Consider the following 144,179-nt stretch of genomic DNA (forward strand, 5'->3'; position numbering starts at 1 on the left):
TCTGTATCTCTGCCCCTCTGATAATGTAAGTCTGCGTGTCTGACACTGCATGTCTCTTTATTGCGTGTCTCCTGACAACGCAGCCAAGCACCACATCATCACTGCAGTCCAAACTGTGCACATGCATGGAACACATTCATCCTTACCCACATGCAAAATGCACCTGAACTTTTCCAGCTTGCTGGTACAAATGTGCACATGCGTGCAAAACGTCATCACACAAAGGGACGCAGCCTCCAGTGTGAGTTTTGTAAAGTGGACTCAATTGGCGCTTATCTTCTCCACTCCCTCCCACAATCGGCACCTCAATCACTGCTTCTCTTCCACAAGAACACAAGAAATAGGAGCAGAAGTAGACCATATGGCCCATCGAGGCTGCTCCACCTGCGAGACCAAAAATCTATCTATCCCAGCCTTAAATGTATTCAGTGATGTCAGTCATGTAAGACATCCACAACCCTCTGGGGTAGAGAATTCCAAAGATTCACAACTCTTTGAGTGAAGTAATTTCTCCTCATCTCAGTCCTGAATGATTGACCCCTTATCCTGAGACTGTGTTCCCGTGTTCTAGATTCACTGATCAATGGGAACTATTTCTCAGTTTCTACCCTATCAAGCCCTTTTAGAATCTTGTATGTCTCACTAAATCACTTCTCATTCTTCTAAACTCCAGAGAATATCGGCCCAATTTACTCAGCTTCTCACCATAGGACAACATGCTCATCCCAGGGACAAATCTAGTAAATCTTCACTGCACTGTCTCCAGTGCAAGTATATCCTTTCTTAAATGTGGAGACCACAACTGCACACAGTATTCCAGGTGCAGCCTCACCAAAGCCATGTACAATTTTAGTAAGACTTATTTATTCCTGTCCTCCAATCCCCTTGCAATAAAGGCCAACATGCCATTTGCCTTCCTGGTAGCTCACTGCACCTGCATGTTAACTTTGTGTGTTCCTTGTACAAGTACCCCCAAGTCTCTATGAACAACAACACTTAGCAGTGTCACACCTTTTAAAAGAATATTCTGTTTTTCTATTTTTACGACCAAAGTGAACAACTTCACGCTTCCTTACATTATACTCCATTTCCTATCTTGTTGCCCACTCACTTAACTTGTTTATATCTCTTTGCAGCCTCTCTACATCCTCCTCGCAGTTTACCTTTCCACCAAGCTTTCTATCATCAGCAAACTTAAATACCTTACTCTCTGTCTCTTCATCCAAATCATTAATATAGAGTGTAAATAGCTGAGGTCCGAGCATTGATCCTTGCAGCATTCCACTGTTCACTGTCTGCCAACTTGAAAATGCCCCATCTATGCTCACTCACTGCTTCCTGTCAGTTAACCAATCCTCTATCATTGCTAATATATTACCCGCGACACCATGAGCCCTTATCTTGCCTATTAAACTTTTATGTGGCACCTTATTGAATGCCCTTTGAAAATCCAGGTATATTACATCTACTGGTTTCCCTTTATCTACCCTCCTAGTTAGATCCTCCAAAACTCTAATAAATTTGTCAAACTGGATTTCCCATGCTGACTTGTTCTAATTATACTATGATTTGCCAAGTGCAATGTTAAGACGTCCCGAATAATAGTTTTCAGCATCTTCCTTATGGCTGATGTAAGGCTAACTGGCCTGTAGTACCCTGTTATCTCTTTACCTGCTTTCATGAAAAGCGGCGTGACATTTGCCAATTTCCAATCTGATGGGACTATTCTTGAAACTAAGGAATTCTCGAAAATCATAGCCAGTGCATCTTCTATCTCTGCAGCTATCTCTTTTAGAACCTTCGGATGTAGGCCATCTGATCCAGGGGACATGTCAGATTTTAGTACCTCAAGTTTCTCCAATACGTTTTATTGACTAATATAGATTTCCTTAATTTCCTCACTTGTTTTAGCCCCGAGGTTACTGTTTATTTCTGGTATGGAACCTGTGCCTTCCACTGTGAAGACAGACACAAAATATTTGTTCAGTGCCTCTTCCATTTCCTCATTCCCCATGATGATTTCTCCTGTTTCTGCCTCTAAGGGGCCAATGTCTACTTTCGCTATTCTCTTCCTTTTTATGTACTTATAAAAGCTCTTATAATCTGTTTTTATATTGCTGGCTAGTTTACTCTCATATTCTATTTTTTCCCTTTTTATCAACTTTTTGGTGGCCCTTTGCTGGTTTCTAAAACACTCCCAATCCTCAGACTTGCTACTGTTTTTTGCAACATTGTAAGCCATTTCTTTTAGTTTAATACTCTCCTTAACTTCCTGAGTGAGCCACGGATGGGTCTTTCTGGACGAGTTTCTGTTTTTGGACGGAATGTACTTTTGTTGAACCCTTTGAAGTCTTCTTTAAAATGTTTCTCACTGCTCATTTACCACAAAACCTGCCAGTCTATTTACCCAATTAGCCTTTGCCAATTCTTCCTTCATACCTTCGTAATTGGCTTTATTTAAGTTTAAGATTCTTGTTTGTGATTGACATATGTCACTTTCAAACTTAACGTGCAATTCAATGGTATTATGATCACTATTTCCCAGTGGATCTTTTACTATGGCATTGCTTATTAACCCTGCTACATTACACAATACGAGATCTAAAATAGCTTTATCCCTGGTCAGTTCTACAATGTATTGCTCCAAGAAAATGTCATGAAAGCATTCCACAAATTCATCTTCTAGACCACAGTTGCCAAGCTGATTGTTCCATTCCATATGCAGATTAAAGTTCCCCACAATTAATACATTACTTTTTTACATGCTCCAATAATTTCCCATTTAATGTTCTGTCCAGTAGTATGACTACTGTTAGGGGGCCTGTAAATTACTCCCACAAATGTTTTATGACTCCTGCTATTCCTAATTTCCACCCAAACTGATTCTGCTTCCTGATCTTCTGAGGCCACATTCCTTCTTACTAATGTTTTTATGCCAATCTTTACTATCAGGGCTACCCCTCCTCCTTTGCCATTCTGTCTGTCTGTCCAAAATATTGTGTACCCTGGAATATTTATTTCCCAACCTTGATCTCCTTGTAACCATGGCAATTAGATCTGGATCACTTGCCTCTGTTCGTGCCACTAGTTCATCTATCTTATTACAGATGCTTCATGCTTTCAGATAAAAGCACTTTAATTTCACTTTATTTTCCTCTATTCCCTGCAATGACCTTATTTGCCAATGTACAATTTTTGTTAAACTCTCTGTTCCTGCCTGTCCCATTCTGTTGTGAGTTACCAACATCACTATCCTGCTCCGATACCCTGACCTCTCGCTTTGGATTTCTAAATTCCCCTTCACCCAAACCCTCACCCCTGTTAGTTTAAAGCCCTGTCCACAGCTCTAGTTATTGTTTAGTTTAGTTTAGAGATACAGCACTGAAACAGGCCCTTCGGCCCACCGAGTCTGTGCCGACCATCAACCACCCATTTATACTAATCCTACACTAATCCCATATTCCTATCACATCCCCACCTGTCCCTATATATTTCCCTACCACCTACCTATCCTAGGGGCAATTTATAATGGCCAATTAACTTATCAACCTGCAAGCCTTTTGGCATGTGGGAGGAAACCCATGCAGACACAGGGAGAACTTGCAAACTCCACACAGGCAGTACCCAGAATTGAACCCGGGTCCCTGGAGCTGTGAGGCTGCGGTGCTAACCACTGCGCCGCCTGATTGGCCAGGACACTGGTTCCAGCCTGGTTCAAGTGAAGCCCATCCCAATGGAATAGCTCCCTCTTCCCCGAGTACTGATGCAAGTGCCCCAAGAATCGAAACCCCTTCTTCACACCACTCTTTGAGCCACGCACTCTGATCTCTGATCTGATTGACCCTGTGCCAATTTGTGCGTGGCTCAGGTAGCAATCCAGAGATGATTACCTTTGATGATCTCCGTTGTAGTTTGGACCCGAACTCCTCAAATTCTCTGAGCAGAACATAATTTCCCGTTCTACCTTTGTCATTGGTTCCCACATGGATCACGTCAACTGGATCCTCCCCCTCCCACTCCAGGTACCTCTCCAGCCATGAAGAGATATCCTTAACCCTGGCACCGGGCAGGCAACACAGCCGTTGGAGCTCCCAGTTGCGACTACAGAGAACAGTATCTATCCCCCGGACTATACTGTCTCTGATCACGACCACATTTCTCTTCTCTCTCCCCAATGGAATGGCATCTTTCACCATGTTGCCATGGTCAGTCCGTCCATCCAGCTTACAGTCCTACTCTTCATCCACACAGGTATCAAGGACCTCATACCTGCTGGACAACAGGTGTACAAAATTATGAGGGTGCCATATGGAGCAAACAGGAAGGACCTGTTGCCCCTAGTGAAGAGATCAATTTCCAAGGGGCAGATTTAAAGTGATTAGAGGGGCACTGAATGAAAGCCCAGAGGGTTGAGGGTGTTGGAATTCATTGCCTGGATCAATGGTGGAGGCAAAAACTCTCAACTCATTTGCAAGGTACTTGGACATGCATCTGAAGTGCAGTAACCTGCAAGGCTATAGACCAGATGCTGGAAAGTGAGATTGGATTGGGAGGCTATTTTTTTTCAGCCAGTGCAGACACGATGGGCTGAATGGCCGCTTTCTGTGCCTTAATCTTTCTATGGTTGTATGGTTTTATGGGAGTATTCAGACTGTAGGAGGTGAGAAAGGAAGGAAAACATTAGAAGTTAGGACCATAATAGGTAGACAACCCTGGAAGAAGTAACACTGAGACAGAGGGAAGGGAATTAGACATGGGGGAGTCAGGAGAAATATAATTTTAAATAAGAAATAATTTTTCAAAATCCTTGAAACTCTGAATAGATTTATCTGTCAGATTTAAAAAAAAATTTAATTAAATTTATAAACTTACAGTCACACCAATAATAGGGAATTAGTCAATGTTACAGTTGTTTCACTTATTTATGATGCACATTTGCTGATTCAGTTCCAGTAAGTGAGACTTGGAGTATAATATTCATGGGTGTGAACATCCTGATCAAGGCTGATCAATAAACTGAAGACTGTCTGATGAATTTTATAATCATTGCTCCATTGCTAATAAATTACAATGATTTGTTGGCTGTGCATTTTATTCTGGTGTTTGATTCTAAGAATCATGATTTTTGTCCCTTGCTGTCTGTGCCCTGTTATAGTCTGATAATAAGCAGGTTCTGTACTGAACCATGAAATTGAATTGAGGATACCGAACTCCAGGCAGCTACAGAAAACCCTCTTTCCCTGGGGCTTTCTGAACCACAGATTACAAAATTGTTAGAGCAGAAGGAGGTCATTCGGCCCTTCATGTCTACACCATCTCTCCGAATGTGCAATTCACCTAATACCATTCCTATGCCTTCTCCCTGTAACCCTGTACATTCTTCCTGTTCAGATAACAGTCTAATTCCCTTGTGAATACCTTGATTGAATCATCTTCCACCACACTCTCTGATATAAGAGTAGAGGTGGAATTTAGTAATTGTTACCATACACAGAATCCATGACATTGGGTAAAAGCTCAGTTATTCAGTTTGAATTTGACTGAGACCGTGTAGGATTCAGATTCTCCTTGTTCCAAAGAACAGGCCATGTATGCAATGAAAAGTCTGAAGGTCATCTGTATGACTGGAATGTGGAATTAATCTTTAACTAGGGTGTGTGCAGAACACACAACTCTAACCCACCAGACACACTGGAACCGGAATCAGGAGACACAGCACAAGGAAAGGACCGTGAATTTACTGAGCACAATTATAGTCTTTTTATGTACTCGAATGGACTCGTCGCCTTTTCTCTGCATAGTTGTTCAATATTATTGGTTAGTTGTAATATCCACAATGGATCGAGTTAGAAAGAATTGTTTTATTAGGAAATTAACTTACTGGAAGCAGCACCATGTAACAAAATAAAACTTCCAAATATAGTCTCGCTCGCTAACATTGTACCGTTGTAAATAATGTTTAAATATATTTCTACTGTATGAAATGGTCATGACAACAAAGTTAGAGTCCGGGACTCTTCAACATAACCCCTAACTATCACCGAAATCCAAAGTTTCCAGCCCTGAGTTTGGGGGAGAGGGTATGGGGTAATGGGAGTGGAGAGGTGGGTGGTTCGGGATTGCGGGTGGGGGCACTCTTTAATCGTATTGAGTTCAGGATGTTCGGGTTCTTCAGTACCAAAGTGAGTCAAATACTGCCTTGTTAAGGGGAAATTGCAATCACCATTTCTCTGGAATTTAACTCTTGCATTTGTGAATAAGTCTGAAGATTTCAGGTACAATATGAACTGAACACCCATAAACAGGGTTATTGTTGGGTCAATGCTGACATTTAAAGGCACTATTGATGAGTTCATCTATCACTTTGCTGATCATTGTGAGGTGGCTGATTGGGTGATAAGTTTAGACTTTGTGGATAAGATACAGCCGGTTAATGTTTTATATTGTCCAATATGTCAGTGTCAGTTGCTTTGGAATTGCTTTGCTCAGACAGCTTGTTATGATGTTCAGCTCTTCAGCTGCTATTGGTGGAATGTAGTCACAACCCAGAGTATTCACTGTGTTCCACTATTTCAGCGTCATGTTAACACCAAGTACAGTAAACTGAATTGGCGGGACAGTGACTCTGTGAGGGTGACAATCTCTCAAGGAGTCCAAAGAAAATTACTCACTTGGCAGTTTGCATTCTCTTTTAAACTCGTGCTAAATAATCCTCAGTGTGCTAAGAATTACACTGACAACCAATTTAAGATTGTAAGATTTAGGCTTGCAGTGTGGTGCATTTGTGCATACTGGAAGCTACATATATTAATACACAGGGCTCTGTTCTTTGCAGAAAGAAAGAACATGTACACACATTGTGCCTGTTTCAGCTAAACAAAATAAGCGACAGCCATTTGCTGGTTCATCCGTCGGAGCAACGCCTTGACCAATCAGAGTGAAGCTGCCTGGTTTAAATTTCAAACAAAGCTTGTCCGTTAACTGTCAGTCACCCTAAACATGTGCTTTCTCCATGGCAATGCCACTAAGAATCAGAGTTCACTTGCCAACCAATCAGCACTTTCTTCTCATACAATATAAAGTTGTTGCTTCCCCTTACATTGGTATTCTCTCAGATTGTCCTGATGAGTACAAGACGAAAAGCTTCTGCAACATGTCTCTATTTTCAGCAATAAATATAAATTATAATTCTGAAATTCATTAACATTTCAGTTTTTCAGTCTCATAATTAATTGAATCTGCTGCCAAATCTTTATTTAAATGAAATGAAAGGTAAATTTGCAATACCACCAATAAAAGTTAGCCAGCCAATGGTACAAAGGATTTGTTCATTTACCACTCATATTTGCAGATTAATTTCCAGTAAGTGAAACCTGGAACCTGATAATGGTGGGTGTGAACATCCTGTTCAGGGCCAAGACTATTACTTATTAACTGGAGATTGTCTCTCTGATTTTATGATCATTGCTCTCTTGCTAATAACTGACCAGCTTTATAAACTAACTGTAATGATGGAGAAGGGGATTGAAGTACTCCATGGCAATCCAGATCAGGGGAACATTGTAAAAAGCCTGATACTGAGATTAATACAGCTGGGATTCGAAAGATTTGCATTTATGGTGAATTAGAATCGACTCCAAGAAACTGCTCAAGATCTAAAGGGAAGATAATTCCGAATAAATAAACGTGTTCAATCAGATGGTTCACTTTACCCTTCTCTATGAAGTGTTATCCCAATAAACTAACCACAATCTTTGTCCATTGCTATCTCTGCCCATTTATAGTTTGATAATAGAGGATTTATGGTGAACAATGAAACCGAATTCAGGATAAAGATTTGATTCCAGCTACCAAACATGGTTTCAATGTGGGGTCTTCCGAACAGTTTGGGGGCAGTTTAGTCATTGTTGCCACAATTACTTTTAATGACTTTGGTTAAAGGATCAGGACAATCCAATCTGAATGAGACAGTGTCCGATTCAGATTCAGCCCTGTGCCAGGAAATAAGGTGGGGAAGGATTGAACTGATCAGGATGAAAGTTGTGTTTATGACTTCATTGTGCAACTGATCTTTACCCAGGGTGTGTTCATTACCTGCAGAACCCATAACACTGACTTACCCGGCGACTCTTGGGCTAGAATCAGGATCGTGACCAGACCAGCAATATGTTGAGAACAATCATTGTCCTTTACTGTAGAGAAATGAACACATCACGTTTTATGTAGTTTCCCCCCATATTTTCCATCTGGGATTCAGATCAGGCTACAAGCCTGCAGCTACTTCTGTAATTATTTAAATACTTCGCCCATTATTTTTAAATAACCACCCCATTCCCTTCCTAGTCCCCATGTTAGTTGACATTGTTAATGTCAAGGGTTCCGAAGAAGGGTCACTGACCCGAAACGTTAACTCTGCTTCTCTTTCCACAGATGCTGCCAGACCTGCTGAGTGAATCCAGCATTTCTTGTTTTTGTTAATGTCTTCCTCTCTTCAGGAACTGTCCTCCTCTGTTTCTGTTGTCATTACCCTCTCATCAACAGAAACACCCTTGAACCCTCTGTCGTTACAAACTACCATCCTATCTCCAAACTCTCTTTCCTGTCAAACTCATGAACGTGTTGTCACATCCACAATGCCTGCCCATCTTTCCAGGAATGCCATGTTTGAGTGACTGCCAATCAGGTTTCTGCCCAAACCACAGCACTGATGCAGGCACTTATCAAAGTTACAAATGATATCCTTTGTGACTGTGTTTGTTTGAAGTTCCTTCACGACCAGTCTGCAGATTTTGACATGGTTGATGACACCATCCTCCTACAACGCCTCTCCTCTGTTGTCTAACTGGGTGGGATGATCCTCTCCTGGTTCCAATGCTCTCAAAACAATAGTAGCCAGAGAATCATCTTCACTCACTGTCAAAGGTTTCTCTTCTCACTCCAGTCACAGATTTTTCACATGGCTTGTCATACATATGGTATTTGATGAGCATAAATTTACTTGAATGAAATAAATATTGGGGAGACCTAAACCATTGTCTTCAGCCACTGATGTAAATTCTGTTCTCTAACTACTGGCAACATCCCTCTCCCTGGGAGCTGTCTGAGGCCGAGTCGAACTGTTTCCAACCTCGGGGTCCATTTTGACCCTGAATTGAGTTTCAGACCACACATACTCTGCATCACCATGACAGCTTATTTTCACCTCCTTAACATCGGCGACCTCTGCTCCTGCTTTAGCTCATCTGCTGCTGAGACATTCATCCTTATCATTGTTACCTCTCGACTCAAGTATTTCAGTGGTCTCCTGGTCAGAATCCCAGCTTGACCCTCCATAATCTTCAGCTCATCCAAAACTCTGCTCTCTGTATTTTAATGCACAGCTTGTCCCGTTCACCAATCAACCCTGCGCTCACTGACTGACAGTGGCTCCCTGTCCAGCAAAGCTGTGATTTAAAAATTATCTATTTCATTCAAATCCCTCAGTGGTCTCACCTCTCTCTATCACTGTAATCTCCTCCAGCTGAGATGCCTGCACTCCTCAAATTATGTCGCATGGCAGATTTTCACCATTGGGGCAATGTCTTCAGTTGCCGAAGTCCTAAACTCTGGAATTACCTCTCTAAATCTTTCCTCCTCTCTACCCCTCTTCTTTCCGTGGACACTCCTTAACACCTACATCTTTTACCAAGTCTTTGCGGGATTTAGTTTATTGGATTCTGATGAAAGATCATTGACCTGAAACACTAACACTGCTGTTCTCTCCACAGATGTTGTCTGACCTGCTGAGAATTTTCAACATTTTCTGTTTTTGTTTATCTCACTGGAAATGCCTGGATTACCAGCAGGGAGGAGCAGTGTGTGTGCAGGAAATCCCGGGTGTTCGAGGAAACCAGACTGTGTTTGAGCCTGGCCACTCTGCTAGTGATTATTTAAACAAAATAATAATCAGAAAATGTTGGAAAGAATCAGCAGGTCCTACAGCATCTATAGAGAGTGAAACAGAGTTAACCTCTCAGTATTGTGACCCTCGAGTTGAACTATGGGCATAATGGTTGAACCTGCGCAGGTGTTCTGTCAGCAGCAGAAAGAGCTGGACATCATTCAGGCTTGGGCTGGTAAGTGGAAAGTAAAGACCTGCTCGGGTATGCAAATGAAAGCTGACCCGGGCTCGACAGAACCACATCCGACCCAGGCCCGAGTCCTTTCATTCTTTCCCGTGCCCGACCCCACCTGACCTAACCACCAGAATGTTCAGTTAACCTAGCTTCCGTTTTTTCACTTTTTAAGCTTGTGCTAATAAGCAACAAAAACTATAACTGGACTCGAAAGGTTGTTTTAAAAAGTACATTAAGATTGGAGCCACGTGCCGGAGGTAGTGAGTCAAAGATTGTTACCAGAGAAGTTAGTGATTGTTTGGTCACTAGTTAAACAGAAACCCATGGAGTTGTGTCCAGACAGGTTGTCCCACATGGTGCCAGTATCTGTATGGCTGAAAATAAACACTGCATTGCCCGAAGGCTCAGAAAATATTATACATTACCTAGACTCCTGCTTTACAGGGTGAAATACTTGCTGCAAGTTTATCCAGTGAGCAGCTGAGATACAGAGACCAGGAAGGTCCTGAATGATTAATTATTATAAAATATACATTCCTATATTAAAGATGCTGTGCTCTACCTTCGATGGAATCACTCACTGCAGACTAGTGCAGAGTGTTTCCCACGTTGACGTCCTGGCTGTCACTGGATCATGAGTCCAGGCCTCTGGATTACTAGTCCAGTAATCTTTGAAATATCTCTCCTTGATTTAATATTGTCATCCTGTAGGTTAGATTTTGCAAACAAAAATATTAACTGATTTACGGCTGCTTCGTATTTCGTGGTGTCACATGAATTAAGTAATTACAATATATTCAAAATTAGATATCAATTGTTAAGTACCAATGCCCAGCTTTGTATATGAAAAATGCCTCTTAATTTCATTAATTATCCATAAACACTGAGGCCACATTAAACTAAAAGCAGCGATTTATCAGGTCTCACAATTAATTAAATATATTTCAAATTCAGAGCACAATTCTTTGTATTTCCCCAACAATCTCTTAATTTACCTCACAAGACTCCTTTACTTTTTTTATTCAATACAATATGTTTTGAGACAGGCACGAGAAGTCTTTCCAACCCCTAACGAGACGCAGTCAATTCATTTGAAAACTGTGCAATTAAAGAAAATGGCCAAGTTCCTATTAATGCAGATTGAAGCTGTTAAACTGCTTTTGTCACCAAGAATACAAAGTGCGAAGGAAAACCAAGAGATAAACCAAAACACAAAAAGGTTACATTTGTGTCAATGAAAATAGAACTCATTAAAAACATCCTATTACATAACAGTGCAGCAACTAATTACATTGTAAATATTTCATTCAGGTTAAAATGGCAAAGACTTTCAACACCCCTAAAATCAGGAAAAGGGCAAGAAAGGGCTAACCGGATAATTATGAGCCTGGGCTGAGTTCTGCTACAATGTACGCACAAACCGTTTATTGATTAGTACACAGTAAGTTGAAATACCAAGCAGAGTAGGAAGCACACTTCAAAAGATATGCGGTTTCTAGTGTTTCACAAACATTTGTTACGCAAGGCTGTGACAGTGTTAGAGTGTGTCCAACCCGGTGTGACCCGACCCAAGCCCAAATGCCAGACCTGGAAGAGCAACCCGACCCGACCCCGGCACGTCATCGGGTCCTGTCTGGTTTGGGTCAGGTAGCCATACTCTAGTGGCAAGTAACATTCACGCCACATAAGTGCCAGGCAAAGAGCATCTCCAGGAAGAGAGAAACTAACCATCTCCCCTTGGCATTACCATTGCTGCATCCCCCACTGAGATAAACGTACAAACATATGAAATAAGAGGAGGAGTAGGTCACTCAGCCCCTCGAACCTGCTCTGCCATTCAACAAGATCATGGCTGATCTGATTGTAACCTCAACTCCACATTCCCATCTACCACCGATAACCTTTCACTCCTTCGCTTATCAAGAATCTATCTACCTCTGTCTTAAACATATTCAAAGACACAGCTTCCACTGCCTTTTGAGGAAGAGAGTTCCAAAGATTCGCAACCCTCTCCTTATCTCTGTCTTAAATGGGTGACCTCTTATTTCTAACAGTGACCCTTAGTTCTAGATTCTTCCAGAAGAGGAAACATCCTTCCTACATCCACCCTGTCAAGACCCCTCAGAATCTTATATGTTTGAATTAAGACACCTTTACTCTTCTAAACTCCAGCCTAGCCTGTTCACTCTTTTCTCAAAAGACAAGCCGCCCATTCCAGGTATTAGTCTAGTAAACTTTCTGTGAAATGCTTCCAATGCATTTCCATCCTTCCTTAAATAAGGAGACCAATGCTCTACACAGTACTCCAGATGTGGTCTCAGCAATGCCCTGGATAACTGAAGTGCAACCTCCCTACTTTTGTATTCCAATCCCCTCGAAATAAATGATAACATTCTATTAGCTTTCCTAATTATGTGCTGTACCTGCATACTAACCTTTTGCGATTCATGCACTAGGACACCCAGATCCCAATGCACCTCAGAGTTCTGCAATCTCTCACCATCGAGATAATATGCTTTTTTATTCTTCCTGCCAAAATGGACAATTTCACATTTTCCTGCATTATACTCCATTTGTCAGATCTTTGCCCACTCATGTAATCTATCTATATCCCTTTGTAGCCTCCTTATGTTCTCTTCACAACTTATTTTCCTACCTATCTTTGTCATCAGCAAATTTGATAACCATACCTTCAGTCCCTTCATCCAAGTCATTTATATAAATTGTAAAAAGTTGAGGCCCCAGCACTGATCCCTGTGGCACACTGCTCATCACATCTTGACAACCAGAAAATGACCCATTTCTGCCTACTCCCTGTTTCCTGTTAGCAAACCAATCTTCTATCAATGCCAAAACGTTACCCCCTGCACCATGACTTTTTATTTTCTGCAATAATCTTTGATGTAGCATCTTATCAAATGCCTTCTGGAAATCTAAGTACAGTACATCCACCAGTTCCCCTTTATCCACAACACATGTTACTTCTCCAAAGAACTCCAGTAAACTGGTTAAACATGATTTCCTTTTCACAAAATCATGTTGACTCTGCTTGATCACCTTGAATGTTTCTAAATGCTCTGCTATAACATTTTTAATTATAGCTTCTAACATTTTCCCTATGGCAGATGTTATTCTCAGCTGAGTGCAGCTCCAACAACACCCAATAAGCTCAACACTATACAGGACAAAGCAGTCTGATTCATCAGCACCCCATCCATCACCTGAAGCATTCACTCCCTCCACCACCGGCACGCAGTAGAAGCAGTGTATACCATCTACAAGATGCAGTGCAGCAGCTTGCGAAGGCTCCTTTGACAGTACCTTCCTGACCCATTACCTCTGCCACCTACAAGGCCAAGGGCAGCAGATGCATGAGAACACCACCATCTGCAAGTGTCCCTCCAAGTCACACATCATTATGACTTGGACTTCGATCTCCAATTCTTCACTGTCTCTGGGTCAACATCCTGGAACTCCCTGCCTCACAGCACTGTGGTTGTACTTACACCACATGGTCTGCAGGGGTTTATGAAGGCGGCTCAACACCACCCTCTCAATGGCAAATAGGTATGTGAAATAAATGCTGGCCATGACTGCGATGACCACATCCCATGAAAGAATAAAATTAGCTACATAACGCGGTGTTGGTCAAAAGTGTGAGCGGAGCTTTGTGCTTCATGTTTGTGGATTTATAGGGAGGAGCTGTCAATCTCCTGATCATAGGCAATAGGAGGAGCGGACTAACTGAGGATCATTAATTGATGCAGAGTTCTGGCTCAGTAGTGGCAGTGAGCATGCTCCACCTCGGCCACCAATTGTATACAGCTCTTTATGTAAATGAAATGTCCAAGAATTTGATATCCAATAATTCATCATGGATCAGTAAAGAAGGTTTCTGTAGATAAAAATCGGTCAGTAACTTATTGATCGATACTGAACCATTTATGTAAACATCCAAAAATTGAAGAGATTCTATCCTTCTTAAATAATTTATTACACTATTGAATCATCAATCTCCAATTCCCCAATCACATCTATTGTATCTCGAGAGTGATCCTGATAAATCCTCAATCTCCAATTCCCCAATCACATCTATTGTATCTCGAGAGTGATCCTGATAAATCCTCAAACTCCAATTCCTCAATCACATCTATTGTATCTCGAGAGTGATCCCGATAAATCCTCAAACTCCAATTCCCCAATCACTTCTATTGTATCTCGAGAGTGATCCTGATAAATCCTCAAACTCCAATTCCTCAATCACATCTATTGTATCTCGAGAGTGATCCTGATAAATCCTCAAACTCCAATTCCTCAATCACATCTATTGTATCTCGAGAGTGATCCTGATAAATCCACAAACTCCAATTCCCCAAATAATGTTCATATTTCTAGAGATAGTGGTTTGATTTCTCTTCAAACAAAGAGTAGGCTGTATTTAATTACACACTCTACTGGAAATCATTCAGTTACTGATTCTAATTTTCACTCAGATATTTTATTATAATCATGTAAAGGTATATTGTCCACTTGTGCATGTAAATTATGATTCATAGTAAAAGAAAAGCAAGTTCATTGCTTGTGGCATCTAATTTTACTCATTCACTGCATGCAGTATCTCTAATTGGGAACTGAAGACAGAGACATGTGGAATGAACTGTATCGAACCAGGGACTGAAGATCAAGTCATGGGAAATGAACTGTTACTAACTGGGGACTGAACCTTGAGACATGGGGAATGAACTGTTACTAACTGGGGACTGAACCTTGAGACATGGGGAATGAACTGTTACTAACTGGGGACTGAACCTTGAGACATAGGGAATGAACTGTTACTAACTGGGGACTGAACCTTGAGACATGGGGAATGAACTGTTACTAACTGGGGACTGAACCTCGAGAGACAGGAAGTGAACTGTTACTAACTGGGGACTGAACCTCGAGACATGGGGAATGAACTGTTACTAACTGGGGAGTGAACCTTGAGTCATGGGGAATGAACTGTTACTAACTGGGGACTGAACCTTGAGTCATGGGGAATGAACTGTTACTAACTGGGGACTGAACCTTGAATCATGGGGAATGAACTGTTACTAACTGGGGACTGAACCTTGAGACATGGGGAATGAACTGTTTCTAACTGGGGAGTGAACCTTGAGTCATGGGGAATGAACTGTTACTAACTGGGGAGTGAACCTTGAATCATGGGGAATGAACTGTTACTAACTGGGGACAGAACCTTGAGACATGGGGAATGAACTGTTTCTAACTGGGGAGTGAACCTTGAGACATGGGGAATGAACTGTTACTAACTGGGGACTGAACCTTGAGACATGGGGAATGAACTGTTACTAACTGGGGAGTGAACCTTGAGTCATGGGGAATGAACAGTTTCTAACTGGGGAGTGAACCTTGAGACATGGGGAATGAACTGTTACTAACTGGGGACTGAACCTTGAGACATGGGGAATGAACTGTTACTAACTGGGGACTGAACCTTGAGACATGGGGAATGAACTGTTACTAACTGGGGAGTGAACCTTGAGTCATGGGGAATGAACTGTTTCTAACTGGGGAGTGAACCTTGAGACATGGGGAATGAACTGTTACTAACTGGGGACTGAACCTTGAGACATGGGGAATGAACTGTTACTAACTGGGGACAGAACCTTGAGACATGGGGAATGAACTGTTTCTAACTGGGGAGTGAACCTTGAGTCATGGGGAACGAACTGTTTCTAACTGGGGACTGAACCTTGAGACATGGGGAATGAACTGTTACTAACTGGGGACTGAACCTTGAGACATGGGGAATGAACTGTTACTAACTGGGGACAGAACCTTGAGACATGGGGAATGAACTGTTACTAACTGGGGACAGAACCTTGAGTCATGGGGAATGAACTGTTACTAACTGGGGACTGAACCTTGAGACATGGGGAATGAACTGTTACTAACTGGGGACTGAACCTTGAGTCATGGGGAATGAACTGTTACTAACTGGGGACAGAACCTTGAGACATGGGGAATGGACTGTTACTAACTGGGGACTGAACCTTGAGGCATGGGGAATGAACTGTTACTAACTGGGGACTGAACCTTGAATCATGGGGAATGAACTGTTACTAACTGGGGACAGAAACTTGAGACATGGTGAATGAACTGTTACTAACTGGGGACAGAAACTTGAGACATGGGGAATGAACTGTTACTAACTGGGGACTGAACCTTGAGACATGGGGAATGAACTGTTACTAACTGGGAACTGAACCTTGAGTCATGGGGAATGAACTGTTACTAACTGGGGACTGAACCTTGAGACATGGGGAATGAACTGTTACTAACTGGGGACTGAACCTTGAGACATGGGGAATGAACTGTTACTAACTGGGAACTGAACCTTGAGTCATGGGGAATGAACTGTTACTAACTGGGGACTGAACCTTGAGACATGGGGAATGAACTGTTACTAACTGGGGACTGAACCTTGAGTCATGGGGAATGAACTGTCACTAACTGGGGACTGAACCTTGAGTCATGGGGAATGAACTGTTACTAACTGGGGACTGAACCTTGAGTCATGGGGAATGAACTGTTACTAACTGGGGACTGAACCTTGAGACATGGGGAATGAACTGTTACTAACTGGGGACTGAACCTTGAGACATGAGGAATGAACTGTTACTAACTGGGGACTGAACCTTGAGACATGGTGAATGAACTGTTACTAACTGGGGACTGAACCTTGAGACATGGGGAATGAACTGTTACTAACTGGGGACTGAACCTTGAGACATGGTGAATGAACTGTTACTAACTGGGGACTGAACCTTGAGACATGAGGAATGAACTGTTACTAACTGGGGACTGAACCTTCAGACATGGTGAATGAACTGTTACTAACTGGGGACTGAACCTTGAGTCATGGGGAATGAACTGTTACTAACTGGGGACTGAACCTTGAGTCATGGGGAATGAACTGTTACTAACTGGGGACTGAACCTTGTGACATGGGGAATGAACTGTTACTAACTGGGGACTGAACCTTGAGTCATGGGGAATGAACTGTTACTAACTGGGGACTGAACCTTGAGTCATGGGGAATGAACTGTTACTAACTGGGGACTGAGCCTTGAGACATGGGGAATGAACTGTTACTAACTGGGGACTGAACCTTGAGACATGAGGAATGAACTGTTACTAACTGGGGACTGAACCTTGAGACATGGTGAATGAACTGTTACTAACTGGGGACTGAACCTTGAGACATGGGGAATGAACTGTTACTAACTGGGGACTGAACCTTGAGACATGGTGAATGAACTGTTACTAACTGGGGACTGAACCTTGAGACATGAGGAATGAACTGTTACTAAGTGGGGACTGAACCTTGAGACATGGTGAATGAACTGTTACTAACTGGGGACTGAACCTTGAGACATGGGGAATGAACTGTTACTAACTGGGGACTGAACCTTGAGACATGGTGAATGAACTTTTACTAACTGGGGACTGAACCTTGAGACATGGGGAATGAAGTGTTACTAACTGGGGACTGAACCTTGAGACATGGGGAATGAACTGTTACTAACTGGGGACTGAACCTTGAGACATGGGGAATGAACTGTTACTAACTGGGGACTGAACCTCGAGACATGGGGAATGAACTGTTACTAACTGGGGAGTGAACCTTGAGACATGGGGAATGAACTGTTACTAACTGGGGACTGAACCTTGAGACATGGTGAATGAACTGTTACTAACTGGGGACTGAACCTTGAGACATGGGGAATGAACTGTTACTAACTGGGGACTGAACCTTGAGACATGGTGAATGAACTGTTACTAACTGGGGACTGAACCTTGAGACATGAGGAATGAACTGTTACTAACTGGGGACTGAACCTTGAGACATGGTGAATGAACTGTTACTAACTGGGGACTGAACCTTGAGACATGGGGAATGAACTGTTACTAACTGGGGACTGAACCTTGAGACATGGTGAATGAACTGTTACTAACTGGGGACTGAACCTTGAGACATGAGGAATGAACTGTTACTAACTGGGGACTGAACCTTGAGACATGGTGAATGAACTGTTACTAACTGGGGACTGATCCTTGAGACATGGGGAATGAACTGTTACTAACTGGGGACTGAACCTTGAGACATGGTGAATGAACTGTTACTAACTGGGGACTGAACCTTGAGACATGGGGAATGAAGTGTTACTAACTGAGGACTGAACCTTGAGACATGGGGAATGAACTGTTACTAACTGGGGACTGAACCTTGAGACATGGGGAATGAACTGTTACTAACTGGGGACTGAACCTTGAGACATGGGGAATGAACTGTTACTAACTGGGGACTGAACCTTGAGACATGGGGAATGAACTGTTACTAACTGGGGACTGAACCTTGAGACATGGGGAATGAACTGTTACTAACTGGGGACTGAACCTTGAGACATGGGGAATGAACTGTTACTAACTGGGGACTGAACCTTGAGACATGGGGAATGAACTGTTACTAACTGGGGACTGAACCTTGAGACATGGTGAATGAACTGTTACTAACTGGGGACTGAACCTTGAGACATGAGGAATGAACTGTTACTAACTGGGGACTGAACCTTGAGACATGGTGAATGAACTGTTACTAACTGGGGACTGAACCTTGAGACATGGGGAATGAACTGTTACTAACTGGGGACTGAACCTTGAGACATGGTGAATGAACTGTTACTAACTGGGGACTGAACCTTGAGACATGGGGAATGAACTGTTACTAACTGGGGACTGAACCTTGAGACATGGGGAATGAACTGTTACTAACTGGGGACTGAACCTTGAGACATGGGGAATGAACTGTTACTAACTGGGGACTGAACCTTGAGACATGGGGAATGAACTGTTACTAACTGGGGACTGAACCTTGAGACATGGGGAATGAACTGTTACTAACTGGGGACTGAACCTTGAGACATGGGGAATGAACTGTTACTAACTGGGGACTGAACCTTGAGACATGGGGAATGAACTGTTACTAACTGGGGACTGAACCTTGAGACATGGGGAATGAACTGTTACTAACTGGGGACTGAACCTTGAGACATGGGGAATGAACTGTTACTAACTGGGGACTGAACCTTGAGACATGGGGAATGAACTGTTACTAACTGGGGACTGAACCTTGAGACATGGGGAATGAACTGTTACTAACTGGGGACTGAACCTTGAGACATGGTGAATGAACTGTTACTAACTGGGGACTGAACCTTGAGACATGAGGAATGAACTGTTACTAACTGGGGACTGAACCTTGAGACATGGTGAATGAACTGTTACTAACTGGGGACTGAACCTTGAGACATGGGGAATGAACTGTTACTAACTGGGGACTGAACCTTGAGACATGGTGAATGAACTGTTACTAACTGGGGACTGAACCTTGAGACATGGGGAATGAACTGTTACTAACTGGGGACTGAACCTTGAGACATGGGGAATGAACTGTTACTAACTGGGGACTGAACCTTGAGACATGGGGAATGAACTGTTACTAACTGGGGACTGAACCTTGAGACATGGGGAATGAACTGTTACTAACTGGGGACTGAACCTTGAGACATGGGGAATGAACTGTTACTAACTGGGGACTGAACCTTGAGACATGGTGAATGAACTGTTACTAACTGGGGACTGAACCTTGAGACATGAGGAATGAACTGTTACTAACTGGGGACTGAACCTTGAGACATGGTGAATGAACTGTTACTAACTGGGGACTGAACCTTGAGACATGGGGAATGAACTGTTACTAACTGGGGACTGAACCTTGAGACATGGTGAATGAACTGTTACTAACTGGGGACTGAACCTTGAGACATGGGGAATGAACTGTTACTAACTGGGGACTGAACCTTGAGACATGGTGAATGAACTGTTACTAACTGGGGACTGAACCTTGAGACATGAGGAATGAACTGTTACTAACTGGGGACTGAACCTTGAGACATGGTGAATGAACTGTTACTAACTGGGGACTGAACCTTGAGACATGGGGAATGAACTGTTACTAACTGGGGACTGAACCTTGAGACATGGTGAATGAACTGTTACTAACTGGGGACTGAACCTTGAGACATGGGGAATGAAGTGTTACTAACTGAGGACTGAACCTTGAGACATGGGGAATGAACTGTTACTAACTGGGGACTGAACCTTGAGACATGGGGAATGAACTGTTACTAACTGGGGACTGAACCTTGAGACATGGGGAATGAACTGTTACTAACTGGGGACTGAACCTTGAGACATGGGGAATGAACTGTTACTAACTGGGGACTGAACCTTGAGACATGGGGAATGAACTGTTACTAACTGGGGACTGAACCTCGAGACATGGGGAATGAACTGTTACTAACTGGGGAGTGAACCTTGAGACATGGGGAATGAACTGTTACTAACTGGGGACTGAACCTTGAGTCATGGGGAATGAACTGTTACTAACTGGGGACTGAACCTTGAATCATGGGGAATGAACTGTTACTAACTGGGGACTGAACCTTGAGACATGGGGAATGAACTGTTTCTAACTGGGGAGTGAACCTTGAGTCATGGGGAATGAACTGTTACTAACTGGGGAGTGAACCTTGAATCATGGGGAATGAACTGTTACTAACTGGGGACAGAACCTTGAGACATGGGGAATGAACTGTTTCTAACTGGGGAGTGAACCTTGAGACATGGGGAATGAACTGTTACTAACTGGGGACTGAACCTTGAGACATGGGGAATGAACTGTTACTAACTGGGGAGTGAACCTTGAGTCATGGGGAATGAACAGTTTCTAACTGGGGAGTGAACCTTGAGACATGGGGAATGAACTGTTACTAACTGGGGACTGAACCTTGAGACATGGGGAATGAACTGTTACTAACTGGGGACTGAACCTTGAGACATGGGGAATGAACTGTTACTAACTGGGGACTGAACCTTGAGTCATGGGGAATGAACTGTTTCTAACTGGGGAGTGAACGTTGAGACATGGGGAATGAACTGTTACTAACTGGGGACTGAACCTTGAGACATGGGGAATGAACTGTTACTAACTGGGGACAGAACCTTGAGACATGGGGAATGAACTGTTTCTAACTGGGGAGTGAACCTTGAGTCATGGGGAACGAACTGTTTCTAACTGGGGACTGAACCTTGAGACATGGGGAATGAACTGTTACTAACTGGGGAATGAACCTTGAGACATGGGGAATGAACTGTTACTAACTGGGGACAGAACCTTGAGACATGGGGAATGAACTGTTACTAACTGGGGACAGAACCTTGAGTCATGGGGAATGAACTGTTACTAACTGGGGACTGAACCTTGAGTCATGGGGAATGAACTGTTACTAACTGGGGACAGAATATTGAGACATGGGGAATGGACTGTTACTAACTGGGGACTGAACCTTGAATCATGGGGAATGAACTGTTACTAACTGGGGACAGAAACTTGAGACATGGTGAATGAACTGTTACTAACTGGGGACAGAAACTTGAGACATGGGGAATGAACTGTTACTAACTGGGGACTGAACCTTGAGACATGGGGAATGAACTGTTACTAACTGGGAACTGAACCTTGAGTCATGGGGAATGAACTGTTACTAACTGGGGACTGAACCTTGAGACATGGGGAATGAACTGTTACTAACTGGGGACTGAACCTTGAGTCATGGGGAATGAACTGTCACTAACTGGGGACTGAACCTTGAGTCATGGGGAATGAACTGTTACTAACTGGGGACTGAACCTTGAGTCATGGGGAATGAACTGTTACTAACTGGGGACTGAACCTTGAGACATGGGGAATGAACTGTTACTAACTGGGGACTGAACCTTGAGACATGAGGAATGAACTGTTACTAACTGGGGACTGAACCTTGAGACATGGTGAATGAACTGTTACTAACTGGGGACTGAACCTTGAGACATGGGGAATGAACTGTTACTAACTGGGGACTGAACCTTGAGACATGGTGAATGAACTGTTACTAACTGGGGACTGAACCTTGAGACATGAGGAATGAACTGTTACTAACTGGGGACTGAACCTTCAGACATGGTGAATGAACTGTTACTAACTGGGGACTGAACCTTGAGTCATGGGGAATGAACTGTTACTAACTGGGGACTGAACCTTGAGTCATGGGGAATGAACTGTTACTAACTGGGGACTGAACCTTGAGACATGGGGAATGAACTGTTACTAACTGGGGACTGAACCTTGAGTCATGGGGAATGAACTGTTACTAACTGGGGACTGAACCTTGAGTCATGGGGAATGAACTGTTACTAACTGGGGACTGAGCCTTGAGACATGGGGAATGAACTGTTACTAACTGGGGACTGAACCTTGAGACATGAGGAATGAACTGTTACTAACTGGGGACTGAACCTTGAGACATGGTGAATGAACTGTTACTAACTGGGGACTGAACCTTGAGACATGGGGAATGAACTGTTACTAACTGGGGACTGAACCTTGAGACATGGTGAATGAACTGTTACTAACTGGGGACTGAACCTTGAGACATGAGGAATGAACTGTTACTAACTGGGGACTGAACCTTGAGACATGGGGAATGAACTGTTACGAACTGGGGACTGAACCTTGAGACATGGGGAATGAACTGTTACTAACTGGGGACTGAACCTTGAGACATGGTGAATGAACTGTTACTAACTGGGGACTGAACCTTGAGACATGGGGAATGAAGTGTTACTAACTGAGGACTGAACCTTGAGACATGGGGAATGAACTGTTACTAACTGGGGACTGAACCTTGAGACATGGGGAATGAACTGTTACTAACTGGGGACTGAACCTTGAGACATGGGGAATGAACTGTTACTAACTGGGGACTGAACCTTGAGACATGGGGAATGAACTGTTACTAACTGGGGACTGAACCTTGAGACATGGGGAATGGATTGGTACTAACTGGGGACTGAACCTTGAGTCATGGGGAATGAACTGTTACTAACTGGGGACTGAACCTTGAGACATGGGGAATGAACTGTTACTAACTGGGGACTGAACCTTGAGACATGGGGAATGAACTGTTACTAACTGGGGACTGAACCTTGAGACATGGGGAATGGACTGTTACTAACTGGGGACTGAACCTTGAGTCATGGGGGAATGAACTGTTACTAACTGGGGACTGAACCTTGAGACATGGGGAATGAACTGTTACTAACTGGGGACTGAACCTTGAGACATGGGGAATGGACTGTTACTAACTGGGGACTGAACCTTGAGTCATGGGGAATGAACTGTTACTAACTGGGGACTGAACCTCGAGACATAGGAAATGAACTGTTACTAACTGGGGACAGAACCTTGAATCATGAGGAATGAACTGTTACTAACTGGGGACTGAACCTTGAATCATGGGGAATGAACTGTTACTAACTGGGGACAGGACCTTGAGACATGGGGAATGAACTGTTACTAACTGGGGACTGAACCTTGAGTCATGAGGAATGAACTGTTACTAACTGGGGACTGAACCTTGAATCATGGGGAATGAACTGTTACTAACTGGGGACTGAAACTTGAGTCATGAGGAATGAACTGTTACTAACTGGGATTGAACCTTGAGTCAAGGGAAACGAACTGTTCCTAACTGGGGACTGAAACTTGAGACATGGTGAATGAACTGTTAGTAACTGGGGACTGAACCTGGAGTCAAGAGGAATGAACTGTTACTATCTGGGGACTAAAGATTGAGACATGTGGAATGTACGATCTTCTCGAACCAGAGACTGAAGAATTAATTTCTCACATGTCGTGGCTGTGGCATTAAAGAGACATGGAATGTCGGAGCACAGCTAGATTTTTTTTTTAGATTTAGATTTAGAGATACAGCACTGAAACAGGCCCTTCGGCCCACCAAGTCTGTGCCAACCATTAACCACCCATTTATACTAATCCTACACTAATTCCATATTCCTACCACATCCCCAACTGTCCCTATATTCTCCTACCACCTACCTATACTAGTGGCAATTTATAAAGGCCAATTTACCCATCAACCTGCAAGTCTTTTGGCTGTGGGAGGAAACCGGAGCACCCGGAGGAAACCCACGCAGACACAGGGAGAACTTGCAAACTCCACACAGGCAGTACCCAGAATTGAACCCGGGTACTGGAGCTGTGAGCGGTGCTAACCACTGCGCCACTGTGCCTTGAGGCTGTTTATTCAATTCAATATTTATTGTAGTTAAGTTTGTTCCCGTTATTATTAAACGTTAGAGAACAAATGAACGTTACATTTATCTTGAGACTATCAGTAATATTCTCATTTTCTGCCCTGCTATAATTAGATCTCCTGGTGAATGACGGAGTGATGAGAAAGGTCCACAGCTGGAAGTAAACAGGGATTGTCGACTGAAGAACAACAGCAGGTGAACCAGCACAGGATTGTGAGAACACCAACCAGAGAGAATAGTTTCTACAGATTGGAAAGTAGCTAATATAACCGCACTATCTAAAAAGGGATGTAGAGAGAAAACAGAATTGTAGATCAGTCAGCCCGACGTCGGTAGTGGGAAAAATTCTAGAGTCCATTATCAAACATTTTATAGCAGAACACTTAGAGAACAGTGGTAGAATCGGATAGAATCAGCATGGATTTACGAAAGGAAAATCATGCTTGACAAATCTACTGGAATTCTTTGTGGATATAACTAGTAGAGTTGATGTGGGGGGCAGTGGGGAGTGGATGTGGTTTATTTGGACTTTCAGAAGGCTTTCGACAAAGTCCCACATAAGAGATTAGCATGTAAAATTAAAGCGCATGGGATTGGGGATAATGTATTGCGATGGATAGAAAATTGGTTGGCAGACAGGAAACAAAGAGTCGGAATAAACAGGTCTTTATCCGAATGGCAGGCAGTGACTAGTGGGGTACCACAGGGATCAGTGCTGGGACCCCAGCTATTCACAATATATATTAATGATTTAGATGAGGGAACTAAATGTATTATTCTCCAAATTTGCAGATGACACAAAAGTGGGCGGGAGGGTGAGTTGTGAGGAGGATACAGAGAGGCTTCAGGGTGATTTGGACAAGTTGAGTGAGTGGGCTAATGCATGGCAGATGTAGTATAATGTGGATAAATGTGAGTTTATCCACTTTGGTAGCAAAAATAGGAAGGCAGATTATCTGAATGGCTATAAACTGAGAGAGGGGAATATGCAGCGAGACCTATGTATTCTCGTACACCAGTCGCTGAAGGTAAGCATGCAGGTACATCAGGTGGTATAAAAGTCAAATGGTATGTTCGCCTTCATAGCGAGAGAACTCGAGTCCATGTCTTTCTGCAATTATACAGGGTCTTGGTGAGGCCACACCGGAAATATTGTGTTCAGTTTTGGTCTCCTTATCTGAGGAAGGATGTTCTTGCTATAGAGGGAGTGCAGCGAAGGTTTACCGGACTGATTCCTGGGATGGTGGGACTGACGTATCGGGAGAGATTGAGTTGGTTAGGATTATATTTGCTGGAGTTCAGAAGAGTGAGTGGGGATCTCATAGAAACTTATAAAATTCGAACAGGACTTGACAGGGTAGATGCAGGAAGGATGTTCCCGATGGTGGGGGAGTCCAGAACCAGGGTCATAATCTAAGGGTACGGGGTAAACCTTTCAGAACTGAGATGAGGAGAAATTTCTTCACCCAGAGGGTGGTGAGCCTGTGGAATTCACTACCACAAAAAGCAGTTGAGGCCAAAAAATTGTATGTCTTGAAGAAGGAGTTAGATATCGCTATTGGAGTGAAAGGAATCAAAGGATATGGGGGGAAAGCGAGAACAGGTTACTGAGTTGGATGATCAGCCATGATCATAATGAATGGCAGAGCAGGCTTGAAGGGCTGAATGGCCTACTCCTGCTCCTATTTGCTATGTTTCTATATTTCCGATTCAAAGAGCTTTCATAGATCAACTGGGGAGAAAGGTGAAAGAAAGTCCCATTTACTTGGAAAAACACTGGTCCTGCAGACAGTACACAAAGGTTACAGGGTGAGGCAGGAAATGGTGGGAGAATGAGACTGACTGAGTCTGACCAAGGGGAACAATTCTCCAGCATGAGGCTGAGCAATGGATTGTGAGATCAATTTTTGTCTCAAAACACACAGGATTGAGTGAATTTTGTGTGTATTTTAGAGTTAAGATGTTTCCCATCTTATGGTATCTAGAACTGGGCGGCACAGTTTGAAAATAAGGGGTTTCCCATTTAAGACGGAGATGAGCAATTTCTTCTCTCTGAGGGTTGTTCATCTTTAGAATTCTCTACTCCAGAGAGCAGTGGAAGCTGGGTCATTGAATATATTCATGGCTGAGTTAGTCTGATTTTTGATCTACAAGTGAGTCGAGAGTTATGGATGACCAGCAGGAAAGTGAAGTTAATGTCACAATCAGATCAGCTCTGATCTTACTGATTGGTGAAACAGGCACCAGGGGTCAAATGACCTACTCCTACTCCTGCTCCTGTTTCTTATGTTCTTATGTTCAGGGATTGTTTAATTCAGCAGTTAAATGGTTAATGTGCTCATGTACAGAAACAGCCTTTCCCTCAGCTCACAGACAAGACACTAGTCCCTGGCTCAAACTGTAAACCTCAGGAATTCAATAGGGATTTTAACAAACAATCTCCCAGATGGAAATGTAACAATTTATTTCTCATTATTTGTCTGTTAAATTGCATTTCCCTGGAAGAAGAGATAAAATAAATTATAACTGACGTTGTTCACAGCTGAATTGGCCAAAAGTTGTCAAACTGGTTGAATTCGGTTTCACTAGAAAGGCCTTTCCCTGTTCTGAACCAAATGAGGAATAGTTGAGTTGAAATCCATCCTGAGGGCAGGAAGCATCTTTCACACAGAGGCTGGAACTCGGAATCTCACAGAATAAGGATCAGATCAAATTCCCAACTTGTAATTTGTTAAAATCAAACAAGGAACTTCTGCCTGATTGGTTATTTCAGTATAACTAGGACAGAGCTTTCAACATCCACATGTAAATAAAGAGATATAAACTCCCTGCTTCATCAAGGTGAGGTTCATGTAGCAGCAAAGCCTCATTTGTGTGTTTACTCTTTCATTTCTCTCGTTTCTTCCTCTCTGAAGCCTGTTGCATTGCCCGGCTGCCGGGGGTGCAGTTACTCTGCAGCTGTGGGCTCACACTGTGACTGAAACGGTGCATTTTAAACCAGGGATATCAGGGTTAAACCCTACTGGGCTCCAGCAGTCACAGGCACATTTGAAGAGAGGTTGTGAATCAGAAAGCAGGAAAAAGAACTCTGGGGATTTACCCCATTCTGGTCCAGAGGCACCTCATTCCTACTGTTGGTATTCATAGTTCAGACAGACTGTGTTGGGAACCTTGTCCTTCCAACTTGGTACATTTTCTTTTATCTTTTTGACTTACTGAACTGTTCATTACCCAGTACATTTTAATTTAACTGATCAAAGGTGGGATCAGAAGTTCAGACCAAACACAAAGTTCAGCTCAGTAAACTATTAACACATTTGCACTGGCAAATTATCCCTCTCTGCCAAGCACCTGGAAAATCAGCCTATAGTTACTTGAGGCCGGAATGAACACAATCCAGTCACAGAATAGGAGTAACTTCCGAGAGAGAACTTGTTCCCGATTCATTATTACAATGAATTATTGTTTAATGCAGCAATGTCAGTTTGTCAGTTTCAGACAGTTAGGAATGGATGTGAATGAGCTGAGAATGGAGCAGGGACTTGTGTTTTTACTGAAATAAGTTCATGTTAATGAGATCATTTGTCAAACTTACTGAATAAAAACAGACGCCAGAGAGAAACAAACTTCGGGAATGTTTTAGATGCCAAGTGGTTCAGGGCTGAAAACCACTTTTCACACAGAAAGGAGGATCCTGATGATTAAGCTTAACATAATTAACTGCTCAAATTACTAACAGGTAGGAGGTCTCATCACTAATCATTATATACAAAAACAGAAATTTCTGGAAATACTCAGCAGGTCAGGCAGCATCTGTGGAGACAAAAACAAAGGAGTCACAGAGCTGAAAAGTTAACTGATTTTTTCTTCAGAAATGCTGCCTGACCTGCTGAGCATTTCCAGCATTTTATGCTTTTATTTCAGATTTCCAGCATCTGCACTATTTTGCTTTTATGCCAATTGTTACAGAACAAGTTTTCATCCTTCTGATTAGCTCCATTCATGGTCTCCTTCCTCCTCCAGCCCAACAAGATACCATATGCCTTTCTAACCACCTTATCTACCTGTGCTGCTGCCTTCAGTCATCTATGGACAAGTACACCAATGTCCCTCTGACCTTTTGTACTTCCCAGGGTCCTACCATCTATTGAATATTCCCTTGCCTATTTAGTCCTCCCAAAATGCATCACCTCACACTTCTCAGGATTAAATTCCATTTTCCACTGCTCCGCCCATCTTACCAGCCCATCAATGTCATCCTGTAATCTAAGGCTTTCCTCCTCACTATTTACGACACCACCAATTTTCATGTCATCTGCGAACTTACTGATCATGTCTCCTATTTTCATATCTAAATCATTAATGAACACGACAAACAGCAAGGGTCCCAGCACCGATCCCTGTGGTACATCACTGGTCACAGGCTTCTAATCGCAAAAACAACCCTTGACCACCACCCTCTGCCTCCTTCCACTAAGACAATTTTGGATCCAATTTGCCCAGCTTGCCCTGGATCCCATGGGCTCTTACCTTCTTGACCAATCTCCCATGTGGGACCTTATCAAAAGCCTATGTGGGATATCTTGTTTTCTACCCTGTTTTTTATTATTGCAGGGTTTTTAGACAAGCATCCTAATGGTGGAGTAATTGCTTTTAATACATCGAATCGACACCACCATCTAAATGTCAACCCAATCCTGTGGCTACAAAGAAAGCCAGAATTGTGTCCATCCCTTTCATTTAAATAAAATAAGTGGATTATCAGCATCACTTGTGCTGCTCATTGGAGGGTCGCAGAATGATAGAAATTATCTTCACCATTGCTGATGCTGAATAATAATAACCAGGACCTCTAAACTTGGAGGAGCATTTTGACTGTGAGCAACTGTAAGTGAAGTTTGTGGACTATGGCAGACACAGTGGACATCTCAAGGGTCGCCCAATGTCCGCAGGGTGCTTTCGAGGTTTTGCAGGAGAATTGCTGCAGGAATAGGAACATCATCGATCCACCAGACCGCAGGAGGATATCCAGGCAAACTGTGAATGGGTAGAGGTGGTGGAAATACATCCCACTGCTGCAGTGTAGGAAGAAGTTCAGTGTCTTCATATGGATACTAACTCACTTATACCATTACTCTTTCCTTAGCCTTATGTTACCATGTTTCCTTCTTTCACGAGATGTGGGCAGAGTTGGCTGAGCTGAGGGTTCTTGTGAGGGTGCAGAGGAAATTTGCCAGAATGGTCCCAGGGATGAGGGATTTTAGTTACAAGGTTATGTTGGAAAAGCTGGGTTTGTTCTTCCTAGAACTAAGGAGATTGATAGGAGATTTACTAGAAGTGTCCAAGGTTATGATAGGCTTAGATAAGTTAGACAAGGAATATTTGTTCCCATTAACTGATGGTACAAGGACTAGGGAACACAGATTGAAGATTTTGGGCAAGAAATTCAGGGAGAATATGAAGAACTTTTTTCCACAGTGGATGGTAATGACCTGGAACTCGCTGCTCACAAGGGAGGTGGAAGTGGAGACAATCAATGATTTCAAGAGGAAGTTGAATGGCCACTTGTGGGAAATGGACTTTGAGGACTATGGGGATTGAGTGGGGGAGTGACTGGATAGTTCCATGGAGAGCTGGCATGAACTTGATGGGCTGAATGACCGCCTTCTGTGCCATAAATAATTCAGTGATTCACTGGGCAGCTGTCTGTGTCATACCTGATGTGGAGAGTGGACCAGAAAGCTTGTGAAATGCTTGATCCCAGAGCTAACAGCTATTGTACTAATGGGGGAGGAGGGACTGATATCATGTCTAACAAGGCAACGTTCCACCTCTCATTTTCATATTTGTGTAACCTTCCTATTAATATTGTACTTATTACAGAATATCAGAATCTGGGAATGCCTGTCACCACCATGGCTGAAGGTTCAAACAGGGGAGAAGATCCAACACCTTCAACAAGAATGAGAATGGACACAGGTAGGTTCATAAAATACTTCAAATATAATTTCTGTCCTGATAAAGGTATCCAGGTCTTGAGCAGGAAGCTGCAGCTCACATAGGAAGAGGGAACAGGACAGGGACTGAGTGAGTGATCATCTCGAGAGGCATCACATTGACAGGTGGACGGAGCCCCTGAGCACTGGAACTGTCCAGGAGATACCTGGTATTGGGACTGTAAGGGGGAGAGAGAAATAGGCAGGATTTTCCATCGGGGGAAGGAAATAGAGGTTGGGATTGTTTCCATGTCCTGAACTTTTTAAAACTTTAATTGAAAACAAATGGATCTTGCAGCCAAACCACCACTGTTAGTGGGGGAACCCCTCTACTGGGCAGAGTGTGGCTGCTCCTTCACCCAGGCTGGCAGGGTGGGCCTCTAGACTTTCCTGGAATACTGGCTCTCCCGGTCTGCTACTGGGAGGCTGCCTCCAGGCAGTTAAACTGGCTCCCGCTGCCTGCAATGATCTGAAGGCCGAATGGAAAATCCCAATTTACCTCCTTTAATTGGCTGCAATAGGCTCTTCGTGAACTTGTCGGTTAACCATCACATGTGGTGGGGAAGCCCTGCTGCCCCCTCCCTCCCCCCATCCCGTCTCCACGCAAATGGCCTGAAGCCAGGATGGAACTGAGGAACCAGTGTGCCAGACGGAGGGGCTATTTTTAACACCCACCCATCCACCTCCAATCCCAGCCCTGAAAGGGGGTTAAATCAAGGAGGGTCTTCCTGAGCAACAGTGTGGGACCAGGAGGCCACCCCGAGTGGGGCCGTGTGAGAGGTAGTTGGGGCACAGGAATAGGGGAGTGATTGTGATGGGAGATTCTACAGTCAGGGCAATAGACAGACTCTTCTGCAGCCCTGAGCAGGTCCAGAATGGTCAGTTACCTCCCTGGTGACAGAGGGAAGAACATCCTGTGATGGGTGGGACCTTCTCTGGGAAGCCAGGGAAAGCAGATAATGGTCATGATTGGAACCAATATCAAGAACAGAAGAAACAGGAGGTGGAATAGGAAATTTGATCCTTTAAGCCTGCTCCACCATTCAATAACATCATGGCTGATCTTCGACTTCAACTCCATCTTCCCACACTAACCCATATTCCTTAATTCCTATGGTACCCAAAATGTATCAACTTCCATCTTGAATATTCTCAGTAACAAAGTGTCTACAGCTCTCTGAGGTAGAGAATTTCAAAGATTCATAACCCTTTAAATGAATAAATTTCTCACCTCAGTCCTAAATGGCTGACCCATTATTCTGAGACTGACCCCATGTTCTCGATTTCCCACTCAGGGGAAACATGTTCTCAGCTTCTAACCTGTCAAACCTGTTATGAATTTTATGAATGCAATCACCTCTCTGTCTTCTAAACTCCAGGGAATATAGGCCTACTCAATCTCTTCTCATAGGACAATCCCTTCATCCCAGGAACAAGTCTAATGACCCTGTGTTGCACTCTCTCCAAAGCAAATATGTTCTTCCTTAGATAAGGAGACCAAAACTGCCCACAGTATTCCAGGCATGGCTTTACCAATACCTTGTATAATTAGACTAAGACTCCTTTATTCTTATAGTTTTATGCCTTTGTCACAAAAGCTAACATATCTTTAGACCTCTTTGAGGCGTCTGGTGGCCATGAAAGGCGCTATATAAATGCAAGTTTTAAAAAATGTTCTTTAACATGAAGACAATTTAATTATTCCCCATTATAATTTCACCTGTCTTTGCTTCTAAAGGGTGTATATTTGCTTTCAGTAATATCTTCCTATTTACATCCCTATAGACACAATTACAATCTGTTTTATGTCTCTTGCTAATCTGCACTTACATTCTCTTTCAATGTCAATATCTTAGTCTTCCTTTGCTTAATTCTGCAATGCGCTGGCTTATTACTCTTTTAGGCAATTAATTTGATTTAATAATAACTTAACTCCTCTTGTTAGCATTGGTTGGACCACTTTTTGTGGGATTTTGTGCCTTAAAGGAATATTTGCTTATGACTCTCCAACAAAATTTGAAAGAGTCATAAAACAGCAAGTCGCAGTAAATGGTTGCATTTTGGACTGGAGGATGGTAGACAGCGGTATTCCCCAAGGGTCAGTACTCGGACAACTGCATTTCTTTGATATAAATAAAATGACCTGGATTTTAGAATCGAGCAGAATTTCAAAATTTGCCAATGATAACACACTTGGAAGAGTGACAAACAGTGAGGATGATACAAACTGCCTGTAACAGAACATAGGCGAACAGAACGGGCAGACAAGTGGCTGATGGAATTGAATACTGACAAGTGTGAGGTGATGTATTTTGGCAGAAGGGATAGGGTGAGGCAATATCGACTTAATGGTGCAGTTCTAAAGAGTGTGCTGCAGTAGAGGCACCTGGGGGTGCATGTGCACTGATCTTTAAAGGTGGCACAACAATTGGGGAGAGTGGTTAGCAAAGCATATGGGATCTTGGGCTTCATAAATAGAGGTATTGAGTACAAAAGCAGGGAAGACATACCACATCTTTATAAAGCTCTGGTTAGACCTCCATTAGAGTACAGTGTCCAGTTCTGGTCACCACACTTTCGGAAGGATGTGAGGGTCCTTGTGAGGATGCAGAGGAGATTTAGTTTAGTTTAGAGATACAGCACTGAAACAGGCCCTTCGGCCCACCGAGTCTGTACCGACCATCAACCACCCGTTTATACTAATCCTACACTAATTCCATATTCCTATCACATCCCCACCTGTCCCTATCACCTACCTATACAAGGGGCAATTTATAATGGCCAATTAACCTATCAACTTGCAAGTCTTTGGCATGTGGGAGGAAACCGGAGCACCCGGAGAAAGCCCACGCAGACACAGGGAGAACTTGCAAACTCCACACAGGCAGTACCTAGAATTGAACCTGGGTCGCTGGAGCTGTGAGGCTGCGGTGCTAACCACTGCACCACCAGAATGGTTCCAGTGATGGGGGATTGTAGTTACAAGGAGAAGTTGGAAAATCTGGGTTTGTTTTTCCTGCAGCAAAGGAGATTGAGGGACAATTTGATAGAAGTGTATAAGATTATGACAGGCTTGGATAAGTTAGACAAGGAAAAGGTGTTCCATTAACTGATGGTAGTTAGACTAGGGGACACAGATTGAAACTTTTGGGCAAGAGATGCAGGGGAAGATGCAGAAGATCCTTTGGTACACATTGGGTGATGCTGACCTGGAGCTCACTGCCCACGAGGGTGGTGGAAGCAGAGACAATGATTTCAAAAGGAAATTGGATGGCCAGCTGATGGAAATGAACTTGCAGAGCTATGGGGATCGAGCTGGAGGAGTGGGACTGACTGGATAGTTCCATGGTGAGCCAGCATGGACTTGATGGGCTGAATGGCCTCCTTCTGTGCCTCAAATGACTGTTAGTCAGACACAACCTCCCTTCAGAAATCCATGCTGACCTTTGATTAATATGTGTCTTCCCAAGTTAAGACTTATCCTGTTCCTCAGAATTTTTACCAATAATTTTCCCACCACTGAGGTTAGGCTGACTGGCCTGTAATTCCTCGGTCTATCCCTTTTTAAACAATGGTACAATGTTAGATATGGTTTTCCAGGATCACAATGTTCTCCACAAATTCCCACATGCTGTTGTTAAAGCCCTGCCATGGCCATCTAGTCTGACTTATTTGATTAATTTTAGTTGATTATTTTAGACTAATTAATTAATTGATTTTCTAGTTAAAGTTATTAATTTAAGTGATAAAGTTTCCTCACATTAGAGACAAATGAAAAACATTCACGAGCAACTGGAGGGATCTAAAAAAATAAAAAACAGCATCTCCTTTCCTCTCTGCTCTGAATTACAACTTGCACCAAATTCTTGACTTTAGCTCTCTGTTAACAAATCACTCTTTACTGAACACTGTGTGTGGCAGTAAATACTGTTCACTTAGATAGAGTTTATAACTCACACCCAAGTTACAACTGTTAACTCAGCTTCCTGTTCCAGTTATTAACATCTATTCAGATAATCACTTTCAGCTGATTGACAGTTAACTCTCACTGACAGGCAGTTTCTGTTAACTTGGTATCTTCACTAACTTGCAGGCTCTTTTACAATTTGTAAAAGTCAAAGTCAATTACTAAATGTAAAACTAAATTTCAGCTTGATAAATACTTACCAGAGAATTTCCTCCTGCACCAAACTCCTGACTTTTCTGTTAATAAAACACTCTTTCACCAGCATTCTTCACTACACACTCACTGTCATACAAATACTGCTTACTGACATCGAGCTAAATTTCTCCCACCAGGGGAAACATCCTCTCAGCTTCGATACTGTCAATCCCCTCATAATCTTGTATGTTTCAATAAGATCACCTCTCATTCTTCCAAACTCCAATGTGTATTGGTCCAAAGTGCCCAACCTTTCTTCACAAGACAAAGCCCTCCTTCATTACAGAATCCAAACAAGTGAACTTTCTCTGAATTACCTACAATGCAAGAATATCCCCTATCAAGAAGGAGACCAAAACTGTACACAGTACTCTAGGTGTGGGGGATGCAGTACATTGCCATTCATTTGCTTGGTCAGTGGAAGTCAGGACTGGGTGAGTGGGGTGCGGCGGCGGGGCTGGGTGAGTGGGGTGCGGGCGCGGGGCTTACTGAGTGGGGTGAGGGCGCGGGGCTGGGTGAATGGGGTGAGGGCGCGGGGCTGGGTGAGTGGGGTGAGGGCGCGGGGTCAGATTTGGAGGAGTGCAGAGATGTTGACGGCTGGTCGGGGTGGAGATGTTTCTGTTGATATCAGAAGATTTATTCTAATTCTGCAGCCCACATTAAACATTGTGAAGACTGAGGACATGTTCTTTACCCAGTGCTATGAATTCTGTTCCCTCGCCAGTGATTCTGTCCCCGTCCCAGCCAATGTCGCAGATTGAACCAGACTGTTCACAACCTCAGCGTTCTGTTTGAGGCCGGGCTGAGCTTCCGAGATGATATTCTCTGCATTATAATGACCACTTCCTTCCACCTATGTGACATCGCCCATCTTCCCCTGCTTCAGCCCATCTGCGGCTGATCCCTAATCCATACTTTTATCACCTGTACACTCGATTTCCCGAGGCTCTCTGGAGCAGCTTTGCTCCTTTCACCTTTTGTAAATGTAGATCAATCAAACTCCCTGCTCACTGATCACCCTGTCATTATGAACCTACATTGTATCCAGGTCCCCCAGCACCTGCAAATTAAACTTCTCATTTTATCATCATTCTGGTTTCGTCTGTCCCTGTCTCTGTAACTTCCTCCAGCCCTGCAATCACTCCACCATCTGTAACCTCCTCCAGTCCTGAAATACCTCCACCATCTGTAACCTCCTCCGGCCCTGCAATTCCCTCACCATCTGTAACCTCCTCCAGCCCTGCAATTCCCTCACCATCTGTAACCTCCTCCACTCCTGCAATCCCCCCACTATCTGTAACCTCCTCCAGCCCTGCAATCCTCCCACCATCTGTAACCTCCTCCAGTCCTGAAATACCTCCACCATCTGTAACCTCCTACAGCCTTGCAATCCCTCCACCATCTGTAACCTCCTCCAGCCCTGCAATCCCCCCACCATCTGTAACCTCCTGCAGCCCTGCAATCCTCCCACCATCGGTAACCTCCTGCAGCCCTGCAATCCTCCTACCATCTGTAACCTCCTCCAGCCCTGCAATCCCCCCACTATCTGTAACCTCCTCCAGCCCTGCAATCCTCCCACCATCTGTAACCTCCTACAGCCTTGCAGTCCCTCCACCATCTGTAACCTCCTCCAGCCCTGCAATCCCCCCACCATCTGTAACCTCCTCCAGCCCTGCAATCCTCCCACCATCTGTAACCTCCTCCAGCCCTGCAATCTTCCCACCATCTGTAACCTCCTCCAGTCCTGAAATACCTCCACCATCTGTAACCTCCTACAGCCTTGCAATCCCCCCACTATCTGTAACCTCCACCAGCCCTGCAATCCCCCCACCATCTGTAACCTTCTCCAGCCCTGCAATCCTCCCATCTGTAATCTCCTCCAGCCCTGCAACCCTCCCACCATCTGTAACCTCCTCCAACCCTACAATGCCTCCAGTCCTGCCATCCCCCCACCATCTGTAACCTCCTCCAGCCCTGCAATACTCCCACCATCTGTAACCTCCTCCAGCCCTGCAATCCTCCCACCATCTGTAACCTCCTCCAGTCCTGCAATCCCCCACCATCTGTAACCTCCTCCAGCCCTGCAATCCTCCCACCATCTGTAACCTCCTCCAGTCCTGCAATCCCCCACCATCTGTAACCTCCTCCAGCCCTGCAATCCTCCCACCATCTGTAACCTCCTCCAGTCCTGCAATCCTCCCACCATCTGTAACCTTTTCCAGCCCTGCAATCCCTCCACCATCTGTAACCTCCTCCAGCCCTGCAATCACTCCACCATCTGTTACCTCCTCCAGTCCTGAAATACCTCTACCATCTGTAACCTCCTCCAGTCCTGAAATACCTCCACCATCTGTAACCTCCTCCAGCCCTGCAATCCCCCCACTATCTGTAACCTCCTCCAGCCCTGCAATCCTCCCACCATCTGTAACCTCCTCTAGTCCTGAAAAACCTCCACCATCTGTAACCTCCTCCAGCCCTGCAATCCTCCCACCATCTGTAACCTCCTCCAGCCCTGCAATCCCTCCAATCTTGCAATCCTCCCACCATCTGTAACCTCCTCCAGCCCTGCAATCCCCCCACCATCTGTAACCTCCTGCAGCCCTGCAATCCTCCCACCATCTGTAACCTCCTGCAGTCTTGCAATCCTCCCACCATCTGTAACCTCCTGCAGCCCTGCAATCCTCCCACCATCTGTAACCTCCTCCAGCCCTGCAATCCCCCCACTATCTGTAACCTCCTCCAGCCCTGCAATCCCCCCACCATCTGTAACCTCCTCCAGCCCTGCAATCCTCCCACCATCTGTAACCTCCTCCAGCCCTGCAACCCTCCCACCATCTGTAACCTCCTCCAACCCTACAATGCCTCCAGTCCTGCCATCCCCCCACCATCTGTAACCTCCTCCAGCCCTGCAATACTCCCACCATCTGTAACCTCCTCCAGCCCTGCAATCCTCCCACCATCTGTAACCTCCTCCAGTCCTGCAATCCCCCACCATCTGTAACCTCCTCCAGCCCTGCAATCCTCCCACCATCTGTAACCTCCTCCAGTCCTGCAATCCTCCCACCATCTGTAACCTTCTCCAGCCCTGCAATCCCTCCACCATCTGTAACCTCCTCCAGCCCTGCAATCACTCCACCATCTGTTACCTCCTCCAGTCCTGAAATACCTCTACCGTCTGTAACCTCCTCCAGTCCTGAAATACCTCCACCATCTGTAACCTCCTCCAGCCCTGCAATCCCCCCACTATCTGTAACCTCCTCCAGCCCTGCAATCCTCCCACCATCTGTAACCTCCTCTAGTCCTGAAAAACCTCCACCATCTGTAACCTCCTCCAGCCCTGCAATCCTCCCACCATCTGTAACCTCCTCCAGCCCTGCAATCCCTCCAATCTTGCAATCCTCCCACCATCTGTAACCTCCTCCAGCCCTGCAATCCCCCCACCATCTGTAACCTCCTGCAGCCCTGCAATCCTCCCACCATCTGTAACCTCCTGCAGCCCTGCAATCCTCCCACCATCTGTAACCTCCTGCAGCCCTGCAATCCTCCCACCATCTGTAACCTCCTCCAGTCCTGAAATACCTCCACCATCTGTAACCTCCTACAGCCTTGCAATCCCTCCACCATCTGTAACCTCCTCCAGCCCTGCAATCCCCCCACCATCTGTAACCTCCTGCAGCCCTGCAATCCTCCCACCATCTGTAACCTCCTGCAGCCCTGCAATCCTCCCACCATCTGTAACCTCCTCCAGCCCTGCAATCCCCCCACTATCTGTAAACTCCTCCAGCCCTGCAATCCTCCCACCATCTGTAACCTCCTACAGCCTTGCAGTCCCTCCACCATCTGTAACCTCCTCCAGCCCTGCAATCCCCCCACCATCTGTAACCTCCTCCAGCCCTGCAATCCTCCCACCATCTGTAACCTCCTCCAGCCCTGCAATCCTCCCACCATCTGTAACCTCCTACAGCCTTGCAGTCCCTCCACCATCTGTAACCTCCTCCAGCCCTGCAATCCCCCCACCATCTGTAACCTCCTCCAGCCCTGCAATCCTCCCACCATCTGTAACCTCCTCCAGCCCTGCAACCCTCCCACCATCTGTAACCTCCTCCAACCCTACAATGCCTCCAGTCCTGCCATCCCCCCACCATCTGTAACCTCCTCCAGCCCTGCAATACTCCCACCATCTGTAACCTCCTCCAGCCCTGCAATCCTCCCACCATCTGTAACCTCCTCCAGTCCTGCAATCCCCCACCATCTGTAACCTCCTCCAGCCCTGCAATCCTCCCACCATCTGTCACCTCCTCCAGTCCTGCAATCCTCCCACCATCTGTAACCTTCTCCAGCCCTGCAATCCCTCCACCATCTGTAACCTCCTCCAGCCCTGCAATCACTCCACCATCTGTTACCTCCTCCAGTCCTGAAATACCTCTACCATCTGTTACCTCCTCCAGTCCTGAAATACCTCCACCATCTGTAACCTCCTCCAGCCCTGCAATCCCCCCACTATCTGTAACCTCCTCCAGCCCTGCAATCCTCCCACCATCTGTAACCTCCTCTAGTCCTGAAAAACCTCCACCATCTGTAACCTCCTCCAGCCCTGCAATCCTCCCACCATCTGTAACCTCCTCCAGCCCTGCAATCCCTCCAATCTTGCAATCCTCCCACCATCTGTAACCTCCTCCAGTCCTGAAATCCTCCCACAATCTGTAACCTTCTCCAGCCCTGCAATCCCTCCACCATCTATAACCTCCTCCAGCCCTGCAATCCCCCCACCATCTGTAACCTCCTCCAGTCCTGCAATCCCCCACCATCTGTAACCTCCTCCAGACCTGCAATCCACCCACCATCTGTAACCTCCTCCAGCCCTGCAATCCCCCCACTATCTGTAACCTCCTCCAGCCCTGCAATCCTCCCACCATCTGTAACCTCCTCTAGTCCTGAAAAACCTCCACCATCTGTAACCTCCTCCAGCCCTGCAATCCTCCCACCATCTGTAACCTCCTCCAGCCCTGCAATCCCTCCAATCTTGCAATCCTCCCACAATCTGTAACCTCCTCCAGCCCTGCAATCCCCCCACCATCTGTAACCTCCTGCAGCCCTGCAATCCTCCCACCATCTGTAACCTCCTGCAGCCCTGCAATCCTCCCACCATCTGTAACCTCCTGCAGCCCTGCAATCCTCCCACCATCTGTAACCTCCTCCAGCCCTGCAATCCCCCCACTATCTGTAACCTCCTCCAGCCCTGCAATCCTCCCACCATCTGTAACCTCCTACAGCCTTGCAGTCCCTCCACCATCTGTAACCTCCTGCAGCCCTGCAATCCCCCCACCATCTGTAACCTCCTCCAGCCCTGCAATCCTCCCACCATCTGTAACCTCCTCCAGCCCTGCAATCCTCCCACCATCTGTAACCTCCTCCAGTCCTGAAATACCTCCACCATCTGTAACCTCCTACAGCCTTGCAATCCCCCCACTATCTGTAACCTCCACCAGCCCTGCAATCCCCCCACCATCTGTAACCTTCTCCAGCCCTGCAATCCTCCCATCTGTAATCTCCTCCAGCCCTGCAACCCTCCCACCATCAGTAACCTCCTCCAACCCTACAATGCCTCCAGTCCTGCCATCCCCCCACCATCTGTAACCTCCTCCAGCCCTGCAATACTCCCACCATCTGTAACCACCTCCAGCCCTGCAATCCTCCCACCATCTGTAACCTCCTCCAGTCCAGCAATCCCCCACCATCTGTAACCTCCTCCAGCCCTGCAATCCTCCCACCATCTGTAACCTCCTCCAGTCCTGCAATCCTCCCACCATCTGTAACCTTCTCCAGCCCTGCAATCCCTTCACCATCTGTAACCTCCTCCAGCCCTGCAATCACTCCACCATCTGTTACCTCCTCCAGTCCTGAAATACCTCTACCATCTGTAACCTCCTCCAGCCCTGCAATCCCCCCACTATCTGTAACCTCCTCCAGCCCTGCAATCCTCCCACCATCTGTAACCTCCTCTAGTTCTGAAAAACCTCCACCATCTGTAACCTCCTCCAGCCCTGCAATCCTCCCACCATCTGTAACCTCCTCCAGCCCTGCAATCCCTCCAATCTTGCAATCCTCCCACCATCTGTAACCTCCTCCAGCCCTGCAATCCCCCCACCATCTGTAACCTCCTGCAGCCCTGCAATCCTCCCACCATCTGTAACCTCCTGCAGCCCTGCAATCCTCCCACCATCTGTAACCTCCTGCAGCCCTGCAATCCTCCCACCATCTGTAACCTCCTCCAGCCCTGCAATCCCCCCACTATCTGTAACCTCCTCCAGCCCTGCAATCCTCCCACCATCTGTAACCTCCTACAGCCTTGCAGTCCCTCCACCATCTGTAACCTCCTCCAGCCCTGCAATCCCCCCACCATCTGTAACCTCCTCCAGCCCTGCAATCCTCCCACCATCTGTAACCTCCTCCAGCCCTGCAATCCTCCCACCATCTGTAACCTCCTCCAGTCCTGAAATACCTCCACCATCTGTAACCTCCTACAGCCTTGCAATCCCCCCACTATCTGTAACCTCCACCAGCCCTGCAATCCCCCCACCATCTGTAACCTTCTCCAGCCCTGCAATCCTCCCATCTGTAATCTCCTCCAGCCCTGCAACCCTCCCACCATCTGTAACCTCCTCCAACCCTACAATGCCTCCAGTCCTGCCATCCCCCCACCATCTGTAACCTCCTCCAGCCCTGCAATACTCCCACCATCTGTAACCTCCTCCAGCCCTGCAATCCTCCCACCATCTGTAACCTCCTCCAGTCCTGCAATCCCCCACCATCTGTAACCTCCTCCAGCCCTGCAATCCTCCCACCATCTGTAACCTCCTCCAGTCCTGCAATCCTCCCACCATCTGTAACCTTCTCCAGCCCTGCAATCCCTCCACCATCTGTAACCTCCTCCAGCCCTGCAATCACTCCACCATCTGTTACCTCCTCCAGTCCTGAAATACCTCTACCATCTGTAACCTCCTCCAGTCCTGAAATACCTCCACCATCTGTAACCTCCTCCAGCCCTGCAATCCCCCCACTATCTGTAACCTCCTCCAGCCCTGCAATCCTCCCACCATCTGTAAACTCCTCTAGTCCTGAAAAACCTCCACCATCTGTAACCTCCTCCAGCCCTGCAATCCTCCCACCATCTGTAACCTCCTCCAGCCCTGCAATCCCTCCAATCTTGCAATCCTCCCACCATCTGTAACCTCCTCCAGTCCTGCAATCCCCCACCATCTGTAACCTCCTCCAGTCCTGCAATCCTCCCACCATCTGTAACCTCCTCCAGTCCTGAAATCCTCCCACAATCTGTAACCTTCTCCAGCCCTGCAATCCCTCCACCATCTGTAACCTCCTCCAGCCCTGCAATCCCCCCACCATCTGTAACATCCTCCAGTCCTGCAATCCCCCACCATCTGTAACCTCCTCCAGCCCTGCAATCCTCCCACCATCTGTAACCTCCTCCAGCCCTGCAATCCCCCCACTATCTGTAACCTCCTCCAGCCCTGCAATCCTCCCACCATCTGTAACCTCCTCTAGTCCTGAAAAACCTCCACCATCTGTAACCTCCTCCAGCCCTGCAATCCTCCCACCATCTGTAACCTCCTCCAGCCCTGCAATCCCTCCAATCTTGCAATCCTCCCACCATCTGTAACCTCCTCCATCCCTGCAATCCCACCACCATCTGTAACCTCCTGCAGCCCTGCAATCCTCCCACCATCTGTAACCTCCTGCAGCCCTGCAATCCTCCCACCATCTGTAACCTCCTACAGCCCTGCAATCCTCCCACCATCTGTAACCTCCTCCAGCCCTGCAATCCCCCCACTATCTGTAACCTCCTCCAGCCCTGCAATCCTCCCACCATCTGTAACCTCCTACAGCCTTGCAGTCCCTCCACCATCTGTAACCTCCTCCAGCCCTGCAATTCCCCCACCATCTGTAACCTCCTCCAGCCCTGCAATCCTCCCACCATCTGTAACCTCCTCCAGCCCTGCAATCCTCCCACCATCTGTAACCTCCTCCAGTCCTGAAATACCTCCACCATCTGTAACCTCCTACAGCCTTGCAATCCCCCCACTATCTGTAATCTCCACCAGCCCTGCAATCCTCCCATCTGTAATCCCCTCCAGCCCTGCAACCCTCCCACCATCTGTAACCTCCTCCAACCCTACAATGCCTCCAGTCCTGCCATCCCCCCACCAACTGTAACCTCCTCCAGTCCTGCAATACTCCCACCATCTGTAACCTCCTCCAGCCCTGCAATCCTCCCACCATCTGTAACCTCCTCCAGTCCTGCAATCCCCCACCATCTGTAACCTCCTCCAGCCCTGCAATCCTCCCACCATCTGTAACCTCCTCCAGTCCTGCAATCCTCCCACCATCTGTAACCTTCTCCAGCCCTGCAATCCCTCCACCATCTGTAACCTCCTCCAGCCCTGCAATCACTCCACCATCTGTTACCTCCTCCAGTCCTGAAATACCTCTACCATCTGTAACCTCCTCCAGTCCTGAAATACCTCCACCATCTGTAACCTCCTCCAGCCCTGCAATCCCCCCACTATCTGTAACCTCCTCCAGCCCTGCAATCCTCCCACCATCTGTAACCTCCTCTAGTCCTGAAAAACCTCCACCATCTGTAACCTCCTCCAGCCCTGCAATCCTCCCACCATCTGTAACCTCCTCCAGCCCTGCAATCCCTCCAATCTAGCAATCCTCCCACAATCTGTAACCTCCTCCAGTCCTGCAATCCCCCACCATCTGCAACCTCCTCCAGTCCTGCAATCCTCCCACCATCTGTAACCTCCACCAGTCCTGAAATCCTCCCACAATCTGTAACCTTCTCCAGCCCTGCAATCCCTCCACCATCTGTAACCTCCTCCAGCCCTGCAATCCCCCCACCATCTGTAACCTCCTCCAGTCCTGCAATCCCCCACCATCTGTAACCTCCTCCAGCCCTGCAATCCTCCCACTATCTGTAACCTCCTCCAGCCCTGCAATCCTCCCAACATCTGTAACCTCCTCCAGTCCTGCAATCCCCCACCATCTGTATGCTCCTCCAGTCCTGTAATCCTCCCACCATCTGTAACCTCTTCCAGCCCTGCAATCCTCCCACCATCTGTAACCTCCTCCAGCCCTGCAATCCCTCCACCATCTGTAACCTCCTCCAGCCCTGCAATTCCCCCACCATCTGTAACCTCCTCCAGTCCTGCAATCCCCCACCATCTGTAACCTCCTCCAGCCCTTCACTCCCGCACCATCTGTAACCTCCTCCATCCTGCAATCCCCCCACCATCTGTAACCTCCTCCATCCTGCAATCCCCCCACCATCTGTAACCTCCTCCACCCCTGCAATCCCCCACCATCTGTAACCTCCTCCAGTCCTGTAATCCTCCCACCATCTGTAACCTCCTCCAGCCCTGCAATCCCCGCACCATCTGTAACCTCCTCCAGCACTGCAATCCCTCCACCATCTGTAACCTCCTCCAGCCCTGCAATCCCCCCACCATCTGTAACCTCCTCCAGTCCTGCAATCCCTCCACCATCTGTAACCTCCTCCAGCCCTGCAATCCCCCACCATCTGCAACCTCCTCCAGCCCTGCAATCCTCCCACCATCTGTAACCTTCTCCAGTCCTGCAATCCCCCACCATCTGCAACCTCCTCCAGTCCTGCCATCCTCCCACCATCTGTAACCTCCTCCAGCCCTGCAATCCTCCCACCATCTGTAACCTTCTCCAGTCCTGCAATCCTCCCACCATCTGTAACCTCCTCCAGTCCTGCCATCCTCCCACCATCTGTAACCTCCTCCAGCCCTGCAATCCCCCATCTGTAACCTCCTCCAGCCCTGCAATCCCCCACCATCTGTAACCTCCTCCATCCTGCAATCCCCCCACCATCTGTAACCTCCTCCAGCCCTGCAATCCCTCCAGCATCTGTAACCTCCTCCGTGCTGCAATCCCTCCACCATCTGTAATCTTCTCCAGCCCTGCAATCCCCCACCATCTGTAACCTCCTCCAGCCGTGCAATCTCCCCACCATCTGTAACGCCTCCAGTCCTGCAATCCCTCCACCATCTGTAACCTCCTCCATCCCTGCAATCCCCCACCATCTGCAACCTCCTCCAGCCCTGCAATCCCCCACCATCTGTCACCTCCTCCAGTCCTGCAATCCCTCCACCATCTGTAACCTCCTCCAGCCCTGCAATCCCCCCGCCATCTGTAACCTCCTCCAGCCCTGCAATCCCTCCACCATCTGTAAGCTCCTCCAGCCCTACAATCCCTCCACCATCTGTAACCTCCTCCATCCTGCAATCCCCCCACCATCTGTAACCTCCTCCATCCTGCAATCCCCCACCATCTGTAACCTCCTCCCGCCCTGCAATCCCTCCACCATCTGTAACCTCCTCCGTCCTGCAATCCCTCCACCATCTGTAATCTCCTCCAGCCCTGCAACCCCCCACCATCTGTAACCTCCTCCAGCCCTGCAAGCCTCCACCATCTGTAACCTCCTCCAGCCCTGCAATCCCTCCACCATCTGTAACCTCCTCCATCCTGCAATCCCCCACCATCTGTAACCTCCTCCAGCCCTGCAATCCCTCCACCATCTGTAACCTCCTCCATCCTGCAATCCCCCCACCATCTGTAACCTCCTCCATCCTGCAATCCCCCCACCAACTGTAACCTCCTCCAGCCCTGCAATCCCTCCACCATCTGTAACCTCCTCCGTCCTGCAATCCCTCCACCATCTGTAATCTCCTCCAGCCCTGCAACCCCCCACCATCTGTAACCTCCTCCAGCCCTGCAATCCTCCACCATCTGTAACCTCCTCCAGCCCTGCAATCCCCCTCCATCTGTAACCTCCTCCAGCCCTGCAAGCCTCCACCATCTGTAACCTCCTCCAGCCCTGCAATCCCCCCACCATCTGTAACGCCTCCAGTCCTGCAATCCCTCCACCATCTGTAACCTCCTCCATCCCTGCAATGCCCCACCATCTGCAACCTCCTCCAGCCCTGCAATCCCCCACCATCTGTATCCTCCTCCAGTCCTGCAATCCCCCCACCATCTGTAACCTCCTCCAGCCCTGCAATCCCCCCACCATCTGTAACCTCCTCCAGCCCTGCAATCCCTCCACCATCTGTAACCTCCTCCAGCACTGCAACCCCCCACCATCTGTAACCTCCTCCAGCCCTGCAATCCCCCACCATCTGTAACCTCCTCCAGCACTGCAATCCCCCATCTGTAACCTCCTCCAGCCCTGCAATCCCCCACCATCTGTAACCTCCTCCAGCCCTGCAATCCCTCCACCATCTGTAATCTCCTTCAGCCCTGCAGTCCCTCCCAACCACCAAATTCTCGCTCTTCCTCCAACTCTGTTCACCTGTACATTTTGCCCTCTCATCACCCCATCTGTGTCGGCCGTACTTTGAATTGCCCAACTTTCTGCTTTCTGCTTCGCCTTCCTGAAACCTCTCAACCTCCTTCTTCTCAATTTGGACCCTCCTATAATTTAGAGCTTTGACCAATATTTTGTCCGCTGCTGCTGCTTCCTCCTTTATTCAGCGTCGATCTTTTGTCTGGCTCAACTTCTATGAAGTGCCTTGGGATGTATTTTGATGTTTAAAATGCTATGGAAATGTCAGTTATTGTTGTGTTTTTATGATACCAGTGTCAGTACGAGTGAAACAGCCGAGAAGTGAATTTCACTTTGTCTCAAACTTGGTTAGAAATGAATGCTGGAGAATAACTGGAACTGTACATCAATGATTTAGACGTGAATAAGGAGGTACAATAAGTAATTTGCAGATGACATGAAAATTGGTAGTGTTGTTAATAGTGAGGAGGAAAGCCTTAGATGGGCTGGTAAGATGGGCAGAGCAGTGGCAAATGGACTAACAAGGCAAGGGAATATACAATGGATGGTCGGACCCTTGGAAGTAGAGAGTGTCAGAGGGACCTTGGTGTACTGGTCCGGAGATCACTGAAGGCAGCAGCACAGGTAGATAAGGTGGTTAGGAAGGCATATGGATACTTGTCTGTATCAGCCAAGGCAGAGAATATAAGAAGAGGGAGGTTATGATGGAGCTGTATAAAACGCTAGTTAGTTCACAGCTGGAGTACTGTGTACAGTTCTGGGCACCACACTATATTAAGGATGTGATTGCACTGGAGAGGGTGCAGAGGAGATTCACCAGGATGTTGCCTGGGCTGGAGCATTTCAGCTATGAAGAGAGACTGAAAAGGCTAGGGTTGGTTTCCTCAGAGCCGAGAAGGCTGAGGAGGGACATGATTGAGGTGTTCAGGATTATGAGGGGCATTGATAGGTTAGATAGGAGGAAACTTTTTCATTTAGTGGAGGGGTCAATAACCAGGGGTCATAGATTTAAGGCAAGGGGCAGGAGGTTTAGAGGGGATTTGAGGAAAAAAATGTTCACCGAGGGTGGTTGGAATCTGGAACGCACTGCCTGAAGAGGTGGTAGAGACAAGAACCCTCACAACATTTAAGTAGTATTTAGATGAGCACTTGAAATGCCATACCATGCAAGGCTACGGGCCAAGTGCTGGAAAATGGGATTAGAATAGTTAGGTGCTTGATAGCCAGCACAGACACGATGGGCCGAAGGGCCTGTTTCTCTGCTGTATAATGCTATGACTCTATGTAGTTTGGTGAAATTACTGATCTGAGACTGAATCACTGAGCAAACGCAGCTTAACAAGAGCATTATCAATAAAAAAAATGACAGACGCAGAATGAGATATCACAGCACAGGACTTACCTGGGAACAGAGCGGTGCAGTGACTGGCGGACCTGTGTGGAAGCTGATCCAGAACGGCGGCTGTAAGTAATGACCAGGACTCGAGGCCCTCATTCACTTACCTGGGAGCAGAGCGGTGCAGTGACTGGCGGACCTGTGTGAAAGCTGATCCGGAGCGGTGGCTGTAAGTAATGACCAGGACTCGAGGCCCTCATTCACTTACCTGGGAGCAGAGCGGTGCAGTGACTGGCGGACCTGTGTGGAAGCTGATCCGGAGTGGTGGCTGTAAGCAAAGAGCAGGACTCGAGGCCCTCATTCATTTACCTGGGAACAGAGCGGGGCAGTGACTGGCGGACCTGTGTGGAAGCTGATCCGGATCGGTGGGTGTAAGTAAAGAGCAGGACTCGAGGACCTCATTCACTTCCCTGGGAGCAGAGCGGGGCAGTGACTGGCGGACCTGTGTGGAAGCTGATCCGGAGCGGCGGCTGTAAGTAAAGAGCAGGACTCGAGGCCCTTATTCACTGACCTGGGAACAGAGCGGGGCAGTGACTGGCGGACCTGTGTCTCTCAGCGCGCATTGAAACTCGAAAAGCGGAAAAGAAACTTAGTGACATCATGGGAATTCTGCAAGGTGATTTGTTGGGTAAGTAACAGCTGTTAATGTATTTAAATTGCTTAAAAAAGGGGAAGGTTTTTTTAAAAAACACAAGTGATAAGGTGAGTGGTACTACTTAAATTAGAGTAATTTATTCAGGACTTTCGATTGTAGTGGGTAGTGTTTGGAGCAGAACAAGGCCCCTAGTGTAATTAGTATTTTTTAAAGGGAGTAACTAAATTAATTTAAAGGTAAGTCATGACAGGAGAGCTCAGCCCTGTGGTATACTCCTCCTGCACTATGTGGGAAATCAGGGATGCTTCCAGTGTCCCTGACGACCATGTGTGCAGGAAGTGTATCCATCTGCAGCTACTGACTGCCCGCATTACAGAGCTGGAGCTGCGGGTAGATTCACTGTGGAGCATCTGTGATGCTGAGGACGTCGTGGATAGCACGTTCAGAGAGGTGATCACATCGCAGGTAATGGCTGCACAGGCAGAAAAGTGATGGGTGACCACCAGGCGGAGTAGTAGGTGCAGGCAGGTAGTGCAGGTGTCCCCTGTGGCCATCACCGTCTCAAACAGATTAGATTAGAGATACAGCATTGACACAGGCCCTTCGGCCCACCGAGTTTGTGCCGAACATCAACCACCCATTTATACTAATCCTACACTAATCCCATATTCCTACCAAACATCCCCACCTGTCCCTATATTTCCCTACCACCTACCTATACCAGTGACAATTTATAATGGCCAATTTACCTATCAACCTGCAAGTCTTTTGGCTTGTGGGAGGAAACCGGAGCACCCGGAGAAAACCCACGCAGACACAGGGAGAACTTGCAAACTCCACACAGGCAGTACCCAGAATCAAACCCGGGTCCCTGGAGCTGTGAGGCTGCGGTGCTAACCACTGCGCCACTGTGCCGCCCTTTGGATACTGTTGGTGGGGGTGGGGGGGGGGGGATGACTTCCCAAGGGAAAGCAGCAACAGCCAGGTCCATGGCACCAAGGATGGCTCTGCTGCACCGCAGGGGAGGAAAAGGCAGGGAAGAGCTATAGTGACAGGGGATTCTATCGTAAGGGGTACAGATTGGCGTTTCTGTGGCCGCAACCTTGACTCCAGGATGGTATGTTACCTCCATGGTGCTCAGGTCAAGGATGTCACGGAGCAGCTGCAGGACATTCTGAAGGAGGTGGGTGAGCAGCCAGGGGTCATGGTACACATTGGTACCAACGACATAGGTAGAAAAAGGGATGAGGTCCTGCAACAAGAATTTAGGGAACTATGTAGCAGATCAAAAAGCAGGACCTCTAAGGTTGTAATCTCTGGATTACTCCCAGTGTCACGTGCTAGTGAGTTCAGAAATAGGAGGATAGAGCAGATGAATGCATGGCTGAAGAGATGGTGCAGGAGGGAGGGCTTTAGTTTCCTGGATTACTGGGTCTATTTCTGTCAAAGGTGGGACCTGTCCAAGTTGGACGGGTTGTACCTGAACTGGAATGGGACAAGCATCCTCGCTGGGAGATTTGCTAGTTCTGTTGGGGCGGGGGGAGGGAGGTGGTTTAAACTGATTTGGCAGGGGGATGGGATACAGAGTAGAGGTACAGTAGGGGGTAATATAGAACAGAAACTGAGGCTGTCTGGAAGGCAGAGCAAATATAGACCTGGTAAGGCACAAGGGAAAAATGCAAGGTTGGATTGCATCTATTTGAATGCAAGGAGTCTTACTAGTCAGGCAGATGAATTGAGGACATTGATTAGCACATGGGATTATGATATTATTGCAATCACAGAGACATGGTTGAGGGAGGGACAGGACTGGCAGCTCAATATTCCAGGGTATAGAATCTTCAGGTGTGACAGGGGAAGGGATAAAAGAGGAGGTGGTATTACACTATTGATCAAGGCGTCAATTACTGCAGTAAGGAGGGATGACATCTTGGAAGGTTCCTCAAATGAGGCCATTTGGGTAGAACTTAAAAACAAAAAGGAGGCAATCACTTGGCTGGATGTTTACTGCAGGCCTCCAAACAGTCAGGAAGAGATAGAGGAGCAGATATGCAGGCAATTCTCTGAGAGGTGTGAAAATAATAGGGTAATAATAGTAGGAGATTTCAACTTCCCCAATATTAACTGGGATAGTCTTCGTGCAAAAGGCTTAAAGGGGGCCGAATTCTTAAAATGCATACAGGAGAGCTTTTTGAGCCAGTACATAGAAAGTCCTGCAAGGGAAGGGGCAGTACTGGACCTAATCCTAGGGAATGAAGCCAGTCAAGTGGGAGAAGTGTCAGTGGGGGAGCATTTCGAGGATGGCAGATCCCAAGCTGAAAACAGCAGAGGCCCCAGAAGAGTATAGAATGTGTCAGGTGGCTCTTAGAAAAGTAATTAGGAGAGCGAAGAGGGGGCATGAAAAAACATGGCGGGCAAGATAAAGGAAAATCCCAAGGCGTTTTATAAGTATATTAGGGGTAAGAAGATAACCAGGGAAAGAGTAGGGCCCATTAGGGACCAACGTGGCAATCTTTGTGTGGAGCCAGAGGACACAGGTGAGGTTTTAAATGACTGGTGTTCACTATGGAGAAGGATGATGTCGGTGTAGAGATCAGGGAGGGGGATTGTGATGTACTTGAATATATTAGCATTGAAAGGGAGGAAATATTAGCTGTTTAAGCGGGCTTAAAAGTGGATAAATCCTCAGGCCCAGATAAGATGTATCCCAGTCTGTTATGTGAGGCAAGGGAGGAGATAGCAAGGGCTTTGTCACAAATTTTCAATCCTCTCTGGCCACAAGACAGGTACCAGAGGACTGGAAGACAGCGAATGTGGTACCATTATTCAAGAAGGGTTTTAGGGATAAACCAGGTAATTACAGGCCGGTGAGTCGAGCATCAGTGGTTGGGAAAATATTGGAAAAAGTTCTGAGGGACAGGATTAATCTCCACTTGGAGAGGCAGGGATTAATCAGGGATAGTCAGCATGGCTTTGTCAGGGGGAGATCGTGACTAACTAACTTGATTGAATTTTTCGAGGAGGTGACTAGATGTGTCGATGAAGGGAAAGCAGTTGATGTAGTATACATGGATTTCAGTAAAGCTTTTGATCAGATCTCCGCATGGGAGATTGGTCAAGAAGGTAAGAGCCCATGGGAGCCAGAGCAATTTGGCAAATTGGATCCAAAATTGGCTTAGTGGCAGGAGGCAGATGGTAATGGTCGAGGGCTTGTTTTGCGATTGGATGCCTGTGACCAGTGGTGTACCACAGGGATCGGTGCTGGGACCCTTGCTGTTTGTAGTGTACATTAATGATTTAGACATGAATATAGGAGGTATGAACAGTAAGTTCGCAGATGACACGAAAATTGGTGGTGTTGCAAATAGTGAGGAGGAAATCCTTAGATTACAGGGAGATATAGATGGGTTGTAAGATGGGCGGAGCAGTGGCAAATGGAATTTAATCCTGAAAGGTGTGAGGTAATGTATTTTGGGATGACTAACAAGGCAAGGGAATACACAATGGATGGTAGGACCCTAGGAAGTACAGAGGGCGGCACAGTGGCGCAGTGGTTAGCACCACAGCCTCACAGCTCCAGTGACCCGGGTTCAATTCTGGGTACTGCCTGTGTGGAATTTGCAAGTTCTCCCTGTGTCTGCGTGGGTTTCCTCCGGGTGCTCCGGTTTCCTCCCACAGCCAAAAGACTTGCAGGTTGATAGGTAAATTGGCCATTATAAATTGTCCCTAGTATAGGTAGGTGGTAGGGGAATATAGGGAAGGTGGGGATGTGGTAGGAATATGGGATTAGTGTAGGATTAGTACAAATGGGTGGTGAATGGTCGGCACAGACTCGGTGGGCCGAAGGGCCTGTTTCAGTGCTGTATCTCTAAAAAAAAAGTCAGAGGGACCTTGGTGTACTTGTCCATAGTTCACTGAAGGCAGCAGCACAGCTAGATAAGGTGGTTAGGAAGGCATATGGGATATTTGCCTTTATTAGCCGAGGCATAGAATATAGGAGCAGGGAGGTTATGATGGAGCTGTATAAAACGCTAGTTAGGCCACAGCTGGAGTACTGTGTACAGTTCTGGTCACCACACTATAGGAAGGATGTGATTGCACTGGAGAGGGTGCAGAGGAGATTCACTAGGATGTTGCCTGGGCTGGAGCATTTCAGCTATGAAGAGAGACTGGATAGGCTAGGATTGTTTTCCTTGGAGCTGAGAAGGCTGAGGAGGGACATGATTGACGTGTACAAGATTATGAAAGGCATTGATTGATAGGTTAGATAGGAAGAAACTTTTTCCCTTGGTGGAGTGGTCAAGAACCAGGGGGCATAGATTTGGGGTAAGGGGCAGAAGATTTGAGAAAACATTTTTTCACCCAGCGGGTGATTGGAATCTGGAACACACTGCCTGAAGAGGTGGTGGAGGCAGGAACCCTCACAACATTTAAGAAGTATTTAGATGAGCACTTGAAACGCCATCGCATACAGGGCGATGGGCCAAGTACAGGAATATGGGATTAGAATAGTTAGGTGCTTTATGTCTGGCACGGACACGATGGGCTGAAGAGCCTGTTTCTGTGCTGAAAACTCGATATCTCTAGGACCAAAGTTTGGTCAAAGAGGTTGGTTTTAAGGAGAATCTTAAAGGAGGAGAGAGTGCCAGTGCAGTGGAGAAGATTAGGAAGAGAAATCCAGAGTTTAGGGCCTTGGTAGCTGAAGGCACTGCTGCCAATGGTGGAACATTGTTTTTTTATTTAGAGATACAGCACTGAAACAGGCCCTTCGGCCCACCGAGTCTGTGCCGACCAACAACCACCCACTTATACTAACCCTACAGTAATCCCATATGCCCTACCACCTACCTACAATAGGGGCAATTTATAACAGCCAATTTACCTATCACCTGCAAGTCTTTGGCATGTGGGAGAAAACCCACGCAGACACAGGGAGAACTTGCAAACTCCACACAGACAGTACCCAGAATTGAACCCAGGTCCCTGGAGCTGTGAGGCTGCAGTGCGAGCCACTGTGTCGCCCATGTGCATCCTGATTTTAAATGTGCCAGATTTGGAGGAGTGCCGAGGTATCGAAGGCTTGTAAACTGGATCAAGTTACAAAGATAGGAAGGGCGAGGCTGTGGAGGGATTTGAAAAGTAAAGATGAGGATTATAAAATTGAGGTGTTTTCGGACTGGAAGGCAATGTACATCAGCGACCACAGGTGATGGGGAAATGAGACTTGGTGTGAGTTAGGATAGGAGCAGCAGAGTTTAGGAATAGTGGTGAGGTAAAGCTGGGTGTCATTGACAAGAACATAGGAGCGGGTGGAGGCTATTCAGTCCATCGAGCCTGCCACACAATTCTGTATGATCATGGCTGCTCATCCTTCAATGCCCTTTTCTCACACTATCCCCATATCCCATTATGTCATTTGTATTTAGAAATCTGTCAATCTTTGCTTTAAACATGCTCAATGACTGAGCTTCCACAGCTTTCTGGGGCAGAGAATTCCAAAGATTCACAACTCTCTGAGTAAAGAAATTTAGTTTAGTTTTAGTTTAGAGATACAGCACTGAAACAGGCCCTTCGGCCCACCGACTCTGTGCCGACCATCAACCTCCCATTTATACTAATCCTACACTAATCCCATGTTCCTACCACATCCTCACCTGTTCCCATATTCCCCTACCACCTACCTATACTAGGGGCAATTTATAATGGCCAATTTACCTATCAACCGGCAAGTCTTTTGGCTTGTGGGAGGAAAGCGGAGCAGCCGGAGAAAACCCAAGCAGACACAGGGAGAACTTGCAAACTCCACACAGGCAGTACCCAGAATTGAACCCGGGTCGCTGGAGCTGTGAGGCTGCAGTGCTAACCGCTCCTCATCTCTGTCCTAAGTGGCTTCCCCTTATTTTAAAATTGTGTCCCCTGGTTCTGGACTCCCCAACTAGGGGAAACATCTGAGCTGCATCTCCCCTGTCTATCCCTTTAAGTATTTTGTCAGTTTCAATGAGATTACCTCTCATCCTTCGAAACTCTGGAGAATACAGGCCCAGTTTCCCCAGTCTCTTCACAGGACAGTCCCACCATCTCGACAGCAAGTCTGGTTAATCTTTGTTGCACTCCCTCTATGGCAGTAATATCCTTCCTATGGTAAGGGGACCAAAACTGCACACAGTACTCCAGGTGCAGTCTAACCAAGGTTCTATATAGTTGAAGCGAGACTTCACTACTCCTGTACTCAAATCCTCTTGCGATAAAGACTATCAGACCATTAGCCTTCTTAATTTCTTGCTGCACCTGCATGTTAGCTTTCAGTGACTTATTGACAAGGACACCCAGGTCCCTTTGTACATCTACACTTTCTAATCTCTTACCATTTAAGAAATACTTTCTACATCCATTCCTCCTACCAAAGTGGATAACCTCATGTTTCCACATTATATTCCATCTGCCACGTTCTTGCCCACACACTAAGTCTGTTGAAATTCCCTTGAAGCCACTTTGCATCTTCCTCAAAACACACATTCCCACCTAGTTTTGCATCATCCGTGAACTTGGAAATATTACATTTGATCCCCACATCCAAATCATTGATATATATTGTGAAAAGCTGGGGCCCAAGCACTGATCCCTGCAGTACACCACTATTCACAGCTTGCCAACACGAGAATGACCCGTTTATTCCTACTCTTTGCTTTCTTCCAGCTAACCAATCCTTAATCCATGCCAGTATATTACCGAAGAAGGGTCACTGACCCGAAACATTAACTCTGCTTCTCTTTCCACAGATGCTGCCAGACCTGCTGAGTGATTCCAGCATTTCTTGTTTTTGTTCCAGTATATTACCTCTTATTTCATGTGCTTTAATTTTGCTAACGAATCTCTTGTGGAGAACTTTATCAAAAGCCTTCTGAACTCCACATATACCACATCCACCAACTCCCTTTATCAATTCTGTTAGTAACATCCTCAAAAAACTCCAACAGGTTCATCAAACATGATTTCCCCTTCATCTATCCATGTTGACTATGCCCAATCAGATCTTTATTGTACAAGTGTCCATTTTATCGTATCCTTTTGCATAGATACTAGCATTTTCCCAATGACTGATGTAAGGCGAACAGGTCTGTAATTCCCTGTTTTCTCTCTCCCTCCCTTCTTAAATAGTGGGGTGACATTTGCAACTTTCCAATCTGCAGGAACTGCTCCAGCATCCATAGAAGTTTGCAAGATGATCACCAATGCATCCACTATCTCCATAGCTACCTCTTTCAACACTCTTGGATGTAGAATATTAGGTCCTGGGGACTTATCGACCTTCAGCCCCGTTAAGTTCTCCAATGCAACCTTCTTATTAATACGAATACTAATTTCCTTCAATTCCTCATTCCCCCTAATCCCTTGGATCTGTAATTCTGGGAGATTTCTTGTATCTTCCTTAATGAAGACAGACACAATGTAATCATTTAGCTTCTCTGCCATTTCTCTGTTCCCCATGATAAATTCTCCAGACTCTGCCTGTAATGGACCCACATTTGTCTTAGCCAAACATTTACTTTTCAATGTCTCTGTGAAGCCTAATCCTATGTTTTTGGTTGATGTCACTGAGAGGCAGCAAATTGATGAGAAATAGAAGGAGACCAATGATAGATCATTGGGTGACTCCAGAGGTAACGGTGTGGGAGCAGGAAGAGAAGCCACTGCCAGTGATTCTCTGACTATGATTTGATAGATAAGAATTAAACCAGGAACCACTGACACAGTTCCACCCAGCTGGCCGATGGAGGAGGATGTTGTGGTCAACTGTGTCAAAGGCTGCAGACAGGTTGAGAAGGATTACAGTAAATCATTTACCACTGTCGGAGTCACAGAGGATGTTATTTGTGACTGTGATAAAAGCTGTTTCAGTACTGTGGCACTGGTGGAAATTTGATTGGAGGGATTCAGACATGGAGTTCCAGGAAAGATGGGCACGACAACATGTCCAAGGATTTTGGAGAGCAAAGGGAGGCTGGAGATGGATTTTTTGAGGAGGGAGTGGTTACTGTCGTGCATCTTTTAGATGGTACACACTGCTGCCAGTGTACACTGGTGATGGAGGGAGTGAATGTTTAAAGTGGTGGATGAGGTGTTGATCAATCTGACTGCTTTGTCTTGGATGGTATCGAGCTTCTTGAGTGTTGTTGGAGCGGCACTCATCCTTGCAAGTGGAGAGTATTCCATCAGATTCCTGATTGTAGACAGTGAGCAGGCTTTGGGGTGTCAGGAGGTGAGTTACTCGCTGCAGAATTCCCAGCCTCCGACCTGCTCTTGTAGCTACAGTATTTATGTTGCTGCTCCAGTTCAGTTTCTGGTCAATGGTAACTCCCAGGATGTTGGTGGTGGTGGTATGGGGTATTCAGTGATGGTGGTGCTGTTGAACATCAATGGGTGGTGGTTAGATTCTCTCTTGTTGGAGATGGCCATTACCTGGTGCTTGACAGGTGTGAATGTTACTTGCCATTTACTGCCTAAGCCTGAATGTTGTCCAGGTCTTGCCTGCGGTCACGGACTGCTTCAGTATCTGAGGAGTTGTGAATGGTACTGAACACAGTGTAATCATCAGCAAACATCCCCACTCCTGACCTTATGATGGAGGAAGGGTCATTGATGAGGAGTTGAAGATGGTTGGGCCTGGGACACTTCCCTGAGGAACTCCTGCAGCCTATGGTGCAACGTAACAGTGCGTGAACATTTATGTAATAGTGATAATAATATGATTGAGTTGAATTAGTGATTTGAAAGGGAGAAGTGCGAAGCAGCTGCTAAAATTCCAGATTTAGGTAAGGCTGACTTCAATTTGATGAGACAGAGATTGTCAACAGTAAACTGGCAAATCTGTTAATGGGTAAAATGATAGCGAATCAGTGGGAGGTGTTAAAAAAAAGAATTTGTGATACAGAACCAGTTTATACCCCTCAGGCCACACTCGATCAAATGCTGCCTTGATGTCAAGGCCAGTCACTGTCACCTCACCTCTGGAGTTCAGCTTGTTTGTCCATGTTTGGATCACAGCTGTAATGAGGTCAGGAGCCGAGCGGTTCTGGTGGAACCCAAACTGAACATCAGAACTGTCAATGATACCTTCCATAACTTTGCTGATGATTGTAATATTCTGCTTCCATCTACACTGCTTATAATGCCGCCTATCTGTGTGTCATCAGTAAACCTGGATATGTGGCTTTCTAATCTGTTATCTAAGTTGCTAATACATACAGTGAATAGTTGAGGTCCCAGTACAAACCTTGCAGGACACCACTAGTCATATCCTGCCAATCAGATTACCTGCCCATTATCCCGTGAATAGACAAAACTGTGGTAAATGGATTTCAGTATAGGCAAATGTGAGGTCATCAACTTTCTAAAATGAATAGAGCGGTACTTTCCAAATGGCAAAAAGCTAGAAACAGTGAAGGTCCAAAGAAACTTGGAAATCCATTGATCATTAAAATGTCATGAACAGGTACAATAATCAAAAAGGCTAATGGAATACTGACCTTTATATCTCGAGGATGAGAATACGACGGGGAAGAAGTTACACTACAGATATACAGAGCCCTGGTTAGACCACACCTGGAGAACTGTGTTCAGTTCTGAACTCCAAACCTTAGGAAGGATCTATTATCCTTGGAAGGAGTATAGCGTAGATTTATCAGAATTATATCTGGATTCCAAGGTTAGATTATGAGAAGAGGTTACACAAACTAGGCTTGTAATCCCTGCTTTTTGCAAAGTTAAGGGGTGATTTGATCAAGGTTTTCAAGATATTAAGGGGAAGAGATGGGGTCAATAGAGAGAAACTATTTCAATGAAATATGGAGTCTAGGACTAGGAGACGTAGTCAAAAAATTAGAACCAGGAGTGAAATTACACAAAACTTCGACACGCAAAGGAACTCTCTTCCACAAACAGCAAGTGATTCTATATCAATTGTTGATTTTAAATCTGAAATTGATAACTTCTTGTTAACCAGGGGTATTAAAGGATATGAGGCAAAGTGGGGTACATAGAATTAGATCACATGTCAGCCAGGATATCACTGGATGATGGAACAGGCTCGAGGGGCTAAAGGACCTACTCCTGTTCCCTCGATGGAATCAATAGGTATACATTAAAAGAATTGAAAGGAAAACAGCACATTTCTTAGCAGGTTTTGCAGACTATCGAGAATGGAGATAAGATGCAGGGGGAGGCCAGAGTTATGGGAAAACTCCTGAAGTCTGTGTTTCAGTTTTGACCTAGTGACCATTTAAAGATACAGGGGATTGTTTGGGGATCTGGAGCTGATAAGTTGCAGGTAAATCATGTGTGACAAACTTGTCCCCTGTTTTTAAGAATTGACTATACAGGTCAGTGGAATGTGATACATGTGGTGTTTCTCTGTTTTCAGAAGTTGTTGGTAATGTGACTCACAGGAGGTTTCAGCTGTTTGGTATCATAGGAAATGTAACAGTCTGGATAGAATACCGATAATGTGTTTAGTTTTCTCCATTTGTGTTCACAGATCTGAACTTCACAATCACTGATTTCCTGACAAAGTGTGATGATTACCAGCTGTTCAAGTTGATGCAATTCTACCGGGACAGACTCGAACAGGCGACTGAAGAAGGGGTGGAGGGACTCAGTCTCATATTAACAGGCGAGGACCATTTCACTGGACAAGAGTATCAAGTAAGTGGGAGGGATACAGAATGAGGTTAATTTGTTCTAATGTCACAGAACTGATAGAATATAGTCACATGGGAGCATAGGAAATGCTGGGTAAAAAATGACCAAGGTCTGACTCGCCTTCTAACATTTGGGCAGTCACATACTGCACTGATAATGGAGTTGTTAATTGTTAACTGATCTTTATCAGCTAGTCTACAACAGACCCAGGTATGTGGAAAAGCCCAGAGGTGGAGAGCTTTGGGAACCAGAGGTCTAAAGTCACCTGTTCCTTCCAAGCATGTTACACTCACCACGTTTGGGTCCAGTGACATAGTGATCATGTTACTGGATTGTTATACCAGAGATCTGGACCAATAATCCAGACACCTGAGCTCAAATCTCACAGTGGCAGTTTGTGGGTTTGAATTCATTAAATAATATTGGATATTCGTCAAAACCCAGCTGGTTCAGTAACATCCTTTAGGGAAGGAAACCTGCCGTCCTTATCCAGCCTGGCCGACCTGTGACTCCAGACACAGTGGTGTGGTTGACTCTTAACTGCCCTTTGAAATGGCCCAGGAAGTCACTCAAACTGCTACAAAAAAGTATAATAGTAAAACCAGGTGGACCGACCAGAATCGTATTCAGTTACACAGCCAGTTGACCTTCCAAATTCCTCAGTAACATCTGGAGACTAGGGAAAAAAATTGAAAGAACTTATCCCACAGCTTAGTTAAGCAACAGCCTGATCTAGGTATGATTGAGTCTAACCATCAATCAACATCCGAGACTCCTCCATCACTATTCCTAGGTATGTCCTTTCCCACCAGACAGAACGATGGGAGATGCTGGTCCAGTGATATACAGTAAACAGGGTTGGCCACGAGAGTCCTCAACATTGACTCTGAATCCCGTGAAATCTCATGACCTGAGGTCAGACATGGACGAGGAAACCACTCTCTGATTATTGTCCTCCCTCAGTCGATGTATTTGTATTCCTTCATGTCACGTGGAAGAAGCAAGGGCCCAGAATTTACTCTGGAGGGGGTGAGGGTGGGGAATCTTTAATGTCCGTCAAGAGTGGCTCGGTAGAACCACTCCTGACCGAGCTGGCCAATCCTGAAGGACAAATCTGGCAGACAGGGCATGCAAAGGTTGGCGCGAGAACCAACACAAGGGAAAAAATCTACTTGTCCTCACCCATCTACCTGTCGCAGATGTATCTGTCCATGACCACATTGGTAAGAGTGATCATCACACAGTCCTTGTCACGTTTGGGAACTGAAGACTCCTCCATCATGTTGTGTGCACTACCACCGTTGTAAATGTAATGATACAGAATAGATCTATCATCTAAAACTGAGCATCCATGAGGATGCCACGAGCAGCAGCAGAATTATATTTCACTACGTTCTGTGACCTCATGGCCTGTCGTATCCCTCACTTTACCATTACCATCAAGCCAGGGGACCAACTCTGGTTCAATGAGGAGAGTGGGAGAGCATGACAGGAGCAGCACCAGGCAAACTGAAATTGAGGTGCCAACATAGTGAAGCTACATCACAGGACTACATGCTGAACAGCAGAAGTGGCATGCTGTAAACAGACTAGTGATCCCACAACCAACAAATCATAGAACTTTACAGTCCTGCCACACCCAGTCATATAGTGCAGGACAATTAAACAACTAACTGAAGAGGACGTTCCACAAACATCTGCATCGTCCATAATGGCGGAGCCCAGAGTGCAGAAAACAAAGCTGAAGCATTCGCAGCCATCTTCAGCCAGAAGTTTCAAGTAGATGATCCAGATCGACCTCCTCCTGAGGTCCACACCTTCACAGATGCCGGTCTTCAGCCAGTTTGATTTACCCTACGTGATAAAAGGAATGGCTGAGCGCACTGGACACAGCAAAGTTTATAGGCCCCGATGATATCACATCTCAGCAGTTGTTCCAACACTGGCAGCTGCCTAACAAATTGGAAGAATTGCCCAGTTATGTCCTACTCCACAAAAGCACAACAAATCCAATCCAGTAAATTACTGTCCCACAGGGTACTCGTAATCATCAGCAAAGTGATGGAAGGTGTTTTCGACAATGCTCTCAAGAGGCACTTACCAATAATCTGCTCATCGATGCGCAGTTTGCGTTCCACCACAGACACCCGGCTCCAGACCTCATTAAGGCCTTGGTCCAACCCTGGATAAAAGAACCAAATTCCAGAGGAAAGGAGAGAGTGTTGGCCCTTGACATCAAGACAACATTTGAATGAATAATGAAAGAATAAAAAAAAAAGAAAATTCATGGGATGTGGATGCCTGTGGCCTGGCCAGCACTTATTGCCCATGAGTGTTGTTAGAGCTGCACCCATCCAGGCATTGAAGAGTATTCCATCACACTCCTGACTTGTGCTTTGTAGATGGTGGACAGGCTTTGGGGAGTCAGGAGGTGAGTTACTCGCCTCAGGATTCCTGGCCTCTGACCTGCTCTTGCAGCCACGGTATTTATATAGCTACTCCAGTTCAGTTTCTGGTCAATGATAGTCCCTAGGATGTTGATAGTGGGGCATTCAGCGATGGTAATGCCGTTGAATGTCAAGGGAAGATGGTTAGATTCTCTCTTGTTGGAGATGGTCATTGCCTGGCACTTGTGTGGCGCGAATGTTACTTGCCACTTATCAGCCCAAGCCTGGATATTGTCCAGGTCTTGCTGCATTTCTACACGGACTGCTTCAGTATCTGAGGAGGCACGAATGGTGCTGAACATTGTGCAATCATCAGCGAACATCCCCACTTCTGACCTTATGATTGAAGGAAGGTCATTGATGAAGCAGCTGAAGATGGTTGGGCCGAGGACACTACCCTGAGGAACTCCTGCAGTGATGTCCTGGAGCTCAGATGATTGACCTCCAACAACCACAATCATCTTCCTTTGTGCCAGGTATGACTCCAGCCAGCGGAGGGTTTTCCCCTTGATTCCCATTGACCTCAGTTTCGTGAGGGCTCCTTGATGCCATCCTCGGTCAAATGCTGCCTTGATGTCAAGGGCAGTCACTCTCACCTCACCTCTTGAGTTCAGCTCTTTTCTCCATGTTTGAACCAAGGCTGTAATGAGGTCAGGAGCTGAGTGGCCATGGCGGAACCCAAACTGAGCATCACTAAGCAGGTTGCTGCTAAGCAAGTGCCGCTTGATGGCACTGTTGATGACACCTTCCATCACTTTACTGAGGATTGAGAGTAGGCTAATGGGGCGGTAATTGGCCGGGTTGGAATGTCCTGCCTTTTGTGTACAGGACATACCTGGGCAATTTTCCACATTGCAGGGTAGATGCCAATGTTGTAGCTGTACTGGAACAGCTTGGCTAGGGGTGTGGTAAGTTCTGGAGCACCGGTCTTCAGTACTATTGCCGGAATAAATAAAAAATTACACTAATAGTGCATCTCAAAATGTTATTTTCTGAAATATATCTGTCTAATTCACATTTGAATGAATCAATACTAACTCCAGCTTCCCTAGTGAGTGTGTCCCACAGACTGACTGTTCACTCTGTAATATTGTTACGAGAGATTAGTTGTGAATTTACCCTCCTTGAAGCTCAGGCTGTGTCCTCTGTTTCTACTGTACTGGACAAAGTAAAACAGCAATCATATCACCTCTCAACATTCTCTTTTCCAATGAGGACATTCCCAGATTACACAATAGTTCCTCAATTCCAACCACTCCCTTCTCTCAGTTATTCTACTTCCTCTTTTCAGTAGCAACATTAACGTTTTGTACTGAGTCAATCAGAATTATACAGTCATCTAAGTGCAGTCACATGAATGATTTTAGGAAGTGACAGGATTATCTCATTCTTTCAGCTCAATCTTGCACTGTTAATACACCCCAACATGTAATTTGCTTCCCGGCTGCCACTGAGAATTGTTGCAATGTTAGATCTTCGAATTGCAGATTGTTACAGGATAGAAACCGGGAAATAGGAAAGAAAGGATAAAATGGCAAATACCATGAATCTGAAACAATGTTCTGAAGAGGTGAAAATATTAGTGGATCCGTCAGTATCTGTACAAAGAACAGGGTAGTGGTTCGAGTGTAACTGGAGTCTGGATTGAAAACAAAGGGAAAGAGTTTTAGTCGGATTGGAAAAAAGGAGAGAACAGAGGCAATTGACAGGATTTGGAGGGAAGGCTTGGAGCAAGACATTTACAATTACCACAGACTTCAACATTTTTAACTACGGACCACTGGTGTCCGTGTGCAGACACATTGTCAACTCCTACTGGCCACTGCCTGAGGCTAAGACAGACTGTCTCTGATTTCAGCATCCACCCTCGAGCTGAACTCCATATCCGACATTCTCTCCATCACGATGATCTCCTACTTCTGTCTATGTAACATTGCCAGTCTCTATCCCTACTTCAGCCCATCTCCTGCTGAGCCCTCGTCTATGCTTCCAGACACGACTATTCCAATGTTCTCCTGCCCAGCCTCCCACCTTACACACTCTGTAATCTTCAGCTACTCAGAGTCTGCTGCCTGTACCCTGTCCCCTCCAGGTCCCATTTCTGATATCACATGTGTGCTCACACACCTAGAATGACTTCCAACCCTCAGGCCTTCAATTTAAAATTCATATCCTTCTATTGATATAACTTGATGGTCCTGATGCTTCCTATCACTGTAACCTCCTTCAGTTCTCGTACCACTGGAATTTTCCATTGCTCTGACCCTGACCTCCTGTGCAGCCCTTCCTTCACACCACCACTGGTGGTCAAGATTTCAGTAACCTTGGGTCCCACGCTCTGAAATTCACTCCTGAAACCGATCCCCGTCCCCTCCTTCTTAAAACTGACCTTTTCTTAGGTTTTGGTCACCTGTGCCAATTTATCCTGCTTTATCGCAGGCCCGTTGTCTGATTCTGTCTCTGTGAAACACCTTGGGTTGTTTCTTGACATTAAAAGTCCTATATTAAATGTAATTTGTTGATGGAAGTCCTGACTATCCATTGCTGAATATGTTCTCCCAGTTACTGAGGTTTCATGGTGGCTGCGGATGTACAAAACATTGAGTATCTGACATTTCAATTACTGAGGGGAGTATGTACGGAGCAATTGGATTTTCAGTATTATTATTATTGGTTGATTCTCCTGACTGATAAATCAACAAGGGTTGTTTCGATTGGTTGGTGATAATTTCTCAGACAGTTTTCTCGCTGTTTCCCTCAGTTCAGAATCGTCCTTCCCTGTCACTTGAGTTCTGATTCGCTGCTGTTTTATTTCTGAGTAAATCACAAAGTGTGACCGCAGGAAATAAGTGTGAGAAACAAGTGGATCATATTGTCAATCAGTATCTGATGTCATGTTGGACACTGAAGGACAGAGAAAACTAATCCCATTAAAATACTGCAGATTCTCAGTGATTCCTCACTCTCCTAGAACAATACTTCTGATTTTGAATTTAGTTTTGTCACATTTATTTGCCATTAATGTCTGAATCAAGATGTTTACAGAATATTCAGCCCATGTTCAGAATGGATCAGTACCCGGCCCAGTGACTGCTTTCTGTGCTCAAAACTGAGAATTTAGATATTCATTATTATTCTTTACAGAAAGTCACTGAGCTCGTGGAGAAGGGAAACCGGGCGGACAGTTCCAAACTTCTCCTAAATCTGGTGATGGAGAAAGGCTCTCGGGTCCGAAGGGTGATGTGGAAATCCTTTGTGAAAATGTGCCACAGGTTACCAAAGTTGTACAAAATACTGAAAGAAATACAGGAACTCGGTACGGTAAAATCACACATTGAATTCAACTTCAGATTCAAACACTGCAGAATTTACTGTAATATTACACAAATCTGATTTCATGAAAATTAATTGATTTTAACAGGTTGTGATTCATTTGATTATATGGACATCGCACGAGGTTTATCTGAAATACCCAGTGACCTGAAAGGTAAGTGATGACATGGAGATTTCAAACTGTTTATTTCACTTCCGAGAATCAGAATGATTGACTGTAGCCGTTTGTTTAAGAGATTGACAGAATCTGGGAATCAGAAAATCAAAGGCTGGAGAAACAAGATTGAACATTGTTTGGATTTGTTGTCAATTCTCAAATACTCTGCACAGATTCAAGTTACAATTCATACGACTTTTGTCACATCCTGTAAATATGTGAACATTGTATTTCACTGAATCCAGCTGCTGATCATTATTATTTCTGAAATCTTACACACACCTGGCAGGATCCTGATAAGCTGTGAATCTTAATACAAACCTCCTGTGTGCTGCACGGATGCTCTGGGCTCACAGTAAAGAGCAGTGCCTTGACCCAGATGTTAAGGGTTCCCTGCATCCCAAGCAATATGTCCCACCAAAATGATGAGCAGGAAGAGACCAGATGATCCATCAAACCTAACCAACGCCACGAAGGCTCGACCATTATGGCTAAACTCTTCATCCCTCCCTTACCCCTTACCCCCACAAGACACCACTCCCACAGCCAAGAAAAAACATGGAAAGACCCAGAGTCAATATGGGAAAATGTGCTCGGTAATATTCCTCTCTGAACCCCCCTCTGCCCATTGAAACCAATCTAGGAGATCACATGGACCATATTTTACCTGTAAAAACACTTCTACATGATGAGATCTCTGTCCCAGTCAGGAATCGGTCCAGCTCCCTCTTGAAGGTAAACAGAGAATCAGCAGTCGGCAGCACATTCCAGAGGATCACAATTCTCTGGGGAAGAAGAGGCATCGAACATCCAGTTTATTCCTACATTTACATAGTTTAAATGTGTGTTTGCTGGTCCTCCCAATCTGATAAATTAGAATAATCTATCAACAGAGACTCTATCCAGCCATTCAGTTATTTAATAGACCTCTATCAGGTTGCCTAACAGTCTATGCTGCTCTAAAATAAATAGACCAAGGTCCTTGAGCTTGTCTGAGTAGCTCAGATTCTCTAAAACAGGAATCATTCCTGTAGTTCTCCTCTGGGTCTTTTCCAATGGCACTATATGATCCAATGTGCGAGGGAACAAAACTGAGCATGGTATACAGATGTGATCTGACCAGCGACCTGTTCAGTGTCAAAGTGGTGTCTTTTATACTGAGTGGTTTTGTTAATAACAGCCCAGTACTTTGGTGGCTTTATCTATTGTTTCTCTACATTGGTCATGACCCTTCAGTGATCTGGGCACAATAACACCAAGATCTTTTCTCTCTCTATTGGTCCCTCCCTTTTTATCCCTTCCACGAACTTTCCATTAAGGGATGTCAGCATGATAGGCCTGTAGTTCCCTGGCTCTGATTTGTCTCCTTTTTAACTGTAGGGAAAGAGGTGGAGAAATGTGAAATATTAAAACGTTATCATTTAACAGCACAGAATGAGACATCAGAATGTGTTTGATCCAATCTGAGAATATATGTCGATGTTCACACAATAGAACATTAATCCATGGAGAAATGTGAGGAAAAGACAATGTTCAGGGTGACTGGGAAGTCAGTTATTGGCTAATTTCCTAATGACAGTGAAAGAGAGAATCTCATTCTACTGAAAGAATAATCCTTTAACTCTGGAGTTGTTTTTGAACCCAATGTAATGACTAACAGAAACATATTTTTAATTTCCCAAACCTGCATTATAGGAAACTGGGACCAAAATTAAACAATGCAGTATAATTATTGGTAGAACAGTTCAAATGAACTGTGAATGTTTTCTGCTCTAACATTACACTGAGTGAAGTGGGCAGTAGTTCCATTTCTAATTCTAATCAGTAACAAGGGTGGTGCAGTGACTGGCACCACAGCCTCACGGCTCTAGCGACCTGGGTTCAGTTCTGGGTACTGCCTGCGTGAAGTTTGTAGGTTTCTCCCTGTGACTGTGTGGGTTTCCTCTGGGTGCTCCAGTTTCCTCCCACATGTCAAAGACTTGTGGGTTGATAGGTAAGTCGGCCATTGTTTTAAAAAAAGTCCCTAATTTAGGTAGGTGGTAGGAGAGTTGTGGGGATGGAAAATATGGGATGAATGAAGGATTAGTATAAATGGGTGGTTGATGGTTGGCATGGACTCATTGGGCTGAAGGGCCTATTTCTGTGCTGTATCTCTCCATGACTATGACCAGACTGCTATCAAACCACAATCAATGAATATATGCATGAACTACTGATATTGTTAGCGATTTCTGAAACATAATCTAACAGGAGAATGGTTACAGACAGGAAAATGCCTCTTGGCCCAAATAAGCCTGCCCCTGTTCCAGCAATGAACAAGCCTGCCCCTCCACTCAGTGTATCCACCTTGAATTGTCTCTAGACCCCACTTACACTGTCCCCTTAGTGTCCTTCCCTGGTAACTGGCCCCCTGCTCTATTACCCTTTAGGTGAACAAATTACCCTGATTTACCTTCTTACTTCTGATTGTCAGCCTGTTTCCTGAACTAATGTGAATGCCATTAAAATATTTCAATTTCTACGTCACTTGCCTAAATAAAATATATCAAACTCCCTCACATTCACCTCAACCTAAAATCCTATCAGCTTAAATAACTTTTCAGCATTCTGAGGGGACTGTTCCCTCCGTGACATCCTAATCCACTCCTTACTCACCTGTAACCTCTTTCTTTCCCACAACACCATCTCATTCAGGTACCAGAGATGTAAAACCTTCCTTTTTACTGACTCCATTCCCACCATCTGGTGCCCCAAACACTCCTTCCAGGTGAAACAGTGATTTACTTTTACTGTTTCCAGTTTAGTAACTGTTTTTGCTGCTCATGGTTCAGCCACTTCTACACTGGGGAGACCAAGCGCAGTTTGGGTGACCGCTTTATGGGCCATCTCTGTTCAGTCCGCAAGAGTAACCTCAAGCTTCCAGTCACCTGTAATTTTAATTAGGAGCATAGGAGTCGAAGTAGGTCATTTAGCCCATCGAGCCCACTCCACCATTCAGTTAGATCATGGCTGATCATTTACCTCAATGTCATTTCTCCACACTATCTCCATATCTCTTTATGTCATTAAAATCCAGACATCTATCGACTTCTGTCTTGAACGGCTTCCACAACCCTCTGGGGTGGAGAATTCCAAAGATTCACCTCCCTCTGAGTGAAGAAATTCCTACTCATCTCCGTCTTAAATTGCCTACCCCTTATTCTGAGATGATGTCCCCTGGTCTAGACTCACCGGTCAGGGGAAACATCCTATCTACATCCACCCTCTAAGACCCTGCAAGAATTTTGTAAGTTTCAGTGAGATCATCTCTCATTCTTTGAAGCTCGAGAGATCAGAGGCTTGGTTTCCTCAATAGCTCCTCATAAAACAATCCTGCCATCCAGGGGCTAGTCTTGCATTCCCTCTATGGCAAGTATATCCTTCCTTAGATGAGGAGATCAAAACTGTACACTATACTCCAGGGGCAGTCTCATCCAGGCTCTGTACAATTGCAGCAAGACTTCTTTACTCCTGTACTGAAAACCCCGTGCGATGAAGGTCACCCTTCCTACTTGCTTGCTGCACTTGCATGCTAGCTTTTAGTGACTCATGAGCAAGGACACCCAGGTTACTTTGGACATCAACATTTCCCAACCTCTGACCTTTTAAGAAGTATTCTGTCATACAGTTTTTTCTACCAAAGTGGGTATCTTCACACTTATTCACATTATATTCCGTCTGCCTTGTTCTTGCCCATTCACTTAGCTTATGCAACTCTCCTTGAAGCCTCCTCACAACTTACATTCCCACCTCGTTTTGTCATCAGCAAATTTGGAAATATTACATTTGGTCCCCACATCCAAATCATTTATATAGATTGTGAATAGCTGTGGCCCCAGCACAAATCCTTGTGGTACCCCACTAGTAACAGCCTTCTTTTGGGCCTCCTTATCTCGAGAGACAATGGATACGCGCCTGGAGGTGGTCAGTGGTTTGTGAAGCAGCGCCTGGAGTGGCTATAAAGGCCAATTCTGGAGTGACAGGCTCTTCCACAGGTGCTGCAGAGAAATTTGTTTGTCGGGGCTGTTGCACAGTTGGCTCTCCCCTTGCGCCTCTGTCTTTTTTCCTGCCAACTACTAAGTCTCTTCGACTCGCCACAATTTAGCCCTGTCTTTATGGCTGCCCGCCAGCTCTGGCGAATGCTGGCAACTGACTCCCACGACTTGTGATCAATGTCACACGATTTCATGTCGCGTTTGCAGATGCCTTTAAAGCGGAGACATGGACGGCCTGTGGGTCTGATACCAGTGGCGAGCTCGCTGTAGAATGTGTCTTTGGGGATCCTGCCATCTTCCATGCGGCTCACATGGCCAAGCCATCTCAAGCGCCGCTGACTCAGTAGTGTGTATAAGCTGGGGGAGTTGGCTGCTTCAAGGACTTCTGTGTTGGAGATATAGTCCTGCCACCTGATGCCAAGTATTCTCCGAAGGCAGCGAAGATGGAATGAATTGAGACGTCGCTCTTGGCTGGTATACGTTGTCCAGGCCTCGCTGCCGTAGAGCAAGGTGCTGAGGACACAGGCCTGATACACTCGGACTTTTGTGTTCAGCCTGCCGCCCTGATAATAACCCATTTATTCCTACTCTCTATTTTCTGTCCAATCACAGATTCTCAACCATATTAATGTGTTTCTCCCAATCTCATGTGCTCTAATTTTGTTTACTAACCTCCTGTGTAGGACTTTATCAAAAGCCTTCTGAAAATCTAAATGCACCACATCCACTGGTTCTCCTTTATCTATGCTACAAGTAACAGCCTCAAAAAACTCCAACAGGTTTGTCAAACATGATTCCCCTTTGATAAATCCATGCTGACTCTGCCCAATCAGATCATTATTTTCAAAGTGTCCAGTTATCACACTACTGATGTCAAATTATCAGGTCTATAGTTCCCCGTTTTCTCTCTCCCTCCTTTCTTCAATAGTGGGGTTGCAATTGCTACTTTCCAGTCTGCAGGAACATTTCCAGAATCTATAGAATTTTGAAAGATAACTACCAATGCGTCCACTTCTCTATAGTCACTTCCTTCATCTAGTCTAGGGGATTTGTCAATCTACAATCCAGTTAATGTTTCAAATACTATCCCTTTATTAATACTAATTTCATTCAGTTCCTTATTTTCCCAAGTTTCTTAGTATTTCTGTGAGATTTTCTGTATCTTCCTCCGTGAAGACAGACACAAAGTAATTGTTTAGTCTGTTCACTATTTTCCTATTTTCCATTATACATTCTCCTGTCTCTGCCTGTAAGGGACCCACATTTGTCCTTGCTAATCTTTTCCTTTACATATACCTAAAGATACTTTTACAGTCCACCTTTATGTTTCTCACTAGCTTGCATTCGTATTCTCTTTTTCCTTTCTTTATCAGTTTCATGGTCATCCTTTGCTGGATTATAAATTGCTCCCAATCCTCGGGTTTACCACTTTTTCTGGCAACCTCATAAAGCACTTCCTTTGATCCAATGCGGTCTTTAATTTCTTTTGTTAGCCACGATTGATTCATCTTTCCTGTTGGGTTTTTGTGTCTTGGAGAAATGTATATTTGTTGTAAACCCATGTAATGCTTCTTTAAATACTAGCCATTGCCTGTCTGCTGTCAAATCTTTATGTATTTTCCCAATCCATCATAACCAACTTGCCGCTCATACTTTCATAGTTTTCTTTGTTCAGATTTAAGACCCTAGCTACAGAATGAGCTATATCACTTTCAAAGTTAATGTAAATTATATCATATTATGGTCACTATTTCCAAAAGGTTCCTTGAAAGCAAGGTTATTAATTAGCCCTTTCACATTCAATACTACTGAATGTAAAATAGCCCGACCCTCGTTGGTTCTATAACACAGTGCTCCAGGAAACTACCTTGTACACACTCCAGTAATTCATCCTCCACAAAATTAGTGCTGATTAGGTTTACCCAGTCTATGTGTCAATTGAAGCAGCCCATTATTACTATATTACATGCATCTCTAATTTCCTGATTTGTATCATGCCCAACATTACCACGACTGTTTGGTGTGCTATAAACAACTGCCACCAATGTTTGCTGCCCCTTGCTGTTTCTTAGCTCTGCCCAAATTGATTCTCCATCTTGATCCTTCGATCTAAGATCTTCTCTTACTCATGTACTGATCTCGTCCCTTTTTAAGAGCACGACCCCATCTCCTTTTCCTTTTTGCCTATCCTTTCTAAATCACAATTTACTTCCCAGTCTTGGTTACCCTGTAACCACGTCTCTGTAATGATCATTAAATCATACCCATTTACCTCTATTTGTGAGTTCAAATCATTTACCTTGTTGCAAATGCTGCGTACATTCTGATAAGAGTGCACTTAGCTTTCTCTTTCTAACCTTATTACAAAGAACAAAGAAAATTACAGCACAGGAACAGGTCCTTCGGCCCTCCAAGCCTGCGCCGATCCAGATCCCCTATCTAAACATGTCGCCTATTTTCTAAGGGTCTGAATCTCTTTGCTTCCTGCCCTTTCATGTATCTGTCTAGATACATCTTAAAAGACGCTATCGTGCCTGCGTCTACCACCTCCACTGGCAACGCGTTCCAGGCACCCACCACCCTCTGCGTAAAGAACTTTCCACGCATATCCCCCCTAAACTTTTCCCCTCTCACTTTGAACTCGTGACCCCTAGTAATTGAATCCCCCACTCTGGGGAAAAGCTTCTTGCTATCCACCCTGTCTATACCTCTCATGATTTTGTACACCTCAATCAGGTCCCCCCTCAACCTCCGTCTTTCTAATGAAAATAATCCTAATCTACTCAACCTCTCTTCATAGCTAGCACCCTCCATACCAGGCAACATCCTGGTGAACCTCCTCTGCACACTCTCCAAAGCACCTACATCCTTTTGGTAATGTGGCAACCAGAACTGCACGCAGTATTCCAAATGTGGCCGAACCAAAGTCTTATACAACTGTAACATGACCTGCCAACTCTTGTACTCAGTACCCCGTCCGATGAAGGAAAGCATGCCGTATGCCTTCTTGACCACTCTATTGACCTATCGCCACCTTCAGGGAACAATGGACCTGAACACCCAAATCTCTCTGTACATCAATTTTCCCCAGGACTTTTCCATTTATTGTATAGTTCACTCTTGAATTGAATCTTCCAAAATGCATCACCTCGCATTTGCCCAGATTGAACTCCATCTGCCATTTCTCTGCCCAACTCTCCAATCTATCTATATTCTGCTGTATTCTCTGACAGTCCCCTTCACTATCTGCTACTCCACCAATCTTAGTGTCGTCTGCAAACTTGCTAATCAGACCACCTATACTTTCCTCCAAATCATTTAATTATATCACAAACAACAGTGGTCCCAGCACGGATCCATGTGGAACACCACTGGTTACACATCTCCATTTTGAGAAATTCCCTTCCACTGCTACTCTCTGTCTCCTGTTGCCCAGCCAGTTCTTTATTCTGCATTCTGATCCTATTTGATCCTCGCCTTTGCTTTGTCTAGCTTCTGATTTTGCTTACTACTTTTACTTCCTGTTACCAGTTTCGCTTCCCTCCAATCTTCCCTTCCTGCCACATTTAGATTATCAGTTCCCTGATTGCTATCTTGGTCTCTTGCTGTTTCGCTTTCCCTCTAAATTATCACATCTTCCCTCACTTGATCCCTTGCCCCCACTATTTAGTTTAAAGCCCTCTCTACTGCCCTAGTTATACGACTTGCCAGAACACCGGACCCAGCATGGTTCAGGTAAAGACTGTCCTAATGGTACAGCTCCCACTATCCCCAGTACTGGCGCCAGTGCCCCATGAATCAAAATCCATTTCTCCCACATCAATCTTTGAGCCATGAATTTAATGCTGTAATCTTATTTACCCTACTCAAATTTGCTCGTGGCTCAGGTAATAATCCAAAAATTATTACCTTTGAATTTCTGCTTTTTAATTTAGCCCCTAGTTAAATACTCATACTCTCTATGCAGAACCACTTTTCTAGTCCTGTCTGTGTTGTTGGTACCCACATGGATCACAACAACTGGATCCTCCCCCTCCCACTGCAAGTTCCTCTCCAGCCTGAGCAGATGTACCGAACCCTGGCACACGGCAGGTAATACAGACTTCTGGACTCTCACTCTTGGCCACAGAGAACAGTGTCTATCCCCTGGCTATACTGTCTCCGACTAACACTACATTCCTATTTACTCCTCCCACTTGAATGGCCTCCTGTACCACGGTGCCATAGTCAGTTCTCAGCTGCCTATTATTTTAATTCTCTGCCTCACTCCAACTCTTAACTTTCTGTTCTTGTCCTACACTATTCCAATGAAGCTCAATTTAAGCTTGAGGGAAAGCACCTCAGCTTTTCATTAGGCACATTACAGCCTTCCATTCTCAACCTTGAGTTTAATAATTACAGCTCATAATCTCTGCCCCCATTTTTCTGGACAGCAGCTATTGGTCATGATGCTGCTATTTGTATTCACACATCCTCTCGTTCCAAACAAAAACAAAACACTGCAGTTGCTGGAAATCTGAAATAAAAACAGAAATTGCTGGAAATGCTCAGCAGATCTGGCAGCATCTGTGGAAAGAGAAACCGAACTGTTCTGATGAAAGGTCACAAACCTGAAACACAGACTGTTTCTGTCTCCACAGACGCTGCCCAACCTGCTGAGTATTTCCAGCATCTTCTCTCCTCTAGACCCATCTTTTGTTTCTTTATTTGCCCCATTAACATCTCATTTTGCCTTACACCATCATTCCTTTTGTCATTTAATCTCCCTTACCTACCAGCCTATCACAGTTCTTCCCTTTAGATCTTATCCCTGCTCCCTGCCTCTTCCTGCCTCTGTACTTGTTTAATATCTGTAACATCTCTAACATTTTCCAGTTGATGAAAGACAGTTGACCTGAAACGTTAACTCTGTTTCTCTTTCCACACATTCAGCCTGAGCTGAGTATTTCCCGCATTTTCTGTTTTTAATACATATTTCCAGCATCCACAGTAATTTATTTTTGTACCTTATATGAACTTTCTGATTCTCCTCTGCACCATCAGAATGGCAGTGATCGTAACTGTCATCAGGTGACTGTAGAAGTTAAAGTAATACCCAGATATCCTGACCGAGTCATGAAGCAAGAGAGGGAATCCCAGAGATCAGGAACAACGAAGCTGAAGGCATGGCCGCCAATGGTGGAACATTGAAAACTAAGGATGCGCAAGAGGCCAGAGTTGGAGGAATGGAAATATTTTGGAGGGCTTTAGGGCTGGAGGAGTTTAAAGGAAGGGAGCGGTGTGGCCATGGAGGGATTTTTAAACAAGAATTATAATGTTTAAATCGTTATGTTGCTGGACTGGGAGCCAATGTAGGTCAGCAAGCACAGGGTTGATAGGTGAACGGGAACTTGGTGAGATACAGATAGAAGAGTTTTGGATGAGCTCAGGTTTGAACATGAACTGGTGGCAAGAGGCTGAGACCAGGAAAAGTGGAGAGAGAAACTTCTCCAGAGAGAACTGTAAAGATCCGAACTGATCAATTATTCCACAGCAATTTTTCCCAGTGAAAATCCATTTTTGGGTGCTCAGGTACAGATGATGCAAGGTGGGAGGCAGACCAGGAGATCATTGAAATAGTCGAGTCTGGAGTTAACAAAACCATTTATGAAGGTTTCAGCAGCAAATGAGGTGAAGTGGGGACAGGCAGTCATTGTGATGGTGAGGAAATGGGGTCAGAAGCTCAGAGTTCGGATACGATGCCCAGTGGAACTTATCTCCATTCACAGTCTGTTCATATCCTACCCAAGGCAGGTAATAAGTGGGAGGACACTGAGAAGTGAGGGACGTTGGAGTGAATGTGCACAGATCCCTGAAGGTATCATGACAGGTTATGAAGGATTATGGACTTCTTTCCTTTATCAGCCGATGTATACAAGACAAGAGCAGGGAGGTTCTGCTGGAACTGTATAACTCATTGGTTACGCCACAACTTGAGTACTGTGTACAATTCTGGTCACCTCATTACAGGAAGGATGTAATTGCACTAGAGAGGGTACAGAGGAGATTTATGAGGATGTTGCCAGGAATGGAAAAAGCAGCTTTGAGGAAAGATTGGATAGGCTGGGGTTGTTCTCTTTGGAACAGAGGAGGCAGAGCGGAGATCTAATTGAGATGTACAAAATTGTGAAGGGCCTGGATAGAGTGGAGGTGAAGGGCCTATTTACATTAGCAGAGGGGTCAGTGAAGATGAGGAAAATATTTTCACCCAGAGGGTGGTGGGGGTCTGGAACTCACTGCCTGAAAGGGTGGTAGAGGCAGAAACTCTCATCTCATTCAAAAGGTGCCTGGATGTCCAGCCGAAGTGCTGTAACCAGCAGGACCAAATGGACCACATGCTGGAAAGTGGGATTTATTTCGGCATGATGGGCCACGTGGCTTCTTTCTGTGCCATAGGCTTTGTGTGATTATATTCTATTCTAAGGCCTGCTGCAATAACAGTGGAAATCCTGACCTCATGCAGTCTGTTCCTCTCCCACTGATATCCAATGTCCTATTTCCCTTTTTTTTATTCATTCATGGTATGTGGGTATCGCTGGCCAGGCCAGCATTTATTGCCCATCCCTAATTGCCCTTGAGAAGGTGGTGGTGAGCTGCCTTCTTTAACCACTGCAGTCCATGTGGGGTAGGTATACCCACAGTGCTGTTAGTAAGGGAGTTCCAGGATTTTGACCCAGCAACAGTGAAGGAACGCCGATATAGTTCCAAATCAGGATGGTGTTCCGAAGAAGGGTCACTGACCCGAAACATTAACTCTGCTTCTCTTTTCACAGATGCTGCCAGACCTGCTGAAGGTTTCCAGCATTTCTTGTTTTTATTTCAGATTTCCAGCATCCGCAGTATTTTGCTTTTATTTTGGATGGTGTGTGACTTGGACGGGAGCTTGCAGATGGTGGTGTTCCCATGCATCTGCTGCTCTTGTCCTTCGAGGTGGTGGAAGTCGTGGGTTTGGAAGGTGCTGTCTAAGGATCCTTGGTGCAGAGTATCAGCACCACTGACCATTGTGAAGATTGATCAACTCGAACATCTGCTGTTGTATACTAGGATCATGTGTGCATTTGCAATGAGATGTTTATAGTACAGGGCAGGCTGGATAGTATTAATCATCAGAGGGAAAATATCACCTTCTGAGAAATCTCTGGGTTCAGTAAATATTAGAATCAAGGGAGCGTTAGAAACTTTTCTCAGGATTATTCACTTTCAAGCAACTTCCAATAACTGGGTTCTAATTCTAATATGCATCTCTATTGAAGTAGTGAATTAAATATATCTATTCAGTGAAATAGTAATGAGAGATTGTTTGTTAACAAAACTAACAGTGAAAACCACTTTCAGTCTGTTCTAATTGAAGATGTTCAACAGAAACACAAGGAAACACTCCGGGTACAAACTGAAACACTGAGAGTGAACACTATCCTAATAAAGGAGAAGGTTAAGATTTTCCAGCTGGTTGATCGATATGCTGAGTTAACGGTCATTACTACTGTTCGAGATCGGACACTTGTAGAACATGAACTGCTGGCAAGAGGCCGAGACCATGAAAAGTGGAGAAAGAAACATCTCCGGGAAAAATGGAAAAAATCCGAACTGATCAATTATTCCAGAGCAGTTTTGCCCAGAGAAAATCCAAATCTGGGAGTTCAGCAGCAGTGAGTGGAGTCCCGGGGATTGGAAAAACAACAATGGTACAAAAGATTGTTTATGACTGGGCCACTGGGAAAATATACCCAAACTTTCAAATTGTTTTCAGTTTTAAATTCTGGATTTTGAATAATATTAAGTGGAGAATAAACCTGAGGAATCTGATACTGAAGCAGTATCCTTACTTTGGGAATGATCTGGGAGAGCTCTGGAAGAATCCAGAGGGATTGCTGTTTATATTTGATGGTTTGGATGAATTCAAGGACAAGATCGATTTTGCTGACAATCGGAGAAATACAGAACCTCAGTACATGTGCACAGATCCCGAATGCTGGTGTGAAGTGTCTGACATTGTGTACAGTTTAATACAACACAAGCTGCTCCCAGGATGTTCAGTGCTAGTGACCAGTCGCCCCACTGCATTACATTTATTGGGAAAGGCTGAGATCAGTGTCTGGGCTGAAATCCTGGGATTTGTTGGCGATGAACGGAAGGAATATTTCAACAAGTTTTTTGAAGATCAGACGGTGGCAACAGCTGTTTTCAATCACGTGGAGGAGAACGAGATCCTGTACACCATGTGCTACAACCCTTCCTACTGCTGGATCCTCTGTCTGTCACTGGGTCCCTTCTTTACACAAAGAGACAGGAAACAGCAGCAAGTTCCCAAGACCATCACCCAGCTATATTCCTACTATATTTACAACATTCTGAAAAACCATAGCCCAGAGATTGAAAACCCCCGTGATGTGTTACTGAAGATCGGTGAGATGGCCTTCACAGGAGTCTCCAGGAAGAAGATTGTGTTTAGAAATGGAGATTTGATCGAGTACAATCTGCAACCTTCCCAGTTCCTGTCTGGATTCCTGATGGAACTTTTGGAGAGAGATGATTCTGTCCAGAGTGTGGTTTACACCTTCCCGCACCTCACCATCCAAGAGTTTGTAGCTGCACTCGCACAATTCCTGACTGCAGGTCGCAGAGACTTCCGGAATCTCCTCAGTGACGCTCACAGGAAAAAGGATGGGAGATTTGAGATATTTCTGCGTTTTGTTGCTGGTCTCTCCTCCCCACAGGCAGCTCGACCCCTGGAGGAGTTTCTGGGTCCATTTCCTCATCAAACAACCTGCAGAGTGATTGACTGGGTGAAGGAGAAGGTTGAAGGAGAGATTAGAAAAACAGGGATTGAAACTAATAAAAGGAACCTCCTGAACACATTGCAGTACCTGTTTGAGTCTCAGAATAAAGTACTGGCTCAAGATACAGTGGGATCTGTGGACACACTTACATTTAGTAGATTGCGACTGACCCCAATTGACTGTGCGGTCCTGTCTCACGTTATTAGTCTCTGTGATACCATCAAAAACCTTCATCTTGATGACTGCAACATTCAGTTTGAAGGACTCGAGCGGCTGGGACCCGTACTGCACAAATGCCAGGAGTTGAGGTAACTGTTTATTTGTCTCTAACTGTTGGGTGAATTGTAGAACAGTCACAGATTGTGTTGTTGCTCCGTAATGAAGGGAAAGAAACAGTTCAGTTAAACCAGAGAGAAACAGATTCAACACAACGATGACAAATAATAAGAGGATTGTTTAGTTTTACCATCAGGACTGGAAAATCTAAAATGAATCCTTGTGAACCATCAGGGATTTTACAATCTGTATGGAATCAGTAAATACAGGTCACTGAAAGGGTCTGATAATTTAATTACAATAAATCATCATTAATAAGGCTGGACAGCAGAATGTAAATATAAAATATAAACCAGCAGAACAGAAAATTAACGTCAAATATTTTCCACATCCACCATTTTAACTAGATACAGGACAGAAACCTGAGTTTAATAATTAACATTAGATATTTAATCCAATCCCATGCAGGATGTGTATGTGGAGGGAGACGTTTCCTGGATTGGGAGTATTGGGAAAACAGGAATTATTTTAGCTGTAAATGTTCAGAATATTCACAGTCCTGAACAGTAAGTAAAGAGTGACATTTTGGAGGTTAAACTTGCTGATAAAAAGACTCCATTCTAATGTGTTGCCCGGTATTAACCCCGGAGTACAGACACACACCGGCCAGTGGTGGGGCCTCACAGCAGCAGCTCCTGGGAAAAACCTGGGGGCCTGAACCTGGGAATTTCCCATAATCCGTCCCCTTGTGTGAAGTCCCAATCTGGGAGGAACTTTGGAAAATTGCCCAGAAACTGTCAGACCAATTAGACTGGAAATAAATGCAGTGCCAGTTTAATGGGGAATAAAGTGAGAGACTCCCCTCCCCTGTAAAATAGGAGCACAGGCACATTTAAAACTTACAACGGGACAGAATCAATTCTCCTTGTTATATAAAATCCTGGGGGAATGGATTTTACAGCAGCAGTTAGCACCATTTCACAATATAACTCAGCCCAGGTATTATACAAATTGATAAACTGTACAGAGTGAAAAGTACGAGAAATCACTGTTTTATCATCTAATTCAGGAGAAATCACCCCATTCCCATAAAATCCAGGATTTAAGAGTGGCGCAGTGGTTAGCACCGCAGCCTCACAGCTCCAGGGACCCGGGTTCGATTCCGGGTACTGCCTGTGTGGAGTTTGCAAGTTCTCCCTGTGTCTGCGTGGGTTTTCTCCGGGTGCTCCGGTTTCCTCCCACAAGCCAAAAGACTTGCAGGTTGATAGGTAAATTGGCCATTATAAATTGTCACTAGTATAGGTAGGTGGTAGGGAAATATAGGAATAGGTGGGGATGTTTGGTAGGAATAGGTGGGGATGTTTGGTAGGAATATGGGATTAGTGTAGGATTAGTATAAATGGGTGGTTGATGTTCGGCACAGACTCGGTGGGCCGAAGGGCCTGTTTCAGTGCTGTATCTCTAATCTAAAAAAAAAAAAAGTGACAGAAATGAGACCATTTTCCCCAAACATGATGAGGCTGGTCACTAAGCTCCAGGAGGGTAATTCTGATCATCAGGCAATGAGACCAGACTGAGGGACAGTTAAAGACTTCACACAGACAGTACTGTATTACATAGGATATACAGCACAGAAACAGGCCATTCGGCCCAACCAGTCCATGCAGGCATTTATGTTCCACTTGAGCCTCCTCCCGTCTTTCCTCATCTAATCCTATCAGTATAACTCTCTATGGTCTTCTCTGTCATCTGATATTCTAGCCTCCCCTTCAATGTATATAAACTATTCACCACAAACACCTACTGTGTTGCAGGTTCCACATTCTCACCATAGAGTCATTCTGCCACAGAAGGAGGCCATTTGACCCATTGAGTCCATGCCAGCTGGCTGTATAGCAATTCAGTCAGTCCCATTCCCTCGCTCTCTCCCCATAGCCCTGCTAGTTTATTTCCCTCAAGTATGTATCGAATTCCCTTTTTGAAATCACTGATTGTCTCCACTTCCTCCACCCTCATAGACAGTGAGTTCCAAGTCATGACTACTCACTGTGGAAAGTAAAGTTCTTCCTCACCAACCCCCTGTATCTCTTGCTCAAAATCTGAAATTTGTACCTTCAGCTAATGGTAATGGATTTTCTTTGTCTGTCTTATCTAAACCTGTTATAATCTTATACACCTGTCAGATCTCCTCTCAACCTTATATAAAAGCAAAATACTGCGGATGCTGGAAATCTGAAACAAAAACAAGAAATGCTGGATTCACTCAGCAGGTCTGGCAGCATCTGTGGAAAGAGAAGCAGAGTTAACGTTTCGGGTCAGTGACCCTTCTTCCGAAGAAGGGTCACTGACCCGAAACGTTAACTCTGCTTCTCTTTCCACAGATGCTGCCAGACCTGCTGAGTGAATCCAGCATTTCTTGTTTTTGCTTCTCTCAACCTTCTTTGCTCCAAGTAGATGATAACAATGAGGTGCCACATCAAAGGTTATTGTGGCAAATAAAAGCTCACGGTGTAGAGGGTAATATATTGGCATGGGTAGAATATTGATTAGCCAACAGGAAACAGAGAGTAGACACAAATAGGTCATTTTCTGTTTGGCAAAATGTAATGAGATTGTCACTCGGATCAGTGATATGGCCTCAACTTTTTACAATTTATATAAATGACTTGGATGAAGGGACCGAAGGTATAGTTATCAAATTTGCTGATGACACAAAGATAGGTAGGAAAGTAAGTTGTGAAGAGGACATAAGGAGGCTACAAAGGGATAAAGATAGGTTACGCGAGTGGGCAAAGATCTGGAAAATGGAGTGCAATGTGGGAAAACGTGAAATGATCGTGTGAAGAATGTTTCCAGGGGATGTTTTTATTTTAACTCTTTATGGTAATGGATTTATCTGATTACTTTTAGGAACATTAAAGTACAAAAACATTTAAAGACAGAGATTCACATAAGCTTAATTAGAAATACTCCTCAAAACTCAACATGGCCAATTCTTCAGCTTCAGGAGACTTAGAGATTAAGGGCTGGATTTTACATAGAAACATAGAAAAATAGAAGCAGGAGCAGGCCATTCGAGCCTGCTGGGCGATTCAATACCATCATGGCTGATCATCCAAACTCAGTAACCTGGTCCCACTTTCTCCCCGTATCCTTGATCCCTTTAGCCCTAGGAACTATACCTAACTCTTTCTTGAATATGTTTAATGATATTGCCTCGACTGCTTTCCGTGATAGAAAAATTGCACAGGTTCACCACTCTCTGGGTGAAGAAATCTCTCCTCATCTCAGTCCTCATATGGCTAACCCCTTATACTTAGATTGTGACCCCTGGTCCTGGACTCCTCCACCATCGGGAACATCCTTCCTGAATCTAGTCTGTCTAGTCCTGTTAGAATTTTGTAGGTTTCTATGAGATCCCCTCTCATTCTTCTAAACTGTAGCGAATACAAGCCTAATCGACCCAATCTCTCTCATGCATCAGTCCTGCCATCCCAGGAATCAGTCTGCTGAACCTTCGCTGCACTCCCTCCATCGCAAGAACAACCTTCCTCAGATAAGGAGAACAAAACTGCACACAATACTCCAGATGTGTTCTCACCAAGGCCTTGTATAATTGCAGCAAGACATCCTTGCTCCTGTACTCGAATTCTCTCACTATGAAAGACAACATATCATCTGCCTTCTTAACTGCCTGCTGCACCTGCATGCTTACTTTCAGTAACAGGTGCACAAGGTCACCCAGGTCTCGCTGCACATCCCTCTTTCCCAATCTGTCGCTGTTCAGATAATAATCTGCCTTTCTGTATTTGCCACCAAAGTGGATAACCTCACATTTATCCACAGTACACTGCATCTGCCATGTATTTTCTCACTCACTCAACCTGTCCAAATCACACTGGAGCTTCTCTGCATCCTCCTCACAGCTCGCACTCTTACCCAGCTTTGTGTTGTCTGCAAACTTGGATATATTACATTTAATCCCTCATCTTTATCATTACTATATATTATGAATAGCTGTGGTCCTAGCACTGATCCCTGTGGTACCCCACTTGTCACTGCCTGCCACTCGGAAAAAGACCCGTTTATTCCTGCTCTTTGTTTCCTGTCTGCCAACCAATTCTCTATCCATGTCTATACCTTACCCCTAATCCCATGTGCTTTAATTTTGCACGCTAATCTCTTTTGTGGGATCTTATCGAAAGCCTTCTGAAAGTCCAAATACACCACATCCACTGGTTCTCCCTTATCTATTCTACCAGTTACATCCTCAAAAAATTCCAATAAATTTATTAAACATGATTTCCCTTTTGTAAATCTATGTTGACTTTGTCTGATCCTACCATTGTTTACCAGGTGCTCTGCTATTAGATCTTTTATAATGGACTCTGGAATCTTCTCCACTTCTGATGTCAGGCTAACCGGTCTATAATTCCCTACTTTCTCTCTACCTCCTTTTTTAAATATTGCGGTTACATTAGCTACCCTCAAATCCGTTGGAACTGTTCCAGAGTATATAAAATTTTGAAAAAAATTACCTGCAATGAATCTATTATTTCTAGGACTACTTCCTTCAGTACTCTGGGATGTAGATTATCAGGCCCTGGGGATTTATTGCCCTTCAATACCATCAATTTCCCTAACACCATTTCTCTACTAATACTGATTTCATACAGTTCCTCCTTCTCACAAGACCCTACTTTCCACAACATTTCTGGGAGGTAATTTGTGTTCTCCTTTGTGAAAACAGAACCAAAGTATGTACTTAATTGGCCCACCATTTCTTTGTTCCCCATTATAAATTCCTCCGTTTCTGACTGCAATGCACCCACATTTATCTTCACTAATTTTTTTCTCTTCATATATCTGAAGAAGCTTTTACAGTCAGTTTTTATGTTCTCTGCAAGCTTACTCTCATACTGTTTTTTCCCCTTCTTAATCAATACCTTTGTCCTCCTTTGCTGAATCCTAAACTGCTCCCAATCTTCAGGTTTGCTTCTTGTTCTGGCCATTTTATATTTCTCCTCCTTGGATCTAATACTATCCCTAATTTCTTTTGTAAACCATAGTTGAGCCACCCTTCCTGCTTTATTTTTACGCCAGAGAGGAATGAACAATTGTTGTAATTCATCCATGCGCTCTTTAAATGCCAGCCATTGCCTATCCACTGTCAACCCTTTTAAGTAACATTCCCCAATCTATCATAACCAACTCGCGCCTCATACCTTCATAGTTTCCTTTTCCTCTCGGAATCAATGCTATCCCTATCCATCTTAATGAAGAATTCTATCATGTTACGGTCGATCTTCCCCAAGGGACCCCGCACAACAAGATTGTTAACTATTCCTTTTTCATTTCGCAATACCCAATCTAGGATGGCTTGTTCTCCAGTTGGTTCCTCAACGTATTGGTCCAAAAAACCATCACATATGCACTCCAGGAATTCCTCCTCTACGGTATTATTGCTAATTTGGTTCACCAGCCCTTTGGATACGGGCTGGGAGGCAGGAGGGAAGGTAAAATGGTGGTGGAAGGGGTTGGGGGCCAAGGGGGAAGTCTAACGTCTTTCTGGTGTCAAGGTATTTTACCATCAGCGGGAACCTCAGTGGCACTGCTACCCACCGGGCAGTCAATTGAGGCAATTAAGCACCCAATGAAGAGGCACCTCCCACCCCTGCCGATATGTGGAGAGTGCCAGGTAAATCCGCCTTTATGGCTGCTCAGTGGACCATGAAGATGCCTCCTGCTCACAATGGCCACCATCGTGGCTACAGCACCAACGATGGAAGACAAATTTCCCACTCCTCTTGATCGCTGAAGTCTGCCTGCCTGAGTCCAGCGGAGTTCAAGTGTTAAAGCCTGAATTGGCCACCTCTGTCAAAATGCTGTCCCAGAGCACCGTCACCCACCTGCACGGGGTCAGGTCCCGTCACCCACCAGCACGGGGTCAGGTCCCGTCACCCACTGAGACGGGGTCAGGTCCCATCACCCACCAGCACAGGGTCAGGTCCCGTCACCCACCTGCATGGGGTCAGGTCCCGTCACCCACCTGCACGGGGTCAGGTCCCGTCACCCGCTGAGACGGGGTCAGGTCCCGTCACCCACCAGCACGGGGTCAGGTCCCGTCATCCATCTGCACGGGGTCAGGTCCCGTCACCCGCTGAGACGGGGTCAGGTCCCGTCACCCACCAGCATGGGGTCAGGTCAGTCACCCACCTGCACGGGGTCAGGTCCCGTCACCCGCCGAGATGGGGTCAGGTCCCGTCACCCACCGAGACGGGGTCAGGTCCCGTCACCCACCAGCACAGGGTCATGTCCCGTCACCCACCTGCACGGGGTCAGGTCCCGTCACCCGCCGAGACGGGGTCAAGACCAGTCACCCGCCGAGACGGGGTCAGGTCCCGTCACCCGCCAAGACGGGGTCAGGTCCCGTCACCCGCTGAGACGGGGTCAGGTCCCGTCACCCGCCGAGACGGGGTCAGGTCCCGTCACCCGCCGAGACGGGGTCAGGTCTCGTCACCCGCTGAGACGGGGTCAGGTCCCGTCACCTACCGGCACGGGGTTATATCCCACCGTCCACCGGCACGGGGTCAGGTCCCGTCACCCACCGGCACGGGGTCAGGTCCCGTCACCAACCGGCACAGGGTTATATCCCACCGCCCACCGGCACGGGGTCAGGGCCCATCGCCCACCGGCACTAGGTCAGGTCCCGTCACCCACCAGCACGGGGTCAGGTCCCGTCACCCACCGGCACAGGGTTATATCCCACCGTCCACCGGCACGGGGTCAGGTCCCGTCACCAACCGGCACGGGGTCAGGTCCCGTCACCCACCGGCACAGGGTTATATCCCATCGCCCACTGGCACAGGGTCAGGTCCCGTCACCCACCGGCACAGGGTTATATCCCATCGCCCACCGGCACGGGGTCAGGTCCCGTCACCCACCGGCACGGGGTCAGATCCCATCACCCACCGGCACGGGGTCAGGTCCCGTCACCCACCGGCACAGGGTTATATCCCATCACCCACCGGCACGGGGTCAGGTCCCGTCACCCACCGGCACGGGGTCAGGTCCCATCACCCACCGGCACGGGGTCAGGTCCCGTCACCCACTGGCACGGGGTCAGGTCCCATCACCCACCGGCACAGGGTTATATCCCATCACCCACCGGCACAGGGTTATCTCCCACCGCCCACCGGCACGGGGTTATATCCCATCGCCCATCGACACGGGGTCAGGTCCCATCAGCCACCGGCACAGGGTTATATCCCATCGCCCACCGGCACAGGGTCAGGTCCCGTCACCCACCGGCACAGGGTTATATCCCATCGCCCACCGGCACGGGGTCAGGTCCCGTCACACACTGGCACGGGGTCAGGTCCCGTCACCCACCGGCACGGGGTCAGGTCCCATCACCCACCGGCACAGGGTTATATCCCATCACCCACCGGCACAGGGCTATATCCCACCACCCACCGGCACGGGGTCAGGTCCCGTCACCCACCGGCACTGGGTTATATCCCATCACCCACCGGCACAGGGTTATATCCCACCGTCCACCGGCACGGGGTCAGGTCCCGTCACCCACCGGCACGGGGTCAGGTCCCGTCACCCACCGGCACAGGGTTATATTCCATCACCCACCGGCACGGGGTCAGGTCCCGTCAGCCACCGGCACGGGGTCAGGTCCCATCACCCACCGGCACGGGGTCAGGTCCCGTCACCCACCGGCACGGGGTCAGGTCCCATCACCCACCGGGACAGGGTTATATCCCATCACCCACCGGCACAGGGTTATCTCCCACCGCCCACCGGCACGGGGTTATATCCCATCGCCCATCGACACGGGGTCAGGTCCCATCACCCACCGGCACAGGGTTATATCCCATCGCCCACCGGCACAGTGTTATATCCCATCGCCCACCGGCACAGGGTCAGGCCCCGTCACCCACCGGCACAGGGTTATATCCCATCGCCCACCGGCATGGGGTCAGGTCCCGTCACCCACTGGCACGGGGTCAGGTCCCGTCACCCACCGGCACGGGGTCAGGTCCCATCACCCACCGGCACAGGGTTATATCCCATCACCCACCAGCACAGGGCTATCTCCCACCACCCACCGGCACGGGGTCAGGTCCCGTCACCCACCGGCACTGGGTTATATCCCATCACCCACCGGCACAGGGTTATATCCCACCGCCCACCGGCACGGGGTCAGGTCCCGTCACCCACCGGCACAGTGTTATATCCCATCACCCACCGGCACAGGGTTATATCCCACTGCCCACCGGCACGGGGTCAGGTCCCATCACCCACCGGCACAGGGTTATATCCCATCACCCACCGGCACAGGGTTATATCCCACCACCCACCGGCACGGGGTTATATCCCATCGCCCATCGACACGGGGTCAGGTCCCATCACCCACCGGCACAGGGTTATATCCCATCGCCCACCGGCACGGGGTCAGGTCCCGTCACCCACCGGCACGGGGTCAGGACCCGTCACCCACCGGCACAGGGTTATATTCCATCACCCACCGGCACGGGGTCAGGTCCCGTCACCCACCGGCACGGGGTCAGGTCCCATCACCCACCAGCACAGGGTTATATCCCATCGCCCATTGACACGGGGTCAGGTCCCATCACCCACCGGCACAGGGTTATATCCCATCGCCCATCGACACGGGGTCAGGTCCCATCGCCCACCGGCACGGGGTCAGGTCCTATCGTCCACCGGCACGGAGTCAGGTCTCATTTTCAGTCCTGGCGACAAGATTTCTTTGCTGCTAATAAAATTCAGTACCAATTCTCCATCGACATCCCGTGTGGTTTTCTGTTGGATATTTTTCGTGATCTCCTCATGGACTGTCTACTCGAACTTTCTAAAATCCTGGTTTTATAATCTTGCTGGAGAAATACAGTTTGTACTTTTCCTCACACTCTACCTGTTTCTCATAGTTTCAAACAGATTGTTACTACAACATCTGATGCTGACAACAGCTTCTCACAGATTTTCAAGACCTTGCAACTGTCTTATCTTGAACTTTCTAGACAGTCTGCTGAATAAGACATTTTGAATGCAGTCACCCTTACCATCATGCTGTTGATCAGTCCATTTAACAGTTCCTTTGTTAAATTAATACCCTGAAACAAACTCAGATCCTTTAGCAGCTAATTAATCCTTAAACCTGGCATCGAAAAATCCAAGATCCTTCAGGTGTATGGTTCCCAGCTTAGGTTTGTGCAGTGATTGGTGGACCAGACAAGGAATGCATGTAATCATGAAAATGACATTTACTTTCACCTTCTCTTGACACCAACATACCTCGTCCTCATTTACAGCCATGTTCCAGACACCTGGGGAACTACTTTGGCTCAATTGACAACCTCCCTTCCTGCAGCTGCCGACTGTGCTTTTACCGAAGGGTGACACTCAATCTCAAGTAGAACCACCCTCCTTTAGTGCACTTCCTGCACAAACTCCAATTCTTTAACATCAAAGGACATAGTGCTGCTCACATGTCTCCACTGTGTCATTATGTACAATGAAAACTTCCCCTTTTGTAAAAAGCTGCAGCTCTTTAAGAACTGCTGGAGGAATGGATTTTACAAACACTAGTCCAGTGAGCTACAGGGCAAGTTCTCTTGATAACATTTCCCTATTTTTTAGTCTTACAAACATGAAGGGTTTTGATCGAGTAGATCGGGAGAAACTGTTTCCACTGGCGGGAGGGACAGGAATCAGAAAACACAGGTTTAAGATAATTGACAACAGAATCAGGGGAAAGAGGAGGAGAATTTTTTTTTCAGTCATTTGCTGTGATCTGGATTGCACTGCCTGAAATGACAGTGAAACAGATTTAATCAGAACTTTCAAAAGGGAATACTTGAAAGGAAAGATTTGCATGGGGAATGGCATTCGGTGAATTGCTCATTCAGAGGGCTGGTGCAGACACGATGGGTTGAATGGCCTCCTTCTGCACTGTAACAATTCTGTGATTCTGAGATTTTCCATTTTGGGAGGAGGAATAAAAGAAGCATATTATCTAAATGGTGAGAGATTGCAGAGCTCGGAGATGCAGAGGGATCTGGGTGTCCTAGTGCATGCATCACAAAAGGTTAGTGTACAGGTACAGCAAGTAATTAGGAAAGCTAATAGAATGTTATCCTTTTTAGTGAGGGGAATTGAATACAAAAGTAGAGAGGTTATACTTTATTTATGCAGCGCATTGTTGAGACCACATCTCGAGTACTGTGTAGCGTCTTGGTCTCCTTATGTAAGGAAGGATTCTGATGGGTCTTGACAAGGTGGATGTGGAAAGGATCTTTCCTCTTGTGGGAGAATCTGGAACCAGGGGTCACTGTTTAAAAATAAGAGATCGCCCATTTAAGACAGAGATGAGGAGAAATTTTTTCTCTGAGGGTCGTGAGTCTTTGGAAATTCCTTCCTCAAAAGGTGGTGGAAGCAGAGTCTTTGAATATTTTTAAGTCAGAGGTAAATAGATTCTTGATATGCAAGGGGGTGAAAGGTTATTGGGGATAGGCAGGAGATCAGCCATGATCCTATTGAGTGGAGCAGACGCGAGGGGCTGAGTGGCCTACTCCTGCTACTAATTCTTATGTAAGGAGAACAACCCCAGATTTTCCAATCTAACCTTGTCCCTAAAATCCTCCATCCCTGGAACTGTTCTGCTAAATCTCTACTGCACCCTCTCAGGAACCCTCACATCCTTCCTAATGTGTGGTGACCAAAAGTGGATGTAATATTCGAACTGTGGCCTAACCAGAGCTTGATAAAGGTTCTACATAACTTCCCTGCTTTTGTACTCAATGCTTCTATTTATGAAGCCCAAGATCCCATGAAACTTTGTTAACTACTCTTCCAATATTTCGCCGGGTGCTCCGGTTTCCTCCCACTGCCAAAGACTTGCAGGTGATAGTTAAATTGACCATTGTAAGTTGCCCCTAGTGTAGGTAGGTGGTAGGGAATATGGGATTACTGTAGGGTTAGTATAAATGGGTGGTTCTTGGTCGGCACAGACTCGGTGGGCCGAAGGGCCTGTTTCAGTGCTGTATCTCTAAATAAATAAATATATCCTGCCATGTTCAAAGACCCATGCACATGAACCCCCAGGTCCCTCTGTTCCTACACACTCTAGAACTGTACCATTAATTCTATATTGCCTCTCCCTATCCCTTCTGCAAAATGCATCACCTCACACCTCTGTATGACATTCCATCTGCTATTTGCCTGCCCATTCTGATAGCCTATTATGTCCTGATGTAGGCGATTGGTATCATCCTCATAAGAACATTAGAAAAAGGAGCAGGAGTAGGCCATTCAGCCCGTCAAGTCTGTTCTGTCATTCAATAAAATCACGACTGATCTAATTGTGGTCTTTAACTCCACTTTCCTGCCTGCCCCCAATAAACCTTGACTCCCTTGTCAGTCAAAAATCTGTCTAATTCAGCCTTCAATATATTCAATGATCCAGCCTCCACTGCTGTCTGGGGGAAGAGAATTCCAAACACTAATCTCCCTCAGAGAAGAAGTTCCTCCTCATCACCGTCTTCAATGGGAGGCCGCTTAGTTTGAACATGTGCCCCCGAGTTCTCGACTCCCCACTAGGGGAAACATCCTCTCAGCATCTACCCTGTCAAGTCCCCTCAGATTCTTATACTTTTCAATGAGATCACATCTCAATCTTCTAAACTCCAATGAGTATACACCCAACCTGCTCATTCCAGGAATCAGCCGAGTGACCCTCTCTGAACTACTTCCATTACAAGTGTGTCCCTCCTTAAATAAGATGACCAAAACTGTACACAGTATTCTAGATGCAGACTCAACAATACCCTGCACAGTTGTGGCAAGACTTGCCTACTTTTATACTCCATCCCACTTGCATTGAAGGCCAACATTATTTGCCTTTCTAATTACTTGGTGTACCTGCATGCTGACTTTTTGTGAGTCATGTACAAGGTCACCCAGGTCCTTCTGGACCACAGCATTCTGTAGTCTCTCTCCATGTAAATAATTGTATTCCTGCTAAAGTGGACAACCTCACATTTTTCCACATTCTACTCCATCTGCCAAGTTTTTGCCCAGTCACTTAACTTATCGATATCCCTTTGCAGAATCCTCACAACTTGCTTTCATACCTATCTTCATATCGTTAGCAAATTTGGCTACAATACATTCGGTCTCTTTATCTAAGTCATTCATACAGATTGTAAGTGGTTGAGATCTCAGCACTGATCCCTGTGCAATTACACTAATTGCAGTTTGCCATCCTGAAAATGACCCATTTATCCCGACTCTCTGTTTCCTGTCAGTCAGCCAGTCCTCTGTCCATGTTAATATATCATCCCCAATACCAGGAGCTCTTATCTGGTGCAGTAACCTTTTATGCGGCACCTTATCGAATACCTTTTTGGAAATCCACATACACTACATCTCCTGGTTCCCCTTTATCCACCCTGCTTGTTACATCCTCAAAGAACTCTAATAAATGTGTAAAACACGATGTCCCTTTCACAAAACCATGTTGACTCTGCTTGATTGCATTGTGATTTTTCCAGATGTCCTGCTACTACCTCTTTAAATAATGGATTCTAGCATTTTCCGAGCGATAGATGTTAGGCTAACTGGCCTGTAGTTTCCTGCTTTCTGTCTCTCTCCTTTCTTGAACAGAGGAGTTAGACTAGTGATGTTTCCAATCCACTGGGATCTTTTCAGAATCCAGGGAATTTTGGAAGATTAAAGCCAATGCATCCACTATCTCTGCAGCCACTTCCTTTCGGACCCTCAGGTGCAGACCATCAGGTCCAGGGGACTTGTCAGCCTTTAGTCCCATTAGTATTCCCATTACTTTTTCTCTAGTGAGAGTGATTGTTTTAAATTCCTCCCTCCCTTTTGCCTCCTGCTTCCATCCTCAATCTTCCCTGTAACTTCATTAAAAAAATCAATTAGTTTCATCAAACACGATTTGTTGTTTAAAAATCGATGCTGGCTCCCCTTCATAAACATAAACCTTGCCAAGTGCTGATCCTTTTTTCCCCGATCATTGTTTCTAAAACCTTACCCACCACTGATACTAAACTCCCCATCCTGTAGTTACTACGAATGTCCTTGCACCCTATTTTGAGTCAGTGTGTCATATTTACCACTTTCCAATCCTCTGGCACCTCCCCTGTATCTAGGGAAGATTGGAAGATTATGACAAGCCCTTCTGCTCTCTCCACCCCACCTCCCTGAGCAACCTGGGATGCAAGCCATCCGGACCAGACGACCCATCCACTCCAAGCAAAGCCAGCCTTTCTAGTCCATCCAGCCGAGCAATTTTCACCCGTCCATTACTTCCAGCATCTCCACTTCTGCTATTTTGTCAGCATCATCTTCCTTAGCAGACACCAATACAAAGTACTCATTAGGTATTTTAACCTTACCCTGTGTCTCTAAACATATATCACCTTCTTAGTTACTAATAGACCCCACCGTGCCTCTGACTATCCACTTACCATTTACATGCTGGTGGAAGATTTTTGGATTCCCTTTTATATTAACTGCCATTCTATTCTCATATTCTCTCTTTGCCAGTCTTATTTTGCTCTTCACTTCCCCTTTCAACTTATTGTATTTGTCCTGGTCCTCTCATGAAGAATCCAGCTGACATGCATCAAACACCCTTTTCTTGTTTCAGTATATTCTCTACCTCGTTCATCATCCCAGGAGTCCTGGCTTTGGTTCCACTAACTTTTACCCTTGTTGGAATGGACTGAACCTGTACCTGAAACATCTCCTCCCATTGGAGACTGCTGAGAATGACAACACATTGGAGAGCAGTCCAGACCATGGCACCAATGAGCAAGAGACTGCACAGTGGGGAACAGCAAAGTGTAGGAATGCAGTGGTTATCGGAGATTCCATCGTCAGGCATTTCTGCAACTGTCATTGTGAGTCCCACATGGTGTGTTGTCTCCCTAATGCCGGGGTAAAGGAGAGAGTGTAGAATAGTTTGCAGGGGGAAGGAAGCGAGCTAGAAGTTGTGGTACACATCAGTACCAACGACATAGAGAGGGCAGGTATTGAGGTCCTTCAGTCTGATTTTCAGGAGCTCGGGAGGAAGTCAAAAAGTCGGATCTCGAAGGTAATAATATCTGGATTAGTCGCAGTGTCACACACCAACAAGAGTAGAAATTGGAAGATAAGGAGCATCAATACGTGGCTTGAAGCATGGTGCAGGAGGGAGGGCTTCAGATTCTTGGGGCATTGGGACCAGTTCTGGGGAAGGAGGCTCCGATTCAAAAGGGACAGTTTCCACCCCAACAGGACTGGGACCAATGGCCATGTGGGGATGTTCACTGGCGCGGTTGCGGAGGGTTTAAATTAAAGTGGCAGGAGGATGGTCACCAGCATATAGAAGTACAATAGAGGAATAAGATACATAAAGGAGCGAGTGTATTGGATAGTACGAGAGAAGGAAGTGGTAGCAGATTAGATACGAACAGACACCTTAGTAGGTGGAGTCAGCCATTCGGTCCCTCGAGCCTGTTCCACCATTTGATAAGATCATGACTGATGTGATTGCAGCCCCAACTCTACTTTCCTGTCTTGCTACTATAACCTATGACACTCCTGTCAATCAATAATCTGTTGAACTCAGCCTTAAAAATATTTAATGATCCTGCCTCCACTGCTCTCTGGAGAAGAGAATTCCACAGACTAACAACCCTATGAGAGAAAACATTTCTCATCATCTCTGTCTTAAATGGGAGACCCCTTATTTTTAAACTGTGTTCCATAATTTTAGTCTCTGCCACAAGGGGAAACATCTTTTCAACATCCACCTGCCAAGTCCCCTCAGGAGCTTATATGTTTCAATAAGATGACCTCTCATTCTTCTAAACTCCAATGAATACAGACCCAGTAGGGCGGCACAGTGGCGCAGTGGTTAGCACCGCAGCCTCACAGCTCCAGGGACCCGGGTTCGATTCCAGGTACTGCCTGTGTGGAGTTTGCAAGTTCTCCCTGTGTCTGCGTGGGTTTTCTCCGGGTGCTCCGGTTTCCTCCCACAAGCCAAAAGACTTGCAGGTTGATAGGTAAATTGGCCATTATAAATTGTCACTAGTGTAGGTAGGTGGTAGGGAAATATTGGGACAGGTGGGGATGTTTGGTAGGAATTATGGGATTAGCGTAGGGTTAGTATAAATGGGTGGTTGATGTTCGGCACAGTCTCGGTGGGCCGAAGGGCCTGTTTCAGTGCTGTATCTCTAATCTAATCTAATCCAGCCTGTCCAACCTTTCCTCATATGATAACCCCTTCATCCCAGGAATCAGTCAAGTGAACCTTCTCTGAATGGTTTCTAATGCAATTCTATCCTTTCTTAAGTAAGTAGGGCGGCACAGTGGCGCAGTGGTTAGCAGCGCAGCCTCACAGCTCCAGCGACCCGGGTTCAATTCTGGGTACTGCCTGTGTGGAGTTTTCAAGTTCTGCGTGGGTTTCCTCCCACATGCCAAAGACTTGCAAGTTGATAGGTAAATTGGCCATTATAAATTTCCCCTAGTATAGGTAGGTGGTAGGGAAATATAGGGACCGGTGGGGATGTTGTAGGAATATGGGATTTGTGTAGGATTAGTATAAATGGGTGGTTGATGATCAGCACAGACTTGGTGGGCCGAAGGGCCTCTTTCAGTGCTGTATCTCTAAACTAAACTAAACTAAAAACTGAATGCAGGACTTCAGATGTGGTCTCACCAACACCCTGTACAACTGTAGCTAAGCTTCCCTACTTTTATATTCTATTCCCTTTGCATTAAACAACAGCATTCCATTTCATTCCTCATCACTTGCTGTACCTGAAGACTAACTTTGTGAATCATGTACCAGGACACCCAGATCCCTCTGTACTGCAGATTTCTGCAATCTCTCTCCATTTAAATAATATACTGCTTTTCAATTCTTCCTGCCAAAGTGGACAAGTACACACTTTCCCACATTATACTCCATCTGCCAAATTTTTGGCTACTCACTTAACCTGTCTATATCTCTTTGTTGATGCTTTATGTCCTCTTCACAACTTACTCTGCTACCTATCTTTGTGTCATCAGCAGATTTAGTGACCATACATTGAGTTAAGAGCAGACAATAACATCAGCTGATATTTATATAGCACCTTTAATGTAATAAAATGACAAAACGCACATCACATTAGTATTATAAAACAAAGTATGTCACTGAATCATAAACATGTGTCAGCTGTGACTTAGTTGGTCGCACTCTCACCTCTGAGTCACAAAGTTCCAGATTCAAGTCCCTCTCCAGGGCTTGAACACAAAAATTAAGGCTCACACTGCAATGCAATACTGAGGGAGTGCTGCACTGTTGGAGATACTGCCTTCCACATGAGATGTTAAACCAAGGTCCCATCTGCCAGCTTGGGTGGATGTAAAAGATTCTATGGCACTATTTTGAAGAAGAGCAGGGGGATTTTCCCTGGTGTCCTGGCCAATCCTGGCCCTCAATCAATATCACAACAACAGATTGTCTGCTCATTATCACATTGATGTTTGTGGGAGTTTACTGTGTGTAAATTAGCTGCCACACTTCCTACATTACTACAGTGACGACACTTCAAAAATACTTCATTGACTGTAAAGTGTTTTGAGACGTCCGGTGGTTATGAAAAGCGCTATAGAAATGTAAGTCTTTTTCTTTATATGGCGATATTAGATCAGGTGACCAAAAGCTTGGTCTAAAGTAGGTTTTAAGGAGTTTCTTATTGGAGGAAAGTGGTCTGGGGAGGGTATTCCAGAGCTTGGGGCCTAGAAGACTGAAGGTCACCAATGGTGGAGCGATTAAAATCAGGGAAGTACAAGAGGCCAGAATTAGAGGAGCACAGATATCTCGGAGAGTTGTGGGGCTGGAGGAGATTACAGAGATAGAGAGATTAAGAAGGACTACAAGGAATACAAAGACATGTTTAGACATGTGTGTATAAGCACAAAGTGTGGTGAATAAGTTTGTTGAGCTACAAGTACAAACAGCATGTGGAAATATGAAAGAAAAACAGAAAGTGTAGTAAATACTCAGCAGGTCTGGCAGCATCTGTGGAGAGAGAAGCAGAGTTAACGTTTCAGGTCTGTGACCTTTCATCAGAACTGGTGTAAAGATAGGGAAGGATAAAAGGGAAGTGTGGTGACAGTACTGATTAGGGAAGACATTGTCCCTCTGTCTCTCCACACTCTTTAGAACTATGACATTAAGTCTATATTGCCTCTCCCTCCCCATTCTGCCAAAATGCATCACCTCACACTTCACTGTATTAAATTCCATCTGCCACTTGTCTGCCTATATTACTAGTCTATCTCTGCCCTGTTGCAGTCGATTGGTGACATCCTCACAGTCTGCTACATCTCCGAGTTTGGTATTCCAGTAAATTTTGAAATTTTACACAGTTCCAACATCCAAGTTATTTATATATGTCACAAATAAAATCAGTGCACCAGCAATGACCCTTGGGGAATATCAATGTCTCCCATCCAGTAGTCTGATAAACAACCATTTACCACCACTCGCTGTTTTCCATCCTCAAGCCAGGTTTTTGTCCAAGCTGACACTGCTCTTGCTATTCCAAGCGCCCCGTTTTTTAGGCTGCGTTTGCTGAAAACACAACCACTAGGTGGCGCGGTAATTGCAGATGCGCAAGTGCAGCCTCTTCAACTGGAATGTCAGTGTTTGCGACATTCAGGTCGCTGCCGGGATGAAAGATGGAGCTGCTCAATTTATCTCAGGAAATGCTATGACGAGATCGTTCAGAGAACATAGAACTTCGAACAGTACAGCACAGTACAGGCCCTTCGGCCCACAATGTTGTGCCGAACCTTTAACTTCCTCTAAGATCAAACTAACTACCTACCCTTTATTCTACTATCATCCATGTACCTATCCAAGAGTCGCTTAAATGCCTCTAATGTATCTGCTTCTACTACCACCTCTGGCAGCGCATTCCACGCACCCACCACTCTCTGTATAAAGAACCTACCTTTGACATCTCCCCGAAACCTTCCTCCAATCACCTTTAAATTATGCCCCCTGCTGATAGCCCTTTCCACCCTGGGAAAAAGTCTCTGGCTATCCACTCTATCTATGCCTCTCATCATCTTGTACCCCTCTATCAAGTCACCTCTCATCCTTCTTCGCTCCAATGAGAAAAGCCTTAGCTCCCTCAATCTTTCTTCGTAGGACATGCCCTCCAGTCCAGGCAGCATCCTGGTAAATCTCCTCTGCACCCTCTCTAAAGCTTCCACCTCTGTCCTATAATAAGGCGACCAGAACTGAACACAATATTCCAAGTGTGGTCGAACCAGGGCCTTATAGAGCTGCAGCATTACCTCGCGGCTCTTAAACTCAATCACCCTGTTCATGAAAGCCAACACACCATACGCCTTCTTAACAACCCTATCAACTTGGGTGGCAACTTTGAGCGATCTATGGACATGGACCCCAAGATCCCTCTGTTCCTCCACACTACCAAGAATCCTGTCTTTAAGCCTGTATTCTGCATTCAAATTCGACCTTCCAAAATGAATCACTTCACACTTTTCTAGGTTGAACTCCATCTGCCACTTCTCAGCCCTGCTCTGCATCCTGTCAATGTCCCGTTGCGACCTACAACAGCCTTCCACACTATCCACAACTCCAGCAACCTTCGTGTCATCGGCAAACTTGCTAACCCAGCCTTCCACTTCCTCATCCAAGTCATTTATAAAAATCACAAAGAGCAGAGGTCCCAGAACAGATCCTTGTGGAACACCACTGGTCACCGAGCTCCATGCTGAATACTTTCCATCTACTACCACCCTCTGACTTCTATGGGCCAGCCAATTTTGTATCCAGACAGCCAACTTTCCCTGTATCCCATGCCTCCTTACTTTCTGAATGAGCCTACCATGTGGAACCTTATCAAACACCTTGCTAAAATCCATATACACCACATGCACTGCTCTTCCTTCATCAATGTGTTTTGTCACATCTTCAAAGAATTCAATAAGGCTTGTGAGGCATGACCTGCCCCTTACAAAGCCATGCTGACTGTCTCTAATCAAACCATGATTTTCCAAATAATCATAAATCCTGTCTCTCAGAATCCTCTCCAATAATTTGCCCACTACCAACGTAAGACTGACTGCTCTATAATTTCCAGGGTCATCCCTATTCCCTTTCTTGAACAAGGGAACAACATTTGCCACCCTCCAATCATCCGGTACTACTCCAGTGGACAGTGACGACGCAAAGATCATCGCCAAAGGCGCAGCAATCTCTTCCCTCGCTTCCCGTAATATCCTTGGGTATATCCCGTCTGGCCCCGGGGACTTATCTGTCCTCATATCATTCAAAGAAAGCTAACCTTACATTAACTTGGATGGAAGACCAGTAATATGCTATGCAGTTGTAGGACACTAACTGTAATCCTCAGATCCATTTAATATGCCAGTAATTGTACTAAATACAAAAAGAATTTTATGATTGAATTTCCATTGGGAGATAGTGAATTGACACCACTATGGATGGAAGAGAAAATCGGGCAGAGTATAAAATGTGCTCCCAATTCGTTATTGTGATTCGTTTATCTAACTGACCAGGACTGATTTCCCCCGAACGCAGCTGCTAGCTCCTGCCCCACTGGACACTCTCCCCCCTCAGTAACTCGCTTTCTCCCCCTCCTCCCCACCGGTTGCCTCTCCCTGTCAGCTGCTCGCTCCAGACCTCGCTGCTCCCCACCACCCCACACTCCCTTGGTCGATTGTTCACCATTCCTCGGCACCCCACTCTCTGGCCGCTAGCTCCCCGCATCCCGCTCCCCCATTCCCCTCCAGCCACTAGCTCTAGGCCATGCTGCTTCCCTCCTCTTGGCCACTCGCTGCAGTATGGTCTAGAGCTAGGAGGTGGGTGGATGCGGTGAGCGAGTGGACGGAGAGCGGGATGGCACGAAGTGAGTAACAATCGGCCAGGGGAGTTGGGGGTGGGGGGGAGCACCGTGGTTTGGAGAGAGTTGCTAAGGGAGGAGAGCTCCAGCCGCTATTCAGCCGCTTCCTCTAACTGAGTGCGGGGGCTGGATACTCGATGACGCTTTATCGCACATGCGCGACGATGAACCAGGCATGATCCATCTCTGACACTTCCCTTCCCTTCCTCGACTTCTCTATCTCCATCTCTGGGGATAGGCTATCTACTAACATCCATTTTAAGCCCACCGACTCCCACAGCTACCTCGACTACACTTCTTCTCACCCTACCTCCTGTAAGGACTCCATTCCATTCTCCCCGTTTCTCCATCTCCGACGCATCACCTCTGATGATGCTACCTTCCATGAAAGCACTTTTGATATGTCTTCCTTTTTCCTCAACCGAGGATTCCCCCCCACTGTGGTTGACAGGGCCCTCAACCGTGTCCGGCCAATCTCCCGCACCTCTACCCTCACCCATTCCCCTCCCTCCCAGAACTGCGACAGTGTTCCCCTTGTCCTCACTTTCCACCCCATCAGCCTCCATATCCAAAGGATCATCCTCCGCCATTTCTGCCACCTCCAGCATGATGCCACTACCAAACGCATCTTCCCCTCCCCTGCCAGCATTCCGAAGGGATCGTTCCCTCCGCGCACCCTGGTCCACTCCTCCATTACTCCCACCACCTTGTCCCCGTCCCATGGCACCTTCCCCTGCAATCGCAGGTGGTGTAATACCTGCCCATTTACCTCCTCTCTCCTCACTATCCCAGACCCCAAACACACCTTTCAGGTGAAGCAGCGATTTACTTGTACTTCTTTCAATGTAGTATACTGTATTCGCTGCTCACAGTGTGGTCTCCTCTGCATTGGGGAGACTAAACGCAGACTGGGTGACCGCTTTGCGGAACATCTCTGCTCAGTCTGCAAGCAGGACCCCGAGCTTCCGGTTGCTTGCCATTTCTACACTCCCCCCTGCTCTCATGCTTACATCTCTGTCCTGGGATTGTTGCAGTGTTCCAGTGAACATCAACGCAAGCTCGAGGAACAGCATCTCATTTACCGATTAGGCACACTACAGCCTGCCGGACTGAATATTGAGTTCAATAATTTCAGAGCATGACGGGCCCCCCATTTTACTTTTATTTTTATTTATTTTTTATTTTTCCTTTTCTCATATATATTTTTGTGTGTTTTATTTTATTTCATCTTAGTTTGTTCAGTTTGCTTACCCACTGCTTTTTTTTTCATGTTTGTACTTGTTTGAACAGGTCCGGTTCAATTTTCAGTCCATTGACACCCTCTCTGTACTAATGCTTTGTCTTTCAGCACACTATTAACATATTGTTTGCCTTTGCTCCATGACCTTCAGCTAATCTGTGACCTTATCCTATCTGCACCTCCTTTGTTATCTCTTGCCCCTCCCCCGTTTTACTTGCTTATAACCTTTTACATTTCTAATAGTAGCCAGTTAAGAAGAATGGTCACTGACCTGAAACGTTAACTCTGCTCCTCTCTCTGCCGATGCTGCCAGACCTGCTGAGTATTTCCAGCATTTCTTGTTTTTATATACGCCATGACATCATCCCATGTATTCGCCACTTAGTCCTGGCAAGATGCAGCTGTGCAAGATTGGCGCACTCTGATGACTCAGTGGGCCGTTGCATATTCAGGAGTCACTTTGTTTTTTTAACCAGCCTTTATGTGGTACTTTGTCAAAAGCTATTCTAAAATCCATATGAAGTCCACCGAATTCCCCTCATCAACCTTGTCTCTTACATCATTAAAAAAATTCAGTTAGATTAGTAAAACATGATCTGCCTTTTACAAATCCGTACTGACTCTCCTTAATTAACTCAAACCTCTCCAAACACCTGTTAATTTTTTTCTCTGATCATTCGTTCCAAAATCTTATCCAACACAGTTAAACTGACTGGCCTGTAGTTACTATGCATGTTCTTGCACCTTTCTTGAACAAGGGTGTCACATTTGTCACTCTCCAATCCTCTAGCACCTCCGCCATATCTTGGGGAAGATTGGAAGATTGTGGCAAGCCCTTCCATATCTCCACTCCCACTTAAGCAACCTGGATGCAAGACATCCAGACCAGGTTACTTATGCACACTAATCAGATCCAGCCTTTCCAGTACATTCTGCCTATCAATTTTCACCCCATCCATTACCCCTACCATCTCCACTTCAACCGGTATTTTGTCAGATTCCACTTCCTTAGTAAACACCGATACGAAGTACTCATTTTGTGTTCTAGCCATGCCCTGTACCTCTAAGCATGTACCAGTCTCTTTGACCCTGAAGCCCTTAAGGTGATTGGTAGAAGGATTAGAGGGGACATGAGGAGAAACGTTTTCACCCAGAGGGTGGTGGGTGTCTGGAATTCACTGTCAGGAATGGTGGTGGAGGCAGAAACTCTCAATTCTTTGAAAAGGTACCTGGACATGTACCGAGGGTGCTGTAACCTGCGGGGCTGTGGACCAGGTGCTGCAAGGTGGGATTAGTTTGGGTGGATAGCTTCTTTGACCGGCACGGACACGATGGGCTGAATAGCCTCCTTCTGTGCTGTACGTTTTCTATGTTTCTTACCATTTACAAGCCGTTAGAAGATTTTTGGGTTCCCTTTCACATTCACAGCCAATCCATTCTCAGATGGCCTTGCACATCAAAGCTGCCACAATCTTCCTCATGACAGCTCAATTAAGCAGCTGGCACAGCCACCCCCGACAACATGGAGGGGGCGGGCTGTCCAACGCCGGCAGTGGTCTCAGATGCCCGTCGCAGGCGCTGCCGCCATTTTTAAAGGGCAGCCAGTTCTGCCGCCAATTTGATGATTTAAAGAAGTATCCCCGCCCCCAAAATTTACCAAATAAATTTGTAACGCCCCTTTCCCACCCCCAATAAGAATTACATTAACTATTTGCCCTTTTCCCCCACAAAACACTTACCTTTGAAATGTGACCTCACCCCCCTCAGACTGTACAAAGTTTAAAGTTCATCCCTTCCCACAATCCCCTATACTGATGATGATTATTTGACCCCGTCCCCCCATCACCGTCCTCACCCCCTGGTGCTAAAAATCTTAATTCCCCACCCCCCACCCCACTCCCACCCCGCACCAGTGTCCTGCCTGCTTTTCCCAGACGGGGAAGTGAAGGTGTGGGAGTGCCGGCTGCTGAACTGGAGATCGTGGTGGGCCCGGAAGATTCGAGGTAAGTTTATTTAAATCTATTCATTAAAATATTTAAATGCAGGTCCCATCGCCCAGTGGCAGGGGTGCCATCACAGAGCCTTGTCACCACCAGGAGGATCAGGCCGGACCCTCCCGGAGTCGGGCTCCATGGTGAGCCTCTGCCAGAAGCATCTCCCAGCCCACCCCTCAACCGCACCCCCCGCCATGGAGTCTAACACCCGGAGCTCGGTAAAATCCAGCCCATTGTGTTTGGCCTGGTTCGTGCTTGAAGAATTCACCTGACATGCTCCATACACTGTTTTTTAATTTTTTCATATTTTCTATCTCCCTCATTATCCAAGGAGCCCTGGCTTTGTTTCCCCGACCTTTCCAGCTTGTTGGAATGTACTTAGCCCATTCTCCGTGATGTCCTTTACCCCAGTACCAGGGAGGTAACACATCATACAGGACTGACCAATCTGAATTCACTGTTTGATTTGTGGGTGACTATCTTACATTGATGGCCTCTAGTTTTGCTTTTCCCCACAAGTGGAAACATTCTCTCTGTGTCTCCTCTATTGAAACCTTTCATACTTTTAAACACCTCTATTAGGTCACCCCTCAGCCTGCTCTTTTTTTTTTAGAGAAAAGAGACCAGCCTGTTCATTCCCTCCTGATCGGTATTCCCGACATTTCTGGTATCATCCTTGTAAATATTTTTCACCCTCTCCAGTGCCTCCATATCTTTTTTATAATATGGTGAACAGAATTGTCTGCAGTATTCCAGGTGTGGTCCAACCAGGGTTTGACACAAGTTTAGCATAACTTCTATACTTTTCAATTCTACCCCCTAGGAATAAACCTTAGTGCTTGGTTTACTGTTAACCTGTGTAATTACTTTTAGTGATTTGTGTATTTGCACTCCCAGATCCCTTACCTCCTCTGCCCCATTTAGATTCTTATTTTGTAAGTAATTTGTAACCTCTTTACTTTTCTTTCCAAAATGTAATACCTCACATTTATCTATGTTGATATTAATTTGTCAATTACATGTCCATTCTGCAAGTTTGTGAATATCTTCATGTAATTTGTTGCTATCCTCCTCAGATTAACTATCCCCCCAACCCCAAGTTTGGTGCCATCTGAAGATTGAGAAATTGTGTTTTTGATTCCAAAGTCTAAATCATTAATATAAATTGTAAAACAGTGATCCCAGCACTGATCCTTGTGGAACATCACTTTCCACCTTCTGCCATTCTGAGTAACTACTCTTTATCCCTAATCTCTGCTTTCTGTTTTGAAGCCAGCTCGCTGTCCATTCTGCTTGTTCCCTGATCCTGCAATCTCTGACCTTATTCATTAGTCTGTTATGTGACACCTTATTGAAGACTTTTTGAAAATCTGGATAAATTGCATCCACTGCATTAACATTGTCTACTTTCTCTGTCACCTCTTTAAAAAATTCAACAAGGTTGGTTAAGCAAGACTTTCTCTTTAAATCCATGCTGACTATTCATTATTATATCTTTGTTTTCGAGATATTCTTCTATTCCCACCTTTAGTAGAGATTCCATTATTTTTCCTACCACTGATGTTAAGCCAACTGGTCTATAGTTCCCTGTACATGTTCTATCTCCTTTCTTAAATATAGGTATAATGTTAGCTATCGGCCAGTCTTCTGACACTACACCTTTCTCTAAAGATTTATTAAAAATGTGTGGTAATGTTTCTGCTATCACTTCCCGAGATTCTTTTAAAATGTGTGGATGTGATCCATTTGGACCAGGGGTTTTTATCCTCTGAGTTTGATTAGTTTATTTAAAACTTCACCTTTTTATTTTCAATGCTGTTATCTGATTTCTAATCTGTCCACCTATCCTGTTTTCCTGGTAAATATTGAAGCAAGGTCATTATTTAATATTCCTGCCATTTCTCTATCATTGCCTGTTGTGATATAATCCTGACCATCAATAATTAGCCCTTTTTCCATCATGATTTTCCTTTTTTATTGATGTGCCTATAAAATATTTTGCTATTTGTTCCTTGATAATTTAATTGTTCCTTTTTGTCCTTTTTTAAAAATTTCTAATCTCTTTGTCATGCTCTCCCCTGCTGCTCATGTACTTAGTGTCTGTCTTTTTCCAAGACCTCATTTTTCTTTATCTGATGTCTTTATTCATCCATGGTAACTCATTAGTGTTTCATTTGTTCTTGTCTTTTTAGCAGAATATATTTTTCCTGGACTATGTCGAACACGGTTTTAAATGTTTCCCATTTCTGTTCGACATCACTGTTTGACAATATTGTTGTCAGTTTTATTTTCCTCAGCTCTATTCTCAGCCCCTCAAAATCCACTTTTCTCCAATCTATTCCCTGGTCTTCGTCATACTTACCTCCTTCTCAATTATTATCTTAAAGTATATAATATTAATGTTCACTATTGTCTAGATGTTCCCCTACTTTTACTTCTTTTATCTGCTCTGGCTCATTCCCCATTACTGGATCCAGTAGGGAATCCTCCCTTGTTGAGCTTCTTACATATTGGGTTAGAAAGGAGTCTTGTACACATTGTAGGAACTCCATTCCCTATTTCCTTTACATGTCTCTTCTGGCCAATTAATCTCATGTTGGTTGAAATTCCCCATGATTATTATTCCATGTTTTTTTATTAATTTCCCTAATTTCTTTGTACACTTCTCCCTCCCCTTCCTTCCACTATTATGTGGTCCATAGACTATCCCTGTTAATGTGGTTAATCCTTTATTATCTTTTATCTTTATCCATGTGGATTCTATTTCTGTCTTGCTGATGGCTGTGTCACTTTTTGCTCCTGCCATTGTTTTCAGTATTAAGTACAGCTCCTCCACCTCCCCAATTTCCTCTCGATCTTTTCTAAGTCGTTTTTTCCTGCAGTTTTTAATGCTCAGTCCAGATTTTTCCATAGCTATGCCTGAATAATCCCTAATATGATTCCTCACAATGTAATATTGCCTCCAGTTCCCCTGTTTTATTACAAACACTGTGTGCATTGCTGTATGAAAAGTTTGAATCATTTGTAATAGCAGTTCCTCTTACTTTTTTTAACCATCTTTTTACACTCATGCTCCATAATTCTATTTACCTCCTTTCCATCAAAATCCTCACTTATTTTTGTTTCTTTCCAATGCTCCGCTTTCCTGATTTGTTTATATTCAGGCTGCTTTCATTTTCTGTTCATCCCTCCCCATCTCCCCCACACCCCCACCATGTCCCGTCTTATTAGTTTAAAGCCTTTACCACCTCCCTGTTTACCCTTTTCACAAGGACACAGGTCCCATCCCAGTTCAGGTGGAGTCTGTAAACTCGGTATAACTCCTTCCTGTGCCAGTACCGGTGCCAGTGTTTCATTTAAAGGAACCCCTCTTTCCCACACCAGCTCTTTAGCCACACTTTAATTCCCCAAATTGCTCTCCTGCCTCCAGAAGATATCCCTTACCCTGGCACCTTGTAGACAACGCACCCGACAGGATTCTCATTCATGGCTGCAGAGGATGATATCCATCCCTCCAATTATAGAAACCCTTATCACTACCACATTCTATTCTGTTCTTTCCCCCTTGGACAGTCTTCTGAGCCACAGTACCTTGGTCTACATTGTGACTGTCCTCCCCACAGTCTTTCTCCTTGTCCTCACAGGTAACAAGTGCATTGTACCTTTTGGATAGGACCTGTGTTTGAGGGACCTACTTCTCAACCTCTCCTCAGTCCTCACCATGCTGCTCCCTAATGGTTACACCCTCTTCTTGAACCTGTGATTTTCTCTGAGCTGTGATTGTGTTCTGGCTAAAACTGTGAAGAAATTCCTCCCCCTCCCTTATGTTTGGGAATGTCTCTAACTCACATTCCAGCCCATTAACTCTGAGCTGGAATGACTGAAGATGGAGACATTTCCTGCTGGTGTGGGAATGTGGGACAGTCTCACTGTCCACAAACTCCCACATCCTACAGTCACAACACGTAGCCTGCCCTGTCATCTCTAGTCTTTTACAATTAATTTCCTTATTGATCACCTGAATAAATGTAATTCGGTCTTTTAAAACAATTCATAATAAATGTATTAATTAATTGATTTATCTGATTAATTTCATAAAGTAATAGAGTTATTTCCCCAATCAATACTTTATTCAAATGCTGTCACTTAGAGAGACAAAAACACACTGTAATACTCACCAACCAATCACCTACCTTCTGTCCTGCTACTTCCCTCTTTGATGTTTATTGACAGCTCCTGAATATATGAGGAGTTCTACAGTGTGAGATTCATTGTCAGTGACAGGAAAATCTGGTTGTTAATTTCCTCAAGTCTTTTTCAGTGTTTCCTGTAATAATCAACAGAAAGTGAATTGTATCAGGTCCAGGGTTTGATTCAGTTTGTTTCTCACTCTCTGTCTGTTTGTGTTTAGACTGGGTTTCAATAATCTGGGAGATTCAGGAGTGAAACTACTGTCTGAGGCTTTGAGGAACCCGGACTGTAAAATCCAGAAACTGGGGTAAGTGTCAGACTATGTGAGATTGTGTTTATAATAAATGGATATCTGGCACTGTATATTATTATCAGTAATAGCGTTATTAATAAACACTGTGCATTATTATTAGTATCAGCAATCGTGTTATTGTTAAGCACTGCACTTTATTAATATCAGTAATGGTGTTACCAACAAACAATGGGGATTTTCTTTGATTCCTGTTATTTCTCCATCTTTGATCATAGGCTGAAAAAAGAAAATCTCACAGCTTCTTGCATTGAAGATCTCGCCTCCGCTCTCATTACAAACCAATCACTGACGTTTCTGAACCTGGATCATAACAAACTGGGAGATTCAGGAGTGAAACTATTGTCTGCAGCTCTGAGGAACCCAGACTGTAAAATACAGAGACTGCAGTAAGTGCTAATTCTTCCCTATTTATGTTCAATTGTGTGAAGATGGTGGGCATTAACCTGAACTGTAAAATACAGACACTGGAGTAAGTACCAGACTGTGAGAGATTGTGTCTATAATAACTGGGTGTCTAAAAAAGTACATTATTATTATCATCAATAATAGTGTTATCCATAAACATTTTTATTCGTAACAGTAATGGCGTTCTGAATAAACACTGGGAATTTACTGTGATTCCTGTTATTTCTTGCTCTCTCATCCCAGGCTTGAAAAGAACAAACTCACAGCCTCTTGTATTGAAGACCTCAACTCTGCTCTCAGTACAAACCGATCATTGACGGATCTGAACCTGGGTACTAATAAACTGGGAGATTCAGTAGTGAAACTACTGTCTGCAGCTCTGAGGAACCCAGACTGTAAAATACAGAAACTGGAGTAAGTGCTCATAGTATATTAATTGTGTTTGCTGGGCATCTACTTGGCAATATGGAAAATAGCCCAGGTATGTCCTGCACACAAAAAACAGGACAAGTCCAAGCCGGCCAATTACTGCCCCATCAGCCTACTCTCAATCAGCAGTAAAGTGATGGAAGGTGTCATCAACAGTGCCAATCAAGTGGCACTTGCTGAGCAATAACCTGCTCAGTGACGCTCAGTTTGGGTTCTGCCAGGGCCACTCAGATCCTGATGTCATTACAGCCTTGGTTCAAGCATTGACAAAACAGCTGAACTCAAGATATGAGGTGAGAGTGGACTTCCCTTGATATCGAGGCAGCATTTGACTGAGTGTGGCATCAAGGAGCCCGAGTCAAATTGAAGTTAGTGGGAATCAGGGGGAAAACCCTCCACTGGTTGGTGTTATGACCGAGGATGGAGGAGTGCACTGTCTTTCTCTCGTTCAACTTCTCCACAGGTCACAACATATATTTAAATGTTTTACCCAGTTACTGATACAGCTAATTATATACTTCATCTATTTTAGTTTCTGAATAAAAATCTAACAACCAGGTTTCTTTAATAATCAACAAAATTATTAATTTACTATAAAACACGACACATTTTATAAAGACACAAAGATTATTAACACAGAGGTTGAAATATGAAAGTATAAATGTATTCCCTTCGAAATAACCCAACACACATGCTGACACACACCAGTTAAAGGAAAAATAAAGATGCTTTCTCTGCAGAGATCAACTTTGCAAAAAAACAGAAAAAAATACTTTGACCAAGTACTTGTCAATTCTTGGAGAAAAAGGATAAGATATGGAATATTACAGTTGGTCTGGATACATGTAGACAGGGGTTACTAGACACACGCAGTTGTCACTGGGATATTTTCAGAAGCAGTTCATTCAGGAGATGTGAAGAGAAAGTCTTGCAGAAACTTCTCAGGAGAAATGCTGCATCAGTTTCTCCAGTTCTCACGCTGGATTCTCAGAGTTCTCAAAGAGGTGGAACAGGATGAACTGGTGACCTCTCTCTCTTAGCAGGCTGAAACCCCAACTGTCCATTTAAACAGTTCAAAACAAAACCAAATCCTGACCACCATAAATCTAGACATGTGACTTCTCTGTAAACAACTCCAATAGTCAGCAAGGCCTCTTCCTCTTTACTTAGCTAAGAGCATGTGACTTCCAGTAACTGTTTTTTAAACAAAGTCGCAAGTATCCTTCCACTGATACTTTTTCAAAAAAAAAGTCAAGTATCTCCTCAGGTATTTCCACAGTCTTTTGAACACAAGTCCTCAAAAATATTTTTTAAAATGGTAGCACCTTCATAACTTTGGAGTCACACCTAGCACAAAGGATGATGGTTGTGGTTAAAGCCTGGCGACATGATCCGAACCCGACTAGACCTGACTGCATGTGTCGGGTTTAGGTCACGTCGAAATTCTGAGTCCAGCATTCGGGGTCGGTTGGGCTGGACATTGCTTCTGGGAAGTCAGGGGATCAGGCTTACCAATGATTCCCCATAAGTTCAGCTGCAGGAACAGCCTGCTGCCTGAACAGATGAAGGAGAAGCGTGTCAGGTCGGGTCGGATGTGAAACAAAATTAAAAGGCTCGGGTCGGGTTCGGGTTGGCTCTGGTCGGGTCGGGTTTTAATTTTATACATGAACCAGGCTTTAGTTGTGGATGTTGGAGGTTAATAATCTCAGCTCCAGGACATCGCAGCAGGAGTTCCTCGGAGTAGTATCCTAGGCTCAACCATCTTGAGCTGCTTCATCAATGACCTTCCTTCCATCATAAAGTCAGACGTGAGGATGTTCTGTGATGATTGTACAATGCACAGTGCCACAAGAACACAAAAAATTGGAGCAGGAGTAGACCATATGGCCCATCGAGCCTGCTGCACCATCCAGTACGATCATGGCTAATCTTAGGCTTCAACTTCACTTTCCCACCTCCTTGTCATATCCCTTGATTCCCTGAGAGACCAAAACTCTCTCTATCCCAGTCTTAAATGTATTCAACAATTGAGCATCCACAACCCTCTGGGTCGAGAATTCCAAAGATTCTCAACCCTTTGAGTGAAGCAATTTTTCCTTATCTCTGTCCTAAATGATCAGCCGCTAATCCTGAGACTGTGCCCTGTGTTTTTGATTCCCCGACCAGTGGAAACAATCTCTGTGTCTCTTCTATCCAGTCCCTTCAGAATCTTGTACGTTTCCATGAGATCGCCCCTCATTCTTCTAAACTCCAGAAAGTATGGGCCCAACTTATTTAACCTCTCATCATAGGACAGCCCCCTCATCCCAGGGACCAATCTAGTGAACCTTCGCTGTACCGCCTCCAATGCAATTCTATCCTTACTTAAATGTGGAGACTAATACTAGAGACAGCACTCCAGATGTGGTCTCACCAAAACCCTGTGCAATTGCAACAAGACTTCTTTATTCCTGTACTCCAATCCCCTTGCAATAAATGCCAACATGCCATTTGCTTTCCTAATTGCTTGCTGTACCTGCGTGCTAACTTTCGGCATTCAAGCACACCTAAGTCTCACTGAACAGCAACACTTGCTAATTTCACACCTTCGAAACATCACTCTGCTTTTCTATTCTAACTACCAAAGTGAATAACTTCGCACTTCCCTACATTATACTACATCTACCATTCTCAATGTCTCAGATACTGAAGTAGTCCATGTCCCCATGAGGCAAGACCTGGACAACATCCAGGCTTGGGCTGATAAGTGCTATGTAACATTAATGCTAAACAAGTGCCAGGCAATGCCCATCTCCAACAAGAGAGAATCTAACCATCTCCCCTTGACATTCAGCGGCATTACCCACTATCAACATCCTGGGGATTACCACTGACCAGAAACTGAACTGGAGCAGCAGTATAAATACTGTGTCTACAAGAGCAGGTCAGAGGCTGGAAATTCTACAGCGAGTAGTCCACCCCCTGAATCCCCAAAGCCTGTCCACCATCTACAAGGCACAAGTCAAGAGTGTGATAGAATACTCTCTACTTGCTTGGATCAGCGCAGCTCCAACAACACTCAGGAAGCTCAACACCATCCAGGATAAATGCAGCCCACTTGATCGACACCCCATTCATCACCTTAAACATTCACTCCCTCCACCAGGGATGGACAGTGGCAGCAGAGTGTACCAGATACAAGATGCACTGCAGCAATTCACCATGCCTCCTTCAACATCACCTTCCTCTTCCACCTAGAAGGACAAGAGCAGCAGACATGTGGGAACACCACCAACTGCAAGTTCCCCTCCAGGCCACACACCATCTTGACTTGGAAATATATCACCGTTCCTTCACAGCTGCTAGATCGACATCCTGGAATTCCCTCTCTAACAGCATTGTGGATGTACCTACACCAGATAGACTGCTGAGGTTCAAGAAGGCAGCTCACCACCACCTTCCCAAGGGCAATTAGGGATGGGCAACAAATGCTGGTCTTTCCAGTGACGTCCACATCCCACAAAACAAATAAGTATAAAAAATGACCAGTGGAAGAATGAAGTGGAGATGTGGACATGGGTTGTGTCCCAATGAGAAAGGAAACAAGGTATGGCCTTGGCGTTGCTTCGGACCAGAAGTAAAATAAGAAGTAAAATGCTTTGTGAGCTGCCTCCCCGTCAGTTAAAAACTGATGATGGTTTGGATCTTCTATTAGAGTTCCTGGATGAAATGTACAAGTAAGGTGATCTACTAAATGCCTTTGAGGCATGGTCAGAGTTTGATACATTTTGGAAAACAGATGTTTATTCAAAGGAAGAATATATCATGCACTTTAACAGATTGTATAAACGATTGACAACATTCACTTTAGAGATTCCTGTTTCAGTGCTAGCATTTAAATTGCTGGATTGTCCCAAGGTGTAGCATAGGGACATGCTCCTGGTTCTAACTGGTCCTCAGTTCTCGGAGAGAGAGACTCCCTGTTGGATCAGATGTTTGCTCTCTTGAAAAGATTCCTGGGGCCTTGGTGGAGCAAATGGGACATTCGGCAGTAACACAAAGAATAGAAGACACAATAATTGCCAGATTTTGAAATGGAACAGATACTGGATACAGGTGTAAGTACAATGGAATGGTTATGGACAGTCAGAATGAGGATGAAAGCACCTTTAGCAGATCTGGCTGTTAAAGCGAAGACAGAATTGGAACAGCAATAATAGGTGACTGAATCCCAGCAATGGACAAGGAACAGTTAATAGGTGCATCAGATGAGACGCCAAGTACCATTATGCCATGAACTGCACCAAGCATAGAGGTAGATTCCTCGAAATAACACATGGGACAGAGGATACTGAGGCAGAAGGTGAAGACTTTGATGAATCTGAACAAATTGTACAGGTCACAAGGAGTTTTAGTCCTATACTATATTATTCTCAGAGACAGAAGCACAAGAGGGGAGCCAACTGTGTAACAGCCCCGACAACCAATTTTATCTGTAACACCTGTGGAAGTGTCTATCGCTCTAGAATTGGCCTTTATAACCAATCCAGGCGCTGCTTCACAAAGCACTGACCACCTCCAGGCACTTACCTATTGTCTCCCGAGACAAGTAGGCCAAAGAAGAAATATTCACTGACTTGTTTAACTGTGTCATGCTAGCAGTGCTTGCAATCAACAGTGTGTAGAACAGATTGGTTAAAATGTTAGCTAGATTCACTAAGTAGTGAGGATTAATGCAGCGTTGAGGAGTATAGAAAATACTTCTTGTTATATGTTTAGTGATGACAAGCATTGAGGTCACTAAAGAGAGTCATAATTCCGTATAAAATAGCTGGAGTAAGCCATGTTATCAGTACTGATGTCTCTAGTGAGATATCTATGTGGTTGAGTAAACCTTCTATCAAAGAGGCACAAATGAAACTTGACATGGAGTGTGATAAGGCAGTTACTTTTGGAAAGTCAGTGGATCTGCAGTTTACCCAATCAGGACATTATCGTGGTCCCTCAACAAAACCTGTTGTTTCTTTTCAGAGTGTTAGACAAGTATTAATGGCATCAGTTGATAAGAATCAGAGAGTAGAAAAGCAAATTGGCGTGAAGTAATATAGACAATTTGCTCACCCTGCTTGTCAGAGGTTAAAAACCCTGCTAAAAGATACAGGTACAGTTGAAGAGTGTATAAGGCTAATAGAAGAGATTAGTCAAGTGTAAAATATGTATAAAGTATTGGAGGATCCCACCACGTCCTATTGTAAACATTCCATTGGCATGTGGCTTTAATGAGGCCATTGTGTGGATTAAAGACAGAAATATTTTCATTCTACATTTTATAGACCTGGCCACCAGACTTAGTGTTTCTACAATAAAACAGAGTAAGGTCAAAAGGGTGATTATAGATAAAATCATGGAGAAATGGATAGGGATCAGACTTAGGGCACGAGCAAAGTTTCTAATTGATCGTGGAGGGAATTTGCTAATGATGAGTTCAGAGACATATTTGAAAACATGAACATTCTGGTCATGAATACAGCAGCTGAAAGTCTTTTCAGTAATGGACTCTGTGACAGGAATGATGTGGTGATTGATGAAATGCTGCATAAAATCTTAGCTGATCAACCAGACTGCAAGTTGACAACCGGCCGAGCATTGATGGTTCATACAAAGAATTCACTCCAGTGGTTGGAGGGTTTAGTCCCTGTCAATTGGTCTATGGGGAATATTCCAAATTACCTCCTGAACTGTGTGATAGTCCTCCTGCTCCAGAAAGTACTACAATTAGTTCAATTTTGTTCAGCACATTTGAATATTTTACATGTGTGAAAATGGTCTTTCATCAGGTCTGAGATCTTGTAGAAAATTCAGAGAGCGCTGAGGCATCATATAAGACCATTTGAGATAGAATTTAATTCAGCAGATTTGGTCTATTATAAAAGAGAGGGTCATCGGGAATGGAGAGGCCTGGGTAAAGTAATAGGCCATGATGGTAAAACAGTCCTTATCAAACATAACAAAATGTTCAGGTTCATTCCTCACGATTAATCAGGATTAATTATATCTTGGATTCTGAGCAGTCGATAGAAGTAAACGAGGCACCTTGTACCTCAAATGTTTGTGTGTTTTGTGATGAGGGTCCTGAGGATCAGTAAAACAGTAGATCAAGGGCTGGTTAGTGATACTGTGAGTGATCATGACACACAGAACAGAGCGATCACATCCAAAGACCAATTGCTCAGAAACTTGGGTGACACATATTCCAGAGGGGTCAAGTTAATGCAGGAATATGACAATTGTGGGACTTGCAGGAAAAGCTACTGGCAAATTTAAATATTGTTTAATGTACAGGATGATGGTCAAGAAGTGAGGTCTGTGGACTGGTAGAATGGGATGAAAGAGTGGAGGGTATGAAAGCACAGTGCACGTTCTGATAGTGGATCTGGAGGTGACTCTTGTATCAGAAAAGAATCAGGTACTGGAGAAAGAGTCTCGATAGTGTAAGAGAGAGATCTCACAATAATCATCCCAACAGATATAAAAGTGCAAGTAGAGGCTGTAACTTGAACAGATGACACAATGAAATTAAAGACACAGAACAGTCTCTCAACAGAACTAGAAGCAGAAGTCCTCATGATTGTGACGTTTTAGTGACTGCCAATAAACGTGAGGACAAACTATTAAGAGAAGTAAAACAAAGGGAATTAGATAGTTGGAGACAGTTGGAGTTTACTCTGATACCAGATCAGGGACAAGCAGCCTTGTCACATAGGTGGATTTGTACTGAAAAGGTCCTTGCAGATGGGACTGATAAGGCCAAAGCCAGGCTGGTTGCTCGGGGTTTTGAAGAATGACTGGATGATACAGATGTAGGAGTGGGCTCTCCCACAGCTGGAAAAGTAATCTTGAAAATCGTTTTAGCTCTTTTGGTCACATATTCATGGGAGTGTAGATCAATTGTCATGAAAGCTTCATTTCTGCAGGGCGATACATTTCAGAGAGGTGTGTTTCTGAAACTTCCCAAAGAGACAGCAGATGCAGAAGGGAAACTGTGGAAACTAAACAAATGCATGTATGGCCTGCATGATGCTTCCAGCGTGTGGTATTTTACAGTGAGATCTGTTTTGCTGAAAATAGGTTATGTTCAACTCAAAACAGATCCCACAATGTTTTATTAGCATCATAAAGGATACTTTCAGACATCTTTATGATAGATGTTAATTTCTGATGTGGTGATACTGCGGAATTTGAGAAACGTGTTATTAAGATTCGAGTAGAATTTAAAATAGGGAGTCAGGCTTGTGGAACTTTTAAATATATTGGTTTAGATATTAAGCAGAGTAGGTCTGAAATAATTTTGAATCAACAATCCTATTTAGTGGGTGTTACTCCCCTCCCAGTTAATCGTACTCGGACATCACAGAAAGATGATGTTATATCTGAAGAAGAGACAGAACAAGTGTGAAGCTTGATTGGTCAGTTGAACTGTTTGGGCCCTCAGACGAGACCAGAGACTAGTTTTTATGTGTTGGAGTGAAGTGCTACAATGAAACACCCTAAAGTCAAGAATGTTTTATTTACCCTTAAAACATTCTATAATTAAATTGATTAAATCTGGAGAAATGTGTGTTTAAGTTCCCATCCCGAGGTCACCCAAAGAACATGAAACTAGTCATTTTTAGCGATGGTTCACATGCTAATCTTCCTGATGGGTATTCTAGTGCAGCTGGTTTCATAATATTACTGATGGGTGAAAATGGGAGATACTGTCCTTCAGCTTGGGAAGCTCAGAAAATAAAAAGGGTTGTTAAAAGTACTTCAGCTGATTGACACACTGGCCCTTGTGGAGACAGTGGATATGGGATTCTATTTGTCAAATATTGTAAGTGAGATTCTATACAAGGGGTTTACTGAAGATCACATACTCATTGAATGTTATGTAGATAATTGTTCATTGTTGGATAATGCACATGCTGCAAAAAAGCGTGAGAAAAAGTTACAGATCGACTTTGCTGGCTTGAAAGAAATGCCAGAGAGAAAGGAAATCTCTAAAATTACATGTGTAGATGCAAGTCATCAACTGTCTGCTTGTTTTACGAAAGGAAATGTTTATATGAACAAATTGTTAGTTGTCCTCGAGGAGAGCCCTCTCACAATGTAATGCTTTCTACAGAATATGGAGGTTTTTGATTTGATTTTTTTGTTGAAATGTTGTTTGTGCATATTAACTCTAATTTGTACTTAAAGAGAAAGAAGGTAATCTGTTAATTGTATATTAATGGTGTTTACTATGTCAGCAGTGGTCATTAACAAGGGTTTCAATTGAGCACATGCATAGAGACACTTGTTGAAACTGTGTGTGGTTGAGTGAGGAGGTGTGTGCTTGTAATGTTTAACTGTAAATATATGTAAGTCTGAGTAAAGATTAGCTCCAGTATTATACTTCACCAGCTGCCTTTACAGAGTAGAACAGTAAGTACCAGACTGTGTGAGATTATGAACATTATTATTAGTATCAGTAATTGTGTTATTAATGATCCCTGGTGATTTACACTGATTCCTGTTATTTCTCTCTCTGATCCCCAGTCTATGTCATGTCCGTCTCTCAGATTCTTGCACCGAGGATCTCGCCTCTGTTCTCAGTACAAACACATCACTGATGGAGCTAAACCTGGGTTCAAATTTCTTCACAGACCGATCTATCCCCGCTTTCCATTACCTCATACTGAACTGCAGGAGTCTGGAGCGGATAGAGTGAGTGTTTGTGTTAATGGTTAATGTAATAAATAAAATATAAATGGGATTCAGTCACTCTTATCAGTAATATCTGTCTGTAATTATTATTGAAATATTAATCCCAGTCTCCCTGTTATTTACACTATTGTTCAATCTATTTATTTCCTGTTTAATCTTTAATCTGTTTCAGGTTGTGGCGGAATCAGTTCAGTTCAAATGGAGAGAATCATCTGAAGTCGCTGCAGGGTACAAGACCCGGACTGAATGTGGTTGTGTGAACATTTCAATTTGTTAACATTACTGGTCTATCTATATGAACATTTTTGGCCAATTTGCTGTCCTTCCCCTTTAATTGGCCTCACTCCAGGTTTAAATCCTATTGGCTGTTTCACTGTGTCCAGTTCGAGCTGACATTGTGACATCAGAGGCCCAGCAACAGGGTCACGTGACTCAGCCGCTCAGCCCCACAGAGCTGCTTCTGCAGGATATCCGGGACTGAATGTTCCCCAATGGGGCACTGGGGAAATGTACAGAGAGGAAGGGCCCAGGGTGGGGCTCAGTCTGGTCTGCAGTGGGACACTCCATATCCCTGGGTTTGGGAACTACATTATCCAGGGTTCACGCTCAGTATCAGTACCCAGTGACCCTACTGGGAAGTGAACCTGTGTGTATTCAGGATGGAGACACGCTCTGTTCAACTTGGATAGATCCCACTTTCCAATAGATACCAATACCCAGTGTATGGGGTCACCCAGAGGGAGTATCCGATTGGGGAAGTTCCTGAAACTGGTGCACCCAGGATGGGTCAGCACTGCGAGAGGAGAAATGGGGAAAGTGCCAGTCGGGAATCCCACTGTTCTGTCTGGGTGATCGTGAGCATTTGTAGTGTTTAAGGATCCTGAACTTAACATGTTTGTGGCACCAACATGGAAGCAGGTACTGGTGTTACCATGGAAATTAAACATTGTGTACTTACTGTGGACTGAATTTTCAAACGGAATCACCTGAGACTGTAAACCATGAGATTGTGAAAAGGTGCAATGACCCTGTGAAACATCCTGAGGAAACTGAGGGGTCGATGAACGGACTTGTTACCTGTACTCACCTGGATTTGTATAATGACTTCCACTTGGAAATGTTTTATTAAACTTCACCTCTGTATCACTGCCTCCTGGATGATGTAACAGTACTGATGAGAATTGTTATTGTGTGATGTTGAATTAAATGATACATTATCTTAACAAGTACATCTCAGGACTTCTTACCAACTTCAAATTTGAGAATAGTTTCAGAGAGTTTTGACCATGGAATCCCTTCTTATATTTTCTGGACATAGAAAAGCCTCTGGAGACTGAGTTCATTCAATCGTGACCTCACTATTGTTTGAATTGTCCAATTAGGAAACGATCTGTCCACCCGAACCAGGTCAGAATCTCAAAATCTCTGACTTCCCACACTCGGACTCCTATCAGCTTGAATGTGAACGCCTGGTAAAAGCAAGTAGAAATGATGTGGCCTTAACATCCAGCTAATTTGCCTCGGCACTACCTATATCTGAGCCTCTGAGATTCTGCTAAGGTGTTTATCTTTTACTTCTCACACAGCAGGTCACCTGTTTTCACACTCTACTGCATCTCTGTTGAAGTTTACTATTGACCAGGGTTATAAAGTTACAATCAGATCTAGGCTGATCAGGGTGATGTCAGGAAGCTCTTCCCCAATAAGAAAAGTGGAAATCTGAATCCTCACCTATGTCTCCAAGTCCTTGTAACATTTGTTGATGGGAACACCTATTCCATATTTAACTTATCTAAGACTGTGATAATCTTATACGCTTCTATTAAATCTCCCTTCTATCTCCTTTGTTCTAAGCGGAACTAATCAAGCGTTTCCCATTTAACCTTGTAACTGTATTCTCCATCACTGGAACCATTCCAGTAAATCTCCTCTGCACCCTCTCACGGACCCTCGTGTCCTGCCTAAAGTGTGATGACCAGAAATGGACACAGTTCTCTAGTTGGGGCCTAACCAGCTTTATAAAGGTTCACCATAACTTCTCTGCTTTTGTACTCAATGCATCCATTTATGAATCCCAAGATCCCAGATGGTTTAATAACCACGCTGTCAGTATGTCCTGCCACCTTCAAATATCTATGCACATGCACTCTCACGTCCCACTGTCCCTGCACACGCTTTAGAACTGTGTCATTAAGTATATATTACCTCTCCCTATTCATTCTGCCAAAATGCATCACCTCACACTTGCCAATATTAAATTCCATCTTCCAGCTCTCTGTCCATTCTGCCAGCCTATCTATGTCCTATTGCAGGCAGTTCATATCATCCTCACTGTTTGCTAAACATCCAAGCTTGGTGTCATCGGCACATCGAAGGAATTTTGGAAGATCATAGCCACTGTATCCACTATCTCTAGAGCTTTCTGTTTTAGAACCCTAGGATTTAAACCATCACGTCCTGGGGATTTGTCACATTTTAGTCCCTTCTATTCCTCCAGTACCACTTCTGTGCTGATATTCCCTTAGCTGCTTGGTTATACTCTATGTCTGGTATGTTTTTTTGATTCATTCATGTGATGTGGGCGTCGCTGGCCAGGACAGCATTTATTGCCCATCCCTAATTGCCCATGAGAAGGTGGTGGTGAGCTGCCATCTTGAACCGCTGCAGTCCATGTGAGGTAGGTACACCCACAGTGCTGTTAGGAAGGCAGTTCCAGGACTTTGACCCAGCGACAGTGAAGGAACGGCGATATAGTTCCAAGTCAGGATGGTGTGTGACTAGGAGGGGAACTTGCAGGTGGTGGTGTTCCCATGTATTTGCTGCCCTTGTCCTTCTAGTTGGTAGAGGTCGCGGGTTTGGAAGGTGCTGTCGAAGGAGCCTTGGTGCATTGCTGCAGTGCATCTTGTAGATGGTACACACTGCTGCCACTGTGCGTCGGTGGTGGAGGGAGTGAATGTTTGTAGATGGGGTGCCAATCAAGCGGGCTGCTTTGTCCTGGATGGTGTTGAGCTTCTTGAGTGTTGTTGGAGCTGCACCCATCCAGGCATGTGGAGAGTATTCCATCACACTCCTGACTTGTGCCTTGTAGATTGTGGACAGGCTTTGGGGAGTCAGGAGGTGAGTTACTCACCTCAGGATTCCTAGCCTCTGACCTGCTCTTGTAGCCACGGTATTTATATGGCTACTCCAGTTCAGTTTTCGGTCAATGGTAGCCCCTAGGCTGTTGATAGTGGGGGATTCAGCAATGGTAATGCCGTTGAATGTCAAGGGGAGATGGTTAGATTCTCTCTTGTTGGAGATGGTCATTGCCTGTCACTTGTGTGGCGCGAATGTTACTTGCCACTTATCAGCCCAAGCCTGGATATTGTCCAGGTCTTGCTGCATTTCTACACAGACTGCTTCAGTATCTGAGGAGTCGTGAATGGTGCTGAATGTTGTGCAATCATCAGCGAACATCCCCACTTCTGACCTTGAATGAAGGAAGGTCATTGATGAAGCAGCTGAAGATGGTTGGGCCTAGGACACTACCCTGAGGTACTCCTGCAGCGATGTCCTGGAGCTCAGATGATTGACCTCCAACAACCACAACCATCTTCCTTTGCTCTAGGTATGACTCCAGCCAGCGGAGGGTTTTCCCCCTGATTCCCATTGACCTCAGTTTTGCTAGGGCTCCTTGATGCCATGCTCGGTCAAATGCTGCCTTGATGTCAAGGGCAGTCACTCTCACCTCACCTCTTGAACTCAGCTCTTTTGTCCATGTTTGAACCAAGGCTGTAATGAGGTCAGGAGCTGAGTGGCCCTGGCGGAACCCAAACTGAGCATCACTGAGCAGGTTGTTGCTAAGCAATTGCCGCTTGATGGCACTGTTGATGACACCTTCCATCACTTTACTGATGATTGCGAGGAGGCTAATGGGGCGGTAGTTGGCCGGGTTGGATTTGTCCTGCAATTTGTGTACCGGACATACCTGGGCAATTTTCCACATTGCAGGGTAGAAGCTAGTGTTGTAGCTGTACTGGAACAGCTTGGCTAGGGGCGTGGCAAGTTCTGGAGCACAGGTCTTCAGTACTATTGCCGGAATGTTGACAGGCCCCAAAGCTTTTGCAGTATCCAGTGCCTTCAGTCGTTTTTGATATCACGTGGAGTGAATCGAATTGGCTGAAGTTTGGCATCTGTGATGCTGGGGACTTCAGGAGGAGGCCGAGATGGATCATCAACTCAGCACTTCTGGCTGAAGATTGTTGCAAATGCTTCAGCGTAATCTTTCGCACTGATGTGCTGGGCTCCCCCATCATTGAGGATGGGGATATTTGTGGAGCCACCTCCTCCAGTTAGTTGTTTAATTGTCCACCACAATTCACGGCTGGATGTGGCAGGACTGCAGAGCTTAGATCTGATCCGTTGGTTATGGGATCGCGTAGCTCTGTTATCGCATGCTGCTTACGCAGTTTGGCAGGCAAGTAGTCCTGGGTTGTAGCTTCACCAGGTTGACACCTCATTTTGAGGTATGCCTGGTGCTGCTCCTGGCATGCTCTCCTGCACTCTTCATTGAACCAGGGTTGGTCTCCTGGCTTGATGGTAATGGTAGAGTGGGGGATATGCCAGGCCATGAGGTTACAGATTGTGGTTGAGTACAATTCTGCTGCTGCTGATGGCCCACAGCGCCTCATGGATGCCCAGTTTTGCATTGCTAGATCTGTTCGAAATCTATCCCATTCAACACGGTGATAGTGCCACACAACACGATGGACGGTATCCTTGATGTGAAGGCAGGACTTTGTCTCCATGAGGACTGTGTGGTGGTCACTCCTACCAATACTGTCATGGACCGATGCATCTGCGGCAGGTAGACTGGTGAGGATGAGTTCGAGTATGTTGTTCCCTCGTGTCGGTTCCCCCATCACCTGCCGCAGACCCAGTCCAGCAGCCATGTCCTTTAGGACTCGGCCAGCTCGGTCAGTAGTGGTGCTACCGAGCCACTCATGGTGATGGACGTTGAAGTCCCCCACCCAGAGTACATTTTGTGCCCTTGCCACCCTCAGTGCTTCCTCCAAGTGCTGTTCAACATGGTGGAGTACTGAGACATCAGCTGAAGGAGGACGGTAGGCGGTAATCAGTAGGAGGTTACCTTGCCCATATTTGACTTGATGCCATGACACTTCATGAGGTCCGGAGTCGATGTTGAGGACTCCCAGGGCAACTCCCTCCCTACTGTATACCACTGTGCCACCACCACTGCCGGGTCTGTCCTGTGGGTGGGACAGGATGTCCCCGGGGATGGTTATGGCAGTGTCTGGGACCTTGTCTGTTAGGATTGATTCCGTGAGTATGACTATGTCAGGCTGTTGCTTGACTAGTCTGTGGGACAGCTCTCCCAACTTTGGCACAAGCCCCCAGATGTTAGTAAGGAGGACTTGGTAGGGTCGACAGGGCTGGGTTTGCCGTTGTCGTTTCCGGTGCCTGGGTCAATGCCGGGTGGTCTGTCCAATTTCATTCCTTTTTATAGACTTTGTAGCGGTTAGTTACAACTGAGTGGCTTGTTCGGTCATTTCAGAGGGCATGTAAGAGTTAACCACATTGCTGTGGGTCTGGAGTCACATGTCGGCCAGACCAGGTAAGGACGGAAGATTTCCTTCCCTAAAGGACATTAGTGAACCAGATGGGTTTTAACTTGTAACTTGTGTCTTCTACTCTGAAGACAGACACAAAATATTTGTTCAATGTCTCTGCCATTTGTTCATTCCCCAGGGTAATTTCTCCTGTTCCTGCCTCTTAGGGATCAATGTTTACTTCAGCTACTTTCCTCCTTTTTCTCCACTTGTAAAAGCTCTTACAATCTGTTTTTATATTCCTGGGTAGTTCACTGTCATTCTATTTATTTCCTTTTTATCAACTTTTTGGCCCTTGGCTTAATCCGATTCTTTGACACATTAATAAACCTGTGTTTTATTCTGAGGCTGCGTTTGCCGACAACGCAACCACTAGGAGGTGCAGTACTGACACATGCGCAAATGCAGTCTCGTCACTGCCATCTCAGGCAGCTGCCAGTACAAAAAATGGCGCTGCTCAATTTGTCACAAAAATAAATTAAACACAAACCCCCTCAATGGCTGCGATTACCACTTCCATCTTACTCCCAACATTACCCCACTCCCTCCTGCCATCACGCTTCTCTTCGCCGGTCCCTGCTATGCCCGTCTGCTCCCCCCCGCCTCACCGCTGCTTTCCCTCAGCCACTCACTTCAGGCCTTGCTGCTTCCCCTCTCTTGGTCACTCGCTGCTGCGTCGCTCCTTCACCCCGCGGCCGTTCACTCTCAGTATTGCCACTTCGGTGGTTCCTTCCCGGTCGCCTCTTCGGACAGCGCGACGGGGAAAGATCGGCCAAGTGGAGCCAACAGCGAAGCCAGGAGAGAACGGGGAGTGGTCAGGAGAGGGAAATTGAACGCAGTGATTGAAGTGGGGTTGTCGGGAGGGAGAGGGATCTGTTAGGGGGAATATGGAATTTAATATGGAATTCGACTTTATTGTGAGCACTTTTTCCCCAGCAGTTCTTTTACTATGAGATTACTAATTAACACTGCCTCATTGTGCTTCTACACAGGGCATAATGGTAATGCTGTTGTGGTTTGATACTGCTGCTCAGACATTAGCATGTAGCAAGTCTTACTTATCCTGAATAAAATATAACCACTGTCACCAATAAGGTTTGTGTCATTTAGGGAGGGATTAAAGGGTGAATTGACTGTTACCCCAAATTCCGACGACAGCCAATGTTGTTGATGGCACAAAGATAGGTGGCATTGTAATCAGCATTGTTAGTATTATAAAATTACCAACAGTTATTAATAGATTAAGTATATGGACAAACTCTGGAAAGTGGATTTTAATATAGGGGAGTGTTCGGTGTCACCAACTTTAGACTAAAGAAGATAGAACATATACTTTATAAATTGAGAATAGCTAGAAACGGTTGAAGCCAAAAGAGACTTGGGATCTATGGACAAAGATCGTTAAAATATCATAAACAGGTACAGAAAAGAATGAAAAGAGCTAATCAAATGCTAACCTTTTATATTGTGAGGACTAGAATACAGTGAGATTGAAATCATGCTTCAGCTATACAAAGCCCTGATTAGACGACACCTGGAGAACTGTGAGCAGTTCCTGGCACCACACCTTAGGAAGGAAAAATTTGTCTTGAAGGGAGCGGAGGGTAGATTTACCAGAATTATACCTTGGGTCCAAGTTTAAATTGCAAGGAGAGATTACACAAACTGGTTGCATTTCCTGGGATTTTGCAGGTTAAGGGGTGATTTGATCAAAGATTTCAAGAGATAAAGGGGAACTCATAGGATTGATAAAAACTTTTTCTGCTGTTTGGGAGTCTCGGATTAGGGAGCTTAGTCTAAAAGTTAGAGACGGACCTTTCAAGACTACAATTAAGGAACACTGCTACACACAAAGGGTGGTAGAAGTTTGGAACTTCATTCCACAAACAGCAATTGATGATAAATGGACAAATCAGTTGTCCATTTTAAAACTGAGACTGAGATGTTTTTGTTATCCAAAGGTATTAAGGGATATGAGCAAAGGCGGGCATATGGAGCTAGGTTGTAAATCAGCCATTTACCAGAAGGTTCCAGGGATTTGAGTTACAAGGTTAGGTTGGGAAAGCTGGGGCTGTTCTCCTTGGAGTTTGAGGGGAGATTTGATAGAGGTGTACTTATGACAGGCTTAGATAGGTTAGACAAGGAAAAGCTGTTCCAATTAACTGATGATACAATGACTAGGGGACACAGATTGAAGGTTTGGGGCAAGAGATGTTGAGGGAATGTGAGGAAGAACATTTTCACACAATGACCTGGAACCTGCTGCCCACAAAGATGGTGGAAGCAGATAATTTCAAAATTAAATTAGATAGACTTCCAGGGCTACAGGGATCGAGCCAGGAAGTGAGACTGACTGGATCCCTCTGCGGAGAGCTGGCATGGACTCGCTGGATGAATGGCCTCCTTCTGTGTCATAAATGCCTCTACAACCTCATTGAATTCCAGAACAGGCTCAAGGGGCTAAATGACCTCCTGCTGTTCCTTTTTCTTCCCTCTATACCTGGTCATCTCACTGGCCTGTCTACTATTGTCTCAACAATAAACAATAAAATCACTTCCACATATCCCTCACAACCCACTTCCAACACCACTTCTTGTGTCTGTCACTGCACCAAACTCACCCCTGAGTCATTTACTACCATAATTTTAAATTACCAACTATTGGCTCAGCATTTGTCATGATATTTCTATTGCTGTTGATCTACCCCTCTCCCAGTGATGACCTGGATCCCAGTAAATTCCTTCTGATCTGGCCTCCATCTTAGGGATTCAAATGTATCTGGTTCACAACTGGTTCAACCATCCATCAGTAGATCTGACTGAACCACATCAAACACTAACCTTACGTAATGGAGACATTCAGATAAAAATGCTTCAAAATGACACAAGCAGCAGGTTTTAGTTTCAGCAAGTTCTGATTCAACATATAATTGTTTTAATAAATTACCAGGAATTCCTACGACTGAGAGAATGGGATAATAAATGGGCTAATACAATAATCATGGAGAATTCTAAACTCCATACAGAATGGGCAAACCATATTCAGTAATAATGTGGAGCATGAGTACATGGTATGTATACAAGGTAGTTTTCTTGATCAGTCTGTTGATGAACTGATTAGGGAACATGCTTTTTGGATCGATAAATGTGCAATGAGGAAGAATTAATTGATAACTTGTAGAAAAGAGGCCTCTTGAGAAGGATTTTATATTGGGTTTGAAAGTGATTTAGTTAAGTCCAAAACTGGCATCTTAAATCTAAACAAAGCAAATGACACAGGTATGAAGGGCGAGTTGGTAAAGGTAGATTGAAAACTACATTAAAAGATATGATGATGGGCAAGCAATGGGTAGCATGTAATAAAATTAATGGATAATTTGCTAGAAATATACATTCCTTTAAGGCATAAAAACTGTGGCTAAGAAGAGGAGTTAAATATACTAGTAGATAAAAGGAAGAGGCTTATAATGTTGTCTAAATGTTACTACAGAAAGCCAAGAGGATTATAGAAAGTGGAGGGGTGAAATCAAAAAGCAAATTATGAAAGCAAAGAGAGAACATGAAAGAATATTGGCAATAAAATCAATGTGAACCCAAAAATGTTCAACACGTTAACAGTAAGAGGATAACTAAGGAAAGGGTAGGGCCCATATAAGACCAAGAAGGTAACTTATGCATGGAGACGGACGATGTTGGCATGGTTTTTTATGAATACTTTTCGTCTACACAAAAGAGGAGGATGATGCAGGTATTGTAGTTAAGGAAGCGGGGTGTGAAGTATTGGATGTGACAAACATCGGGAAAGAGGAAGTATTAATGGGATTAGCATCCTTGAAAGTTGATAAATCACCAGGGCCAGATGAATCGTACCCCAGGCTATTAAAAGAAGCAAGGGAGGAAATAGCGGAGGGTCTGACCATCATTTTCCAGGCCTCACTGGATACAGTTGTGCTGCCAGAGGATTGGAGGATTGCTAACATTGTGCCTCTGTTTAAAAATGGAGTGAGGGATAGACTGAACAGTGACAGGCCAGTCAGTCTAACCTCAGTAGTGGGCAAATTATTGGAATATGTTCTGAAAGACAGGGATGAACTGTCAATTAAAAAGGCACAGATTAATCAAGGACAGTCAGCATGGATTTGTTAAGGGAAGATCTTGTCTGAGCAACTTGATCAACTTTTTTGAAGAAGTAACAAGGAAGATAGATGAGGGTAGTGTGGTTCATGTGGTCTACATGGATATTAGCAAGATTTTTGACAAGGTCCCACATGGCAGACTGGTTAAAAAAATAAAATCCCATTGGATCCTGGGAAATTCAGCAGTAAAATTGGCTCAGTGGCAGGAAACAAAGGGTAATTGTTGACGGGTGTTCTAGCGACTGGAGGGCTGTTTCCAGTCGTGTTCTACACGGCTCAGTAATGGTTCACCTGCTTTTTGTGGTATATATTAATGATTTGGACAAAAATGTTGGGGCACGATCAAGAAGTTTTCAGATGACACAAAGGTTGGCCGTGTGGTAGATAGTGAGGATGATAGCTGTAGGCTGCAGGAAGATATTGATGTTCTGGTCAAATAGGCAGAAAAGTGGCAAATGAAATTCAACCTGGAGAAGGGGATATCAAACAAGGCAATGGAATAGATAATTAATGGGAAAAGTGTAGAGGAAGTGAGGGACCTTGGAGTGAATGTCCACAGATCCCTGAAGGTAGCAGGACGGGTCAATAAGATCGCTAAGAATGCATATGGAATCCTTTCCTTTATTAGCCGAGATATAGAATATAAGAGCATGGAAGTTATGCTGGAACTGCATAAATCATTGGTTGTGCCACAACTTGAGTACTGTGTGCAGTTATGGTCACTCACAATAGAAAGGATGTAATTGCATTGGAGAGGGTTTAGAGATTTATCAGGATGTTGCCGGGACTGGAAAATTGCAGCTATGAGGAAAGAACTAGATAGGCTGGGATTGTCTACTTGGAACAGAGAAAGCTGAAGGGAGATCCGATGGAAATGTACAAAGTTGTGACGGGCTTGGAGAGAGTGAAGGTAAAGCGCCTATTTACTTTAGCAAAGAGGTCAGTGATGAGGGTGCATAGATTTAAAGTGATTGGTAGAAAGATTTGAGGGGAGACATTGGTGGCAGTCATTTCATAAATAAACTGGGTAAGTTGCTTTCTGACATTTCAGAATTAGGGAAAGGGTTAACACTAAGGTAATGTTAAAAACACAGAATTAAAACATTATTTACAAATTGAACGACTGTGGATCCTATTCCCACAGGACCAGCCAATGTCACTCGCTTTGCACGAATTGTCCTGACGCTGACCTTCACTCTAACCTATTGATTCAACACCTGCAGATCAGGCAGCAGAAGAACTACTGCAATATTTGTGATAAAAATGGTCCTGAAGCAATACAGGGGAGTATAGTTTTCTGAGACTAGTGGGACCACTACATGTAAACAGAGGTCTACATGCTTATCCTTGTTAGAGTTACACCACATTCACACTAGAGGTTGCCATATGCCTCCAGAACTAGTGGTACCCTTCGATTATGCTTGAGGTGAGCAGGATGTCTCTGTAATAGTGGTGTGACATCACTTACTCTAGAGGTGACCAAGTTCCTTTCGGGCTAATGGCACCTATGATTACAGTAAACGTGTCCATCTTCCTCTGAACTAGTAGCACCTACACTGACAGGAAATGTGACCATCCTGCTCCAATACTAGTGGTTCCCTACACTTACAATGGAGATAAAATCCATTGTCTGATACTCTTGATTCCCTTTATTTACTGTAGAGGTGGCCAATGGTGGTAACCCTACACTCATATAAGGTACGTAGTTACCTATAATTGCAATGGAGGTAACAGTGCTCCTCCATTACTAATGGTTCCCTGCACTTACATAAGAAATAAAGAAAATGAGAAAAAAGAACAGGAGTAGGCCATATGTCTGTCAAATCTGCTCTGTTACTCAATGCGATCACTGCTGATCCTTTTCCTCAACTCCACTTTTATGTCCACTCCCTACAATTCTATTCCATGAAAGGCTATGAATGTGTCTATCTCAGCATTAAATATATATTTTCAAGGATGGCGCATCCACATTCCTCTGGAGTACACAACTCCAACGATTCACAACCATTTGAGTGAAGAAATGTCCCTTCAGCACTGTCCTAATCTTAACCCTAACCCTAAACCCTTATCCTGAGACTGTGGCCCCACATATTCTGGATTCCCCAGGATTACAATTCACAGCGTTTAGTCTAACAAACCCCTTCAGATTCTTATTTGTTTCAATGAGATCGCCGCTCATTCTTCTAAACTCCAGAGAGTATCGGCCCAATTTACTCAGCCTCTCATCATTGGACAACTCATTCATCCCAGAAACCAATCTGGTGAACTGCTTCCAAAGCAATTATATTTTCTCTTCGATATAGAGACTGAAACTGCTCAAAGTACGCACGGTGTGGTCTCACCAGAGCCCTGTACAATTGTAGCAAGACATCCTTATTACAGTACCTCGATCTCCTTGCAGTAAAGACCAACATCCCATTTGTCTTCCTAATTGCTTGCTCTTCCTGCATGCTATTTTGTTGGCGTTCCTTGGATGAGCATACCCAACTCAGTCTGAACATCAACATTTAGAAGTTTCTCAACTTTAAAAAAAATAGCTTTTCTTTCTTCCTACCAAAGTAAATAACCGTACCATTCCCTGCATTATACTCCATCTACCACCACTTTGCCCACTCACTTAACCTGTCTATATCACTTGTCGTCTTTTTGTGTCCTCATCACAAATGAAAGGTGTATTTGCTACTCCAGTACAAGTGCAGCAACCACAATTGCACTGGAGGTGATCTTGCCTCTCCTGTCCTAGTGACACTCTACACTTACACTAAAAAATGTTCTTCCAGTATGAGTGGTAGACCTGCACATGAATTAGAGGAGACCATGTTCCTCCAGTACAAGTGTTAACCTAAACTCACACTGGAGATGGACTTCCAACCCCGATGTGAGTGCAATCCTAAACTTACTTTCGAGGGACCATTCTTCCTCCAGTGCCCGTGGTAATCCAACATTTACACGAGAGGTAAAAATGTTCCTCTGGTACTGGTGGTGCCCTACCCTTGGGCTAGATAATACAGTTTTCCTCTGGAATACAGTGGAGACATATATGTTGCTTCAGTATCAGTGGTACCCTACAATTACACTAACAATGACAATTGTCCTCTGGTACGAGTGGTAAACTGCACTTACATAAGAGATGATAGTGTCCAACCGGTACCACCAGTAACACACAGTTACACATGAAATGTTCATGCTCCTCTGTTACTAGTGCTGCAACATCAACCAAGCTAGATCTGACCGTGCTCATCTGGTGCTAGCAATGCCCATACACATACACCAGGTGTGATCGTGCTCTTCTGGTACGAGTGATGTTCCTACACATGCACTGGTTGTGAGCAAGCTCTTAAGTAACTAGTGGTTCCCGACACATGCATTATCAGTGACTGTGCTCCTCCGTTAACAGTGTGCTTGACAAACACATCTGCAGGAAGTGTCACCGGCTGCAAAAGCTTGAACGCCAGGTTTCAGAACTCGAGCGGTGGCTGGAGTCACTGTGGTGCATCCACGAGGCAGAGAACGATGTTGATAGTGCATTTCAGGAAGTATTCAGCCCAGAGCATAAGAGATTGCAGGGAGAGAGAGATTGGGTGCTGCCAGGCAGACAGGAAGGTCAAGGCAGGAGACCCCAGGGAACATCCCACTTCCTAACCAGTATTCAGTTCTGAGTACCGATTGAAGAGAGGGCTCCACTGGAGAGTGCAGCAAGAGTCATGACCAGAGCATTATGGGTGGCTCAGCTGTGCAGAGAACGATTAGAACAGGCAAGAGAGCAATAGTGGTAGATGATTCTATAGTTAGTGGAACAGATAGGTGTTTCTGTGGTCGCAGACGTGATTCCAGGCTGGTATGTTGCCTCCCTGCTGCAAGGGTCATGGATATCACAGAGCGGCTACAGGCCATTCTGGAGGGCGAGGGTGCACAGACAGAGGTCGTGTTCCATGTTGGTACCAACGATATAGGAAGAGGGATGGGGTCCTGCAGGTTGAATACAGAGAGTTAGGAAAGAGATTAGCAAGGAGGACTTCAAGGGTCGTCATCTCTGGATTGTTCACAAGGCCACGTACTAGTGAGTATAGAAATAGGAGAATACACCAGATGAATGTGTGGCTGGAGAGATGGTGCAGGAGGGAGGGCTTCAGATTTCTGAGACATTGGGACCAGTTCTGGGGAAAGTGGAACCTGAGCAAGCAAGATGGTCTACACCTGAATTGGGTTGGGACAAATATCCATGCAGGAAGGTTTGCTAGTGCTGTTGGGGATGGTTTAAACTACTTTGGCAGGTGGACCAAACCTGAGGGACAGCTTCTGATAGGACAATACTCCCGTCTCATTTCATATTCCCAGGTCTAAAATGGCCAGTTCCTTGATGGCACCAGAACCTACTGCTCTCAGAAATTGCACTAAATATACTCTTTGAACTTATCTTCCAGACTACATTTGCCAATCTGATTCGTCCAATCTATATGTACATTAAAATCACCCATGAATATTACAGTACCACATCTCTCTTCTCCCCAGCCCGCTCCGCCCCATCCCCTATATAAAGCCCTTTCATGCCTTATTTATAATACTCGCCAGGACACTGATCCCAAAATGGCACAAGGGAAGCTTATTCCAAAGATACAGCTCCGTCTCTCCCCAGTACTTGTGCCAGTGTCCCATGAATCGATACCCATTTCTCCAGCACTAAGTTTTGAGCCACGCATTCAACTCTCTCATCTTATTTATCCAATTCCAATTTTTAGGTGCCTTTGATAGTAATCTAGAGATGATAACCTTTGTGGTTCTGCTTTTTAATTTAGCCCCTTGCTGCTCATAATCTATAAGCAGAACCACTATCTTAGTCCTATCTACGTCGTTGGTACCCTGGTGGACCACAACAACTGGACTCTCTCCCTTCCGCTACAAGTTCCTCTTCAGCCCTGAGCAAATGTTCCGAACTCCAGCAACACAGCCATCTGGAGTCACACACTTGAGTGCAGAGAACAGTGTCGATCCCACTGACTGTCCTGTCCCCTACGACCACTGCATTCCTATGTACTCCTTGCATTTGAGTGGCCTCCTGCACCACGGTGCTGATGTCAGTTTGTTCATCCGCCCTCCTGTCCCCACTCTCTTCCACACAAACTGCAAGAACCTCTAACTTGTTGAACAATTGCATGTGCTGAGGCTCCTCCACATAAAACTTCTCAATCCCCTTACCTGCCCCACTCGCAGTCACACCCTCCTGTTCCTGACCACTGACCAAATCACCAAACCCTAGCCTAAGTGGTGTGACTGCCTTCTTGAACAAAGTGTCCAAGTAACTTTTCCCCTTCCTGATGCATCACAGTGTTGTCACTTGGCCTCCAGCTCGTCAAATCTGAGGTGAAGTTCCTCGAGCAGCAGACACTTACTGCAGCTGTGGTTGCAGTGGATCACACTCGTGTCCAGCAGCTCCCACATACTAGAGCTGCAACATATCCCCAGCCCTGCCATCCCGATTGTGTTTTACTTAATTAATTAATTATCTTCTTAATTATTTTAATTAATACCTCTACTCACCATCCACTTACGTTACTAACTTACATCCTTCTAATACTGAAAAACGTTACGCCTTATAGATAAACAAAAAATTCTACCACTCATTACTTTCCTTTGACTGGGGTTTGTTTAATTAATTATAAAGAAGCGAATTAAGCCATATTTAATTTTTATTTTTACCTTTTTTCTCATCTCCACCTGTTTACGTTGTTATGATCCTGCAGTTTTTTTTGTCTTTTCTGGGAAGTATTCGGCGTGCCTTTAAGGCTGCAAAAGGATCATTCCTGCTTTAAGAACAAACAAGCTTCAGAAATTGCTAAGAAGATGCATTTTAGTTGCCGTTGGAAGCAACCACACGGAGAGGAAACTAACTAGATTCAAATAAAGCATCCTGGTTACCCAGAAACAGCCATTTGGAGAACAAGGACAAAGATACAATGATTGCTGATTCCCTTTTGCAAAATTAGCTTAAAAAACTGGCTTTTGTCAGACACAGTTAACAGACACACAGACATCTGTTCTGCCAGCATGTACTGAAGGAGCGTTCTCCCCCGGTTTATTTAAACCCTATTTATTATACTCTCCGAATTCTGATAAGTCAAGCCAGGTTAATTTCTGAAAAGAAAATAATCAATTACTTTAACTATTGAACTGTAATTGCTGAAATCACCGCTGGGAGAAGAAGAGCATCACTTCAACTGGACTAGACTATTGACTGTCCAACTGCTGAAGAACATGTTTTGTCCATTGGACAGCTTCAAGTAACTGCAGTGAGGCAGGAACACCAGCAGATGGAGATGGTGAGAGGAGCAGTAACTGCAGTAAGAGAGAGACACCAGCAGATGGAGATGGTGAGAGGAGCAGTAACTGCAGTAAGAGAGGGACACCAGCAGATGGAGATGGTGAGAGGAGCAGTAACTGCAGTGAGACAGGGACACCAACAGATGGTGATGGTGAGAGGAGCAGTAACTGCAGTGAGACAGGGACACCAGCAGATGGAGATGGTGAGAGGGGCAGTAACTGCAGTGAGACAGGGACACCAGCAGATGGTGATGGTGAGAGGAGCAGTAACTGCAGTAAGAGAGGGACACCAGCAGATGGAGATGGTGAGAGGGGCAGTAACTGCAGTGAGACGGGGTACCAGCAGATGGAGATGGTGAGACGGGGCAGTAACTGCAGTGAGACAGGTACACCAGCAGATGGAGATGGTGAGCGGAGGCAGTAACTGCAGTGAGAGAGGGACACCAGCAGATGGAGGTACTGAGCCATTGTTGATGGGGAGATTCTCTGTTCATGAGTGTTTGAAAGTTTGCTGCAAGTTAGAGGAATGTATGTTTGTTTCAATCTGAAACTTTATGCAACATTTAAATGCTTAATGAAAGAATTTAAATACAACTTGTGTTAAATGGTAATTTTATAGCTATGTAAATGCTTGTAACGTTATCCTGGTTTCTGTTTGAAAAATTATTTTGAGTGAGTAAGCGCTAATGCAGAAATAAAACAAGATCAAATAAAGTCCAAATATTCATTTACAATTGAAAATTCTCTGAATAAGTTGCGTTGAATTCTTCATCACTAAAGTTATGACATCTCTCACTTTCCTTTTTGTGCCGTTATCTTCTCTGCTATTAGTGAGAGGAATTGAAGTATTGATGCAATTGTCTTTTGAAAATGGATATTAAATCTGCTTTCACCAACCTGTCAGACAGTGCATTCCAGACCAGAACAACAAGTGACAAACATCCCTCTGAATATCCCAGGAAAGCAGAGGATAGAAACAGTCAAGATGGAAAGTGAAACAAGTGACACTTTAATGCAGCAGCAAAAACTCATTGCCAGATTCTCGAGGTATTTATTGCTAACTTTATGTGAACTGGAGGTGAAAACTGAAAGACCTTTCATAACATTTGTGCGAAATGGCTGTTTTTCAACTTTGTAAACCCTTGTGATTTTACAGTGGTAAATGTTGAGAAAATTATTTTGAATGCTTACCGGCTAATGCATAAATGCAACAACATCAAGAAACGAATCATTTACAGATACAAGTGTAAATATGGGTCAGAATTGTTCTGTGAAATGTAACCAGTTGTAAACGTTTTCTTGGCTGCATCATTTACCTGGTTGTAATTTCAGGGATTGTCACCCAGAGTAACTGAGAAGCCTAAGAAAAATTGGCTGTTTCTCAATCTGCAGCAAACAGGCCTCGCCAGCAAAAACTCTTTGCCAGAATTTCAAGTTATTGCTGCCCTTTCTGTCAAATGGAGATGAATAGTGAAAGGCATTTAATACAATTTGTCTAAAATGGCCATTTTCCAAACAGGCCACTCCAGGTTTTACATTGCAACAGTTTTTCTACATTCAGTTGTTAATGAGGTCTTGGGGATGGGGGGGTGGGGGCGGGGGTGTTGTGCAGGAGGAGAGGGAGAGAGTGATAGGGTCCTGAAATGAACCATTTGCAACATTCACAGGAATATCCCTACCCCATTCACTTACCATTCCCGTTGGAGGGCCCGAAATATCTCTTCTTTGAAGGTTTTTGTGTGTTTGTGTGCATATGTGTGTGAATGCCATTGCATTCTTCTGGTCTCTGTGCAATCAGCTCTGTCAGCACAGATCCTGGAATTGGAACCTGGACCCTTTCCCATCTCAGAGTAACCACTAACCGAGCTCCCTTATTTTATTATATCTCATTCCCTTCCATTGACACATAGTGTTCTCACCAGACAACTGTGAGCTCCTCCAGACTGAAGGAGATATTTGCAGTAATGCATAAAATACTAGGAATTTAAAGATCATTGCCATGAGAGTAAAGAGCATCAGCAAGCCTGTTACTTCAGATGATTTTTTTAAACATAATTAAGACAAGGAATTAAAATCAATCGCCTCATTCAAACTGCTGGTTAGGCCTCAACTGCATAATTGTGTTCGATCCTGGGCACCACACTTTAGGAAGGATGTCAAGGCCTAGGAGAGAGTGCAGAGGAGGTTTACCAGTCTCGAAGGAAGACTGTGTGTGTATGTGAGAGAGAAAGGGGAGAGGTTTCAAGGAATGGCCAACAATTTTATCGTGATTAAAATTGACTAGGAGTGATTAAAATGCAACTTTAGTGGGTAGTGTAATAAATAGGCAAAAGAGACAGATTTCCACTTTGGAGCATCTTTGTTTTAAGATATACTGAAAGAGACAGGACTCTATACTTTAGAGAAAGATAGATTTCAGGGTGAGCTGATGCACATTTACAAGATGAAGAAGGAAACATATTGTGTTACAGTTAGGTTTGTTCCAATGAAATAGGTTAGTGTGGACCCTGGAAACAAGGGGCACTTTATTGGAGCAGTGAAAACTCTTTGTCAGAATGTGGAGGTCTTTATCAGTGAACTTTCGAAAACTGGAGGTGAAAAGTGGAAGATCTTTAACACCATTTGTGTTAAATGGCCATTTCCCAGCTTTGTAAACCCTTGTAACATTAAACTGGTAAATGTTAAGAAGGTTTGTTTTGATTGATTACAGGCTAATACATAAACACAGCAGCAAATACAGTACAAAGAAATCATTGACAAATATAACTGTAAATATGGGTGAGAATTATTGTGTGAAATGTCACCGGTTATAAAAGTTCTCTTGGCTGCACCATTAACCTGTCTCTAGTTTCAGTCTTTGTCACACAGTGGAATTGAAAATCCGAATTAAAACTGCCTGTTTATACTGCAGTCAAACCGGCCTCTCCAGCAAAAACTCAAGGTAACTGCAGTGAGACATTCTCAGTTATTTTCTGAACTTTCTGTTAACTGGAGGTGAATAGTGAAAGACATTTAATACAATTAGTGTTAAATGGTCATTATCCAAAGTGGCCCCTCCAGGCTTTAAATTACAGCAGCTTTTCTGCTCTGTTAATGAGGTTTTTTTTGGGGGTGGGGGAAAGTGACAGACAGGTTTCTGTCTGGAATGGTCCATTTGGGATATGGCTGGAATATCCCTCTCTCCCCCATTCCCTGTTTACACAGAAACACAGCTTGGACTGTCCCATACCTGGGAGGGAGGGTCCAAATGGAGGAAGCTGAGAGTTGGTTGGATGAGCTGTATTTTGGATGGACTGGTGTTTTCAGTGACAGGTTCTGGGATATATTAGGACAACATCAGACTCCATTCTTTCTTTCCATGCGGCTGGTTTGTGAAGGTGAGTTTCTGTGTCTCAGTGCCCAGGAGAATTGCAAGCAGATTACAGTGTGTGTGTGTATGACAGAGAGAGAGAGAGAGAAACAGTGAGGGAGAGAAAAAGAGAGAATCTCTCTCTCTCTCTCTTTCTGTGTTTCTCTCTCTCTCTCTCGTGTATCTCTAGCTCTCTCGTGTTTCTCTCTCACTCTCTCTCCGTGTGTTTCTCCCTCTCTCTCTCTGTGTGTGTGTGTGTTTCTGTGTGTGTGTGTGTATTTCTCTCTCTCTCTGTTTCTGTGTGTGTGTGTCTATTTCTCTCTCTCTCTCTGTTTCTGTGTCTGTGTGTGTGTGTTTCTCTCTCTCTCTGTTTCCCCATCTCTCTCTCTCCCTCACTTTGTGTTTCTCTCTCTCTGTTCTCTCTCTCTTTCTCTCTGAGTGATTGTATCTTTCCGTCTAATGGCTTTCTCTGTCCTTCTGTCTCTCAATCTCTCTCTCTCTCGGTGATTCTGTGTGCCTTTCTCTCACTGGCTTTCTGTCTGCCTCTTTGCTGCCTGCAATTTCTTTCTGTCTATGTTCTTTCCCTCCACTTTTTTCCCCTCCTCTTTTTGTATGTCTCTTTCTGTCCTTTGACTATTTCTGACTTTTTTTCTCTTTTCTCTACTTTCTCTGGCTCTCTCTGGATTTCTCTCACTTTGTGGCATTTTCTCTCTTTCTGGATTGCCCCCCCCCCTGCAAAAATTACCCCCCTCCCCGCAAAATATTCCCCCCCCCCCACGGCAAAATTTCCCCCTCAAATTATTTCCCCCAGCAAATGATTCCCTCCCCTGGAAATTATTCCCCCCCCCCGGAAAATATCCCCCTGTGAACAGACACCCCCCACCCCCATCTAATACCCTCACTGTGAACAGACCCCATCTAATTATCCCCTCCCCCCGTTCAAAGACAACCCATCAAAATACCTCCCCCACCCCACCGGGAACGGGCCTTCATCTAAATACCACCCCCGGGAACAGACTCCCATCTAAATACCACCCCCGGGAACAGACCCTAATCTAATACCCTTCCTGTCGACAGGCCCCCATGTAATTAGCCCTCCGCCCTCCCAGTAAACAGTGTCACATCTAAACCCCCTGGAACAGACTGGAGAATCCTCCCCCCTCCCATTTTAAACCTGGAGAATCCTGTCCCACCCCTCCAATTTTTAACATATCTAATTCCCTCTGTGAATATCGCCCTCTAATTCTCCCCCTGCCCCCACTGTAAACACTCCCCCCTTTCTAAATACCCTCCCTGTGCTGTAAAAGCCTCACCACCACTAATTCCCACCCTGTATCATCTCCTCCGTGAACAGACTCCCCCGTGTAACTCCCATCCCGTCTTGAGTTTGTTCAAGAACATTCTCTTTTTATTTGCATTCGAACCTCAGCAAATAATTAACAAGGTGCAGTGGGGCTGTCGGGCAAGAGTGGAATTTTTTTCCTCACCACTCGGTGCAGCGTGGGTCTGGTTTCACAGCGCCTGGGTCATTTGGCTTCCTTTTACTTTAATTGTCTCATTTAATTGTTCAACCATTGGACGTATTTTAGTGGCCAATAAAATCCGCAGGAAACTCCGGGGTAACAGGAGTGAGAATCACAGTTATTTAGAAATGGAGAACCGCAGGAAATCCATTATTTTATTGTTCACTGTATCGGGCTGTTTTATACTCTTGTGGTTGACAGCTGCCGTGAGTTTAGTGGCGACCAGACTGACAAACACCAATTATTACCGAGGTGACCGCACAGCCCCTGGATTATATCGCCGATGAAACCGGAACTTTCCTTAAGTTTTTGAGTTGTATTGCACATTTATTTACTTAGAGACACAGCACTGAAACAGGCCCTTCGGCCCACCGAGTCTGTGCCGACCAACAACCACCCATTTATACTAACCCTACAGTAATCCCATATTCCTTACCACCTACCTACACTAGGGGCAATTTACAATGGCCAATTTACCTACACCTGCAAGTCTTTGGCGGTGGGTGGAAACCGAAGCACCCAGCGAAAACCCACGCGGTCATAGGGAGAACTTGCAAACGCTGCACAGGCAGTACCCAGAATTGAACCCGGGTCCCTAGAGCTGTGAAGCTGCGGTGCTAACCACTGCGCCACTGTGCCGCCCTTTATGTTGCGACCCAGAGAAACTTCGGAGAAGAGCTGAAGAATGTGTTGAAATCTTCCTGGCCAGTACTTTTGAGATTAGTTCAAAATGCGGATAAAATTAAATAAAGCTTGTTCACATCTGAAGCTCAATTTCAACTCATTTCCTACCGTACAAGTTCCTTCTTTTCGGAAATGTGAAAATTAGATGAGCTCTTTTGCAAACTGTTCTTCCATTTTGTAGCATACGTTTGATGTCAACATTATATTCTTTCTTCACCCTTCATTCATTGAGTAAACATAACTTATTCCTGCAAAATCAGCATATTTCAAGTTCACGTTTCAAAGATAACAATGATGGGCTTCACTTGGTGCAGAAACAGGTTCTGCGATGGTTGATATTGGTAACATTCCGGACTCTTGGTGTGAATATTGCCAGTGTGGGTCTCACTGTCAGGCACCATTCCTCATTGACAAATATAACCAGGATCTTGTAACGTGATAAGTTTTCGAATGGAGCAAACTGTCAGAACACGACACTGATCAATGTGACATTTCACCTCTTTTGCCCCAGGTGCTGTATTGAATTCTTCACTGTGACACAGAGTTCAATCACCACGAGAGACAACATGTGAAATTAGAAAAGGGATACTCCTGTCAGGACATATACTTCAGTGTAGAAGAACAGAATGAGAATACGAATGCTTAACGGTATTACAGAAATTCGCAAAAATTATCCTGACAGTTTGTAATGGGATAGTCTGTGGCACCTGTCCCTACTTCAATAAATCAAAAAAGAAAACCCTGACAACTCAGTTAGTTGCACTTTAATGAAGTTCAAATAGTAGAATTCTGACGTATTATTTTTACCGAACCCATACATTGCAACAGGTGCATGGAATATCCTGTACTGTGAATCCAAGTATTATCCTCAGTTGTGGAGATCCTGTTGTAAGAAAGCTGAGTTTTGGTATCCTGAAAGATAACAGCTGAAAAATCCGACACATCCTACATTCCCTCCTTTAATTCCTGAGTAAGGAATTGTCTGCGATTGGTGGGAGGCGGTTGGGTTGTGTGGTTACCTCCCAGTGTAGGTGGAGGGATGAATAATGTTTGACTAAGTTCATGATATCTGTTGCATTTTACTCAATTCGGATCAAAAGAATGCAATGTATTAACCATTGATTAACTTATCCCCAAGCTTCTGAGTGAGAGACTTTCTCGCAAATGAGAAGGAAGAATCCAAACACTACGTCATGCACTAAACAAATTAAGTGGTCATAGAAAATAGAACATAGAAAAGTACAGCGCAGTACAGGCCCTTCGGTCCACGATGTGTGCCGACCCTTTAACCTACTTTAAGATCAAACTAACTACCTACCCTTCATTCGACTATCATCCATGTTATTCAACATGCAGTATAAACAAAGTGATAGTTGACACAGATTACGAACAATGAGGGCGGCACAGTGGCGCAGTGGTTAGCACCGCAGCCTCACAGCTCCAGCGACCCGGGTTCGATTCTGGGTACTGCCTGTGTGGAGTTTGCACACTGCCTGTGTCTGCGTGGGTTTTCTCCGGGTGCTCCGGTTTCCTCCCACAAGCCAAAAGACTTGCAGGTTGATAGGTAAATTGGCCATTATAAATTGTCACTAGTATCGGTAGGTGGTAGGGAAATATAGGGACAGGTGGGGATGTTTGGTAGGAATATGGGATTAGTGTAGGATTAGTATAAATGGGTGGTTGATGTTCGGCACAGACTCGGTGGCCCGAAGGGCCTGTTTCAGTGCTGTATCTCTAATCTAATCTAATCTAATCTAATAGTTTATAATGGCTCACCAAGGACAACCAAGCCTGCGAGAATGGGGTAGTAAATGTCTTTCATCAGCAGAATAACTGGTTTCCCCATTTTATGTGAGAATGGATGGAATCTGTAGGAGCTGAAAGACTGGTACACTTCGGAGCTTGTGCTCCGAATATTTATATTCGCCTTAATCCTCCATGGAATTAATCAGCTTCAATCATAATTAACATTGTTGGCAAACATTTCATAAATAAACTCGGTAAGTTGTTTTCTGACATTTCAGAATTAGGGAAAAGATTAACACTAAGGCAATTTTAAAAACACAGAATTAAAACATTATTTACAAATTGAACGACTGTGGATCCTATTCCCACCAATGTCGCTCGCTTTGCATGAATTGTTCTGACGCTGACCTATTGACCTCTAACCTATTGATTCAACACCTGTAGATCAGGCAGCAGAAGAACTCCTGTAATATTTGTGATAAAAATGGTCCTGAAGCAATACAGGGGAGTATAGTTTTCTGAGACTAGTGGGACCAGTACATGTAAACATGCTTATCCTTGTTATTGTGACACCACATTCACAGTAGAGGTGGCCATATGCCTCCAGAACTAGTGGTACCCTTCGATTATGCTTGAGATGAGCAGGATGTCTCTGTAATAGTGGTGTGACATCACATACTCGAGAAGTGACCATGTTCCTTTCATACTAATGGCACCTATGATTAAAGTAAACGTGTCCATCTTCCTCTGTACTAGTAGCATCTACACTGGCAGGCAATGTCACCATCCTGCTCCAAACTAGTGGTTCCCTACACTTACTATGGAGGTAAAAACCATTGTATGATACTCGTAATTCCCTTTATTTACTGCAGAGGTGTACAATGGTAGTAACCTTACACTTATGTAAGATATGTGATTATCTATAATTGCAATGGAGGTAACAGTGCTCCTCCGTTACTCATGGTTCCCTACACTTACATAAGAACTAAAGAACATAAGAAATGTGAGAAGGAGTAGGCCATATGTCTCTCAAATCTGCTCTGCTACTCAATGCGATCCCTTTTCCTCAACGCCACTTTTATGTCCACTCTCTATAGTTCGATTCCATGAAAGGCTATGAATGTGTCTATCTCAGCATTAAATATATTTTTTTCAAGGATGGAGCATCCACATTCCTCTGGAGTACACAATTCTAATGATTCACAACCATTTGAGTGAAGAAATCTCTCTTCAGCACTGTCCTAATCTTAACCCTAGCTCTAAACCCTTATCCTGAGTCTGTGGCCCCCACATGTTCTGGATTCCCCAGGATTACAATTCACAGCGTTTAGTCTAACAAACCCCTTCAGATTCTTATTTGTTTCAATGAGATCGCCTCTCATTCTTCTAAACTCCAGAGAGTATAGGCCCAATTTACTCAGCCTCTCATTATAGGACAACTCATTCATCCCAGAAACCAATCTGGTGAACTGCTTCCAAAGCCATTCTATTTTCCTTTAGATATAGAGACTGAAACTACGCAAAGTACGCTAGGAGTGGTCTCACCAGAGCCCTGTACAATTGTAGCAAGGCATCCTTATTACAGTACTCCGATCTGCTTGCAGTAAAGGCCAACATCCCATTTGCCTTCCTAATTGCTTGCTCTTCCTGCATGCTATTTTGTTGGCGTTCCTTGTACGATCATAACCAACTCAGTCTGAACATCAACATTTAGAAGTTTCTCAACCTTTAAAAGATCAGCTTTTTTTTCTTACTGCCAACGTAAATACCTTATCAATTCCCTATATTATACTCCATCTACCACCACTTTGCCCACTCACCTAACCTGTCTATATCTCTTGCAGTCTTTTTGTGTCCTCCTCACAAACGAAAGTTGTATGTGCTACTCCAGTACAAGTGCAGCAAACACAATTACACTGGAGGTGATCGTGCCTCTCCTGTCCTAGTGGCACTCTGCACTTACACTAAAAAACCTTCCTCCAGTATGAGTGGTTGACCCACACATGAATTAGAGGAGACCATACTGCTCCAGTACAAGTGGTGACCTCAACTCACATTGGAAATGGACTTACAACCCCGATGTGAGTGCAATACTAAACTTACTTTCACGGTACCATTCTTCCTCCAGTTCCAGTGATAACCCAATATTTACACTCGAAGTAAAAATGTTCCTCTGGTACTGGTGGTGCCCTATCCTTGGGTTCGATAATGCAGTTTTCCTCTGGCATACAGTGGAGACATATATGCTGCTTCAGTACCTGTGGTACCCTACAATTACACTAACGATGACAATTGTCCTCTGGTACGAGTGGTAAACTGCACAAATACAAGGGATGATCGAGTCCAACCGGTACCACTAGTAATGCATAGTTACACCAGAAATGTTCATGCTCCTCTGTTACTAGTGCTGCAACATCAACTATGCTAGATCTGACAGTGCTCTTCTGGTGCTAGCAATGCCCATACACATACACCAGGTGTGATCGTGCTCTTCTGGTACGAACGATGTCCCTACACGTACATGGGTTGTGAGCAAGCTCCTAAGTAACTAGTGGTTCCCTACACATGCATGCTCCTCCGTTACTAGTGTGCTTGACAAACACATCTGCAGGAAGTGTCACCGGCTGCAGAGCTTGAACTCCGGGTTTCAGAACTCTAGCGGTGGCTGGAGTCACTGTGCTGCATCCGCGAGGCAGAGAACAATGTGGATAATGCATTTCAGGAGGTATTCACCCCAGAGCATAAGAGATTGCACTGAGAGAGGGACTTGGTGCTGCCCGACAAACAGAAATTTCAAGGCAGGAGACCCCAGGGAATATCCCACTTTCTAACCGGTATTCACTTCTAAGTACCGATTGAAGAGAGGGTTCATAGAACATAGAACAGTACAGCACAGTACAGGCCCTTCGGCCCACGATGTTGTGCCGAACCTTTAATCTACTCTAAGATCAAACTAACTACCTACCCTTCATTCTACTATCATCCATGTACCTATCCAAGAGTCGCTTAAATGCCCCTAATGTATCTGCTTCGACTACCACCGCTGGCAGCGCATTCCATGCACCCACCACTCTCTGTGTAAAGAACCGACCTCTGACATCTCCCCGAAACCTTCCTCCAATCACCTTAAAATTATGTCCCCTGGTGATAGCCCTTTCCACCCTGGGAAAAGGTCTCTGACTATCCACTCTATCTATGTCTCTCATCATCTTGTACCCCTCTATCAAGTCACCACTCATCCTTCTTCGCTACAATGAGAAAAGCCCTAGCTCCCTCAATCTTTCTTCGTAGGACATGCCCTCCAGTCCAGGCAGCATCTTAGTAAATCTCCTCTGCATCCTCTCTAAAGCTTTCAGATCCTTCCTATAATGAGGCGACCAGAACTGAACACAATATTCCAAGTGTGGTCGAACCAGGGCCTTATAGAGCTGCAGCATAACCTCGCAGCTCTTAAACTCAATCCCCCTGTTAATGAAAGCCAACACACCATACGCCTTCTTAACAACCCTATCAACTTGGGTGGCAACTTTGAGCGATCCATGGACATGGACCCCAAGATCACTCTGTTCCTCCACACTACCAAGAATCCTGTCTTTAAGCCTGTATTCCGCATTCAAATTCGACCTTCCAAAATGTTTCATCGCACTTCAGTATTAGTTTTGATAGATGATTATCAAATTGCAGTAGAGGTCCGTTTCTGAGAGTGCAAAGGAAGTAGAAATCGGGCGGTGTGTTCGGTGGGGAGCCGATCCGCAGTTGCCCATTTTGTACCATTGCCCAGAATGAATTTCGATTCGAATCTTTGTATTGACAGTAAGAAATGTCTGTGGAGCTTATTCCACCTTGAGCTGTTGAGAGGCGTCTTTGAGCTGATCTCTTCTGGAGAGTGCAGTGAAAGTCATGATCAGAGCACCATGGGTGGCTCAGCTGTGCAGGGAGGGAGGAGAACAGACAAGAGAGCAATAGTGGTACAGGATTCTATAGTTAGTGGAACAGATATGTGTTTCTGTGGTCGCAGATGTGATTCCAGGATGGTATGTTGCCTCAACGATCCTGAATCAGAATACCTGCAAGCTACTGAATGATTGAATTGCCATTTTCTTGCTCGATCATCAAAGATGTCAGAAAGCATATCATGCACTAAAAATTGTTTATCGTGTACAAAATCACAACTATTACTTTAGCGTAAATCATGATCTTAATAATTAGTAGATAATAGTTGTAATATGCCTAGCAATTACAACAACAGGTCAGAGTTTTCATTTGTAATTGATAGTTTGAGTTTTATTTGATGCTTTTTTTAAATTTATGCATTACCTTTAATCACACAAAATTATTTTCCAAACAGGAACCAGTTTAATGTTACACGTGTTTACACGAATGGAAATTAGCCGGATTGGATAATGGCCATTTAGCATACATTGCACAGAAACATAGAAAGTAGGAGCAGGAGTAGGCTCTTCGGCCCTTCAGACCTTCTCCGCCATTCAAGAAAGATCATGAGTAGTCGTCTAATTCAGTACCCTGTTACTGCTTTATCCCCATATCCCCTGATCCCTTTGGCATTAAGAAATATATCTATCTCCTTCTTGAATATATTTAATGATTTGGCCTCCACTGCCTTCTGCGGTGGAGAATTCCACAGGTTCACCACCCTCTGAGAGCAGAAATTTCTCCTCATCTCGGTTCTAAATGGCATACTCCATATCCTGAGACTGTGACCCCTGTTTCTTGACTCCCCAGCCAAATTGTATTAAATGTCTTTCTCTATTCACCTCCAGTTAACAGAAAGTTAAGGAAATGACTGAAAATGTCTCACTGCAGGTACCTTGAAATTCTGGCAAAGAGTTTTTGCTGCTGCAATAAAGTGTCACTTGTTTCCCTTTGCTTCTTGACTGTTTCATTCCGCTACTCTCCTGGGGGATTCAAAGGGATTTTTGTTTAAATTCAGGAACTACCAGCGACTTTGCAGCTGCTGTCCTAGAGAAATTAATTTCAATTAAATTTTTCCCTCAGTTTGGAGAGATGAGGAGAGACTATTTCCAGGAGCAGAGGGGGAATCAGGAAGCAGAAAGCACAGATTGAAGGTGATTGGCAATATCTGGACTGCAGGCAACACGAGTAGAGAAACAAATAGACAGGGTGTTATTATCGTCTGGAAATTACTGTCTGGCAGCTTGGTGAAAACAGATTCAATATTAACTTTTAAAAGACAACTGGATCAAAACTTCAATTCTTCTTATTTATAGTACGGAAGATACCAGCACAGAAAGAGAAGTGAGAGAGAGAGATACCATCATTCTTGTGATGAAGAACTCAACACAACCTATTCAGAGAGTTTTAATTTGTAAATGATTATTTGAACATTATTTGATGTTGTTGCTTTATTTATGCATTACTGTTAATCACTGAAAATAATTTTCCGAAGAGGAACTAGTTTAATGTTACAAGTTTTATCAATTAGCAACTTGACACAAGTTGTATTGAAATTCTTTTATGAAGCATCTCAAGTTTTCATAAAGTAGATTCCTCAAAATTTTGGAACATTTCAAGCTTTCAGCAACCCAGAGTCTCCCATCAGCAATGGCTCAGATCTCCATCTGCTGGTGTCCCTGTCTCACTGCAGTTACTGCTCCCTCTCACCATCTCCATCTGTTGGTGTCCCTTGTCTCTCTGCAGTTACTGCCCCCCTCTCACGTGATAACTAAGATGAATTCCAACCTGAACCTGAGGCTTGAGAATTGCATTAATAGGGTTGGGAACTTGGCCTTTGTTAGCAAGATTGACTTGATGAAGAGATATGGTCAAGTCCCGTTGACCGACC

At 44.9% G+C, this 144,179-nt stretch overlaps 1 protein-coding gene across 1 annotated transcript; it reads left to right on the top strand.

The window, feature by feature from the left end:
- Positions 1 to 10,038: 10,038 nt before the first annotated feature.
- LOC137361434 (NACHT, LRR and PYD domains-containing protein 3-like) lies at positions 10,039 to 115,286 on the top strand. Its single transcript, XM_068026294.1, is given in 13 exon segments — positions 10,039 to 10,115; positions 24,513 to 24,593; positions 30,282 to 30,377; positions 58,474 to 58,640; positions 64,229 to 64,400; positions 64,506 to 64,571; positions 75,999 to 76,211; positions 76,214 to 77,735; positions 105,340 to 105,426; positions 105,648 to 105,818; positions 106,081 to 106,251; positions 114,823 to 114,990; positions 115,163 to 115,286. Coding segments are annotated over 11 exon segments (2,904 nt in total). The 5' UTR covers positions 10,039 to 10,115; positions 24,513 to 24,593; positions 30,282 to 30,298; the 3' UTR covers positions 115,251 to 115,286.
- Positions 115,287 to 144,179: the final 28,893 nt, after the last annotated feature.

Source organism: Heterodontus francisci, unplaced genomic scaffold (assembly GCF_036365525.1).
Source record: "Heterodontus francisci isolate sHetFra1 unplaced genomic scaffold, sHetFra1.hap1 HAP1_SCAFFOLD_106, whole genome shotgun sequence".
NCBI classification, from domain to species: Eukaryota; Metazoa; Chordata; class Chondrichthyes; order Heterodontiformes; family Heterodontidae; genus Heterodontus; species Heterodontus francisci.